The sequence below is a fragment of the Bos taurus genome, chromosome 18 (assembly GCF_002263795.3).
Source record: "Bos taurus isolate L1 Dominette 01449 registration number 42190680 breed Hereford chromosome 18, ARS-UCD2.0, whole genome shotgun sequence".
In the NCBI taxonomy this organism is placed as follows: Eukaryota; Metazoa; Chordata; class Mammalia; order Artiodactyla; family Bovidae; genus Bos; species Bos taurus.
The window spans coordinates 51,490,049-51,631,652 of NC_037345.1; the positions used below are offsets into that span (position 1 = coordinate 51,490,049).

At 46.8% G+C, this 141,604-nt stretch overlaps 7 protein-coding genes and 1 pseudogene across 12 annotated transcripts; 6 read left to right on the forward strand and 2 right to left on the reverse strand.

Moving 5' to 3' along the window:
- Positions 1-10,253: 10,253 nt before the first annotated feature.
- CXCL17 (C-X-C motif chemokine ligand 17) lies at positions 10,254-16,820 on the reverse strand. The gene is made up of 4 exons (NM_001083799.2): positions 16,516-16,820; positions 12,761-12,841; positions 11,721-11,819; positions 10,254-10,684 (listed from the first exon to the last, which is right to left on the reverse strand). The coding sequence occupies exons 1-4, from the start codon at positions 16,592-16,594 to the stop codon at positions 10,587-10,589; spliced, it is 357 nt and encodes a 118-aa protein (NP_001077268.1). The 5' UTR covers positions 16,595-16,820; the 3' UTR covers positions 10,254-10,586.
- Positions 16,817-67,236, forward strand: CD177 (CD177 molecule). 4 transcript variants are annotated; one of them, XM_024978508.2, is made up of 9 exons: positions 16,817-55,571; positions 56,528-56,668; positions 56,904-57,086; positions 57,799-57,933; positions 58,114-58,230; positions 62,892-63,032; positions 65,626-65,802; positions 65,939-66,067; positions 66,714-67,236. In XM_024978508.2, the coding sequence occupies exons 2-9, from the start codon at positions 56,647-56,649 to the stop codon at positions 66,959-66,961; spliced, it is 1,152 nt and encodes a 383-aa protein (XP_024834276.1). In that variant the 5' UTR covers positions 16,817-55,571; positions 56,528-56,646; the 3' UTR covers positions 66,962-67,236.
- Positions 67,237-76,467: 9,231 nt separating this feature from the next.
- Positions 76,468-79,610, forward strand: TEX101 (testis expressed 101). 3 transcript variants are annotated; one of them, XM_059876918.1, is made up of 6 exons: positions 76,468-76,555; positions 77,193-77,294; positions 77,424-77,567; positions 77,706-77,894; positions 78,973-79,101; positions 79,259-79,610. In XM_059876918.1, exons 2-6 carry the CDS (start codon positions 77,231-77,233, stop codon positions 79,492-79,494), a joined length of 762 nt encoding a protein of 253 aa, XP_059732901.1. In that variant the 5' UTR covers positions 76,468-76,555; positions 77,193-77,230; the 3' UTR covers positions 79,495-79,610.
- Positions 79,611-82,437: 2,827 nt separating this feature from the next.
- On the reverse strand, positions 82,438-87,115 carry LOC789871 (BRISC complex subunit Abraxas 2-like; annotated as a pseudogene).
- Positions 87,116-96,307: 9,192 nt separating this feature from the next.
- Positions 96,308-99,634, forward strand: BSP3 (binder of sperm 3). Its single transcript, NM_174840.1, has 5 exons — positions 96,308-96,401; positions 97,442-97,516; positions 98,141-98,272; positions 98,787-98,938; positions 99,455-99,634. The coding sequence occupies exons 1-4, from the start codon at positions 96,326-96,328 to the stop codon at positions 98,924-98,926; spliced, it is 423 nt and encodes a 140-aa protein (NP_777265.1). The 5' UTR covers positions 96,308-96,325; the 3' UTR covers positions 98,927-98,938; positions 99,455-99,634.
- Positions 99,635-105,830: 6,196 nt separating this feature from the next.
- Positions 105,831-110,180, forward strand: BSP5 (binder of sperm 5). The gene is given in 7 exon segments (NM_174842.2): positions 105,831-105,929; positions 106,116-106,163; positions 107,214-107,294; positions 108,170-108,244; positions 108,700-108,831; positions 109,319-109,473; positions 109,988-110,180. Coding segments are annotated over 6 exon segments (552 nt in total). The 5' UTR covers positions 105,831-105,853; the 3' UTR covers positions 109,459-109,473; positions 109,988-110,180.
- A 10,474-nt stretch (positions 110,181-120,654) lies between these two features.
- On the forward strand, positions 120,655-123,596 carry LOC100299268 (seminal plasma protein A3). Its single transcript, XM_015458251.3, has 4 exons — positions 120,655-120,833; positions 122,144-122,218; positions 122,823-122,954; positions 123,457-123,596. The coding sequence occupies exons 1-4, from the start codon at positions 120,758-120,760 to the stop codon at positions 123,594-123,596; spliced, it is 423 nt and encodes a 140-aa protein (XP_015313737.1). The 5' UTR covers positions 120,655-120,757.
- Positions 123,597-128,372: 4,776 nt separating this feature from the next.
- BSP1 (binder of sperm 1) lies at positions 128,373-132,905 on the forward strand. Its single transcript, NM_001001145.1, is given in 5 exon segments — positions 128,373-128,462; positions 130,027-130,086; positions 131,266-131,397; positions 132,052-132,200; positions 132,713-132,905. Coding segments are annotated over 4 exon segments (405 nt in total). The 5' UTR covers positions 128,373-128,386; the 3' UTR covers positions 132,189-132,200; positions 132,713-132,905.
- The last annotated feature ends 8,699 nt before the right edge of the window (positions 132,906-141,604 follow it).

Below are 141,604 nucleotides of genomic sequence, written 5' to 3' on the forward strand. Positions count from 1 at the left end.
GAGAGTCTGAGCCAGGTCATTTCTCCGTGAGAAGGGGAAGGTCTCAAGCTGCCGGCCCAGGCCCTCCAGGGAGACTACAAGATTCTTCCCCAGTAGAGATGGGAAGGGGTGTGATTATCCGGGAATGAGCAGGAGTTTAACTCCTCACAGTTAAGCGGATCCTGTCATCTCCCTGGGTCAGGAAGATCCCCTGGAGAAGGGAATGGCAACCCACACCAATATTCTTGCCTGGAGAATCCCATGGACAGAGGAGCCTGGAAGGCTCCAGTCCATAGGGTTGCAAAGAGTTGGACACGACTGAAGCGACTTAGCGCTTGGCATGTCCTCTCTCCTGATTCCCAGAGGAATCAAGTCCTGTCATGGAGCAGCAGCTGTAGACACTTGCAAGTCTCCTCCCAGGCTGATGCCAGTGCCCCTGTGTCCACAGGAAATATTCTCTGACCTCTAGGTGTCACACAAGGGGGGACCATTGTGTGGCATCCCTCATCCATTTTATGAGTATTTATTGATCATCTATTACTGAGTGCACACATACTGTTGAATATCTTGTCTGGCTTTCGTTTCATCCTTCCAGATGTCGTTGCTAGAGCAGAACCTTCTGTTTAGAGCTCCCTGTGGTCTCAAGTAACTGTTAATTGCTCAATTGTGTCCAACTCTTGGCAACCCCATTAACTGCAGCCCACCAGGCTCCTCTGTCCATGGGATTCTCCAGCCAAGAACACTAGAACGGGTTGTCATTTCCTTCTCCAGGGGAATCTTCCCAATTCAGGGATTGAAACCGAGTGTCCTGCATTGCAGGCAGACTCTTTACCATCTGAGCCACCAGGGAAGCCCCTGTCTCAAGGAAATGACAAACACATTTTTAAAAAGTAATCTTATTTATTTAGCTATGGCTGTGCTGGGCGGGCTCTCTCTAGGTGTGGTGCTTGGGCTTCTCATTGTGGTGGCTTCTCTTGTTGCAGAGCATGGGCTGTAAAAAGTAGAGCCTCGGTAGTTGCAGCTTAGTTGCTCCGAGGCACGTGCCAGGGATCAAGATTGTGTCTCCTGCACCGGCAGGTGAGTTCTTTGCTACTGAGCCACCAGGGAAGCCCCGATGAACACATTTGCTGTCAGGGGCTTAATGCAGAAGTCCCTTGCCCTGGCTCCGCCCCCTGTTCTCCCAGTTGGCTCTCATAACTCTGCCTCCTATCCCTGAGTTGCTGGAGGTCTCACACAGCCTCCCTGGCACAACAGTCTGCGTTCTGGGTGCTCTTGAAGCCGAGTTGACCACAACCCAGAGCTTCAGTTGATTCTTCTAGTGCTGGGGAGAAGGTCCAGGTGACGGCATCAGGCAGTCTGTAGGAACTTGCCTCCAAGGCTTGCTGACCACCTCTTGAGGGAATTGGCGGGTTCCTCCCAGTGGTATCTTGGCAGGGGGCGCAGATCAGGTGCTGGAGGTGTTCGGGTGCCCATGAGACCTGAGGGTAGAATCACTGCCTTCCAGTAGGATTAAGCTTCAGGAGTTTCCAATGTCCCTGGACAGGGCTGGAGGTGAAGCCTATGGTGGTAATGTTTTGGACTGAGCAACTAAAAGAGCCAGAGACTCCCCTGGGCAACTGCAGGGCCCTGTATCCACTAATTAGCCTTCCAGTGAATTCAGGGGCTTCGTGGCTGAAAGCCAGCTCAGGGGGACAGTTGGGGGTGGCTTCTCTGTTCTCCTGAGGACCAGGGGAGCCTGAGCCTCAGCTTATCCTGCTGCTGGTCACAGGCAGTTGGCTCTGGGAAATGGCCCAGGAGCAACCTCCAGTTTTTTATTTGATTTTAAATGGAAATGAAAGTGAAAAGTAAAAATGTTAGTCAATCAGTCGTGTCCGACTCTTTGTGATGCTATGGACCGTAGCCCTATCCATGGGTTTCTCCAGGCAAGAATACTGGAGTGGGTTGCCATTCCCTTCTCCAGGGGGTCTTCCTGACCCAGGGATCAAACTCACATCTCTTACATCTCTTGCATTCATGAGCAGGTTCTTTACCATTAATGCCACAGGCAACCATAAACTCAGTGCGGTTCAGTCGCTCAGTGGTGTCCGACTCTTTGCGACCCCATGAAGTGCAGCACGCCAGGCCTCCCTGTCCATCACCAACTCTCGGAGTTCACTCAAACTCATGTCCATCGAGTCGGTGATGCCATCCAGCCATCTCATCCTCTGTTGTCCCCTTCTCTTCCTGCCCCCAATCCCTCCCAGCATCAAAGTCTTTTCCAATGAATCAACTCTTTGCATGAGGTGGCCAAAGTATTGGAGTTTCAGCTTTAGCATCAGTCCTTCCAAAGAAATCCCAGGGCTGATCTCCTTCGGAATAGACTGGTTGGATCTCCTTGCAGTCCAAGGGACTCTCAAGAGTCTTCTCCAACACCACAGTTCAAAAGCATCAATTCTTCCGCACTCAGCCTTCTTCACAGTCCAACTCTCACATCCATACATGACCACTGGAAAAACCATGGCCTTGACTAGATGGATCTTTGTTAGCAATTACTTCTGCTTTTGAATATGCTATCTAGGTTGGTCATAACTTTCCTTCCAAGGAGTAAGCGTCTTTTAATTTCATGGCTGCAGTCACCATTTGCAGTGATTTTGGAGCCCAGAAAAATAAAGTCTGACACTGTTTCCACTGTTTCCCCATCTATTTCCCATGAAGTGATGGGACCAGATGTCATGATCTTCGTTTTCTGAATGTTGAGCTTTAAGCCAACTTTTTCACTCTCCTCTTTCACTTTCATGAAGAGGCTTTTTAGTTCCTCTTCACTTTCTGCCATAAGGGTGGTGTCATCTGCATATCTGAGGTTATTGATATTTTATTAACCCACCCTAAATATGCCTCCTGAACCCGAATGTGCCCTTTGTCCAAGGTCAGCCCCAATCTCAACTCCCCAGAATCCTCTTTGCTCCTCTTCTAGCACGATCAGTCCACTAGAGGGCACTCATGCTCCGCTTTTGCCATCACTTGAGACAAATGCCCTTGTGTTCATTGCCACAACCACCAGCCCTCAAACACTCTCTAGATTTGCTCTGGGTGAAGCTCCTGGGACAGACATCAGGGTCCTCCAGGAAGAACCTCACATGGAGGAGGTGGCAGGATGGACTGACGACCTGGAACCCAGCCCAGGACCCAAGTCACTGCTGAGGGGGACGGCTCCAGGCACAGAGGGCAGTGTGGGCTGGACACGGGTGCCCAGACACCTAGGCCACCAGCGAGGGCACTGGGGGAAACAGCTGTGAACCTTCAGCTCCGTCACTCAGGATCTGTGCACGTGCCCTTGGCTAGGCTGCTGAGGAACCTTCCAGAACGGACCCTCCACAGCAGGAGACAAGTCCTCCCGGGCACTTCAGGAGCCCTCGTGCCAGGAAGAGTCAGGGGAGATGCACCCATCACTGTGCCACAGGTTCTCCCGGGGCCTGAGGGGGCAGATGGGGTCCCAGGTTCACCGTCAACCCCAGATCAGGAGCTGGGGTGCTGGGACGGGGAGGTCCTGCCAACCCTTCTGAGACCATCTGTCCACCACTGTCCCATCTCAGCCCTCACAGCATACTCTGAGTGAATCTGTCACTCAGACTGTCCCCGAGACATCACGTGGGTCACTCCGATCCTTTGCTTTGATCCTGATGTCTGTCTGGGCTGTGCAGGGTCCTGGAGTTTCCAGTTCCCTGATATAGTGGACACGGTTACAGTTCATGCATGCCTTCCCTGATTAAGCGAATGAACTTTTGGAAGCCTGTGTGCCTGGCATACCAGACTCTGCAATTGTGGGGTAAACAAAGTGGACACAGCCAGCTCTCAGGGAACTCACAGTCTAGCTGGGGTGACAGTAAGGATCACTTCCACCCTCCTGAGGGCTTGTAGCACCAAACACCCTCCTACACTCTCCAGGCCTCACAATTGCCCAGTGATAGGCATTCCTGTCATTATGCCCATTTTATAGCTCGGAAAGTTGAGGCAGGGAGGGAGGGAGCCTCTGTCTAGTGTACCACCCCCTCACAGCCTGAGGAAACAGGTCTCCAAGGCCCATTTCCTGATCATCGTCTTGCCTCTGGGCACTCGGTCCTGTCTGTGAAGCTGTGTCCTGCAGTGTGACAAGGAATGCCCTCGGGCCCCCGTCTGAGGTCTGAGCCTTCCTGTGTGCGTCTGGAGCCAGCTGCACTTCTCCCCTTGGCTACTGATAACGTGTATGGGAGGGACGGTGATGAGTTTGGGGTCTCTGGGCCTGAGGGCTAAGTCAGCTTCTTTCCTGCAGAGGAAATTCCCATAGGTCTTCACTTGGGTCGACACTCCTAATCCAGCAGGGACTTCACGTGGGCCTGAGGCTGGCAGGATGTCTCGTCTGTCAGTTTCTCCAGCCTGCTGAGACTTGTAAATAACGTGACAACCTAGGGAACCCAGGTGGCAGCTCTCCTTTCTCCCAAGTGAAGGTTAAAAGTGAAAGTGTTAATCTCTCAGTCATATCCAACTCTTTTTGACCCCATGGACTGTCGCCCACCAGGCTCCTCTGTCCATGGGATTCTCCAGGCAAGAATACTGGTGTGGGTTGCCATTCCCTTCTACAGGGGATCTTCCCGACCCAGGGATTGAACTTGGGTCTTCTACACTGCAGGCAGATTCTTTACCTTCTGAGTCACCAGGGAAGCCCAAGTGAAGGTCAGGCTGTCCCAAGTCGACCCACAACCCCTTGTCCTAAGAGTAGGAGTCAGGAAACTGAGGTTGGTGGGCTGACCATGCATAGATGAGCAGATTGAGTGAAGAATCCTGGAACCTGGCTGTTTGAAGCTGTATTTCACCCCTCCTCCAGGCATGCCCCTTCCACCTACCTTTCCCTGACTCACTGCTTAACTTCCTCTCTAAACCTCTCCCCCATTACCGTCTCAAGAATGTCAGAGACAGGAAAATCGCACTTGAACCATTTCCCACGTTGGAAACACCGAGGGCAGGAGTTGGCCACGGTCACGCAGCGAGTCTGGAGCCGGAGCAGGAACCCTGGTTCGGGACACTCACATTCTGGACTCTCCTCCAGATCCAATAGTCTCTATGCTATGTGTGACATTCTGTTGGCACATCACCCCCTTCTCTCAATGGATTATGCCCGCGCCCACCCAGTGAGCCAGTCCATGGGCTCCCCACTTCTCGTGGCGGTGGGTCAGTGCACTCTTGTCCTGCTTCTTGTAGGATGTCTAAGGTACCATCAGGGCCACTCCCCAACCCCACCTGTTCACCCTTGGCTTTGCCTTTTAGCCACCATGGTGGTGGCTATGGCTCTTGGACCCCTCTTGGGCCCTTTTTCAGGCCGGGGCCCCAGTGGCCAAGGCAGCTCCATTCTCTTAACTTACTTCCTGAGATCATACTCCATGTGGCCACGGGCCTGGTAGGACTGGGACTCCCTAGGATGAGTGTCCTCCTGCCCACTGGGCACCCTGGAGAACTGAAAGGCTGCCCCCGCCCAGCGTCCGGCCTGGCCTGCGTGGCAACCCGCCGAGGGTAAGTGTCCCTGGTCAGCGAGGCGCCTGCCCCCAGCAGTGCTCAGAGTTCTGGGCCCGGGGGATGAGCACCCACCCTCGCCCACAGCCTTAGTTTCTGTTTGATTCCCCCCTGTCCCCGCGGGCAGGTGGCCTGGAACAGGGCAAGGAATCCGAGGCTGGCTGGGGATCTTGGTGCCGCCAGCCACCCCTACTGCCCTGTCCCCTATAGGTTCCTTCTCTTCTCTAGGCCTCAGCTCTCTCTTCCATTAGAGGGGGCTCTGGCTCTGTGTCTGGACTGCTGGAGGATGACCTGAGCTCACCTGACGTCTGGCAGGTCTTAGTTCTTGACTGAATGAGAGACCATCCCTGGGAGGCCCTCCCCCTCTCCCTTCCTCCAAGTTCAACTCATCCGTATACCGGTACTGTCTGGGATTCTGGCTGCTGGTTTTCTTCCTGGATGTTGGTGTGACACCACCCTCATGGCAGAAAGGGAAGAAGTACTAAAGAGCCTCTTGATGAAAGTGAAAGAGGAGAGTGAAAAAGTTGGCTTAAAACTCAACATTCAGAAAACTAAGATTATGGCATCCAGTCCAATCACTTCATGGCAAATAGATGTGGAAACAAGGGAAACAGTGAGAGACTTTATTTTGGGAGCTCCAAAATCACTGCAGAAGGTGACTGCAGCCATGAAATTAAAAGACACTTGCTCCTTGGAAGAAAAGCTATGACCAACCTCAGTTCAGTTCAGTTGCTCAGTGGTGTCTGATTCTTTGAGACCCCATGGACTGCAGCACGCCAGGCCTCCCTGTCCATCACCAACTCCTGGAGTTTACTCAAACTCATGTCCATTGAGTCGGTCATGCCATCCAACCATCTCATCCTCTGTCATCCCCTTCTCCTCCCGCCTTCAATCTTTCCCAGCATCAGGGTCTTTTCAAATGAGTCAGTTCTTCGCATCAGGTGGCTAAAGTATTAGAGCTTCAGCATCAGTCCTTCCAATGAATATTCAGAACTGATTTCCTTTAGGATGGACTGGTTGGATCTTTTTGCAGTCCAAGGGACAGCATATTAAAAAACAGAGATATTACTTTGCCAATAAGGGTTCATCTAGTCAAAGCTGTGGTTTTTCCAGTAGTCATGTATGGATGTGAGAGTTGGACTATAAAGAAAGCTGAGTACTGAAGAATTGATGATTTTGAACTGTGGTGTTGGAAAAGATTCTTGAGAGTCCCTTGGACTGCAAGGAGATCCAACCAGTCCATCCTAAAGGAAATCAGTCCTGAATATTCGTTGGAAGTACTGATGCTGAAGCTGAAACTCCAATACTATGGCTACCTGATGCGAAGAACTGACTCATTGGAAAAGACCCTGGGAAAGATTGAAGGCAGGAGGAGAAGGGGATGACAGAGGATGAGATGGTTGGATGGCATCACCGACTTGATGGACATGAGTTTGAGCAAGCTTCAGGAGTTGGTGATGGACAGGAAGCCTGGCACGCTGCAGTCCATGGGGTCGCAGAGAGTCAGACACAATTGACTGACTGAACTGTTGGTGTCCCACTGAATCCTGGCATCACTTCATAACCAGGTTGCCTCTAGAAAGCCAGCTTCATTCTGAGGGCCACTGTTCACCCCTCCTGGCTGGCAAATCGGTCTCTAAAGTAAACCCCACTTCCGAATCTGCACCAAACTCTATTACCCATTCAAGAAATGTCTTCTGCTCTGAAGTGGGTTTCTGCATGGTGGTAGGTTTGGTGTGTGTGTATATATATATATATATATATATTTAATTAATTAATTAATTATTATGCTGGGTCTTCATTGCTATGCAGGCTTTACCCTAGTTGCAGCGAGCTGTGGTTACTCTCGAGTTGCAGTGCGAGGGTTTGTCATCATAGCAGCTTCTCTTGTTGCAGAGCATGGGCCCCATGGCGCACGGACTTCAGTAGTGGCTTCTGGGCTCTAGAGTTGCTAGTTGCGGTGCACAGGCTCAGTTGCTCCTCGACAGATGGGATCTTCCCAGACCAAGGATCAAACCCGTGTCTCCTGCATTGGCAGGTGGATTCTTAACCACTGGACCAGCAGGGAAGCCCTGGTTTGGTTTTGCTAGAAATCTTCATGGTAAAGACCCCGGCTGGCCTTTGGCTCCCTGGGCTGGAGCTGTGTGCTGAGCCCGCAGGGTCCGACTCTCGCCATCTTTCTCAGGACATAGGTTTAGTCTGGGCCGGTGGTCCATTTTTGGGTTGAGGTCTAGGTTGGGCCAAAGGTGGTTAATCCGGCTTCTTGTGGGGCTACAAGAGGCTCTATAGGACCAGGTTCTGACTGGGGTCCGGATCCCTGTCTCAGTTCTGGGTCCTGTTGAGTTCTAGATTCTTTTCCTGGCTCAGGTCTGTGCTGTGAGGCAGCTTCCTATTTACTGAAGGGCACCCTTTGGATGGGGGGCAGAGGCCTGTGGGGCACAAAATTCCTGGTGCAGAGTGGATTTTTGTTGTGCTCGAGGTTCCTGCTGGGCTTCAGCTTGGTGATGGGCAAGGGGCTCCTGCTGAGTGAGGGTCTTTGCTGTGCAGTGGGCTATTGGATCCCTGTCTATTGGGTCCCTGCTGATCCTCAGATGCTGGCTGGTCTGGATGTTTTTCCTGGTGCAGGCTTCCCTGGTGGCTCAGAGGTTAAAGCGTCTGCCTCCAATGCGGGAGACCCGGGTTCGATCCCTGGGTCAGGAAGATCCCCTGGAGAAGGAAATGGTAACCCACTCCAGTATTCTTGCCTGGAGAATCCCATGGATGGAGAAGCCTGGTAGGCTACAGTCCATGGGGTCGCAAACAGTCGGACACGACTGAGCGACTTCACTCACTCACCAGCTGGGTTATAGTTGTCTGGTGTGGCTTTGATTCTCTAACAGGCTTAAATACCAACTTAGAACCTGGCTCTACTGTGCTTTTCTCCTCAAGGGAGATACATTTTTTTTAATAATTTTATTTATTTATTTTTGGCTGTGCTGAGTCTTCGCTGCCGCACGGGTTTTTCTCAAGTTGTGGTGAGCAGGGGCTGCTCCCTAGTTGCAGTGGCTTCTCTTGCTGAGGAGCACGGGCTCTAGGCACTCCGGCTTCAGTAGTTCCAGCACGTGGGCTCAGTAGTTGCGGCTCCTAGGCTCTGGAGCACAGGCTTGGTAGTGGTGATGCACGGGGTTTAGCTGCTTAGCGGCATGTGGGATCTTCCCGGACCAGGGATCAAACCTGTGTCTCCTGCATTGGCAAGTGGATTCTTTACCCCTGAGCCACCAAGGAAGCCCTTGTGGGAGATAATGATCTCCCTGGCTTCATCCCCCTGGGTCCCCACAGACCTCCTTTGTCACAGATGCCTTGTGGGTTACTCATGATGGCTCTCCCACCACCTTGGGTTCCACTCCTTCAACCTGGCATCCCTGGTCTTCCTTTCAGAGGCGGTTGGCAAGTGGGCTGAGCACCGCTGGCTCCCCGCTCCTGTGCCGAGAGAAGCACTGGTGTCTCTTGCTGTAGGAGGAAGGGTGGGGACAGAAGGAAGCTGGGTGTCCATCACCCTCCCACCAGAGGGTTATGTCTTGAAGGGGCCCCATTCCACTCCCCGCTCAGATAAAATATTTCTTCTCATGAAGGCAGCATCCCAGCTGAGTCCTCTTTCATCCAGATGACAGCAGCTAGACTCCGGAGGAATGTTCCTTTTCTTTCTCGATTTAAAAAAAAATTTGCTTGGCTGCACCGGGTCTTAGTTGTAGCACGTGGGATCTTCCTGTTGACATCTTCCTGTCGGCAGGATCTTTAGTTTCAGCATGCAAACTCCCAGTTGCAGCATGTAGGATCTAGTTCCCTGACCAGGTACGGAACTCGGGGCCCCCTGCATCAGGAGTGTGGCGTCTTGACCACTGGACTTCTAGGGAAGTCTCGAGTGTTCCTTTTCTTACTTTTCCGTCTGATGTTTGAGGAAAGGGTCAGAGAGGGAAGCGGGATCTACCCTGTTGTAACTTTCCCCTCTTTATTTATTCTTTCTAATGGTTCCCACTTTAATTTCCTTATATTATTGTTCTGATCATTTTTTTCCCGTGTTAAAAAAGAAAAAAAAAAAAGATATCTTCCCATTTTTGCAGCTGGAAAGCCCTTTTCAGTGGCATTTGAGATCTTCCACACTGTCTCTCCCAGGTGGCTCAGTGGTAAAGAATTCACTTGCAATGCAGGAGACACAGGAGATGCTGGTTCGATTCCCTGCGTCGGGAAGATCCCTTGGAGGAGGGCATGGCAATCCACTCCTGTATTCTTGCCTGGAGAATCCCATGGACAGTGGAGCCCAGCAGGTTATAGTCTATAAGGTCACAAAGAGTCCGTCATGACTGAGCGACCGAGCACTCTGCTTGAGCCCTGCCTCTGCATGTATGTCTGCTGTAGTTGCCTGGAAACTCACAGAGTCCAGTGACCATTCATGATGGTGACGGTGGTGATAATCACAAATACTGGGGAGGCATATTATGTGCTAGGAAATGGTGCCAGGCTCTTTTTAAACTTACATGATCATTAGTAAGACGATGTCTGATTCATTGCTCTCACTACTTTTCTTTGCCCTACCTAGCTCTTGCCTCAGGAAGGTTTGCTGGATGAGTAAAAGTAAAAATTTGGGCAGCGGAGACAGACTGAAGGCGGTGCTGGATAGAGGTGTGCATATAATCTGGGAACAGTTTGGAATGAACAGGGTTAAGTGGGTCATCGGGATTGAAAGTGCATTTCAAGACCCCGTTTCAAAATGATTTTGATTTATTACATTTAAGTATATTTATTGATTTTGTTTGCTATTTTCCTGCTTGTGTTTACAGTCGGGAGGACCACCTAGGTACTCAGAAATTCTTGGTTTCTTTCAGGTAAGTAAGCGTAAGGCTGTGTGAAGGGGCAGCCCCAGGAAAAGACTGACAAGTGAAGAAGGCACTGGAGGGGGCAGAATCTCAGGGGAAATGCTTTGGGGATGATTTAGGGAGTGGGGACAGGAATGGGGAAACGTGAGATGGGAGAAGAGCGGCCTCTAGGTGCACTCACGGCTTTGTTGACTGAGAATGTTTCATCGGGAGGGTGGGGTCTCAGAGCACCTATAAGGGCAGAGCAAAGCTTTCTAGCAGACATCGTGTGAGAAACTGCTGGCAAGCTCTGGAGGGCTTGTTTGACTTCCTGTGATGTCTTTGGTGTCCTAGGGTGAAGAGGAAAGGGAGACACTGCAGTTAAAAACATTCTTAGAATTTAAATTTTCTTATGAGAGCTTTTAAAATGTTACCAGTGAGACTCATCCCGGGGGGGGGGGGAGGGAATTTTAAATGAAAAAATATCTACAGTAAGGAGATAAAGGATGCCCCAACCCCGTCTTCCACTCCTGATTCTGGTGAGCAGACTGTTGTTACTAGTTTGCGGCATAGTTTTCCATACCTTTTGTATATAAACATAATTGTTGTTGTTGTTTAGTCGCTAAGTGGCGTCTCTTTGCCACCCCATAGCCCGCCAGACTCCTCTATCTGTGGGATTTCCCAGGCAAGAATGCTGGTGTAAGTTGTCATTTCTTTCTCCAGGGATCATCCCATTCTTGATCATGTAATATCATAATAATGCCACAATATCCATCAGTTTAACACTTGCCAGTATACTTTTTATAAAACATTTAATTATACCTAGACTAGGGAGGAATCCCATTGTTTGACACCGATACCCGTGGTGTTATCAGAGATCAGTGGCCAGGTCCCCAACAGCCCCATCTCCCTCCACTTTGATAAGCAATGGCATTCTATCATCAGAGGCTTTGGCGAGCCATCTCTAGTATTAGGGGAATTGTGTTTTGCTTTTCCTGCTCTTCCTGTTTCCCCACACGTTGACCTTGAGTGGGATGAGCTGAGATGCATGCTAATCCTGATCTTCATTTAATCTCTCTTGTCTCTTAACCTCTGCTTCGTCCCTAGCTGGGGCTTCCCTGGTGGCTCAGATGGTAAAGAATCCATCTGCAGTGCAGGAGACCCAGGTTTGATCCCTGGGTCAAGAAGAACCCCTGGGGAAGGAAATGACAACCCACTCCAGGATTCTTGCCTGGAAAATCCCAAGGACAGAGGAGTCTGGAGGGCTACAGTCTGTGGGGCCGAAAAGAGTCAGACATGACTGAGTGACTGACACTTTCATTCTCATCCCTACTTGATTCCACAGAGCGACTCTGGTTTAAGGAGGGTCATTCTTTGACAACTTACTGGTTTTCTTCATCCTGCCCTTGAAATGATCACAGGGACACGGCTTTGTCAGCCTGGGCGCTGCCATGAGCGTTCTTCTGGGGGCTCTCAGGAACCAATCTGAAATAAGGGGGTTGCTGCTTAGGACGGTTCATGTGTTGGATGGCCAGGACTTGACTTACCATCTCCCTTGCCTCCCAGTTGTTTTTCATATGCAGTGGGAAAGGGTCAACACAGAACAGTCATATGACCACCAGGGTCTCTAAGTTGTTTTGCTGACCTGTATGGACAAGAATGGGCTTCCCCGATAGCTCAGTTGGTAAAGAATCCACCTGCAATGCAGGAGACCCTGGTTCAATTCCTGGGTTGGGAAGATCCGCTGGAGAAGGGAAAGGCTATCCACTCCAGTATTCCGGCCTGGGGAATTCTCTGGACTGTACAGTCCATGGAGTCGCAAAAAGCCAGACATGACTGAGCGTGTTTCACTTTCAAGGGCAAGAATTTGGTGGCAGGTTTGGAGGAAGCATCAGGGTGTCATTAAGGAGACCAAAAAAATGAGCAATGAGTGGCAAGGAGGTTCGAGAGGGAGGGGACATATATACACATAGGCCTGATACACCTTGTTGTGTGGCGGAAACCAACACAATATTGTAAAGCAATGATCCTCGAATTAAACATAAATTTCAAAAAACGAGGAATAAGAGGTGTCTGCCTTTCAGTGGCCGCTTTACTTCGACTAAGCCATTTTGCCCCTCTGATTTCTGTCTTGCCTGTGAGTAAAATAAGGCTGAGAATGGGGTCCAGTCAGGTCTTGGAAGGCAGCCCTGGGCTGTCGGGGAAAAGGGCAAGGGAGAGGGGGCTAGCCAGACCCTCAGCCAGCTCCCCTGGACCCTGGAGGAGTCTGGCTCTTATATGAGATTCAGGAAGAAATGAGTGGTGGGCTGGGGGAGAGGGCAGGGGGCGAGGACAGCTCAGGTAACATCTGCTCTGCTCTCAGAGGGATTCAGGAGAGCAAGTGGGGATCTCCATGGCGCACTGTTGTCGATATTTGTGTTGCTGACCTTGGCATTCACATTCTTGGCCTCCTTCTCGGAGCCACCTCCCAGAAGCCTGGCGTTGGTCCCTCTGGCCTCTCGCGACCCCTGTAGGAAGGAAACTGGTCACTTCCAGGCACTGGAAGGGGAAGGCACCAAGAGACTCGATCCCTGATCACTGTGCCTCTGGGTCAGTGCAGCTCCATTGCTCTTCCTTCTTACTCAGGGGTCTAGGGTACTTCAAGAGAGGAGTATTTTCTATGTATAAGGAATTGAAGTGTAAAATCTGGCCTAGAGAAAAGCTTAGCTGGAGGTAGGCAGAGAAAGAACAGCTTCTGGATAGAAGAGAGGACAAAAGGTCGGGGTGTTGATAAGACCTGACAACCTCCCCATTAAGGTCCCTGCCCTGCACGCACTATAATCCTCCTGACTCAAGAAATAAGAGCAAAGAGTAGATTATTCCATAAACCAGCCAGGAACTTCACCTGGCCTCTGTGTTTGCTTGTATTTGAATCCATAGTCCCAGTTTAACTATTAATATAAGAGGATGGTATTTATCTTTGTCCCTCTGGAACAAATCCATTTCTCCTTTTGTCTCTATTCAAGTCTGCCTTGTCGCCTGATGCTCTCTGATTTCCGTTTTGTGTTTCTTGATATCATTACCAAGCTGTTGTTATAGCATTGCACTAATTAAGTGAGTCACCATCTCTTTTATTTTGAGGTGAGAACACTGAGGCCCAGAGACAGTTAATGCAATGCCCAAGTTCACAGGTGACTCATCAGGAGCTAAAACCTAGGTCCAAGGCTCTTAGCCTATTATTCTGTCTTCAAACCTACATGACCTAATGTCATGGGAGCTATTTATCGTAAGTAATTTTCTAATTAGTAGGCAATCTTATAAGGAATTACTCTGTTATTGTCATTTATTTCCTAACTTTGTCATTGCTTCTCAGTTATTTATTTTTCCATGAAAAGCATATTAAGCAGGTATGTGGTTATTGTGAGAGATAAAGCAAGATCAGGTTTTGTTTGGAGATTTCTGGGCAGGAGGATTGTGTAGTGTTATTTCTGCTCACCAGACTTGGTCCGACATTGCAGCTACCCTTGCCTGGGAAATGGGAATTGAGCCTGTAAATGCACCCCTGGTGGCCCCAGTGAGCTTTCCCCATCTCATTGTCCTTGTGCCTTTGTAGCTACTTGAGGATGAAATTTTACTCACTCGATTTACTGAACACTGAGTAAGTTCACATTATCCATTGTTTACTCTTCGCAACAGTTGTACATGCTAAGTGGTATTTCACTCATTTCAAAATGAGGCTTAAAAAAGTTAAGCATCTTGTCCAGGCTTCCAAGAGGCTTCCCAGGTGGTGCAGTGGTCAAAGAATCCACCAGCCAAGCAGGAGACGTGGGTTTGATCCCTGAGTGGGGAAGATCCCCTGGAGAAGGAAATGGCAACCCACTCCAGTATTCTTGCCTGGAGAATGCCATGGACAGAGGAGCCTGATGGGCTGTAGTCAATGGGGTCACAAAGAGTCGGACATGACTGAGCGCGCGCACACACACACACCCCGCCAGGAGCCAAGATTTGGATCATGGTCGATCCCCTGATTCAAGTCTGAGTCTAAAGGTCTGGGTGAGTCTAAATGTGTCACCGTGTTTGAGAATTATTGGTAAAGCAGTGGCTCCCCTGGGGAGTGGGTCCCCTTCCACTCATGGGATGTTTGGCCATGTCTGGAGATATTTTTGGCTATATTAACGGGGTGGGGGCAGGAAGAGGCTGCTGTTGGCTTCTAGAGGGTAGAGGCCACTCGGATGTTGCTAAACAGGTTAGAAAGAACATAGAAGTGCACCCTACCCCCTTGCAAGAAGAATTATTAATCTCTAATGTCAACAGAGCTGCTATGAAACCAAGGTGTCCAGTCTCCAAAGGGGAACATTTTGAACTTAGAAACCTGAGGATTTATTCTTCCACTTAGATATGTTTACCTAGCACCTTGCCGGGTCACAGGAGGGACATGGAAACAAGACACCAGGGTGTGCCAGTATCGAGGTTACAGTGCAGAAGGGCAGTGGTTGAGGTAGGAGACGCACCAACACTCAACTCAAGGTGGAATGTGGACTGTGCAGAGAGAGTGCAGTTGGGGCTGAGCTTGTGCAGGGGAGGGAGGGGGCTCATGTCTGCCTCTGGGTCACATCAGGGCAGCGGTGGGAGCAGAACAGAGCTGGTGGGAAGACATAAGAGCAGCTGGGGAGCAGCCGAGGTTCCGAGATTCTGGCTGAGAGGAACACGGGCCCTTGTTAGTGCAGGGTGTGGGGGGATGGCCGGGAAAGGCGGCTGTAACTGAAGCTTAGAGTCCAGGCAGAGGTCTCCAGCCTGGGGGCTCGTCACAGCGGTGGAAAAGACTTCCCTCCCAGAATGCAGGTCTAGGGCCTCCCCCGCCGGGCCATGGGGCTCAGCGGCTCCCACAGAAGTGTATAAGGGAGAAGATGCTGGAAATGGGTGCAGGAGGGTAGACTTCTGATTTTAGGACCCACTGATGCTGAGTGTGTAACAAAGCTACTTCACCTCAAAGTAGCGCTTGGGAAGATGGTCACTTAGAGTGGGAACGTAGGTGGGGAGGGGGCCCCGTCTGCACAGTTGTTCTGCTAAGAACTGGGCCACTCCGGCTGTAGGGAACGGTGGGGTGGATTCGGGGCTCCTAAACCAGGATCTGCTTCCTAAAGGTGAGCTGTTTGAACAGGGCCTGTGTCAGTCTTGCGCCCCGCCAGGCCACAGGCGTGAGGCCATGTACCAAGAACACAGAAGCAGAGCTGAGAACCAAAGTCGCCTCCAAAGCTGACTGAGCCCCTTTGTAACTGTTGCCTGGAGAGTCCCATGGACAGAGGAACCTGGCGGGCTACAGTCCATAGGTCACAAAGAGTCTGACGTGGCTGACTGAAGTGACACGCGCACACGCATGTAATCATTGCCAAAAGCCCATGATCATCACTAACAGGTTTCCTGACTCCAAATTAGTCAAAGATGCCCACTCCAGTAAACACCCTATAAAGCCCCAACCAGTCCCCTAACGCCAGCCTTCCAGCAGGAATTGTCTTTGTCTTGAGGCTATAAAAATTGGCTATTAACCCACGAACACTGTCGACTCTCCCTGGCCTGTCAGGAGTTGTCGGCCCGCTGTGCTTGCAGGGCCCACGTTATCTCTGCTCTTTGTTCTTAATAAGCTCACTCCCTTCTGCAGTGCTCTGTGTCTGGAAATTCTTTTCCAACCAGCACTCGGATTGCCCCAACAGCTCGGTGTGGTCACAGCTTCAAACATGGGTACTACCTGGTGATGTGATTTTCCGGTTTATCACCTTACCATGAAATAGCATTAAGAACTGTTGGGGCACGTCTAGTGTACTAGGAAGAATATAATCGAGGATGACTGACTGGATGCACACTTGCCTTCAACACCCTCTCTGCACGCCTCCAGGCCCGGCCCCCAGGACACTCAATACCCCCAAACAGGGACTGGGGGAGAGGTAAGGTCCTCTCCCGCCAGGTACCCTTGCAGACACTCCATACACATGGGCTCCTTTAACTTCATGACACTCTTAGGATTTACATTCCGTTCATTCATTTTTGTAAATAAAGAAACAGGCGCCCAGACAGGCTAACTCACCGCTAACCCCCGTAGCCTGCAGGGGCTACATTTTACCGCGTGTGCAGTCATGCTCTTTCCTGTTTCGCCACGTTTCTCCCCTCTTTTTATCTTTCATAGAAAGTGGACTTTTTTTTTTACCTGTGTGTGAGCTGCTGGAGACCACAGACATCAGCATTAGTGGCAGCAACAGGAGGAGGGAAGAGATCAGAACCTTCATTTCACCTGTCGATGCTGCTGCGTGTCGACTCTTCAGCAGCTCCCAGTGAGAGGGTCTCCACTGCTCCTGGCGGCTCAGGCTGTGCGTGGTATGTGGCTCGGGTGGGGGGGTGGATCTGCACTTTACTCCCAGGCCAGCATTCTCATTAGAGGGCGGGAAGGGCCGAGTGGCGCTGGCCTTGTTAGGTAACAGGTTGGACCATGTGTTTTATGGGAATCTGGGAGGCAAAACTGGCCAAACAAATGAAGCCTTTATAGGAACATGAGAGGGTGACTGGTAACCTGGCCGCTGTACTCGTCCCCTCCCTCCCTCCTGCCTCCCCACCCTGCAATGTGCTATGATTTCTTCTTTTGGCTTGTTTGAATTTCCTTATACGTTTGAGTAACGTTTTCTAGCTCAGTGTCTGGCAGGAAAAGTGAGGGCTAAGGGTTGGCAAAGAGGGTGACACGGCCTGTCTCCCCTCTGTCCTCCCCGCTCCCAGCCTCGGCACAGTATCAGATGTTGCCGTGTCCCCCACTGTGGACAGCGTCTTTCACGTCTGTGGCCATGTAAGGAGGGAGGCAGAGAGGATGGAGGAGAGGCTCTTCTCCCTTGCCGAAACCCTGCCCTGGGGCACTGGGTCAAAGCAGGCCTCCTTGTTGTTGGTCAGGCTGGTGGCCGTGGCCTCGTTCAGTTGCTTAGTCATATCCAACTGTCTGCGATCCCATGGCCTGCAGCATGCCAGGCTTCCCCGTCCATCACTAACTCCTGGAGCTTGCTCAAACTCATGTCCATCGAGTCGGTGATGCCATCTAACCAGCTCATCCTCTATCGTCCCCTTCTCCTCCTGCCTTCAATCTTTCCCAACATCAGGGTCTTTTCCAGTGAGTCAGCTCTTTGCATCAGGTGGCCAAAGTATTGGAACTTTGTGGTATATGGCCTCATGGCTCCTGCCTAGGGGAGAGGGACATGGGTTGGCGGAAGACCCTCAAGGCTTCCGGTCCAAGAGGATTTGAGAAGCAAAAGACACAGTAGGGACAGTGTCTGCCCAGGCTGTTGGGGCTCCTGGTATGGATCTTGTTTGAAATCAGTCCAAGATGAAAGAGAGAGGTGATACTTCTTGGAGCAAACATCAAGGGTCCAGAAGGGCAGCACTTACTGACGTGACTCATTCCAGAGACTTCGGGAACTGGGCTCAAAAATAGAAGAGAGGCTGGTCTTAAGGGCTGAGAGATGTTTGTGGGGCTAAAAGAAAGAAAATAAGTGCTTAGTCATGTCTGACTCTTTGCGACACTTTGGACTGTAGCCCACCAGGCTCCTCTGTCCATGGGGTTTTCCAGGTAAGAATACTGGAGCAGGTTGCCATTTCTTCCTCCAGCGGATCTTCCTGACCCAGGGATTGAACCTGAGTCTCCTGTGTCTCTTGTATTGCAAGTGGATTCTTTACCTGCTGAGCCATTGAAGAAGCCCTTGTGAGGCTGAGGGGAAGGTTAAAAAGGAAGTCCTCCCTGTTCCTCCAGGCAAGTGTGAGAGAAGGTGATGTGACTTTGTTCTAGTCAAGAGGAGGGAAGAGGCCAGGCATGGCTTTTGTTTGCTCATTCCTACCCTATCAATTTCAGATTATTTTCACCTGTGGACCTGGTGGAGCCTTGATTGTAGACTTTGCTACAAAGTTGATGAGCATCTGCAGCTGCCTGGCACTTCACTGGACAGTGGAGATTGTCCTTGAGTTGAAGGTTCCGTCTGAGCTTGGTCTAATGTGTAAAGTACTAATGTGGCTCCTCCCTGGAAAATTATTATTTAAAAAAATTTTTTTATTCATTTACTTATGGTTGCCCTGAGTTGTTGCTTTGCACAGGCTTTCTCTAGTTGCCGTGAGTGGGGGCTACTCTTCATTGTGGTGTTTCTCATCATGGTGGCTTTTCTAGTTGTGGACATGGGCTCTAGACACACGGGCTCATGGGTTGTGGCACCCTGGCTTAGTTACTCTATAGCATGTGGAGTCTTCCCGGACCAGGGATCGATCCCATGTCCCTTGTTTTGGCAGGTGGATTCTTATCCACTGAGCCACTACTCCCTGGAAATTTCTAACCATGGTCTCAGTCCTCAGGACGCTCAAGTTTAACCAGGGAGCTGACACACACTTCATAAAACCTAGGGATATTATGCAATCAAACTTCAGAAGTGGCAGCAATTCACTGTGGACGGTGAGTAGCTCAAAAAACTTGGGGTTCAGTGGAACTTGGGCTGGGTCTGGAGGGTGGGGTAGGGTTTCTGTTGATGGAGGGCAGGGAGGAGGGCAGGACCGAGAAGGAGCACAGAGCTGACTGGGTGGGGATTTTTGAGGCAGGGCTGTTAATTGTTCACTTGTAAGTTCCTAAACTTATGTAGGGCCTGGCACTTTGTGGGTGCTCTGCAAATATTTGTTGAATTGACTGATATTTTTGTAAGCCTTTATCTAGACCTGGTATGTTAGAAAGCATGTGACAGTGCAGTCCAGTATCGGTAAAACATTTTTCTGATAGAAGGTCACGCACACACGTGGAGCCTGAGGTGGTATTTTACTTCCCCATCGAGTCCTCCTCCAGTCTGCCCCAAGGCTGCTAATCAGGGGGCTCCTCCCCGCAGCTTCCTCCAGGTCCCCTCAGTCTGTTCACCCCCATCATCTCCCCAAATCCTGGCTCCCTAGCAGTTCACTCCATCTAATCTTCCCCTCTATGGACTTGAAAAGGGATGTCGGGTCCTGTTTCCCATGGGAGAGGACTTTGGGTCTCTCAACTGCATTGATGTAAGACACTCCCGAGACAGACTTTTCTCTTGTTAATGTAGACAACCACTAGGGCTTCCCAGGTGGCGCTAGTGGTGAAGAATCCACCTGCCAATGCAGGAAACGCAAGAGACATAGGTTCGCTCTTTGGGTCAGGAAGATCCCCTGGAGTAGGCAAAACCCTCTCCAGTATTCTCGCCTGAAAAATCCCACGGTCAGAGAAGCCTGGGGAGCTGCAGTCCATCGGGTCATAAAGAGTCAGACACGACTGAGCATGCACGCTTAGAGCTCATCCCGAGAACTTCAGTTATGTCAAGCACAATGTTTGTGTCTTACAAAAGTCTCCTTCCAGGAAGGAGGTGAGGGGAAAGTGGGAGAAATAACCATTTTCTACTGTTATATCATTTCCGTACTCTTCAATATACTTAGTGTGTGTGTGTGTGTGTGTGCTCAGCTGTGTCTGACTCTTTGCCACCCTATAGACTGTAGCCCGCCAGGCTTCTCTGTCCATGTACAGTGCACTTAGACATTCAAAAATGCTTGTTGATTGTATCATACCCATGCTTCCTGTTGCTCTAAGAAGTCATTTATTCACACACACAGTCAGTGACACAAGAGATGTAGGAGGAGGGCATGGCAACCCTCTCCAGTATTCTTGCCTGGAGAATCCTATGGACAGAGGAGCCTGGTGAGCTACGGTCCATAGGGTTGCAAAGAGTTGGACAGGACTGAAGTGACTTAGCACGCACAGTCAGGGAGCATCGGAGTCCCCAGTGTATTTGGGTGGTGGCTTCTGAGAAGAAGAAGGTGTGACGTTTCTCTGAAGGGCTCTCACCCCACACATAGACCTGTGGAGGGTTAGTCCAACTGCTCCGTAATTTGTTCAAGGTCACAGTCAGTTTGCCTCCAAGCCAGAGAAGAACTCCAGTTTCCTGACTTGCTGGAATTGCCTTAGTGGGCAGCTGCCTGGCTGCTGTGTGCGCCAGTGTGGTGGGTGGGGGGGCCCACCAATACCCTGCATTATCCAAAGGTAAATGTCTGGTTGAATCGTGACTGCAAAAATCTGGGACACTTGCATTCTCTCTCTTTTTCGCTTTGAACTTGGAATGAGGAAAACGAGAGCCTAGAAAACCCAGAGTGGATGGTTTTCTTGGGGGGCTGATCAGTTGTGCCCAGACGCCCGTGTTTACCTCTTATCAACATGTTTCTCACGAGACTGCAGTGCTCTGATGCTGGGTTGGATTCTCTCCCTCAGTAAGGGTAGGGACCAGGTCTGATTCATCCTTGTGTCTCTAGCGCAATGCAGGCTCTAATAGATATTTCTTTTTAAAAAAATTTTTTTTATTTTAATTGGAGGATAATTACAATATTGTGATGGTTTTTGCCATACATCAGTATGAATCGGCCATAGGTACATATATGTCCCCCCACCCCCATTCTGAAAGCCCCTCCCACCTCCCTCCCTACCCTCCAGGTTGTCACAGAGCACCAGCTTTGGGTGCCCTGCTCCATACATCAAACTCGGGTTGGTTATCTATTTTACATATGGTAATGTGTATGTTTCAAAGCTATTCTCTCAAATCATCCCACCCTCCCCTTCTCCCACTGAGTCCAAAGGTCTGTTCTTTACATCTGTGTCTCCTTTGCTACCTTGCACGTAGGATTGTCGGTACTGTCTTTCTAGATTCCACATATATGCGTTAATACACGATATTTGTCTTTCTCTTTCTGACTTATTTCACTAAATATTTCTTAAAAATAAAACAACAGGGTTTCCCTGGAGGCTCAGTGGTAATGATAACCTAGAGATGTGGAGGTGGGAGGGAGGTTTCAGAGGGAGGGGGACATGTGTTTGCCTGTGGCTGATTCATGGTGATGTATGGCAGAAACCATCACAATATTGTAAAGTATATTATCTTCCAATGAAAAATAAAAATTAAAAAAAAAAAAGAATCTGCCTGCCAGTGCTGGAGACATGGGTTCTATCCCTGGCCCGGGAAGATCCCACATGCCATGGAACAACTAAGCCCGTGAACCACAACTCCTGAACCTGCGCTCTACAACCCAGGATCAACAACTACTGAGCCCACGTGCTGCAACTGCTGAAGCTGGAGCGCCCCAGGGCCCATGCTCCGCAGCAAGAGAAGCCACGGCAATGAGAAGCCTGTGCCCTGCAACTGGAGAATAGCCCCCGATAGCCACAACCAGAGAAAAGCCCGTGCAATAGTGAAGACCCACCACAGACCGTAAGTAAAACAACAAAAAGTATACACATCCACAGATATGGAGTGACTGGGGCAGAAGCATAAGTCGAGACTCCAATCTCCTCGCGTGAACTGAGGTGGAATTTGGCTTCTAGATACAGGGGAAGTGCTCAGCATGAGGACGTGGCTCATCCTATGGCTCTGCAGCTGTGCTTGGAACGCTCCCAGGATTGGAGTCTCTGCTCTGGTTGACATACTTCACTTACCTGTCAGAAAGTGACCGGAAAGTGTCGGGGAGCTTCAGAATACGTCATTTTGGAAATGGCTCAGGGAAGACGTAGGGGGTGCATGGTGGTTCTTCACAAGTATTTGAAGGTCTGTTGTGTGAAAAGGGTTGAGACTTGTTTCCATGCCTACAGAGAGTAACAGGAGGCTTGGCGAGTCTGCACCAGACACATTTTGGCTCAGGATGAAAAAGAACTGTCAGATGAAAGTAAGTTTCTTTGGAAAGCTCCAAGTTTACTGGCAGAGTTCAGGCAGGAGCGGGGTGTCTGAAAATAACTGTCACAGTGACTTATTGTTTCTTGAAGATTCCAAGAGTAGAGCTTGGCTTGGAACCCAGGATTCCATTAATACCACATTTTATTAGGTATTGTAAAATCTGCCCTTTGAAAAGTGACATTACTCTATGAGGTCAGCCCAGGTCTCTGTGACTCTCGCTTCCAGTCAGTTTGGGTGGTTGTGATTCTCTTACCTACGCTGAGACTTGGACTTCACCCGCTCCGCCAACCTCCCGCCTCCTTTATAGCTGCTGCTGCTGCTGCTAAGTTGCTTCAGTCGTGTCCGACTCTGTGCGGCCCCATAGATGGCAGCCCACCAGGCTCCTCCGTCCATGGGATTCTCCAGGCAAGATTAGTGGAGTGGGGTGCCTTTATAGCTGAGAACGGTCAAAATCAAGTGTATTTATTGCATGTTCATACCCACAAGGTGGCAGCACTGCCCCACCTGTGTTTCCAACCACTTTATTCTGTTAGTCGCTCAGTCGTGTAACTCTCTGCAATCCCCTGGACTGTAGCCCACCAGGCTCCTCTGTCCGTGGGGATTCTCCAGGCAAGAATACTGGAGTGGGTTGCCCTGCCCTCCTCCAGGGGATCCTCCAGACCCAAGGATCGAAGCCGCGTCTCTTGCACTCCAGGCGGATTCTTACTGTCTAAGCCATTACAAAGGCTCCACTCTATTCTGGGATGTGGGCAAATCTGAGAGCTCTGATTTGGATTAGAAAACGGGCACAAGTGAAATGACTCAGTTCAGTTCAGTCGCTCAGTGGTGTCCGACTCTTTGCGACCCCATGAATCGAAGCACGCCAGGTCTCCCTGTCCATCACCAACTCCTGGAGTTCACCCAGACTCACGTCCATCGAGTCAGTGATGCCATCCAGCCATCTCATCCTCTGTCGTCCCTTTCTCCTCCTGCCCCCAATCCCTCCCAGCATCAGAGTCTTTTCCAATGAGTCAATTCGTCACATGAGGTGGCCAAAGTACTGGAGTTTCAGCTTTAGCATCATTCCTTCCAAAGAAATCCCAGGGCTGATCTCCTTTAGAATGGACTGGTTGGATCTCCTTGCAGTCCAAGGACCCTCAAGAGTCTTCTCCAACACCACAGTTCAAAAGCATCAATTCTTCGGCGCTCAGCCTTCTTCATGGTCCAACTCTCACATCCATACATGACCACAGGAAAAACCATAGCCTAGACTAGACGGACCTTTGTTGGCAAAGTAATGTCTCTGCATTTGAATATGCTGTCTAGGTTGGTCATAACTTTCCTTCCAAGGAGTAAGCGTCTTAATTTCATGGCTGCAGTCACCATTTGCAGTGATTTTGGAGCCCCAAAAAATAAAGTGTGACACTGTTTCCACTGTTTCCCCATCTATTTGCCATGAAGTGATGGGACCGGATGCCATGATCTTCATTTTCTGAATGTTGAGCTTTAAGCCAAATTTTTCACTCTCCTCTTTCACTTTCATCAAGAGGCTTTTTAGTTCCTCTTCACTTTCTGCCATAAGGGTGGTGTCATCTGCATATCTGAGGTTATTGATATTTCTCCCAGCAATCTTGATTCCAGCTTGTGCTTCTTCCAGTCCAGCGTTTCTCATGATGTACTCTGCATATAAGTTAAATACACAGGGTGACAATATACAGCCTTGATGTACTCCTTTTCCTATTTGGAACCCGTCTGTTGTTCCATGTCCAGTTCTAACTGTTGCTTCCTGACCTGCATACAAATTTCTCAAGAGGCAAATCAGGTGGTCTGGTATTCCCATCTCTTTCAGAATTTTCCACAGTTTATTGTGATCCACACAGTCAAAGACTTTGGCATAGTCAATAAAGCAGAAATAGACGTTTTTCTGGAACTTTCTTGCTTTTTCCATGATCCAGCGGATATTGGCAATTTGATCTCTGGTTCCTCTGCCTTTTCTAAAACCAGCTTGAACATCAGGAAGTTCACGGTTCACGTATTGCTGAAGCCTGGCTTGGAGAATTTTGAGCATTACTTTACTAGTGTGTGAGATGAGTGCAATTGTGCGGTAGTTTGAGCATTCTTTGGCATTGCCTTTCTTTGGGATTGGAATGAAAACTGACCTTTTCCAGTCCTGTGGCCACTGCTGAGTTTTCCAAATTTGCTGGCATATTGAGTGCAGCAGTTTCACAGCATCATCTTTCAGGATTTGAAATAGCTCCACTGGAATTCCATCACCTCCACTAGCTTTGTTTGTAGTGATGCTTTCTAAGGCCCACTTGACTTCACATTCCAGGATGTCTGGTCTAGGTCAGTGATCACACCATCGTGATTATCTTGGTCGTGAAGATCTTTTTTGTACAGTTCTTCTGTGTATTCTTGCCACCTCTTCTTAATATCTTCCTGCTTCTGTTAGGTCCATACCATTTCTGTCCTTTATCGAGCCCATCTTTGCATGAAATGTTCCCTTGGTATCTCTAATTTTCTTGAAGAGATCTCTAGTCTTTCCCATTCTGTTGTTTTCCTCTATTTCTTTGCATTGATTGCTGAGGAAGGCTTTCTTATCTCTTCTTGCTATTCTTTGGAACTCTGCATTCAGATGCTTATATCTTCCTTTTCTCCTTTGCTTTTCACTTCTCTTCTTTTCACAGCTATTTGTAAGGCCTCCCCAGACAGCCATTTTGCTTTTTTGCATTTCTTTTCCATGGGGATGGTCTTGATCCCTGTCTCCTGTACAATGTCACAAACCTCATTCCATAGCTCATCAGGCACTCTATCTATTAGATCTAGGCCCTTAAATCTATTTCTCACTTCCACTGTATAATCATAAGGGATTTGATTTAGGTCATACCCGAATGGTCTAGTGGTTTTCCCTACTTTCTTCAATTTAAGTCTGAATTTGGCAATAAGGAGTTCATGATCTGATCCACAGTCAGCTCCTGGTCTTGTTTTTGCTGACTGTATAGAGCTTGTCCATCTTTGGCTGCAAAGAATATAATCAATCTGATTTCGGTGTTGACCATCTGGTGATGTTCATGTATAGAGTCTTCTCTTGTGCTGTTGGAAGAGGGTGTTTGTTATGACCAGTGCATTTTCTTGGCAAAACTCTATTAGTCTTTGCCCTGCTTCATTCCATATTCCAGGGCCAAATTTGCCTGTTACTCCAGGTGTTTCTTGATTTCCTACTTTTGCATTCCCGTCCCCTATAGTGAAAAGGACATCTTTTTTGGGTGTTAGTTCTAAAAGGTCTTGTAGGTCTTCATAGAACCGTTCAACTTCAGCTTCTTCAGCGTTACTGGTTGGGGCATAGACTTGGATTACTGTGATATTGAATGGTTTGCCTTGGAAATGAACAGGGATCATTCTGTCGTTTTTGAGATTGCATCCAAGTACTGCATTTCAGACTCTTTTGTTGACCATAATGGCCACTCCATTTCTTCTGAGGGATTCCTGCCCGCAGTAGTAGATATAATGGTCATCTAAGTTAAATTCACCCATTTCAGTTCGCTGATTCCTCGAATGTCGACATTCACTCTTGCCATCTCTTGTTTGACCACTTCCAATTTGCCTTGATTCATGGACCTGACATTCCAGGTTCCTATGCAAGATTGCTCTTTACAGCATCGGACCTTGCTTCTATCACCAATCACATCCACAGCTGGGTATTCTTTTTGCTTTGGCTCCATCCCTTCATTCTTTCTGGAGTTATTTCTCCACTGATCTCCAGTAGCATATTGGGCACCTACTGACCTGAGGAGTTTCTCTTTCAGTATCCTATCATTTTGCCTTTTCATACTGTTCATGGGGTTCTCAAGGCAAGAATACTGAAGGCCATTCCCTTCTCCAGTGGACCACATTCTGTCAGATCTCTCCACCATGACCCGCCCATCTTGGGTTGCCCCATGGGCATGGCTTAGTTTCATTGAGTTAGACAAGGCTGTGGTCCTAGTGTGATTAGATTGACTAGTTTTCTGTGAGTATGGTTTCAGTGTGTCTGCCCTCTGATGCCCTCTTGCAACACCTACCGTCTTACTTGGGTTTCTCTTACCTTGGACGTGGGGTATCTCTTCACGGCTGCTCCAGCAAAGTGCAGCTGCTGCTCCTTACCTTGGACGAGGGGTATCTCCTCACCGCCACCCTTCCTGACCTTCAACGTGGGATAGCTCCTCTAGGCCCTCCTGTGCCCACGCAGCCACTGCTCCTTGGGCGTGGGGTTGGTCCTCACGGCTGAACCTTTTTTTCCCCCCGCTAAGTGACAGAGTTGAGGTGAGTCTCAAGCAATTGCTTTGTAAAAGTGGCAGGCATGTTAAGGTGCTAATTGATCTCCTGATTATCTTGATCAAATACAGATCTGATTCTTCTAGTGGGGCCTGAGAGTCTGCATTTAAAAAAATATTTGTTTGTCTGTTTTTGGCTGTGCTGGGTCTTTGTTACTGCACGAGCTCTTCTCTAGTTGCTGCAAGCAGGGACGACTCTCAAGTTGCAGTCCAGGGCTTCTCATTTTGGTGGCTTCTCTTGTGGTAAAGCATGGGCTCTAAGGGCACGCAGGCTTCTCTAGTTATGGCTCCTGGGTTCTAGAGCACAGGCTCAATAGTTATGGTTCATGGACTTGGTTGCTCTGCAGCATGTGGAATCTCCCCGGACCAGGGATCAAACCTGTGTCTCCTGCATTGGCAGGCAGATGATTTACCACTGAGCCACCGGGGAAGCCCAAGATTCTGCATTTTTTAATAAGATTTTGAATGATGCCATTCCTACTGGCTATTGGACCACACTCTGAGTCATAACGCTTAGAAGTCATTTACCTGGGCCTTTATCAAGAGGAAAGTATAATTCAAAAGGATACTTGCATCCTACTGCTCATAGCAGCACTGTTTACAATAGCCAAGACATGGAGCCACCCTAAGAAGATGTGGTGTGTATATACACAATGGAATATTATTCAGCCACAAAAATCATGAAATAACGCCATTTGCAACATCATGGATGGACCTAGAAATAATCATACTAAGTGAAGTAGGTCAGACAAAGACAAACATCACATGACATCACTTATATGTGAAATCTAAAAGAATGATGCAAATGAACTTATTTACAAAACAGAAGTAGACTCAAGGACAAATGACCCCGGGATCCAACCCGAGTCTCCTATGTCTCCTGCGTTGCAGGCAGATTCTTTACCTGCTGAGCCATCAGTGTAATTTGCCATATATTGAAGGAGATGTTGAGATGGAAGCCATAGTATCAATAATATATTGTAATTGGACTTCGCTGGTGGCACAGTGGGTAGGAATCCACCTGCCAGTCCAAAAGATATTGGTTCAATCCCTGGTCTGGGAAAATTCCACATGCTTTGGGTCAAGTCACGGCAGTGAGAATCCCGCACATCACGATGAGGAGTAGCCCCGGCTCACCATAACCAGAAAAGCCTCCGAAAAGCAACAAAGACTCACTGCAGCCAAAAATAAATAACTAAAATAAAAAACAATAGATTGTAATCAATTGTGTAACGTATTCACCTTGTTTAAATTTTCTGTATTATCTATAGATGGCTTATAAAGTGATTATAGTCTAAGTAATTAAAACTTGATATTACTCCCCTCTTCCCCCGCCCAAGAAGTCGTTAGATTAGTTCTCCCTTCCCCCGATTAATGGATGAAGAAAGACTGACATCCAGAGAGAGAGGTTTCTTGCCTGACATAGCCGTGACTTCGGCACTTAGCTTTATACCTCTTAACCCAAGCTTCTCACTCTCTTAGTCCGATTTTTACTCCACTATATGCTGTGGCCCCCTTTACTGCTGTGATGGCATCTCTGTAGCCTAGAACTCCCATTTTCACCACCATCCCCTCTGGTTTTTGCTCAAGGCGTCACTTTGCTTAACCTGTGTTTATGGAAATAATCAATAGCCCATCTATAATAAGAATAGAAAAGAGGGTTTTTTTTTTGGTTGTTGTTTTTTTGAGCCAAAGTGAGGGTTGCAGCCTAGGAGACTAGATGGCTCTGAGGAATTGCTTGGGAGAAGCATGGTTTTCAGCACAGCTTGTATCTTGTCAGAAGAAAGTCCACCAAACATGTCAGGAGTACATTCCTTCAAGATTTCAAATGAAAACAGGTCAGCAGAGTTAGTATGGCCTTGGCGCCTGGGAAGGCGTTCTTATTGTCAAGGAGTAAATAGCACCGGTATCCCTGGGAACCCCACGGACAGAGGAGCTACAGTCCATGGAGTCGCACAGAGTCACACACACCTCAGTAACTGAGCACTGAGCACACACAAGTTCCAGGAAGGCAGGCATTTAATTGTTCTGTTTGTTTGTTTCTAAGTATCCTGTTTCCTTACTTCCTTTTTTCTCCTTTCTTTCTTTTTTATTGAGGTATAGTGTATTTATAATATTAAATTAGACTCAAGTGTACACCTTAGTGATTCGATACATTTATAGATTATACTCTACTTATTATGAGGAGCTTACTAGGTGGCTTTGGTGGTAAAGAATCCACCTGCCAACGCAGGAGATGTGGATTCTATCCCTGGGTGGGGACGATCCCCTGGAGGAGGAAATGGCAACCCACTCCAGTATTATTGTCTGGAGAATCCCCTGGACAGAGGAGCCTGGTGGGCTACAGTCCATGAGGTCACAGAGTCGGACACGGCTTAGTGACTGAGTATGCGTGCAACCGTATACAAGGATTCCATTTTCTCCACCTTCTTGCCAGCATTTGTTATTTATGGTATTTTTGATGATGGCCATTCTGACCAGAATGAGGTGATATCTCACTTTGATTTTGATTTCCATTTTTCTGATTAAAGATAAAGATGTTGAGCATCTTTTCATAAACCTGTTGGCTATCTGTGTGTCTTCTTTGGAAAAATGTCTATTTTTCAGTTGGGTTGTTTTTTGATACTGAGTTCTATGAGCTATTTATATATGTTGGATATTACTCCCTTACCCGTCATATCGGGCTTCCTTGGTGCCTCAATGGTAAAGAATCTGCCTCCAGTGCAGGATTCACAGGAGACGCAGGTTTGATTCCTTGGTCAGGAAGATCCCCTGGAGGAGGGCATGGCAACCCACTCCAGTATTCTTGCCTGGAGAATCCCTTGGACAGAGGATCCTGGTGGGCTACAGTTGATAGGACTGCAATGAGTTGGATGTAACTGAGAGGCTGAGCACACACCCAGCACAGCAACAGACCCCTAGTTCTGGTCTAAGAAGTGAAGGCCTGGCGGGACGGGCTGAGGAAGTCAGAGGTTAACAGGAATGGAAAGAGGAGGATGGGGCTGCCATTGTTGAAAGGCTCTAATCTCTGGGTGTGTTTTCTGACCGTTTCTGCATTTGCAATCTCCTGTTCTTTGTGACCCTTCCAGGGACTCTCCCCACTCCTGCTTCCTCCTTACTACACACTTTTTTTCCCAGTGCACACCTTCCATGGCCAGAGAATGGCTGTGCAAACAGCTGACAGTTCAATAAAAATGACGTTTTATGGGGACAGGGATCCTGCCCCTTTCTTCCCGGACAGAAGCTGCAGTTTATAAAAGCAAGCTCTTATGAAGAACGACGTGTAATTGTGAGTGTGGTGTTAGAGAACAGGTGCCTACGTAAAGAGCAAGACAGGAAACAAAAGGCTGAGTGTGGAAATGGAAAGGGGCAAAATCCTGGAAATGGAAGGGGAAAAGAATCCCTCTAGAAGGTGGATTTCACTCAGGAGACTGCCAGGGTCCAGCCCCGGTGGATCCAGGGAATTCGAAGCGGGGATGGCGTCGGTGAGGATCAGGAAACGATTGCTTAATTAAATGTTAATTAAGGATGTAAAGAGTAATAGAATAAGGATAGCTCAGTGAGGAAATTCAGTGGAGAAAAGAGGCTGAATAATTCAGCCAGAAGGTGAGAGAAAGAACAACACGGGGAGACCAAGCTTTGGTGAACAAGGCTCGCACTTTACTTTTCAAAGTAGTTTTTATACCTTAAGTTATGCATAGAGGATAATGGGGGAAGGGGTAGAGTCATGCAGTAAGCCAGGCTTTCTTCCTGCAAACATATCATATGCAAAAGTTTAGGTGATTTGCATCATCTTCTGGCCCGGAGGCCTGTTAACATTTTAAGACCTTTTCTTCAGAAAACATATTTTTCTCTAAAGGTGATTAGTCGGGCGCCACCCTCCAAAAGCATTAAAGTTGCATTCCTATAGGGCAAAGGTGTGGTGGGCTATAACAAGAAAAAGAATTAACTTAAGGGTCCAAGGTTACAAACATTAAAGCTACTACTTACATTCCTGAATGTAATCAGTGCACTGCCAGGGACACAGTAGGTAAGGGATATGGAAACTTAGCAGCAAACATTGGCCCAACAAGTGAAAAACCCTTCACCAATACAATTTCTAATCAATCTTTTAACTGCTCAAAGGAATCTGTATTTAGACAGTTTAGAACATCTCATGCCTCTCACAGTTGGGAGGCTCTGAGCAATCACATGTGGCCGGAAAAACCTATTCAGGCAGGCTAGAGGACTTCCAAAGGAGTTTGTACGTTGAAACACCATCACACCCAGGAATTATTAACTGGAGCTGTAAGTTATTTCTTTTTTCAGAGAGAGGTAGTGGGGGACAGCCCCCCGTAAAGTCAGAGGTGTAGGTGAGAGCACAAAGCAGAAAGTAGGCAGACTCTGGTTTTGGGGGTAGATGCTCGAGAATTTCCAGGGGGACTCCTGAGGCTCGATCCCGCCTTTGCGTATGCCGAGCCTCCTTCCTCATGACCTTTGCCATGGGCGGAGCTTCTCACGCCGGCTCCCGGCAGGAGACCTCAGAAATCTTAGGGTGTCCTCTGCAAAGATGGAATTATTAACATTTATTTGGGTGGGAGAGGAGATTAAATTATGCTGTTACGATGCTGTCTTCTTCTGATGCTTAACTTCTCTGTCTCACTTTTGTTGTATTTTTTAAATAATTTTTTATAATTAAATTTTGGCTGTGCTGTGTTGCTGAGCACAGACTTTCTCTACTCTTCATTGAGGCACAGGGGCTTCTCATCGCAGTGACTTCTCTTGCTGCCGAGCATGGTCTCTAGAGCACAGGCTCAGTAGTTGTGGCAAATGGGCTTTATTGCTCTGGGGCTTATGGAATCTTCCCAGACCAGAGATCAAATCCGTGACCCCCTGCAACGGCAGGCAGATTCTTTACCACTGGACTACCAGGTAAGTCCTGTCTTAGTTTTTTTTTTAACCTGGCAAAACATGGGTGATAACACTCATGGTATTTGCCTGGCAGTTGGTGAGTGTGAGTGAGTGTGAGCTCTTATAATTATGGCAACGGGTGAAAGTGTCACCCTGGTCATCGGAGGGGAGGGGTCTTGTAGCCAAGGGTCTGGGCAGGCCAGCTGGAGACGAACATGATGGGCACGTCTTGCCTTGCAGGACCAGAAAGACTGGGTAGCTGTAACTCGTGAGTGACATTCTGGAAAATGTCTTAATCCGAAGACAGGAATATTCAGAAGGCGTGGGGCTTGTGTCACAGTTATTGTCTCTGGGGGTCTGGGAGTGCGTCCTAGAGTTAGATGGCTTTGCTGAATGCCAAGCCTAGAAGCAGGCTTCAGAAGGGATGCCTTACACTCATCTTGTTGAAGGAACTCCCTGTTGTGGTCCACGCATTATTTTTGTCTATGTACTATCCTTAATTATAATATGAAAAGGAAAGACTGAAAAAAGATGAAATAAGAAAAGGCATGTAGAAATTGTCAGGGCAGAGTTAGGACTGGCAGGTATAAGTTACAAAGATGTCTATATAAGCTTCATGTGAGCAGAAAAGGACTTTATATATTAAAAAAAAAAAAAACTGGAGTGGGCTGCCATCCTCTCCTCCAGGGGATCTTCCTGATCCAGAGATCGAACTGGCGTCTTTACTTCTCCTCTCATGGCAGGTAGGTTCTTTACAACTAGTGCCACCTGGGAAGCCCCTTATACGAAGCAGATCTCTCCACGTAAATGCAGTGAGCTATCTTGAGTGATATCAGACTCCATCTGAAGAAAGATGGAAGCAGAATCCCAGATGGGTTGGCGGATGCAGGGGGCGGGGCACCAAGGAATGTGGGCGTCTCTGGAGCCTGGATCAGGAGAGGAAGCGGATTCACTCCTTGGATCTCCAGAAAGAACACCGTCTGCCAAACACCTTGATGTGAGCCCAGTGACACCATGTTGGACTTGTAACCTCCAGAACTGTACGAACGGGGGGAAAGTATATCGTCATTAGGAATTCCCTGGCAGTCCAGTGGTTAGGGCTCTGTGCTCCCACTGCAGGGGCACAGGTTCAATCCCTGGTTTGTGAACTAAGATACCGCATGTCACATGGACAAGAAAAAAGTATATCATCCTTGCATTCCGGGAGGTTACAGTTTGCCACCCCAGAAAAGGAAATTGGAAGAAACATGCCAAGTTGCTAAATAATGATTAAGTCTAGACTGCCAGACACGACCAAGGCGACGTAGCAGCAGCAGCAGCAGTGAGTAGAAAGGGCTTCTCTGATGCCTCAGACTGTAAAGAATCTGCCTGCAATGCAAGAGACATGGGTTTGATCCCTGGATTGGGAACCCTGGAGGAGGAAATGGCAACCCACTCCAGTGTCCTTGCCTAGGAAATCCCAGGACAGAGGAGCCTGGCGGGGCTACAGTCCAAGGGGTCACAAAGAGTCAGACACCACTGAGTGTGTGGCTAACACATTCACTTTCTATGGGTAGAAAATGGAATTCTTGATGATAGTTTTCTGTTTCATACTTTATCTTAATTTTCAAAATCATTATGGGGTGTAGTTACAAACGGAGGCACATCCAACGAACTGTGGGCGCACGGAGATGGAACCACTCCTCGTCTGCCTGTGGGCCCCTGAGAGAGCTCGCCACTCGAGTGTGCTGAGGGCAAGGGCTGGAGAAGGAAGGACTTTATGGTGGAGGAGAGGCTTGTGCAACGGCAGGAAGCGGGGATGGTAGCCTTTGTCTGGGGCTGAGCATAAGACTCTGTTCTTCAGTCTTAATGTTCCATCAGGGACTTCCCTGGTTGTCCAGTGGTTCGGACTCTGTGCTTCCACTTCAGGGGGTACAAGTTCAAACCCTGGTCCAGGAACTAAGATTCCGCGTGACATTCAGTGTGGCAAAAAAAAAAAAAAAAAAGGAACTAAGATTCCACATGACATGCAGTGTGGCAATAAAAAAAAAAAAAAAAAGTTCTTTGGCAAAAAGACCCAAAGGAATGGGTCTCTGGGCATCAAGGAAGACAGTCAGAGACGTTTTACGGAGCCAGGCAAGGCATTCTGGCAACTCGAAATTACAGCAAGTGGCTTCAGACTTACTGGCTGGGAGGATGTGCTCATGAAATGGTTGTTTAAGGCTCAGGCCTTTTTGCTCACCGCCCCCCACTCCTGTTTCTTGCCGTACTGAGAGGGGCAGGGCCCTGGTCCCCAAATAGGGCCCTTGTATTTTGCAGAGGGGAGTATTTTTAGGGGTGGAGTGTTTTTTGTTTTTTTCTCTCACCAGCAGTTAGGGAACTGATAGAGTGACTTCTTTTTCTACTAACAGTACAGTCATAAAAGAGAGCCATCGAATCTCATCCTGTGTCCTCCACCCTCCAGGGAGCCACTCCTTTTCCTGGTCTTTCTAGATCCTCAGGGGACTCAGAGGCCTGTGTGAGAAATGAAAAACAAAATAAAAACCCAATGAAAATAAAAAACCAGGGGCGAGTAAGGACTATTGCAATTGCCTTTATTTTCTTAAAGCATGTGGTTCTCTTGATTCCTCTCCACCTTGATGCTATGGTGCCACGTCCTGATCTCTGGATATAGAACTGGTTTCCTTGATCCTGCTGCGGTTTGCTTCCATCCTTTAAGACAAGGGGCTTATTTTTCCCTCTACAGTCAAAAGCCCTCGTGTTTGTTCTCAGGAGTTTCCACCCTCGACTGGTGCCGTGGTTTGAGGTTCCCTGTTTCGTAGCTTGTAGGGTAGGGGGGTCCTGAGTTACGCGCAGGGGAAGGTTATGGAAATCCCAGACAGTTGCGCTTGGGAGGGTTTTCTAGGTCTGTTGGCAGGAGAAGCAGAATTGTGGGCCAAGGAACCTGGGCCCTGGGGCCGGTGACTAAACGCTGACCTTAATTAATAGATCAACTTTTCAAGGCTCCCCAGGTGGCTCAGTGGTAAAGAATCCCCCTGACATTATAGGAGACATGGGTTCAATCCCTGGGTCAGGAAGATCAGTGGAGAAGGAAACGGCAACCCACTCCAGTACTTGTGCCTGGGATAATCCCACAGACAGAGGAGCCTGGCTGGCTACAGTCCACGGGGTCATAAAGAGTCAGACATGACTTAGCAACTAAGCTACAACAATAAAGTTCAGTATTAATAAACTCTTAGTATTTGCTTCTCTGAGGAGCTTTTTTTTTTAATCTCTCCTTCGATTCAAAATTATAATCTTGCTGAGTAGAGTATCCTAACTGGTAGGTTTTCCTGTTTCAGCAGTCTAAATATATATTACCGCTCCTTTCTGGCCTGTACAGTTTCTGCAGAAAAATCAGCTGAGCAGCCTTATGATGGTTTTCTTGTATGCAGCTCATGGGTTTTTCTTTCTCTATTCAACTCCTGCCATTTTCATGATGACCTATCTTGGTGTGGGTCTGTTTGGGTTCATTTTGTTTGGGATCCTCTGTGCTTTTTGTCCCTGGATAGCTGTTTGCTCTTTCAGGCTTGGGCAGTTGGCAACCGCCATTTCACCAAATAGCTTTTGGACAGCTTTCTCTCTCTTCTCCACCTGGGACATCTATAATGCTAATGTCCGTCGGCTTGATGTTGTTCTAGAGATACTTTAAACTGCTCTCATTAAATGTTTTTTTTCTTTTTGCTGTTCTGACTGGGCGATTTCCATTATTCTATCTTTCGTATCACTTAACGCATTCTTCTGTATCCCCTGGTCTACTGGTAATTCCATAGAGGTATTTTTCCATTTCAGTTATTGTCTCCCTTCAGTTTTGTTCTTTTTTTAAAACATGTTTTCTAATCCCTTGTTAAAACTCTCACTGTGTTCATCTAGTCTTTGCTTTTTTTTTGATTTTGTTTTTAACTGGAGGATAATTGCTTTACAGTGTCGTGCTGGTTTCTGCTGTCTCTGTCGGAAATTTAGTGAAACGGTTACCTGTTTAGGTGTGCCCTCGTGCAGGACTGTCCCTATTGGTTTTACGTGTGTGCCCAGTGGGAGAGCTGAGTCTGATGTGAACATGAGTCCCGTCTTTTCCCTGGCTGTGCTGACAGCCATCAACTTGGTAGGAGGCGGAGGGGCTAAAGCGAGAGCTAGGCCTGAGCTGGGGCTTCTCTGCACGGTGGCCAGCATCACCCTATTCGGGCCGGGGGTGAGTCTCAAGCTGCTGGAGCAGAAACCCCCAGGGCCGGTCTGTAAGCAGCTCCGTTCCTGCTAAGTGTGTGTCCCTGCCCTCCCCAGCTGGCACCCTCGCCCCAGAAGGGAGCTAGGCTGGAGCAGGAGGAGCTGGGCTGGGCGCTGGGTGGGGCAGGGTCACGTGCCCAGGCACTCCTAGGAAACCAGCCGGAGTCCTGGGCAATGTCAGTCTGCCGCCTCCCTCCTGTTTTGGGAGTCAGCAAGCGTGTGCGCGTTCTTCAATGACATATCGGTCTCACTGGTTTTGAATCTCTTGTCTTCCTAGTTTTGGACCCCACGTCAGCAGCACCCAGAATGTGGTTCGAACAGCTTACTCCCCAGGGACGATCTCTCAGGCCCTGTAACCCCTGTAACCCCCATCCTTCTCCGTGTCCCTTCCCAGGGGCACAGGTCCTGACCTGATCGCCTGTCTTCTCTGCCTACCAGAGTTTGTGTGCATTGCTCTGCCAGCCTCACTATGAAGATATTTTTTTTTTTCAAATTTTACATGTTTAATTTTGTACTGGGGTATAGCCGATTAACAATACTGGGGTAGTTTTGGGTGGACAGCGAAGGCATACATATGCATGTGTCCATTCTCCCGCAAAACCCCCACCTTCCACCCAGGCTGGTACATAAACTGAGCAGAGTTCCATGTGCTCTACAACAGGTCCTTGTTGGTTATCTGTTTTGAATACAGCAATGTGTACATGACCTTCCCAAACTTCCTAACTACCTCTATCTCTTACCACCGCCCCCCACCCGCCGCAAGTCAACCGTAAGTTTGTTTTCTAAGTCCGTGAGTCTCTTTCTGTTTTGTAGGTTCGTTTGTATCATTTGTAGATGTATGTTTGGATGGGTCGTATAGAGAGATGAGCTCCTTGTCCTTCTACTCTGCCATCTTAATCTCCCTCCAAGTGTGTGTACAAGTTCTTATGTGGGCATAGATTTTCATTTCTCTCCATATAAAAGTGGGGGTAAAATTGCTGAGTCATGTGGAGGCCTTAGGATTCTTAAGAAGAGACACAGGGGCTTCCCTAGTGGCTCAGTGGTAAAGAATCTGCCAGCCAATGCAGGAGATGTGGGTTCGATCCCCGATGCCTCAGAGTAACTAAGCCTATATTACCACAACTACTGAGCCTGTGCTCTAGAACCCGAGAGCCTCAACTACTGAGCCCAACTGAACCCATGCACCCTAGAGCCCATGCTCCGCAACAAGAGAAGCCACCGTAATGAAAAGCACGTGCATTGCAACTAGAGCGTAGCCCCTGCTTGCTTGCCGAGACTAGAGCAAAGTCCACGCAGCAATGAAAACCCAGCACAGCCCAAAATAATTAAATAAATACTTTTTTTTTTTAAAAAAGAAGAGACCTCACCTTAGAGAATAAGCTCACGAACACTTGAAGCACTTTGAATGACTCTTGCTGTTTAACTTGTTAATTTAGTGAGAGTCACATGTTTAGTTGGTTCTTGGAAGAATTGATGTTAATCAAATTTCTCTGTCTAATATAAGTGGGTGGGTTTTAGTCAGTTGTGTCTGACTCTTTGTGACCCCATAGACTGCAGACTGCCAGGCTCTTCTGTCCATGGAATTTTCCAGGAAAGAATCCTGGAGTAGGTAGCCATTGCCTTCTCCAAGTGATCTTCCTTACCCAGGGATTGAACCTGGGTCTCCTGCACTGCAGGCAGATTCTTTACCATCTGAGTCACCAGGGGAGTCCCCGTCTAATGTAAACTAGCCAACAAAATGTAGCTCTCCACTGTAGAGTGATAAAGCCCTTGTTGGGTTGAGAAAGTTTCAACTGGGGGAGAGGGCCTGCTAGCTGATTTTAGCCATAATTAACTCTCTGCTTCCTTCTTTGCATTATGATGGGAATTTATTGTTCCTTTTGTATTACTCTTTTTTTTTTTTTTGGCTCTCCTTTTTTCTTCTTCACATACCTATGCCACCACACATACTCCTATTTTATTCCTGCTTTTCTTTTCTTCTTCAAACTCCTGGTTGTATCAAAATGTTCCCCAGTCTTAATGTCAGTTAAGACAATAAAATTATGAGACTCAAATGATTTTTCAGTTTCCTTTACAAGTATGTCATATTCAGATAAATATGGGCATTTATTCTAAAAGTCCAGATAAATACTAGGCATTTATTCTAAAAGTTCTGTCATTACTGAAAATATTTTGCCCACTTATCATGTGGTGCATGCTGTGCTAAGTCACCTCAGTTGTGTCCTACTCTTTGTGACCCCATGGACCGTAGCCCACTAGGCTCCTCTGTCCATGGTATTCTCCAGGCAAGAATACTGGAGTGGGTTGCCATGCCTTCTTCCGGGGGAACTTCCTGACCCAGGGACTGAACTCCTATTAAATCTCCTGCATTGGCAGATGGGTTCTTTACCACTAGCACCACCTGGGTAGCCCACGTAAAAGTTACTCTCAAAACCTGTCTGAGCCCTATGAGAAAACTAGTTTCTCTTCCTTGTAATCACACTATTTCAGGAGTCTTGCCACTCTGCTTTTCTCATTTGTCTTCCTGTTTCCAGTTCTCTTATTAATGTGTTGCTCTAGTCCCCAAGCAAGAAGAGTTCTGGGTTCAGTGGGGCTCAAAGTACAGGGCAAGGCTTATGGTCATAGAGAGCCCAGCAGGGAAGGGAAGTTGGCCTGGCTCAAAAAGCCTTGACCTTTAAACAAAGCATGCTTGCTGCTGCTGCTGCTGCTAAGTTGCTTCAGTCGTGTCTGACTCTTTTCGACCCCATGGGCTGCAGCCTACCAGGCTCCTCTGTCCATGGGATTTTCCAGGCAAGAGTACTGGAGTGGGGTGCCATTGCCTTCTCCGAAAGCATGCTTATGCAGCTCTTTTTAGTCTCTCCTTTCCTGTGTCCCATTTCTGCTCTGTGATTCCTCACCCACCTTTATAACAGAAAAGAACCATCAAATCCTAGGGCTGGGTCATAACCTTGAATTGCCCAACCCTCAGGGGTAACTTCCCTGGTGGCTCAGATGGTAAAGCGTCTGTCTACAATGCGGGAGACTCAGGTTCAATCCCTGGGTTGGGAAGATCCCCTGGAGAAGGAAATGGCAATCCACTCCAGTACTATTGCCTGGAAAATCCCATGGACAGAGGAGCCTAGTGGGCTACAGTCCATGCGGTCACAAAGAGTCGGGCACGACTGAACAATTTCACTTTCACTTTTCAGGGGTAACTTGGGGAGAACATGTAGAGAGAGGCCCTTCTGAGGCTCCCTTTCCTTCTGCCCCTGGGTGGTTAGTTAATGTCCTACCAGCACTTCCCACTTGTGGGGGGCCAGGACCATGTTCCAGCCCCACATCACTGCTCAGGGCAGAGGGCACTTTGTCCAGACAGCTTAGATTCCAGAGAGACCTGCCTCTGAGCTTCACACTTCACCTTAGAGTCTGTGTCCATTGTGGTCTTGTATCTTCTCAGGTCTCAGGTTCTGGCTCTTCTTCTCTTCCTCACTGTTCTTGTGGGGGAGGGCTGTGTGAAAATGAGAATGTCTGTTGATGGAGGAAAAAGAAATCAGTTTGCACTGCAAATAACAACCTGAAGCTGTGCTCCCTGCTCATTGTGACTCCCTCTCCTCCCCAGAAGTTTCTGAGCACCAAACCCCAGTGAGATGTAAGCTCATTGTACAAATCCGTCTACAGGGTCTTCTCGGCGGTGGGGTTATGTTTGAAGGCTTTATGTCCTGGCTACTATCTTACTTGCTTTTCTCTTTTCCAGAGGAGTCTACTTCTCACTAGTAAATATGAGGCCCATGAGCTACAGATTCATCCTCATTTCACCCTTTATTAGTTGCGGAATAAGTGTGGCTGTGTCTGTTTACATAATACAGCGGTGGGGAGAGAGAGCAAGGAAGCAGTGGCTCACCTGCCAGGGAGGGGAGCAGAGAACACCTTTAGTGAATGAACAGCTCTGCAGCAGAGTGAAGGGCGAGGTGCCAACAAGGAAGGAAGCGACAGGAAGCCAAAGAGTTGTAAGCATTGAGAGTCTAATCCCTAGGGGAACAAAGAGGGGGCTAGACAGAGCCTTTGGGTGGTCCCAGCTCTGCTGCCTGAAAGAAGAGTTGCCTGATTGTCGCCTGTTGTGGTCATGGCCTTAGGCTTCCCTGGTAGCTCAGTTGGTAAAGAATCTGCCTGCAATGCAGAAGACTGTCTGCAATGAAGGAGAGCTGGGTTCGACCCTTGGGTTTGGAAAATCCCCTGGAGAAGGAAATGGCAACCCACTCCAGCATTCTTGCCCCGGGGAAATCCCATGGGCAGGGGAGCATGGCAGGCTACAGTCCATGGGGTTGCAGGAGCTGGACAGGACTTAGAGACTAAGCCACCAAATCCACAGGGGAATGAAGAGGTGGCTAGACAGAACCTTTGGGTGGTCCCAGCCCTGCTGCCTGCAAGAAGAGTTGCCTGATCCCTGCCTTTTATGGGCAGATTCTGGGCTTAGGCTAGGTTCTGGGCTGCAGAGATCAATGGGCATAGCCCCTACTGTACAAGTGTACACTCTAACTAACCAAAAGAAGATAGTAACAAGTAGAAATCAGATGAGGTTTTCAAGATGTGTGGTATCGTGGGCTGAGATTACTGCTTCCATCACTGACAGCTAATGTTTATTCTTCCCCCATTTTCTTCTAAGTGCTCTGCACGTGGATTAACTCACTGACTCCTGACAACAGTCCTGGGAGGTAGGTATTGTTACAAGTCCCCTGTCATGGTGAAGAATCAGAGGCACAGAGACAACACACACAGCTTGCCTGAGGTCTCACAGTAGGGACTCAGGAGCAGGCGCTCCAGCACGGCTGGTCTGGCTCTAGGACAGGTGCTCTGAAGTAATACAGCTTCTAGTAAGTCATCTGAAGACCACAGAGCTCTGTGACTTCACATTCACATGCCTTTGGGTCCACTTGCCCAGCCCTTTGCCTGGAAGACTCTTTCTTATAGATTCCGGTCAAGGGAGACTCCTTTGACATCTTGTCTGACTCCTGTGTATCCCGAGGTGGTCAGTGTCCTCAGAGCTTGACTAGCACTTTGCGTATGTTTTGTTAAACTGCTTCATGGTCTGTTTGTTGGGATATCTGACTCTTTGTGTTATAAGCTTCTGGAGAGGAAGTGCCTTTTTATTTTGGAAAATTTCAAAAATAGTTGCAAAAATGAAAGCAATAATATAATGAATCTACCTGTACTTATCGTGTAAACCACAGCAGTGATCATTCTGTGGCCAGTCTTGCAGCATCTATGCGGGGAGCGAGCTCCGCCCCTGGCAAAGGTCATGAGGAAGGAGGCTTGGCATACGCAAAGGCGGGATCAAGCCTCAGGAGTCTCCCTGGAAATTCTCGAGCAATCTACCCCCAAAACCAGAGTCTGCCTACTTTCTGCTTTGTGCTTTCACCTACACCTCTGACTTTACAGGGGGCTGTCCCCCACTACCTCTCTGAAAAAAGAGTTAGCTTACAGCTCCAGTTAATAATTCCTGGGTGTGACAGTGTTTCAACCTACAAAGTCCCTTGGAAGTCCTCTAGCCTGCCTGAATAGGTTTTTCTGGCCACATGTGATTGCTCAGAGCCTCCAAACTGTGAGAGGCATGAGATGTTCTAAACTGTCTGAATACAGATTCCTTTGAGCAGTTGAAAGATTGATTAGAAATTGTATTGGTGAAGGGTTTTTCACTTGTTGGGCCAATGTTTGCTGCTAAGTCTCCATATCCCTTACCTGCTGTGTCCCTGGCAGTGTATTGATTAATATAATTGGTGTAAATAGTAGCTTTAATGTTTGTAACCTGGGACCCTTGAGTTAATTCTTTTTCTTGTTATAGCCCACCACACCTTTGCTCTGTAGGAATGCAACTTTATCTAATGCTTTTTGGAGGCTGGCGCCTGACTTTAGAATAATCACCTTTAGAGAAAAAGGCCTCCGGGCCAGAAGATGATGCAAATCACCTAAACTTTTGCATATGATAAGTTTGCAGGAAGAAAGCCTGGCTTACTGCATGACTCTACCCCTTCCCCCATTATCCTCTATGCATAACTTAAGGTATAAAAACTACTTTGGAAAATAAAGTGCGGGCCTTGTTCACCGAAACTTGGTCTCACCATGTCGTTCTTTCTCTTACCTTCTGGCTGAATTATTCAGCCTCTTTTCTCCACTGAATTTCCTCACTGAGCTATCCTTATTTCAGCCTCTTTTCTCCACTGAATTTCCTCACTGAGCTATCCTCATTCTATTACTCTTTATATCCTTAATTAACGTTTAATTAAGCAATTGTTTCCTGATCCTCGCCGACGCCGTCCCTGCTTCGAATTCCCTGGATCCACCGGGGCTAGACCCCGGCACATCTATACTTCCTCTCCAACCTAGATTTGTTTTTTTTTGTCATTTTATTTTTGGCTGTACTGGGTCTTTGTCGCTGTGTGCACATTTTCTCTAGTTGCGGCGGGCAGGGGCTACTCTTCAGTGGGGTGCATGGGCTTCTCATTGCGGTGGCTTCTCTTGTCACAGACCGCAGGCTGTAGGCGCACAGCCTTCAGTGGTAGCAGCACACAGCTCAGTATTGAGGCTCACAGGCATTAGAGCACAGGCTCAGTAGTTGTGGTGCATGGGCTTAGTTGCCCCTCAGCGTGGGGGATCTTCCTGGACGAGGGATCGAACCCATGACCCCTGCATTGGCAGACAGATTCTTAACCAGTAGACCACTAGGGAAGTCCCAACCGGCATTGTTTAGAAACAAATCCCAGATATCACATCACTGCCTCTGTAAATATTTCATTTGTGTTACTAAAATAGAAGGGGTTTTTAAAAAACAATCCTAGTATCATTGTCCCACTAAAAAGTTATATTTTGTTAAGTATCATAAAGTATTCAATGTTTGAATTTTAGCAATTTTCTCACAATTTTTCCCTTCCCGTCTCATTCTTCTTTATTCCTTCATTTCCTCTATATCTCCCCTCCCTGTTTTAGAGTCGAATTTTTTTGAATAAAGATGCAAATAAGGGCTTTATTTTATAATCATCACATGGTTCTCAGCAAGTGGCTTAGTGCTTGTCACATAGTAAATCCTCAGTAAATGATGCTGAATGAACGAATCAGCAGAAGTCTATAACAAATCCTGGTTGAATTACTGCAGCCTTACTGTCGCTTTTGGTTGGTTTGTCGGGATGGCTTTTGGTTTCTGATGCCTTTAGTTAGGAGTTAACTTCGGTGCTAGCTACTCTCAGTGCCTGTGACCACTACTAAAGGTCTGAGGGCAATGTATGCACCTGTGACTCAGATTTACAGGTGAGCAGGGAAGGGGCCCTAGCTTTCTTATCTCTGTTTTTTGTCTTCAGTGTCTTGTAACATCAACTTGAGTTTGGACTGACCAGGTTTGGCATTTTTGCTTCTGTAGAACAGAGACCCTGAAGGAGCTCCCTGAGAACAAGAACAGCTTCCATATGGTGCTGTTGTAAGCAGCATTCTAGGATGGAACCTCAAGACTTACTCCTAATCCCTGGACTGAGAACATGTGATGAGTAATCCTGTGGGTAATTGTGTTAAGGGATTTTGCAGATATACTGTAAGTAGGGTCACTCATCAATTTACTTTGAATTTAACAAAAAGAGATGTGATCTAAGTGGGCTTAATGTAATCACAGGAGCACTTTGAAAACAGACTGTTTTTTTTCAGCTGGCCTCCGAAAAGAAATCAGTGAGATTAGAAGTTTAAGAGGGATTGGGTTTAAGGGATGTTCTCTGAGTTATACTTCTCTGAGTCACTGAGATAGAGGGAGCCTCATGCCTAGGACCTGAGAAGGTCTTCTAGGAGCTAAGAGTGTTTGTACTATGAAAATGCAGAGTTGCCTTATGGCCTCAGAACAGGCTGTTCCTAAGCTGATGTGACTTCTAGTGAAGGAGGTGGCAGGTGGTGGGCGGGTTGGGGGCCCATGATTAAGACTTAAGGATTTCGCTTCCCTCAGTCTGTGGTCCAGACCCCAGTGCATTAGACCGAGGTGGTGGTGGGGCAGGGTGGGGGGGTTGAGGGGAGGCCTCAGTGCACTTCTGAAGATTTCTGCCAGTTCGCAAGGCCTGAGTTTTGCCCAGGTGTGTCTCACAGGTGTGTGTCTTGGCAGCAGGCTCCAGAGGCAGGAGGGGCTGAAGCCCACAGCACCCAGAGCAGCAGAGACAGGGAAAGTCTCACCACAGGAGATGCCCGCATCCATAACAGAGGCAGGAGGGGGAAGGAGGCAGGATGAGGAAAGGGCTCCTGGAAGCTCGGCCATCTCACGGCTGCCTGGCTTCTGTGGCCTCGGAGGGGCCATGTCTCCAGGGACTCTTACATGACTAGGAAGGTTGTGAGGACCTGTGCCAAACTGAGGGTGGGGACTGAGATCACCTCTCATATTTCAGAAAGTAGGGATTCCCTGGTCGGTCAGGGCACGTGGTGGAACAAACCAGCTCTCACTCAGTTCCAATCTGGCCTTTCGGCACTCAGATATTTTTGAAGGCTTTGGAAATGTAAAAAGGACTGATGGTTATGTTGTGTGTTATAACTTCCCACCTTTTCATGGTTGCAGCTTTCTGGGTACCAGGTGTGACAGGTATGAATATGCCTCTCAGGTGTCTTAGGTATGAATATGCCTCTCAGGTATCTTGGGGTGGGGATTTACTGATGGAAGGCCTTCTGAATTCACTGCCCCTTTGCAGAGAGGAAATACTTCACACCGGCTCCCAGTAGGGATTCCCAGTAGTGAATTCAATCTCAATTCTGAGAAACGATCTTTCTCCACGGATCTTCCCTGCCCTACCAGGGAATCCTGGGTTTCCAAACGAATCTCTACCTCTAGAATTTTTAGTGTCCCAGCCTCAGTTTGGGATAAGTCTTCACACCCTGCCTAGCCATGTAAGATTCCCTGGAGACAAAGTCCCTCCCGGGAGAGACACTCACCATATTTCTATACATAAACAGTGAACAGTATGAAAAGGAAAATTTCAAAATTCCATGTACAATAGCATCAATAAGAATAAAATACTTAGGAATTAACTTAACAAGGTAAGTGACAGACTTGTACACAGAAAAACTAAAAAACAACTTTTAAAAAGGAGAACACATAGCAACAGAAATTAAGAAGACATAAATAAGTGGAAAGATATTCTGTGCTCATGTACTAGGAGACTTGATATTTTTAGATGACAATACTAATGAAAATGTAGTGGATGTATATGGGTAATGATTCCCTGCCCAGGGACTGAACCTGGTTAGCCAGCATCTGTGGGATCATGGAAAAAGCAAGAGAGTTCCAGAAAAACATCTATTTCTGCTTTATTGACTATGCCAAAGCCTTTGACTCTGTGAAAGTGAAGTCGTGTCCGACTCTTTGCGACCCCTTGGACCACCAGGCTCCTCCGTCCATGGGATTTTCCAGGCAAGAGTACTAGAGTGGGTTGCCATTTCCTTCTCCAGGAGATCTTCCCGACCCAGGGATTGAACCCAGGTCTCTTGCATTGTAGGCAGACGCTTTACCATCTGAGCCACTGTGTGGATCACAATAAACTGTAGAAAATTCTTTAAGAGATGGGAATACCAGACCACCTGACCTGCCACTTGAGAAACCTGTATACAGGTCAGGGAGCAACAGTTAGAACTGGACATGGAACAACAGACTGGTTCCAAATAGGAAAAGGAGTACGTCAAGGCTGTATACAGTCACCCTGCTTATATAACTTATATGCAGAGTACATCATGAGAAACGCTGGGCTGGAGGAAGCACAAGCTGGAATCAAGATTGCCAGGAGAAATATCAATAACCTCAGATATGCAGATGACACCACCCTAATGGCAGAAAGTGAAGAAGAACTAAAAAGCTTCCTGATGAAAGTGAAAGAGGAGAGTGAAAAAGTTGGCTTAAAGCTCAACATTCAGAAAACTAAGATCATGGCATCCGGTCCCATCACTTGATGGCAAATAGATGGGGAAACAGTGGAAACAGTGGGTGACTTTATTTTTCTGGGCTCCAAAATCAGTGCAGATGGTGATTGCAGCCATGAAATTAAAAGACGCTTACTCCTTGGAAGAAATGTTATGACCAACCTAGACAGCATATTAAAAAGCAGAGACATTATTTTGCCAACAAAGGTCTGTCTAGTCAAGGCTATGGTTTTTCCAGTAGTCATGTATGGATGTGAGAGTTGGACTATAAAGAAAGCTGAGCACAGAACAATTGATGCTTTTGAACTGTGGTATTGGAGAAGACTCTTGAGAGTCCCTTGGACTGCAAGGACATCCAACCAGTCCATCCTAAAGGAGATCAGTCCTGGGTGTTCATTGGAAGGACTGATGTTGAAGCTGAAACTCCAATACTTTGGCCACCTGATGTGAAGAGCTGACTCATTTGAAAAGACCCTGATGCTGGGAAAGATTGAGGGCAGAAGAAGGGGACGACAGAGGATGAGACGGTTGGATGGCATCACTGACACAATGGACATGGGTTTGGGTGGACTCCGGGAGTTGTTGATGGACAGGGAGGCCTGGCGTGCTGCGGTTCATGGGGTCACAAAGAGTCGGACACGACTGAGCGACTGAACTGAACTGAACTGAATGAAAACCAGGAATCCTAGTCGTGAGGCCACCAGGGGCTAGAGGCAAGGTTCCCCTGGCTTTACCCCCCACTGAAAGCAAGAATGTTTCAAGGAGGCAAAAACTGAAAACAATAACAAATTTTATTACAGACACAGCATAATATGTGGGAGAGCACACAGAGAAGCAGTTTGCTTATTCAAGATAGAAGCAAGGCAGAAATACACTCCCAGAGAAGAATGTGGGTGTCCTGAATGAGAAGCACAGTTAAGACATGATTTAAATCAGTCATCCAGGACAGTCCTTCCAGGTCTTTGTTTACCTTTGGCCAGTTATATAACTTCTTTTTCCACATCAGACCTGTCCTAGGAGCCACCCCAAGTCACATGGGTAACTTTGCTGAGATGGATCCCACCACAGAGGCATGTCCACATGTATTGGGTGATGAGCCCCCCTCCCTTTTTGACTCCCAAGGAGCCTTCCTACACAGGTACATACAGGGAAGTTTTCCTTGACCTCAGGAGTGGTCGTCTTATCTCTTTACTTCAGCAGAGCTCAGCTCCTGCCACTAGCTCTATCCTCAGAGTGTCTGGATGAGAACCAAGCTTCGATTTTACTCCACTGGACAGACACCAGCAGTTCGGATCAGGGGCCCATCCATCTCCTACATCAACCTTGGTAAAAGCAATTTTAGAGGAAGAAGAGAAAGAAAGAAAGCATGAAGGAGTGAGTGAAAGGTGAAAAAATAGAAAAAAAAAATTCTGGGCTTCCCTGGTGGTCCAGTGGTTAACAATCTGCCTGCCAACTCAGGGAATGGGAATTTGATCCCTGGTTTGGGAAGATCCCACATGCCTCGGGGCAACTAAGTCCATGGGCCACAACTCCTGAGCCAGCACTCTAGAGCCCATGCTCTGTAACTAGACAAGCCACTGCAATAAGCCTGTGCACTGCAGTGAAGAGCAGCCCCCCTGTGCTCCACAACAAGAGAAAGCCACAAGCAATGAAGACCCAGGGCAGCCAAAAAATAAAAGAGTCCAGATAGTTGAAGATGCTTGACCCAGAAGGGAAGAAGCAGTGAATGGGATGGAAGATCAAGGAAGTGAGTTTTTTTCAGCAGATTGCTTTAGAGGATGTGGGGGGTGGGGGACAAAGCAGATGCAGAGGGGGAAGTTGAAGGCTGGCAGGGCACAGACAGTAACCCCACGAAACCATGAAACCACATCTCTGGATGTGAATGTCCACTTGGCGAATGACTATTGTAGATTCTTTAAAGTTTGAGTTCGCAGTGTAGAGAGAACTGGGGTTTAGGGTCAGGGTTAGGGCTTAGCCTGGTCAGGATCAGGAACTGATTGTGAGAAGATGCTGATAGTCAGAATGTGGGCTTGACCTGGGATCAGAGTTAAGAATCAGTCTGGTTCTGGGATCAGATTAGAGGTTGATGTCCAAAAGAGAGAGGCTGATCTTTAGATATCACAAACCTAAACCTCATTCTGTCTCTAGTATTTTCCCTCCTTCTCCATTCTGTCGCAAATTTTCTTTTGGTTTTATCTTTCATTTCTCTCCCTCCCCTTCTTTCTCTCTTTTCTCTCCTCTCTTTTTCTTAATCCCTCTTCTTTCTCCTCCACCTTTGCAACTCAAACTAGAAGAATTTAAACAGCTTGAAAAGTTGATTCTTTGCCAACTGAAATTGACTTTAGTTCCAACAGGAATAATTTAGAAACCAAAGGAGCATTAGTTGGTTCAAGGCTCTACAAATAAATAAGTAAAATCTAAATTCCAATACTTGTTTTTTAACCCACTGTTGAGTTTTTGTAATGAATCAGGAACTTCTGACTGATTTTTTTTTTTTTTTTAGACTAGAATAAAACAAGCTTTACTCAGTGCCAAAGAATGGAGAAGCTGGAACTGGTACACAAATTAACTTCTCTGAAATTGATTTTTAAAATCTTGTAACCTTGTTTCACAAATATCCTTGGGCAAAAGCCTTAACTTTCTGTAAGAGGAAATCAGACTTGGCTAATACTCAACAGGTTCTGAAAAAGTACAATTGCAAGTTGATAAATGCAGATACATTTTAATATCAAACAGTAGGGATAGTAAGCCATCGGCCATATAGGAAGTAGCCATAAATTAGAAAAAAGAACAAACCATTTAAACTACAAAAGAGTTATACTAGAAACCTCCCCCCTGGAAATATTAAAGTGTTCTTCTAAGTAACTCCTGGGTGATTCTATTCAGAAAATAATGACTGTAAGAATGTTTATGTTTCAAACCCAGTATATTACAACATGGAACATCTTACAGAGTCTAATAGAATCACAGTGCAGAACTTGTTTTGGAGAAAATTCATGCCTTCTTCTGAAGATTGCAATCAGACATTTGGAAAGGGGCGTTAGGCTTGTTGTTATTGTTGTTTAGTCACTAAGTCATATCTGATTCTTTTAAGACCCCCTGACTGTAGCCTGCCAGGCTCCTCTATCCATGGGATTTCCCAGGCAAGAATACTAGAGCTGGTTGCCATTTCCTTTTCCAGGGGATCTTCCTGGCCCAGGGATTAAACCTGCATCTCCTACATTGGCAGGCAGATTCTTTACCAGTGAGCCATCTAGGCTTATTCTGGGCCCCAGTGGAGGCTGAATGCCTGGTGCACTGGAAATGCTAATCCCAGTATGAAGGTATTAGGAGCTGGGGTCCTTGGGAGGTCATAAGATCATGAGGGTGGAACTCTAATGCTGGGATTAGTGCCCATATTCATCAAAATTCTTCAGAGAAACAGAATCAATAGGGCATAAACAGATATGTGTGTGTGTGTGTTAGTCACTCAGTTGTGTCAACTCTTTGTGACTCCATGGACTGTAGCCCACCAGGCTCCTCTGTCCATGAAATTTCCCAGGCTTCTCCAGGGGATCTTCCAGAACCCAGGGATCAAACCTGGGTCTCCTGCATTGCAGGTGGGTTCTTTACCATCTGAGCCACCAGGGAAGCCCAAACAGATATATAGAAACATATGTAGATATATTATGAAGAATTGGTTCATGAGATTATGGAAGCTAGGAATTCCCAGGATCTACTGTCTGTAAGCTGGAGGCCCAGAAAATTTGGCAGTACAGTTGAAACTTCAAGCCTGTTAACTTGGGGAACAAGCAGTCTAAGTCCCTGTCTAAGGTAAAAGCCCTGATATAAGAAGGCCCGATAAGACTGAAGGCGGGAGGAGAAGGGGAGGACAGAGGATGAGCTGGTTGGATGGCATCACCGACATGATGGACATGAGTTTGAGTAAACTTCAGGAGTTGGTGATGAACAGGGAGGCCTGGCGCGCTGCAGTGTATGGGGTCGCAAAGAGTTGGACACATCTGAGTGACTGAACTGAAATGAACTGCTGTCCCAGGGGAGGATACGGTGATGTCTCAGCTCAAGCAGAGAGCAAATTCTTCCTTCTGTTACCTATTTGTTCTACTCAGGCCCTCAGTGAACTAGAAGTCCACTTGCCTCTACAAGGGCCATCTTTATTCATCTTTAAAAGACACTTGCTCCTTGGAAGAAAGGCTATGACAAACCTAGACAGCAAAATTAAAAAGCAGAGACATCACTTTGCCCACAAACATCTGTATAGTCAAAACTATGGTTTTTCCAGCAGTCATGTTAGAATGTGAGAGTTGGGCCATAAAGAAGATTGAGTGCTGAAGAACTGATACTTCGAACTGTGGTGTTGGAGAAGACCCTTGAGAGTCCCTTGGACAGCAAGGAGATCCAACCAGTCAATCCTAAGGGAAATCAACCCTGAATATTCATTGGAAGGACTGATGCTGAAGCTGAAGCTCCAATACTGTGGCCACCTGATGAGAAGAGCCGACTAATTAGAGAAAACCCTGGTGCTGGGAAAGATTGAAGGCAGGAGGTGAAGGGGACAATGGAGGACAAGATGGTTGGATGGAATCACCGACTCAATGGACATGAGTTTGAGCAAGCTCCAGGAGATGGTGAAGGACAGGGAAGCCTAGTGTGCTGCAGTCCATGGGGTCGCAAAAAGTTGGACATGACAGTGACTGAACAACAACAAAAATCTGTATTCAGTACACCAATTCAAATGCTATTGTCTCCTGGAAACACCCTTACAGAAACACCCAAAAATCATGTTTTACCAGCTATCTGGGAACCCCTTAGATGTGGCAAGTTGAACATTAATTACCACAGTGCCCTTTTATGAGGAAGGCAGAGCTAGTTGGCTCTCCTCCAGCCATGTGAGGATGCAATGAGAAATCTACCATCTGCAGTCCAGAAAAAGGTCCCCGCCAGAACCTGATCACATTAGCACCCTAAGCACTTCCGGCCCCCAAAACTGTAAGAAAAATTCTATTCTTTAAAAAAAAAATTTTGATTTATTTAATTTTCGCTTTGCTGGGTCTTCATTGCTGCAGGTGGGCTTACTCTAGTTGCTGTGAGCCAGGGCTACTCATTGTTACAGTGGGCAGGCTTCTCACTGAAGTGACTTCTCTTGTGGAGCACAGGCTCTAGGTGCACAGGCTTCAGCAGTTGTGGCAACATTGGCTTAGTTGCCTCACAGCTTCTGGAATCTTCCTGAACTAGGGATTGAACCCCATCCCCTGCACTGGCAGGTGGAGTCTTAATCTTGGGATCACCAGAGATCCTCCCATGAAGTATTGCTTCCAACTAGAGGATGTATTTTAAGGCAAAGGAACTGAGGCAGTTAACTCCCCGCATGGAGCTCACTGACTTCCAGGTGCCCCACTATACAGACACAGTTGGCTTATCAGAAGGGTCGAATGGCCATGATGGCTTTTGAAGGCACCAGGTAGAGAAGGTACCTTGCCACCCAACAGGAGATGCTCTAGGTCTCAAACTGGCCAGTCTATCGTGTCACCTGCCCTAGAGCCAGAATGCAGGGGTCCATGACACAGGGGAGGATAAGGGAGTGTCCCCGCCCATCAGTACACGTGACAACCCACTTAAAGCATTTTTGCTCCTGGTCTCTGTGACCTTGGGCTTGGTGTGGGTGAGAAACCCAATCAGAGCTCTAATCAACCAGAAGCCAGGACTGCCCCCATGCTATTTTGTGTTCCTCCTGCTGCTGAAACAAGAGGCGGAGAAGACAACCAGAGGGACCGTGACCACCAGAGGGAGACTGGTTTGCCAGGTCAAGAAGGACTATGTTTGGAAGCCAGGGGATGCATTGTGGGTAATACTGACTCGCCGGTGGCCCTGTTCAGCAGAAAGTGGCCAAAAGCCAATAAAGACAAGACTATTGAACACTTACTTCCTTTAGGAATGAAACCTTGTGTCTCAACGATGTCCAGAGGAGGTGTTGGCAGGTGGTAAGAGAACGTAGAAGGGGTGGTAGAAGCAGGCGGCTCTCATCACCACCAGCCACACAGTCAGGGCCTTTGCAGCTCTGTTATAGGCTTTCCCCCCATTTCCCTCTGATTGTGGTTCATAAAGAACTGACCATCTAAAAGCTGTGGGTGTGTGACGCCTTGCCATTAGCACAAGGCAGTTCTATGATTAAGTACCAGACGGGAATTGTGTGTCTTCTGTATTGCGGACTCAAGGGGTGGGTTGTGTGGTTTCCTTTTTCACATTCATTCTCTCCCCTTCTCCCCCTGCCCTGTGCTGTGGGGACTGTTAGTGGGATCTCCCACCTTCCAGCTGGGTTCGGTCGATGGGGAGCCCCAGCAGGAGACCACAGGGAGGACACTGAGTGAAGTTGGGGTGTTAATTCCCCAGCTCCCTCCCTGTACTGTTGCTGTTGGATGTGTGAATTTTGCAGCCTGAAGTTGGAGCTCCTGTCAAATAGCCATCTCCAGAGCGGGTTCTCTGAGTCTCTGTTTGCAACCCCTCTGTGTTGCAGTAAAGCAGCAACAGAAACACAGTGCTATCAGAACCAGGAAACTGCTCTAACCCTTATGTCTCCAAAACAGTCTCATGCTTTTGCAAATTGTCTCATTTAAAATCTCTTTTCAAGTTATGCAGGTGGAATGGGTCCCCATTTGAGCTGGGGCCCTGACTGCTAGGGAGAATCTGTATTGAAGTATACCTTCACCTCCGAGGTCACGGTCATGGGCACATACTTTTGACCGTAGCACCCTGGGGTGCTAGTGGTTAAAGAAAACAAAAACAAAAAAACCCCGCCTGCTGATGCAGGAGACTAAGAAATGCAAGTTGGATCCCTGGGTCAGGACCATCCCCTGGAGAAGGGCATGGCAACCCACTCCAGTATTCTTGCCTGGAAAATCCCATGGACAGAAGAGCCTGGTGGGCTGCAGTCTATGGGGTCACACAGAATTGGACACGACTGAGCGACTAACACTTTCAGATTTTCACTTTCACTTTTCACAAAAGGGCAGAAATGAGTTCCAGGCAGAGGACCCAGAATGTGCAAAGGCCAGGGGGTAAGACAGTTGAGTCAAGTAAAGTTCAACTAACTCACTTGGGTGATTAAATGAGCTAAGACACCTGAAGTACCCTGTACACAGTGAGTGCTACGTAAAAGCCAGCAGGTATAATTATTGCACACCGGAGAAGGCAGTGGCACCCCACTCCAGTACTCTTGCCTGGAAAATCTCATGGGCGGAGGAGCCTGGTGGGCTGCAGTCCATGGGGTCGTTAAGAGTCAGACACGACTGAGCGACTTCACTTTCACTTTTCACTTTCATGCATTGGAGAAGGAAATGGCAACCCACTCCAGTGTTCTTGCCTGGAGAATCCCAGGGACGGGGGAGCCTGGTGGGCTGCCGTCTATGGGGTCACACAGAGTCGGACAGGACTGAAGCGACTTAGCAGCAGCAGCAGCAGTGTGCACACATCCAGGGTATACCAACTTGGGCGTATTAGTGGTGGAGTAATATTCTCTCCTCCTGACAACACAGGCAATCCATAACCTCAAGCCTTGATTACAGCTCTGCTGCTGCTGCTGCTGCATTGCTTCAGTCGTGTCCGACTCTGTATGACCCCATAGACGGCAGCCCATCAGGCTCCCCCGTCCCTGGGATTCTCAAGGCAAGAACACTGGAGTGAGTTGCCATTTCCTTCTCCAATGCATAAAAGTGAAGAGTGAAAGTGAAGTCACTCAGTCGTGTCCGACTCTTAGTGACCCCATGGACTGCAGCCCACCAGGCTCCTCTGTCCATGGGATTTTCCGGGCAAGAGTACTGGAGTGGGGTGCCATTGCCTTCTCCAATTACGGCTCTAGTGAGCTGTAATGGACAGGCAAGAAACCACACACATTTGAAGTATATAGTTCAATGAATTTTCATGTGCACACACACTCTGTAAGGTCATCAACACAGTTCAGATAGTGAATGTATCCATTCCACCCAAGTTTCCACATGGGGACTTCCACCTGGGGACATCCTGGCTGGCCCCATGGTGAAGAATCTGCCTTGAAATGCAGGGAACTCGGGATTCTATCCCTGGTCTGGGAAGATCCCACATGCCTCAGGGCAACTAAGTCAACTAAAGAAAAAAAGAAGAGAATCTGAAATTTTGAACAATTTTACATGTTTACCTAATATTTTTCCACATGAGCCTTTGTAATCCCTACCTCTGTACTCAGCCCCACCCTGACAGTACCCAGGCACTCACTCACCTTCTTTCAGTTACTATAGATTAGCTTGTAGTTTCCAGAATTGTATATAAATGAAATCTTATAGTATGTTCTCTTTTTTCATCTGGCCTCTTTCATTCAGTGTAATAGTTTTTTATTGAAATGAAATTCACCAAATGGAAACCATTTTAAAGTGAACAATTCCGTGGCATTTAGCTCAGTCACAAGGTTGTATGACCACCACCTGCTGCTGCTGCTGCTAAGTCACTTCAGTCGTGTCCGACTCTGTGCGACCCCATAGACGGCAGCCCACCAGGCTCCCCCGTCCCTGGGATTCTCCAGGCAAGAACACTGGAGTGGGTTACCATTTCCTTCTCCAATGACCACCACCTAGATAGTCCTAAAATGCTTTCATCGCTTCCAAATAAAACTCTACTTATTAAGAGGTTGCTCCCAATTCCCCCATCCCCTAACCCCTGGAAACCACCAATTATGTCTCAATGGATTTACTTATTCTGATTATGTCATCAATGAATCATACAATATGTGACTTTTTGTGTCTGGCTTCTTCCAGAAATGGCTACCTACTCCAGTATTCTTGCCTGGAGAATCCCATGGACAGAAGAGCCTGATGGGCTACAGTCTATGGGGTCGCAAAAGAGTCAAACACAACTGAGCAACTAAACAATAACAGCAACAACCTATGGGCCTCTTTGCCCTTTCCTTCTTCCTCCAGGGACGTTGCTTCAGTACGCACACAACTCCAGAGGCCACCATTCACACAGCCACCGTGTGAATCATAGCGCACAACCCATACAAATGTAGTGATGGCTCCACTGTATCTTTCCTTCCTTCCTTCCTCTCTCCCTTCCTTCAATAAATATTTATTGAGCATCTAAGCTCCATCACGATAGTGGTGGAGACACAGTAGCAGATGACCAGAACATGCCTCTGTCCATGGAGCAAATTTTACACCTGCAAAACAGGGGCTTCCCTGGTGGCTCAGTGGTAAATCTGCTCTGTCAGTGCAGGAGATGTGGGTTCAATCCCTGATCCGGGAAGATTCCACATGCCTCGAAGCAACTAAGCCTCTGTGCCGTAACTATTGAGTCTATGCTCTAGAGACTGGGAACTGCAATTATCGAGCCCACGGGCCCCAACTGCTGAACCTGTGCACCCTGGCACTCATGCTCCGCAACAAGAGAAGCCACCACAATGAGAAGCCCGTGCACCGCAATGAAGAGTAGCCCCTGCTCTCTGCAACTAGAGAAAAGTCTACGCACCCATGAACACCCAACACAGCCAAAAATATAAATAAGCAAAATTATTATTTTAAAAATTCTTAAAAAAATAAACTTGCACATGCAAAGAAAAATAAAATGTATGAGGATGTTGAAATAAACATGTAATTGCAACTTTCATATTCATTTCTTTCTCTTCTGCTGCTGTTCTCAATCTTTTCTCCGTTTCCCCTCTCTTTCTCACACATTCACATCTGGCCTCTGCAGTCTCGGATAGACACCTCCTATTCTTCCCTGTCTCTTCCTAGCCAGGATGCTAGAGCTGGTTTCTGCAGGTTTGCAAAAGCCAATTGTTAAATACTTAGGAATTTTTCGAGCTGGTTGTGAAAATGATTAGTAGCTTAAAACCAGACAGGATAAGAGAATTTACACCACAGAAATAGGCTGATGCTATGATGTTGTTTTTCTGAAAAGCTGATCTTCTAGCACACCACTATTCCATCTATTTCTGGCAAGGACACTTTGCTTTGCCAAGGAATATCCTAATTCTCTGATAGATATCCAGTCTCCACCACCACCTGTCCTCTCCCACCCCCGCCATTCCTCACTTCCCTCCTGGGTGGTGGGAAAGCGGAGGTTCTAGGACCGTGTTGTGCTGACAGTGGAGAGAACAGAAGAAGAAGAGGAAGCATGAAGGAAGTTCATGAAAAAGGGAATAAAAAGGACAGCAGTATAGGAAGGCGGCGCTAGAGGTAAAGAACCCGGCTGTCGGTGCGGGAGACCTAAGAGACATGGTTTCCATCCCTGGGTGGGGAAGATCCCCTGGAGGAGGGCATGGCAACCCACTCCAGTATTCTTGCCTGGAGGATCCCATGGACAGAGGAGCCTGGCGGCCTACAGTCCATGGGGTCACAAAGGGTCAGACATGACTGAGCGACTAACACGCACACAGGAAGGAAAGAGAAGGAAAGAGAAGCAGGAATCCATGGGGGGCAAGGGTTCAGGTAGAGAGAGCAGAAGGACCAGGCAAGACTCACCGCCCAGTGTCCTCACAGGCAGTTGGGTCATTTCCCCATCTTGGGCCAGAAGGTGGCTGAGCTGCTAGGAGATGGGGAAACCACCTTCTCAAAGTACCCTTAAACAGGGTGGGGGTGGGGACCCGCAGAGCTGGGCTCTGCAGGAAGGAGGGCTGGGGACCTGGACCAATGAGGTCTCGGGGCTAGGATGCCTCAGTCTCTAACTGTTGAGAGGGGCTGTGGGCCCAGACTCTTGGGTCAGAGGGGGAGCGGGGGAGGGGGCTGAATCCTGGGTCTAGGGAAGGAAGGAGGACACAGGTTCCTCCCCCCACCCCCCCACCCTGCCCCGTCCTCCCCCTGGATCCTCACCCTACTCACCTCACCCCCCACCAACCCCCCCCCACCCGCCACCACCTTTAAGCTATGGAGACTCAGAGGGAGGCCCTGGCCTCCTTTAGCAAGACCCTGTCCCCACCCTTTCCTGGACTACCTGGGTTGTGACAAGATATAAAAGTGCTGTTTCCGGGGAGAAAGAGCGGGAGCGAGCATTCCCGCCACCCAGACGATGAGCCCTGCCCTGCTGCTGGCCCTGCTGGGCATCACCCTCGCCCTGCCCGGTGAGTGAGAGACCCGGCCAGGGAGGGGATCCACCTGGAGGCTGAGCTTAGATGGATTTGTTTCTCCCATTTCAGGAGCGAGGGCCTTGAACTGCTACTCGGGGGTAGCGGAGACCATAAGGAATGTATCGGAACAGCCCTTTCGGTGGACGACTTCCCAAGTGAACTGTGGGGAGGGTTTGGGCTGCCAGGAAATGGTGTTGATCACCCAGAACGGTGAGACGGGCCCCGCGCCTGACTTGCAGCCTCTCCCTTGGAGAGATGTCCCTATCACCCCACCCTCCAGTCCTACCTGCGTTCTGTGTACAAACTCAGAAGACCGCTCCCCAAAATACCAGGAGCGGCGCCCACCTTAGCCGCCCAGGGGCCTCCTCTGCACTCTTTCGGATGCACACCCTCCCTCGGACCCTGGAGTCTGACCCCACCCTGGCCTGCTTCTCTCTCCGTGCAGACCCCCTCCTGTACCTGGTGCTCATCAAGGGCTGCACCCAGGCAGCCAATCAGGAGGCCCGCGTCACCGACCACAGGGCAGGCCCCGGCCTGTCCATCGTCTCCTACACCCGGGTATGCCGGGAGAATCTGTGCAACGATCTCAGCACCAGCCTCCCTCTCTGGACCCCGCTCCCACGCACAGGTGCCGGAGGTTGGGGAGAGAAGGGGACTGCCCGGAGGAGGGGGGCAATGGGGTTGAGGGGGTTGGGGTGAGCACACAGGCAATGTTCTTTTAGAATGCCTCCCTGCCTCCCCTCAGCCCCATCCAGCCTCCCCAGCACAGCTTCTTCCAGCAGTCCCTTAGCAGGGCACTGGACTGATGTTCGCTCATGTTCGACTACCCACCTCCGACTGCGGCTCTGGCCCTAACCTGCTGCCCACTCCTTCTTTTTTCCCGTGGGGTTTGGGAACTTGCCCTTTGGGGTTTCAGCATCTCCTCTTCAGAACTGAAATTGACCTGTGGCTTCCCATTGTCCTCTTCTGTCTGAGATCATAAATCGGATTTCGCTCTGCCCTTTGTGTTTCTCTACTCTTGGGCATCGCTGGTGGACATGGGCATCTCGTCTTCTTCCACGGTTCAGTGGAGCCTCTGGGTCCTCCCAGGGCACCCCTCCCCTCCCCTTACTAGGCAGCCCTCCCCAGATCTCATGCTCCCTCCCCGCCTTGGTCTCTCTCTAGTCACGGGTCCTAATGCCCTGCTCCCCAGACCTTCCTGAGAGGAGGCCAGGGAGGCTAAGGGAGCTGATTCTTGGGAGCCGTGAGGAGCTGAAAAGCCGAGGAGGGTGGAGGGAAGGCGCCTGGTCTGAATTCAGAGCCCCCTTATTCCTCCCTCCCTTTGTCTCCCACCTCTCCAGTCCCAGGTTCTGTGCGGTGTCCAGTCTGCTTGTCTGGGGAAGGCTGTCTGTCGGCCCCAGAGATGACCTGCCCGGCCAAGAGCTCACACTGCTACAATGGGGTCCTCCAGCTCACTGCTGGTGACCCACCGGGAGGTGGGGTTGAGGCCAGGTTTGGGGGAGGCTGGGGGGTGGTGTGGGGCTGAGGATCAAGATCTGAGTCTCTTGGGGAGGAAAGGGAGGTGAGGATGGGGACCCTGAGGAGGGCGGGCCTGGCTTCCCCCTGAGTGTTGGCTGGTTCCAGTAACAGTGTCTCCGCCTTCTCCCACTTTCCAGGGAGCAGCACCAGCAGACTCAAAGTCCAAGGATGTATTTCTCAAGCAGGCTGCAACCTGCTGAATGGGACCCAGGAAGTCGGGCCCATCAGCCTGTGGGAGACTTGCATTCCTAAAGGTGAATGTCACGGCGACAAGACCAAGTGACAGGGGCGGAAGTTCCGGGGTATGATAACCCTGCGAAAGGCAGGCATCCAAACATATCCCACCAAAACCAGCATCACAGGTCATTCAGATGTTACTACTCACTCAGGCAGGTGTGATGGGAGGGATTCTCCCAGTAGGCACTTCGGGCGAGGATGCCAGGAAACAGAGAAGGTACGTGGTCCAGGGAACAGATCTATAGGACAGGACATCTATAGGACAGGTGTTTTAAATGATGCTGGCCTGGCTCAGTTAGGACAGCCTGTCCAGGTGGGAGAGGAGCAACAGAGCTAGGAGAAAGGTCAGAGAGGCAAAGAGGGTGGGCCACATCGAATGCCACTCTATCCATTATCTGCAGGAGTTGCCTGCTGGTTTCCCTGCTGGGCGTGACTAGCTGCTTCTGATTCTATTTCTCCACCTCCCCGACCTTGGGGTCTCTGGCTTCCCCTTGACCCCCACCCCAACTCTGGCATTCCACTCTCGCCCAACCCCCACCCCTGGTACCGGAGGCCCCAGCAGCCCTGCTGCAGAGAAAAAGTGATCAGAAGGATGTCAAGGGTGCTTCAGGTGTGACAGGGAAAGTAAGAGCCAAATGAGGACCCGTGGAGTGTTCCCACTCATCCATGGAAACCCAGTCCAGGTGGAACACCGGTGGATGAGCATGGCCTGGCGTGTCTTCATGTCAGGGAGCAGGATGAGGAGAGGGGTGGGGCGAGGAGGGAAGTGGGGTCTGGAGAAAGTGGGAGGAGGGTCCTCCCTGACCAAGCTTCAGGCAGAGAATTGAGTGAGTTCAGCAAACGTTCCTGTTTGGATCTCTCTGGCTGGACTGGGAGCTTTGAGGACAGAACCCGGATGTTCCTGACACCAAGGTTTTCAGCCTCGGGCAGCACAAGGGCTGGGTAAGGGTGGGTTCCCCAGGATGTGTTTGCTGACAGGAGTCCATACAGCATTCCAAGGTCTCCCGTGGAGACTCCAGAGGACTCAGACCCTGGCCCTGCCCTAAAGGGCCTCTGGGACTGGGAACAGAGACATCACAGACACAGGTAGCCATGAGGCTGTCATGAGGGGGCTTGGGGGAGCTCAGAGTAAGAAGATACTGATGTTCTGGGAGGGGGAGATCGGGGAGGACTTCACAGAGGAGGTGACCTATGACCCATGTCTTAATGATGAGCTGCTGTTCATTCACAGAAGAGGAAAGGGGCGCAAACAGGCAGAGGAGACAGTATGGGCAAAGGCTTGGAGGTGGGGGCAGGCTGCTGCTTTCAAGAAGGCTCCCTGGGCTCTGCCTGAGGAGGGCTCATGGCGAGGATGAGGTACAGCTGGGAGCAGTCAGCAATGACAAGTTTTCCAGGTGGACAAGGTGAGTGTGGGTGGTGAAGGCAGAGCCCTTCCAAGCAGAAGGAATGCCCTGCTGTGTCTTGGGACTGGATGTTGGTGGGGGAGCAGAGAGGTAGGTGGGGGTCCTGATGGTGGGTCAGATAGCTTCCTAGCCAGACTGATGGGGCTGGCCTTTCTGCTAAAGGCAGGGGAGCCATGGTCAGGGAGGGACAGAGTCTGCATCTTTATTTTTAATTAATGCTAGTTTATTTATTTGGCCCTCATCTCTGGGACTAGCAGGCATATTAGGTAACATAATCCAGTAGACACTCAGAAACAAATCAGACACATGCCACATGCACCACACATCACAATGCACACAACACACAATACACACGAGAGACACAACCATGCACACTGTGCCATGTACACACCACACACGTGTTTCCTTACCTCTCACACACCATACAACACCACACGCCACACCCAGCACACACCCAACACCCAACACACACACACAGCACAGAGATGCGGGACATGCACCATGGTACACTCATATGACAAACACACCACATTCATCACCAACACACTCTGTCACTATACGTACACACCACACATCACACACCCACCCACCGTGCACATTTCACACATTCCCATACTACCCCACACCCTCCACAGGCCCGCTACATATTCACACACCCCACACATATCCCACATATGTGTGCTGCCCAGACCACACATGTGTCACATAAAACACAGCCATTACGCCACAAATGGGTATTCCTCATATATGTCCCTATTTTGTTGGCTTTCAGCATCAAAGCCAGATCTTTTTTAAAAATTGTTTATTTATTGATATATGTGGCTACACTGGGTCGTCCACGACTGAGCGGCTTCACTTTCACTTTTCACTTTCATGCATTGGAGAAAGAAATGGCAACCCACTCCAGTATTCTTGCCTGGAGAATCCCAGGGACGGGGGAGCCTGGTGGGCTGCTGTCTATGGGGTCGCACAGAGTCGGACACGACTGAAGCGACTTAGCAGCAGCAGCAGCAGCAGCAGCACTGGGTCTTAGTTGAGACATGTGAATTCTTAGTTGTGGCATGTGGAGTCTAGTCCCCAACCAGGGATTGAACCTGGGCCCCCTGCAATAGGACTGTGGTGTCTTAGCCACTGGACCAAAAGGGAAGCCCCCAGCTAGAGTGGAACAAGATGTCAGGGAGTAAGTGGAGAACAGAAGGGCATCCCAGGGAACAGCTCCTGGAAGGCACGGGGGCAGGAAAGGACAGGGTGCAAAACGGGCCACCGCAGGAGCCCAGACTGAAGAAGAACCGAAGGTCCAGGATTTTAACAGCCTTGACTGTCCCCCTAAGGAACTGGATCCTGGTTCCAGCTAGAGCAGTGGGCCAGCCCAGCCTGGGAGAGCACAACCGTTAAGAGCTTAGCATCTGAATGGAAAGACATGGGTTTCAGTCTGGGCTCTGCCACTGAACCAGCTTTTGAGGATTACCACTGCTTAGAGCCTCTTTCACCAAGTTCAGAGAGGAGGAGACTCTCACTGATGGTCAGAGGTGGCAGAGCATATCCAAAGGCACTAGGGCAGACATGTGCCTCCATGTGTGTTTCAAAGAAGACTCCAGAAGTCAGTGGGACTCCAACAGAGTGATTAAGCGGGAGCAGAGCAGGACAGGAGGACTGTGCAGAGGAAGGAGGGCACCTCAGGTAGAGCCTTTGGGGCCATTTTAAGGACTTAGAATTTTATTCTGAATGGGTTGAGGATCTACTGGAGTTTTCTGAGCAAAGGATTGATGTGAATCAACCTTTCTTTTATAGGAATCATTCTGAATGCCTGGTGGAGAATAGAGTGAAGGGGAAGTGGGCATGGGGGAGGGGACCCTCCAGGGAGACTCAGGAAGAAGCAGGTGAGAGCCAAGGAGTCTTAGACCCTGGTGGAAGCTGTGGAGGAGGTGAGAAGTGGTCAGGTTTTGGAGGGATTTTGCAGCTTCAGCCAACAGGATTTCCTGATGGGTGCAACATGGGGTGTAAGAGAGGAGGGATTGTCGAGAATAACAGCAATGTCTTCAACTTGAGCAACTGCAAGAAAGGAGGTGCCATTGGCCAAGACGGGAAAGACAGGGGTAGGCAGAGTGGGAACCAGGCTGGGAGGAAGGCTGCAGGACCCATGAAGTGTCTGTGAAGTGGGGGAATGAGTGATCCTCCTTCATGGGGGCTGTTGTGAAGGTTAACACATTTGTGGGTTACTTGCACGGTCAGCCCTGACAGTTTCTGCATCAGGAGACACATCCCAGCTGATCATGTGATGGTCTCAAGAGTTGGTCTAATGGTTTTCAAACTAGACTGCAGAGGGCTACAGGGGCTGAGGCGTCCCAGGATGGTCATCAATCCTCCTCTTCCCCATCACTCCCTGCAAGGAGCCAGAATAATGCCTGAGTTCCCAGCCTAGCTCCTAACTCACTCGCAGTGGGACACTGGGCAAGCTGCTTTCAAAACTCCTCTGTTTCTCACTTTGAAAATCGGGGTGATGATGATGACAACCTGCTTGGGGTAGGGGGGTGCCAGGAGGAAATGAAGCAATCCAGGTGAGGTGAACTTCTGGGGAGGGTTCATCCTTGGAAACTGATCACGGCAGCTGGGCACCTTTTAAGTGTTCAGTGCACACAAGGCATTGGAGTATTTCTGTTTGGAACATAGCGTTGCTCAGTGAAGACATATATGGTGTCAGGCTACATTTCTCTTTATCCAGATGAGGACCTTGAGGCCCAGAGAGGGAAGTAGAGATTGACTCAGGCTAAGGAAGAGCCATCTGTCTCCATCACAGCTGATGGAAAGAGCAGCTGTCCTCAGGGGGCATTGAGAAAAGCCTCTGCGGTGTGTTTGAGCAGAAACAGGGTAAAGAATAAGGATGGGGCTCAGACTTCCAAAACGAAAGAAGTGAAAGTGTTAGTCACTCAGTCATGTCTGATTCTTTTGCAACCCCATGGACCGTAGCCAGGCTCCTCTGTCCATGGGATTCTCCAGGCAAGAATACTGGAGTGGGTGGCCATTCTCTTCTCCAGGGGATCCTCCTGACCCAGGAATTGAATCCGAATCTCCCACATTGCAAGCAGATTGTTTATCATCTGAGCCACCAGGGAAGCCCTGAAGGTCCCTTCTAAATCTGAGGTTGAGGGACCCAGTGGCCCATCGGGCTTGCAGGGTAGTTCAAGAATGTGAGCATCTTCCCAAGCATAGGACCAGAAGGAAGACACACAGCGGGTCCCTGGCTTCCACAGACCCTGGTGATTCTTTCTCCGCAGGTGCTCTGACCTGTTATCGGGGTATCATGCTGCAGATGTCTCCAAACCTGAGCCAGGACCCTGTCGATTGGTCCACAACTACAGAGCAGCAGTGTAACCCTGGGGAGGTGTGTCAGGAGACCCTTCTGCTCATAGATGTAGGTGCGTGGGCTGCGCAAGAGGGCGAGACCCCTGCATGGGGTCCTGTGTCTCCCTGCCTTGGATTTTTAAAAAATTAATTAATTTATTTTAACTGGAGGTTAATTATTTTACAATATTGTAGTGGTTTTGCCATACGTTGACATGAATCAGCCATGGGTGTACCTGTGTTCCCCATCCTGAACCCCCTCCTACCTCCCTCCCCATCTCATCCCTCAGCATCATCCCAGTGCACCAGCCCTGAGCACCCTGTCTCATGCATCGAATCTGGACTGGTGATCTGTTTCACATATGATAATATACCTGTTTCAATGTCATTCTCTCAAATCATCCCACCCTCACCTTCTCTCAGAGTCCAAGTCTGTTCTTTACATCTGTGTCTCTCTTGCTGTCTCGCATATAGGGTCATCGTTATCATCTTTCTAAATTCCATATATATGCGTTAATATACTGTATTGGTGTTTTTCTTTCTGACTTACTTCACTCTGTATAATAGGCTCCATTTTCATCCACTTCATTAGAACTGATTCAAATGCATTCTTTTTAATAGCTGAGTAATATTCCATTGTGTATATGTACCACAGCTTTCTTATCCATTCGTCTGCCATTGGACATCTAGGTTGCTTCCATGTCCTGGCTATTATAAACAGTACTGCAATGAACATTGGGGGTACACATGTCTCTTTTAATTCTGGTTTCCTCAGTGTGTATGCCCAGGAGTGGGATTGCTGGGTCATATCCTGCCTTGGATTTAAAAAAAAATACTTATCTGTTTATTTTTGGCTGCTCTGGATCTCCGTTGCAGCATGGGCTTTTCTCTAGTTGCGGAGAGCGGGGGCTATGCTCTAGTTGCTGTGCACCGGCTTCACACTGCTGTCTTGTTGGGGAGCACAGGCTCTAGGGCATGCGGGCTTCAGTAATTGCAGCTCACGCGCTTGGTTGCCCCGCAGCTTGTGGGATCTTCCTGCACCAGGGATCAAACCGGTGTCCCCTGCATTGCAAGGAATCCTCCTTAAGGGGTTAAGGAATTTTAACCACTGGAGCACCAGGGAAGCCCCCTGCCCTGGATTCTGTGCACTAAATTTCCTGCCACGGTCCCTTCAGGCTTGCACTTCTAAGTCCAGTTCTTCCTCTATCTGTGCCTTGGTTTCCCCTTCTGAAAATCGGGACGAGATGATGGCAGTAACAGTAACCTACTTCGCAGGGTGGTGACTAGGATATAGCCCGTAGTCCAGGCAAAGGGCTGAGAACAGAGCCGGCACAAAGAAAGCTTTTGCTTAGTCACTTCAGTCGTGTCCAGCTCTTAACTCATTTCATTCAAAGTCTAAGGAACTGCTGTGGTGTGTCAGGCACTGTTCTTGTAGCTTTACAGGCCAGTGGGGAAGCTGCAGGCAAAACGAAACAAAAGAGTGAGATATCATGTGTGAAGACAAGAGCTGTGGACAGAAGTCCAGTGGGGACGGGAGATCGGGAGAATGATGTGAAGGTTGCAATTTGTGCTCTGAAGGCTCCCTGTCAACTAAAAAACCCCCAAACCTAAAAGTTGAGAGTTATTTATTCAGTGGGAATGTTATACACGTTTGCAGCAAGCGGCAGGTAATCTGAATAGGAAAGATTACTGTTAAGAGAAAACTAAATGTCTCACATGAAGAGATTTAGCAATCTTCTATCCTCTATGGGAAGATGCAAATGTCCAGACTTGCTGAAATCATTTCCTTCGTATTTGTTGTTGTTGTTGTTCAGTCGCTCAGTTGTGTCTGACCCTTTGCAACCCCATGAACTGTAGCACACTATGCTTCCCGGTCCTTCACCATCTCCCAGAGCTTGCTCAAACTCATGTCCATTGAGTCGGTGATGCCATCCAACCATCTCATCCTCTGTCGTCCCCTTCTCCTCCTGCCCTCAATCTTTCCCAGCATCAGGGTCTTTTCTAGTGTGTCGGCTCTTTGTATCAGGTGGCCAGAATATTGTAGCTTCATATGCATCTAGCTATCTGGGGCCAGTCCTGCTTTTTTTATTGTTCACAAACTAATTTCTTGTTTATCATAAGAGATGGCAAATGTGGTGGATGGCTGCCTCTTTTTCTCTCTCTCTCTCTTTCTCTTTCTCTCACACACACACACACACCCAGCTCCTCAGCACTTTCAGAGGGGAGGAAGTAGCTGCTGGCTTCCAAATACATGGCTTAGTTTCACCTGGGCTCAGAAATCTGCATTACACACACACACACACACACACACACACACACACGCGCAGAGCTCCTACTGGCTTCCAAAAACCTGGCTTTGTTTCGTCTGGGCTCAGAAATTTGCATTTGAAAAAGACGTGTTGACTGGTAGGGTTTAGAGCAGAAAACTTTCCGTTTCCCACGGGAAATTCCGAGGACCTTCTACTCCGAAGGTGACATTTGAGCCAGAAATGAGAGGCAGCAGATCTGGAAGAGGACCCGACTCTGGCCCCAGGCTGCCCTGTGCTCTCTACAGGACCTGTGCCCCGGTCATCGTCACATACCTGTCCCCTGCCTGACGAGCCCCTGACTCCGCCACCCTTGGAGCCTCCACTCTCGCCGCCCAGCTTTCTCTCTCTCACCCCTCAGGACCCAGGTCGATCCTGCTGGGGAGCAAAGGCTGCAGCCAGGTCAATATCCAGGGTGACTTCATGCACTCGAGGCCCCCCGGAGTGCTGGTCGCCTCCTATGCCCGGGTCTGCTCCTCCGACTACTGCAACTCGGCTGCCAGCAGCAGCGTCCTGGTCAATGCCCTCCCTCGTCCAGGTGTGTGATGCCAGCGGGCTGGGTGGGACCCGGGGTAGGGAGAGATGGGGCCCCAGAGACACATCTCGGCGCTCAAGGAGGGTGGCCGCGGCTAGGCGCAGGGCTGTGTGTTCCCAACCTTCTCTCTGCTCCCCAGCCCCCCCGGCCCCAGGACACCTGCAATGTCCCGTCTGTCTGGCCCTTGGATCCTGCTCACAAAGCTCTAACGTGATGTGTCCTAAGGGCACCAGTCACTGTTACAAGGGTCAGATTTTTCTCCGGGGAGGTGAGTACTGAATGTCAGGTCCCGAGGAGGAATGGGCTAGGGGGCTGGATTCACAGGGTCCCGAGGTGGGAGAGTGCTTGAGACCCTGGTGTTGCGGTCCATGCACAGGCTGGAAAAGAATTTCCAGATATGGGGCAGAACGAGAGGAGAATAAAGTTTAATAGACTGGGAAAACCAAACAGTGGGCTGGTTCAAGGGAGAGCCAAACCCTTTCGCAGGCTAGTAGCCAATTTTTACAGCCTCAAGACAGAGAAAATTCCTACTGGAATGGTGGCATTAGGTGATTGGTTAGGATGCTATGGGGTGGGTATTTTATCTACTACCGGATCAGGGAACTGGTCGGTTTAGATCCAGAGGCTCATGGCAACAGTTGCTATGGGGCTTGGTCAGTTCCAGAGATTTTTATCCTGTGACCTTGGTACAGGGCTCCACACCTATGACCTTGGTATAGGGCTCCATACCTGGCTCACGACTTTGGGGGTGGAGCGGCTTGGGGACCCAGATTTTCTAGGTCTGAGGGAGGAGGGAACTAAGAGCCTGGTCTCTTGGTCTGAGGTGGAGTAGGGGAAGGCCTAGGAATAATAGGGTCTAGGAACTTAAGCATGAGGAGCTTTGAACCCTCCCTGACTCTATCTTCTCTGTCTAGGTGGGTTGACCGCCCCAGTGGACATCCAGGGCTGCGTGGCCCACCCTTCCAGCACCTTGTTGGGCCGTAGGTGGAGTATCGGGGTCTTCACTGTGACTGAGACCCGTGAGGGTGGCGCTGAGGTGGATGAGCCTCTAATCTCAAGTGGAGCTGCCCCTGGCCCTTCCCTGGCTTGGGCAGTGGGGCTGGCCCTAGCCCTTTGGTGTGGGGCTCCCTCCTTGCTGACCTTGTTCCCCCAGGATCCTTAGCTCCTGTTGACTCCCCACGCCCCACCTCTCCCTCTGACCTCATAACTCAACAGCCTTGGACACTGAATCATGCCCCAGTCCTCATCACCACCCCCTCCACCACCACCACACACACACACACACACACACACACACACACACACACACGCACACTATCTGACCTGGTGACAGCATATGGAAGGGCCTGAGAACAGCTGAACTGATCCTCTGGGAGGAGGGACATTCAACCAGTGGCCACCTGTGTGTGATAATAAAGACATTGTCCTTTTGCCACATGCAAGGGTTTCTCTATGTGAGGGTAGGGCAGGGCTCCCAGAGATCTGACATGAGGGAGGAGAGGAAGCTGGTGAGAGAGTCACCATCTCGGGTCATCCTTCACTGATCTGGTCCACAGCCCCCCTGGACCAGCTTGGGTGGTAGCAGAGTCTTCCAGGTGCTGCAAGCAGAAGTATTAGGGCCTCTTGGGGAGGGGGGTGCTTTCCAGGCAGCTCAGCAGTAAAGAATCTGCCTGCAATGCAGGAGAGCTGGGTTCGATCCCTGAGTGGGGAAGATCCCCCACAGGAGGGCATGGCAACCCACTCCAATGTTCTTGCTTGGAAAATTCCATGGACAGAGGAACCTGGCGGGCTACAGTCCATGGTGTTGCAAAGAGTCAGACAGGACTGAGCCACTGAGCACACACATAAAATGACTTGGGAAGTGAAGGTGTGCCAATGAGGCTTCTATTTTAGTAGCCAGCACCAACAGGGGGCTCACCCCACTTGAATAAATTGACACAATGGTTTATGTGAAGCAGAGAAATGAGAGGGTTGGCACCATTTCCTGAGGCTGATATCATTGGGTCTGTTGTCATAGGCTTGAAAGACTAAGAAGTCATTACTGTTATTAGAATCTGGAAGGGGGTGGTGTTTAGAGAGGGGTGCCTGACAGGAGCTGTGATCTCAGGCTGAAAAATCCACCCAACCCACAGCGACACTACAGGGAGGGAGCTGGGGAATTAACACCCCAACTTCACTTAGTGTCCTCCCTGTGGGTCTCCTGCTGGGGCTCCCCATCGACTGAACCCAGCTGGAAGGTGGGAGATCCCACTAACAGTCCCCACGGCACAGGGCAGGGGGAGAAGGGGAGAGAATGAATGTGAAAAAGGAAACCGCACAACCCACCCCTTGAGTCCGCAATACAGAAGACACACAATTCCCGTCTGGTACTTAATCATAGAACTGCCTTGTGCTAATGGCAAGGCGTCACACACCCACAGCTTTAGATGACCAGTTCTTCATGAACCACAGTCAGAGGAAGATGGGGGAAAACCTATAACAGAGCTGCAAAGGCCCTGACTGTGCGGCTGGTGGTAATGAGAGCCGCCTGCTTCTACCACCCCTTCTACGTTCTCTTACCACCTGCCAACACCTCCTCTGGACATCGTTGAGACACAAGGTTTCATTCCTAAAGGAAGTAAGTGTTCAATAGTCTTGTCTTTATTGGCTTTTGGCCACTTTCTGCTAAACAGGGCCACCGGCGAGTCAGTATTACCTACAATGCATCCCCTGGCTTCCAAACGTAGTCCTCCTTGACCTGGCAAACCAGCCTTCCTCTGGTGGTCACGGTCCCTCTGGTCGTCTTCTCCGCCTCTTGTTTCAGCAGCAGGAGGAACACAAAATAGCATGGGGGCAGTCCTGGCTTCTGGTTGATTAGAGCTCTGATTGGGTTTCTCACCCACACCAAGCCCAAGGTCACAGAGACCAGGAGCAAAAATGCTTTAAGTGGGTTGTCACGTGTACTGATGGGCGGGGACACTCCCTTATCCTCCCCTGTGTCATGGACCCCTGCATTCTGGCTCTAGGGCAGGTGACACGATAGACTGGCCAGTTTGAGACCTAGAGCATCTCCTGTTGGGTGGCAAGGTACCTTCTCTACCTGGTGCCTTCAAAAGCCGTCATGACCATTCGACCCTTCTGATAAGCCAACTGTGTCTGTATAGTGGGGCACCTGGAAGTCAGTGAGCTCCATGCGGGGAGTTAACTGCCTCAGTTCCTTTGCCTTAAAATACATCCTCTAGTTGGAAGTGATACTTCATGGGAGGACTTCCCTGATGGTCCTGTGATTAAGACTCCACCTGTCAGTGCAGGGGCCAGGGGTTCAATCCCTGGTCCAGGAAGATCCCACAGGCCATGTGGCAAATAAGCTTGTACGCCACAACTACTGAACCTACATGCCCTAGAGCCCATGCTCCGCAACAAGAGAAGCCACAGCAATAAGAAGCCTGTGCACCACAACTAGAGAAAGCCCATGTAGCAAGGAAGACCTAGGGCAGCAAAAAAAAAAAAAAAGAAAGAAATTTAATTAACTAATTAATTAACTTTAAAAAACTTCGTGGGATCCTGTAGCAATAGAGCAGACATTTCCTAAGTCCCCAGATGGCAGTGTTGACAGAAGCAGTGAGGACAAGGAAGGCAGAACAGCATCCACAGAGTGTATTACCCTGTGGGGAGAAAGGTCAGTCCCGAGAGTTGGGTATATGTCCTGAAGAGTCCTGCTGTAGAAAGATGTCATAACAGGCTGAGATTGGCCTCTGCCTTTGTTGGTTTGGGTACTGAGTGGAGTCAACAGCCAGGTCACCTGGAGAGAGTTAGCTCACTTGTTGTCACTGCATGGAGACATTAGTTAACTCACTAACCCAATAGAGTAGTAATTCTATCCCCAGATGCTTGAACTAATACCTCCACTCCTATATTCCCTGTGAAAGATTTTGGCCCCATGAAGCCTTCCCCTTGGTCCTGTCTAGTCTCACACCCTTAGAATCGGTATCAGTCGGGGTCCAGGCATGTGTCAGGAACCACATGCTAATTTTAACAGGTAAAGTTTTTTGTTTTGTTTTTGTTTTGGCCACGTAGCACGTGGGATCTTAGTTCCCTGACCAGGGATTGAACCCCAGTTAGTATAAGGAATCATTATCGGACTTCCCTGAGAGTCCAGTGGCTAAGACTCTGCCCTTCCAATGCACGGGGCTTGGGTTCAATCCCTGGCCGGGGAGTGAGATCCCACACGCTGCAACAAAGACTGAAGACCCCAAGTGCTGCAACTAAGACCTAGCACAACAAAATAAATAAAAATAAATATTCAAAAGGGGAAATATTTAAAAATAAAAGAATCATGAGGGAATTCCCTGGTGGTCCAATGGCTAGGGCTCTGAGCTTCCGCTGCGGGGGACATGGTTCCATCTCTAGTCAGGAACTAAGATCCATAAGGCCAAAAAGGAAAGAAAGAATCATTATCTAGAAACACGGGGTGAGGATTAAGAGGGAATTGGTTACTAAGCCTAAAGAACACAGGGCTTTCCAGGTGGCGCTAGTGGTAAAGAACCTGCCTGCCAGTGCAGGAGATGTAAGAGACAGGGGTTTGATCCCTGGGTCGGGAAGATCCCCTGGAGAAGGGCATGGCAACATACTCCAGTATTCTTGCCTGGAGAATTCCATGGATGGAGGAGCCTGGGAGGCTGTAGTCCATAGGGTCGCACCAAGTCGGACACGACTGAGCGACTTAGCTTATGACAAAGATAAGAGAATAGTTCATCTAGGGAGGAACCTCCTTACTTGGGGCCAGAAGACAAGCTCTTCAGCCTGCAGTGTCCCTCTACCACCCTCTACTGGCAAAGCCTAACATTGTGCCTGGAGATGAACAAAATTGCTTGCAGGATCCAGCAGGGCAATGAAGAGCTAATCTGGAGCTGAGAGGCCATAACTGGCACAGAATCTGCTCATACACACGCTCTGGGATTCCTGCCCGTGCAAACTGGTGAGGTTCTCAAACGCTCTCAATGTGTGGCATGTACATGCTAAACCAAGTCCTGTGCTTCTTTGGACTACATTAGAAATTCGTTCTTGTGGGTCTGGAGGAGAAGCAGTTTCCTATGAGTGGTCTCTATCCCACATCTGAGGGTCACACTCCCTTAACACAGACTGGCAACATTGAACATTTTCCTGGCAGTGCATCTCTGCAACCCGTTCACTCAAGCCTTAGGCTTGGTCCTCAGCCATATCTGCCCTGTGACTGGAAACAAGAGATGTTCTGCCAAGGGAGTTTTCTGATTGTCTATCACATTTCCATTTGGACAATCTTATCTTTCCATTGCTCCTCTTCCCCCACGTTTACTCACTAGGGTCATCGGAAGAAACAGCCGACTCCCCAGTCAACCTGTGCAGCACCACTGTTGCCGTAGTAACAAAGTGCCACACCCACTTCAGCTCCCAACACCTTGCTTTCCATCTGCACTTCTTTCACTGCTACCACAGTGATAACTTGACCAACTATGAAATTGTCACAGGACTTCTCTCACCTGTGCCCTATCTTTTTCCATCAAGGTGGTCATCCCTGTGCTTCTCCCATGTAGTGGAAACCTAATCCCAGAATACAGTTTTGTTTGTCTGTTGCTGGATGCCACTGCTGATCCAAATTTCTGAATTGGTCAGGGTCCTGGCTTCAGGTTCAGTCGCTTAGTCGTGTCCAGCTATTTGTGACCCTATGAACTATAGCCTGCCAAGTCCTCCAGGCTCCTCTGTCCATGGGATTTTCCAAGGAAGAATACTGCAGTGGGTTGTCATTTCCTATTCCAGGGATCTTCCTGACCCAGGAGTTGAACCCTCATCTCCTGCATTGGCAATGGATTCTTTACCACTGAGCCACCTGGTAGCAGGAAATAAATTGTTCACCCAAGTTGGGTAACAAGTAGAATTTTATTAAGGGGAGTGCTGATTACAATTATTAATACTGGATCCAGGGAAACCACAAAGGATGGTGCAGGAGTTGGGAGTAATCATATGTTTTATTTAATTTTATTTATTTTTGGCTGTGCTGCACAGCTTGTAGGATCTCAGTTCCCCATCTAGGAACCCAGGCCATGGCAGTGAAAGCCCAGAATCATATCCACTAAGCCACCAGGGAACTCCTCCATGTATTTGAAACATATGATTGCAACAATATATAACAAAGAGGATTGCTCTGACCACAAATGCTCTGCATCTAGGGCGAGGGGTGCCATGCACTTCATCGATTTATAACTGGCATGAAAAGGCCCAGTACTGAAATGGGGGTGCCGGGGACCAGCCCTGGCTGATCCAGGGAATTCGAAGCGGGGACGGCGTTGGTGAGGATCAGGAAACAACTGCTTAATTAAACGTTTATTAAGGATATAAAGAGTGGTGAAATAAGGATAGCTCAGCGAAGAAATTCAGTGAAGAAAAGAGGCTGAATAAAATTCCAAAGCAGGGAATTTACGTCACCTACGAAGGCCGCAGGCGTCCTCCCGTTCTCCCGAAGGAGAGGAGATGCTAAGGCCTCCCCGGTCAGATCTTAGAAGCCCAGGCAAAATTAGTAGGCTTGACGAGCTTCCCTGCCTCAGAGGAAAAGTTCAGCTAGAAGGTGAAAGAAAGAACGACATGGGGAGACCAAATTCCGGTGAACAAAAGGACATACTTTATTTTCCAAAGCAGTTTTATACCTTAAGTTGTGCATAGAGGATAATGGGGGAAGGGGTAGAGGCATGCAAAGACAGCAGTTCCTGATCCTTATCGAAGTCAGGCTTTCAAACTTATCATATGCAAAAGTTTAGGTGATTTACATCATCTTCTGGCCAGGAAGCCTGTTAACATTTTAAGAAACTTATTTTTCTCTAAAGGTGATTATTCTAAAGTCAGGCGCCAGCCTCCAAAAAGCACTGGAGAAAGTTGCATTCCTATAGGGCAAAGGTGAGGTGGGCTCAATCAAGAAAAGAATTAACTCAAGGGTCCAAGATTACAAACATTGAGGCAACTGCTTACATTTCTATACACCCATTATATCAATCAATACACCGCCAAGGACACAGTAGGTAAGGGATATGGAGACTTAGCAGCAAACATTGGCCCAACAAGTGAAAAACCCTTCACCAATACAATTTCTAATCAATCTTTTAACTACTCAAAGGAATCTGTGTTTAGACAGTTTAGAACATCTCCTGCCTCTCACAGTTGGGAGGCTCTGAACAATCACATGTTGCCGGAAAAAACCTATTCAGGCAGGCTAGAGGACTTCCAAAGGAGTTTGTAGGTTGAAACACTGTCACACGCAGGAACTATTAACTGGAGCTGTAAGCTAACTCTTTTTTCAGAGAGAGGTAGTGGGGGACAGCCCCCCGTAAAGTCAGAGGTGTAGGTGAAAGCACAAAGCAGAAAGTAGGCAGACTCTGGTTTTGGGGGTAGATTGCTCGAGAATTTCCAGGGAGACTCCTGAGGCTCGATCCCGCCTTTGCGTATGTCAAGCCTCCTTCCTCATGACCTTTGCCACGGGCGGAGCTCGCTCCCCACATCGGGAGAGAGCTCCTTTCTACATAAATCCACACTCGAACACAAAGCCACGTGCACTCATGGTGTGCTGGTAAATGAACATCTGCCTCCCTGAAGGGAGAAATAAAAGCTCTGATCTGTAGCATTTGCCAATGTCCTTGGTGTAAATACTCCCACTGTGGCTGATTTCAAGCTATCACGATGTCCCTGCCTATGGAGTTGGGAAGAAATAACCATGCAGGAGACACAGGTTTGATCCCTGGGTCGGGAAGATCCCCTGGAAGAGGAAATGGAAACCCACTCTAGTATTCTTTCCTGGAGAATCCCATGGACAGAGGAGCCTGGCGGGCTACAGTCCATGGGGTCATAAAAGAGTCAGACACGATTGAGAGATTGTGTACACACACACACACCATACAAATACAATAGTTATAAATAGCCTCAAGAGCATAGATAATAGTAAAATAGTAGATAATTTAGGAAGTGATGATTTTTGAGTATTTATTACCTTTGTTTTAAAAATGTTGTTATTTATGGCTAAGCAGGCTTTCTCTAGTTGCAGTGTACGTGGTTCTTATTTTGCTGGCTTCTCTTGTTGTGGAGCACAGGCTCTAGGGTGTGCGAACTTCAGTAGCTGCAGTGCACATGCTCAATAGCTGTGGCACGTGGGCTTAGTTGCCCTGAAGCATGTGGAATCTTCCCAGACCAGGGATCGAACCTGGGTCCCCTCGCATTGGCAGGAAGGTTCTTAACCACTGGACTACTAGGGAAGTCCTACCTTTGCTTCAACATAATTTAGTTTTAAGTTGACAAAATTTAATTTTTAATAGTGGTTGTATTTAGCAACTGGCTTGAAAAACTGAAAATTGACTCTCATGAACCAGGTGGAACCACTGAACCACTCCCAGCACAGCATGGCCCACATCCCAGAGAGAGCCAGTGAGCACAAGTGCTCTTGCACAACCTACCCTGACAGCCCTCAAAGATCCCCTGAGCTCTCAGTTCTTAAAGAATAGATCCTTATTCTTCCTTCCATCTCTAAACCCATCAGGGTAACCTCACCCAGTGTGGGTGGGTAAGGGACCAAGTTGGCTCACTGCCAGAAGCACGGGCACCTCAATATCCAAGATTTGTGGTGTGTGAGCATTGAAGCCAGCAACACTGTGGGTCTCCCTATGATGTCTTGAGAACCTACCCGAGATGACCAACACCTACAATCCCCAGGATATGAGAAGGATGGGGACTTCCCTGGTGGTCCAGTGGCTAAGACTCCACCTCCTGATGCAGGGAGCCTGGGTTCAATCCCAGGTCAGGTAACTAGATACCGCATGCTGAAACTAACAGATCCCATGTGTGGTAACTAAGACCTGGCACAGACAAATATAAAGAAATAAAAAAAAAAAAAAAGAATTTCTACCGAGTTACTGATGGCTTTAAAAACTGAACCCAAAGAAAGATTTACTATATTTATATCAGTGATTAACATTTTAAAGCAGCACTAGCTCTTGTTAAAATGTCTGCTTTTAGTTACTTTATTCAGAGGTGGTTTGGGGCCATCTTAATCATGCCAAAAGTTAATTTAAAACACACAAGTAAAATGCCATGTCTCCCTACCAGGGCTAAGTGAGCAGACACAGGCAATTTACTTTAGAATAGAGCAGGCGCGGCGTGGGGGAAGCCCTTTATTTAAGCTTGTGCATTTGGGTGCAAACAACCTTCCAGGGAGAAATACATGGAACAATGTCCAAAGCTCACACAGAAAGAGTCTTCCAGCCTCTCAGTCCCGTGGTACTTAGCTATGGCAGCCTCAGCAAACTAATCAACAGGCCAATGTGTTATTTAAGATGACCTTCACTACAGTTGCTAGATGCCAGGTATGGGGCTAGAACTGAAGAGGCAGGGTGAGTGCTACTCAGAGGCATGGGAAGGGATAAGGGTCTTAAGACAAGATTCTGGAGATCCAAGCAGGTGTCTATGCAGCTTCCAACCACCCTCTCTGCCTCCAGTTCCCCCTAACTCATTGGTCCCACACTGGCAATGGTGGCCAAGATCTGAGACCTTGCTCCAGACCTATAGTTACACAATAACCCAGGAAAACCACATACTGTTACAGATCAGAGGAGGTGAGTTCTGGAGGCCTGAGTCCCCCAAATAAGGGAGTGTGGCTCAGATTCCTGGGTCCTGAGGGGCAGGGTGTTTGGACCAGAATGCTCTCTTACTATGTATATTAACTCTTTCTAATATTTACATGAATAACAATATTAATAATTATATTCTTAATGTTAACAGTCCCCAACTGGAAGCTCTTAATATATTTTCACATAAAGTTAAGAGTTTTACCAACACTATTCTTACTGTGACATTTTCTCTATGAAAATAAATATTCATTTATACCACAAAACTCACAGAAACAGTATCAAGTCTGAAAGAACACATATGGCATCTTTGTTACATCCAGAGAACTTATATGTAAGTATACATACATGTAATATATATATATTATATATATATATATATATATATATATATATATATATATATATATATAAAATGATTTACAGCCATAAACAAGAAATCTGAATGATGCATCTTGTTCATGATACTGACACCAATATGTGAGTTAGCTACAATGGCATTCTGCCGTTCAAGGGTGCCAGAAATAACGCTGAAGCCAGCATCCCTCTATTCAGTCTTCCAAAAGACCACGGAGGAGGCTGGCGCCCTGGTGTGTACAGAGGATGAGGCCTGAGCTGAGCAGGAACCACTGCAAGTAAAGAGTGAGGGGACCAAGTTGACTCCCAACAGATACGGCCACCGGATGGATGCTGGGAACAGGCCAAGCTGGTACCATGACAGGAATTTGGGCTAGGAGAAGAGTTCGGGGGATGAAAGCCAAAGGTTTGCCTTCCTAGTGCGGCTAGGGAAGTATAACTCTGTAGATCAAACAAAAAGTTTAAGCAAAGTCATTTGGGGATGCGCCGCCCCCGCACTTAGCGGGCCTAGCACTGCCAAGACCAGCGAGTTCTCGGTCCTCCGGCTTACAGGCCACTCGCCATTCTGCGTATGTGTATGTTCCAAGCCGGTCAGGAGTAGGCCAATGGGTGTGGGGTTCCTCCAGGCTCATCCAATGAGCTATCAGACGCTTTTGTGTCAACCAATGGGGCTTCGAATGAGCTGTCGAGTGAAACAGGTCCCGCCTTCCGTGCCTCAGGGAGCTTGAAGGAGAAGGCCGGGTTGCGAGAGTGTAGCGTTCCAAGGCGTTACTTCAGCACCAGTATATTTTTGTGAGATTATCTGGAAGTCAGGAGGAATTTTGGTCCCTTAAAGAGAAAAAGAGGGACTGGGGACCCAGTTTCCTGGGTCCTGGGTAAAGATAAGGCTGGGGTGGGAGCGGGACTCCTTGAGCTAGCAGGGCGAAGGCTGGAGTCTTGGCCTCGTTGATCTGAGAGGGGGAGAGGGCTGGGTACCCCGAATCACGCGTCCTGCCAGAAAAGGTGGCTGAACCCAAACTCCTGGATCCTTAGTTAGGACCAGGCTGAGACCTCAGAATCCGGGTTCGGATGAAGATGGGGGCCGAGAGACCTGAGCCTCCAGGGCATAGGTTTTAATCTGGACTCCAGAGTCTGAGGGAGAAGGGACCTGTAGGCCGGATTATGGCTCCAGAGGTTACAGAGTACGGATTGTTGAGCTCATTGGTCTGGGTGGCCGAGTCTGAGAAGTACAGCTATGGAAACTGAGGCTTGTTAACTAGTTAAGTTGCCCAAACTCACAAGCTAGATCGGGACAGACTGACTTTAGCAGTCATCGTTTTATATATACCAGTAAGCTCTGCCCTTAAGTCGGTGCTTGCTTAGATTTTATCTTATTCCATGTGGCTGAAAAGCTTCCTGTCCATGTCCATCAAACCACAGATCCTGATCAGTTCTTCCAAACGTCTCTAAAAGAAGCCATGGGAGCCTGTCACTTTCAGGGTCTGCTGCTCCTCTTTCTTGTAGGAGCCCCGACCTTGATCAGTATGTATTGGAGATGTGGGGGTGGGGGAGTGGTTGGGTCAAGGAGGATGGATTTCTGGTGAAAAAAGAGGGATTTGGGGCCCCGGCAGAGAAGGACAAGTGCTCATCTTTATCTCCTTTTCTCCCCAGTGGCACAGAAATTGTTTTGTCAAAAGGGTACATTCATGGGTATCCAGGAGGATGCAACAAACATGTTCAACTGGACCTCAGAGAAAGTTGAAGCTTGTGACAATGGGACATTGTGCCAGGAAACCATCCTGCTGATCAAAACTGGTAAAATGAGAAAGGGGCAATTGGGCTGGTGGGGGCAGGGGACGGGGGGAGATGATTATGTTCATGTTAAGACTGTTCCACCTTCCCCAGGCCAAACAGTAGCGTCCCCACCCACTTTCTTTCCTTCCTGTCTCACAGCAGGGACCAAGACAGCGATTTTGGCCACTAAGAGCTGCAGCTTGGATGGGACACCGGCAATAACGTTTATCCAGCACACTGCAGCCCCCAGTCTAGCTGCAATCTCCTACAGTAACTACTGCGAGGATCCCTTTTGCAATAACAGAGAGGGATTATATGATATATGGAATATACAAGAGACTGAAGAAGGTACCCTGCGAGGGAAGAGATGGGTGCTAAGGGAAACTCTATACACTCCGGAAAAGAAAACGGGAGGCTTCCTTCTTTGTGTTCTTACTTGGTTTAGGTTCAAGTGGGCCATACACAAAAGGACCTCAGACCTTTTGCTTGTCTCTCTTTTTCTAAATTGTCACCTTGGAGTACTGTAAACAGTGTACTCCGAGCAGAGGACATCAGTGAAGGCTGCAGTGTAAAGTGGATATGGGGTTTATTAAGCAATAAGATGTCAGTGGAGGTTTCTGAGCAGGCTGGTGGCGGTCTAACTGCTCCAGCTTCCCCATTGCCATGTGGCCACAGCTCAGTTCCTGCATTTGTCCTCAAAGTCTACAGTAACCTGGCCACACCTACCTTTTCAGGTCATTTTCTTCTCTTCCCTCTCTCATTTATTGTGTTTTAGCTAGGGCAGGATTCAAAATACTTAACAATGGAGATGGTGCTGACCAATCAGAATGGATGCTGGCTATAAAAAACAGTCCAGCCCTGCCTGTCTGTGCCTGCCAGCTGAATATCAACACCTGGTGATTTCTCAAAATTTCCAAATCCACCAAGCCAGCTCACACTTCCAGGTCTCAGGCCACTGTCCTTGCTGTTGGCTTTTTTACCCTCATGCAACCCCCATTTCACACAACTAACCTCTGTTCTTCCTCCATCTCAACTGAGGTGTCCATTCTGGGAAAAAATTCAACCAAATTATTTTAGATAATTAAGCGTTCTTCCATTTCTTTGGTACCATACCGTGGCCACAGTGCCCACAGAGTTGTATGGTAGTTAATTACTTACATGTCTGTCTCTTTCAGGGCAATGCTCCTAGATGGCAGGAACTGTGTCCTTTGTTTATCTGTACCTCCACACCTATACAAAGTTTGGAAGTCATGTTGGATTGTGTTTTGACAACACAGAAATCAGTTGGAGAGGGATGGGGAGGTGGTAGTAACAGGCCTTGAGTAGAGAGGCATCAGCAGGAAAGACTCGAGGAAGAGAAGGCAGCAAGGAGAGAGAACTCCAGAGGCAGGACACATCCTTAACTTTCTCTCTTTTCACTCTTCAGAAACCAAAGGGACAACAAGCCTCCACTGCCCAACCTGTCTGGCTCTGGGGTCCTGTTTGAATGCTCCCTCTGTTGCCTGCCCCAACAATACAGATCGATGCTATCAGGGGAAACTTCAGGTCTCTGAAGGTAAGCTGAACATCTGATGGTTTCAGAGGCCAGAAAACCTCAGGCATCTGCGTGTAGCCTAAGAGGTTCTGACACTGAGTTCCAGAAATGAGGTGAGGACTGGATTCCTCTCTGATTTCCTCAAACATCTGTGTGTCGCCCCATCCTTGTTCCACAGGAAATGTCAACTCACTTTTGGAGATCAAAGGCTGTACATCGATCATTGGTTGCAAGCTGATGTCTGGGGTCTTTAAAATAGGACCCCTGTGGGTGAAGGAAACTTGCCCCTCCATGTCCATCTCGACCCGAAAGATTGACAATGGGGCCACGTGGCTTCACACTTCAGTTTGGAAGTTAAAGCTACTGCTGATGCTGTTACTGCTCATCCTTGGAGGGAGTGCTTCTGGTCCCTAATCATCTCTTCAGACTGATCATCGGCAGCTTGAGCAGGTGGAGATTTGAAGAGTAGCTTCTGTGAATGTATTTGACATTTCTAATAAAGTTTCTGCTGTGATTTGTGTATGCCTCAAGTCTAGAAGTGGTGTTATTGTGCTAAGAAGAGGGTCCTTAAAATTCGTGCTGTCCAACCCACACATTTGCACAAAGGGAATCAAAGATCTCAAAAACTTGAGTGAATTCCTTACACTTACATAGCTATGGACAAAGCCATAAAGTCTGGTATTCCTTTCACTGTAGTAGACTTCCTTCTCTTGCTGGCTAGACAGGAGACTAACATTATCCTCCTCTAGAACACTCCCAACCCAGTCATAAGGCCAAAATCATGTGCTTTGGGGTTCTAATAGTTCCTGGGGAGGTGTGTCAGAAAAATCAGACTCCAGTTCTTCAGTTACAATGGGCCCTGTCTCCCCTATCCTGTTTGTTCCTTGCCCACTTTATATCATTCCTTTTCAACTCTTCTGCCTACTTAATGCCTCCTCAGTGGACAGAGAGAACTTAGGATGGAGCTAGGGCTCCATAGGTTCTGGTGAGTGTGAGCCAAACGATAATGTGGATGGGGAGATTTTTTTTTTTTCAAATTCTTACACTTTTTTATTTAACTTATTACTCAAGAATACATAAAGTCTATGTTATTGTAAAAGACTCCCGTGATACAGGAGCTATATAGAGCAAAGTAAAACAGTAAAGAGAAACAGACTTTTTTCATTTTTTTTAAAGCAGCTTTATTGAGGCTTAACTGACATACAATAAACTGCACTGGAGGTGGGAGGAAAGACTTTTATTGCAGACTGTTGACCCCTCCCACAAAGGACAGGGAGCCTGATCATAGCATAGTCCAGCCAAGTTCTTTCTAGAAAGTTCTCTAGTTCTAACTAACTTTTGGAGTTAAAGTCTCCCCACACAAGTTAATATTTTATCTTTGTTCTTAGGCATCCAGCTCTCCATTGTGTCAGTTTGGTAAATCTCTCTAAAGAGTGAGAAGAAACACCAACAAAATTTTAACTTAATGAGGGGACATATAAATGTGGGAAATTACAAGCATTCAGAGGCATGACTGGTAAATATTATTTGGGGTAAAACACAAAATCAGAAACAAACTAAATAAACCAAAAAAGCCAAGTTGGTATTTCCCATAGGACACAGGTTTCTTTTTTTTTTCATGATTAAGTTTTTATTGTCACATTTAACTGCTTTGTCAGATATACATTGTAGGTTTCAGTATGGCATAAAAATGAAAATATTTTCCTGAATGTAAAAATCTGAACAGAGGAGATGGCGATGGCACTTAAAAAGAAAAAAAAAAAAAAAAAAAATCACACTGGTGCTGAAGCCACTAGAAGGTGGCTGGTAAACACTGGAACACATTCACAGATAAAGCGTCTGAAGTGAAGTGATGTGAAAGTTGCCCAGTCATATCCGACTCCTTGTGACCTTATGGACTGTACAGTCCATGGAATTCTCCAGGCCAGAATACTGGAGTGGGTAGCCTTTCCCTTCTCCAGGGGATCTTCCCAACCCAGGGATCAAACCCAGGTCTCCCGCACTGCAGGCAGATTCTTTATCAGCTGAGCCACCAGGGAAGCCCTGAAACATTTCAAATCAAATGGCAGTGGTATAAGCCCAATGAAACTGGAGAGTAGGAAGACACAGAATCTGTCGAGTAGCTACCTGAAGAATGGCAGTTTGAGCACTTAATTTCCAGTCAGACTAAAACTTCTTTCTTGTAAAATGAAACTACTTTGAACCTGGATTTTAAGCTTTTTTAACAACTACCTTATTCGTACAGGTTGTAACTAGTCCAAAGAAAAGGCAGTTATAATCCATGGCATTAGCTTTGTGGGTTGACCCTGCCATAAATGGGGGAGGGGGTCTTGTCTTTTCCAAACCAGGAGTATGTCATACTCATGAACGTCTGTAGTGGTTTCACACATTCTGGGCAAAACTAGAAAAGAAGCAGTAAATAAAAATGTTAAGTGCATCCCCAAGGAAAGTCTCTACACATTCCACAGCTATATGCTGAACGGTAACTTAAAAAAGTATGGTTATTCCGATTGAAAATGAATCTCTATTCAATAACCAAGCTTCCCAAACAGTTTATTAGATGTCTTTCTTCCATAAATAAGACTAACACTAGGATTTGTCAGAAGATCTACACAAGTTACCACCTTTATGTACGAACTTGGCTAAATCCACGGTGTCTGGAGTCTGTTCCTTGTAAAACTCAGGTCTAGAACATAACTCCTTTCTGTTATACTGTTGTGTGTCCTTCATTTAAGACTCCAGAACAGAGACCATAAACATGGCTAGTGCAACATAACAGTCATTGGAATTCCCTGAAAGAAAAATAAGTAATTTATTTTATAACATACTTATTTGGATGATTACTCACTGGTAATTAGTATTTCTACATTTTCTTTTTAAGGCAACCATTTTAAGTGACAACACATGGCAGGCTAGTAGAAAACAAGTGGAAACAAAGCCCTCTCTTTTGATCTCACAAAGTCATGCAGACAAAAGAAGGTACATCTGATTTGTTCCAATCTTTGAACGTTGCTGCTAAACTAGTTTTCCTTTGAAAAAGTAAATTTCAAGGCATGATAGTGTAAGAGACAAGGTTTTTGTTTATAGAACATTTATAGACTAATTGTGCTTGGTCCCTAATTTCCAAATTATTTTAAAGAACAGAAATGGCATTGATAAATTTATCTTTGCCTAAATTTACCAGTACATCATGAATTGCACCAGAATTCGGACAATTTGATTATCTTAATGACTTTGTTGTGAGCCTTGCACACTGCGTCTGCACGTGAGGACCCCGAATGGGCCCCTTGGAGGTTCCTCCAAAGTCTGTGCCCAAAAACTCTTGTCTTGGGGAGTCCAGGGGTCTGTAAAAGCAGTTCTTCCCCAAGAGGAAGTCCTCAAAAACTCTCTCAATTAGCAATTAAGAAAAACATTGCTAACTGGAGAGTTTCTTGCATTCAGGTAAATCTGGGAGGTCTGAGCATTCCTGGAGCCCTCATCAGGATGTGTCAATGGGTCAAGAATCCCTTGAATGTGAGTATTCACTATTAGAGGACTCTGTAGGGTCAATCAAATTTTCACAATCACTGTCGTCTGATTACTCTGCACTGTCTCCAGCTGCTCTGTGGGAAGGAGGGGGTCTGCTCCACTTTCAAGATATTTCAGTCCAGCACTGGTGGAGGCATAACTGGAGGAGTCCATGGCTTGAGGTCGAGGCATAAAGATGCTAGTTTCCATGTGAGAATGGCTCAGAGTACTTTCTTGATTATTTGGGTGAAGATCAGAATTAGGCGGAGGCGGGTCTGAGGGCTCTGCATCTCCAGCTGTACTTGGGCCTTCTGCTGTGAACCCTGGATAGGGCATCTGAGGGCTGAAGGTGGGGTCCACACTTTCAGATGGCATCTGTCTGCTTAGTGTTGCCTGTGGCAATCATCTTTCTTGTTCCTTTTCATTCTTCCTCTGAGTGATTTGTCTTCTTAATTGATTCACTTCTGCCTGACAAGATTCAACAACTCACTCGCTCTTTTCTACGGCTGCACACACTGCTGGCACTTTCTCCTGAAGCGCATTATAAACCTGATAAATCGCCCTGATGTCTTTCATTAGTCTGTCCTTGTCAAAAAAGTCAGTACCATGTTCTTTAATAACTTTGGCATAATTCTGAGAAGTATTTGGCACTGAAGATACCTTATACTCTTGCTGGCTAGTATTGCCTAGATTGGGAATAGTGAGGGATAGCCTTTAATTATACCTTCTATCTAAAGAGAACATATTCTAAAGCATGAGTGGAATTGTTGGCATGGAGATAAAGCTGAAGGGGAGGAAGATGAGGTCGGCCACCCCGATGGTGCAGGTGAGCTGCTTATGGATCACTTGCTCTCTGTATGACATCTGCTGCTTTGTGTTTCACTGGAATCGGTACCACCCAATAACTTTCTTTCTCTGATCTTTAAGAATCCTGCCCAAGCTCTCTTTATTAACTTTGCTTGCATACTCATAAAAACTAAAAAGTCTTGAACAAGGATGATGGTTATGGATTTCAATTACTTGCAGAAATTCTGTGTTGCTGACTTAGGAGTCATTGATGCTGAAGGTTTCCTCTTGCCTTACCTCTCCCAGCAAAAATCCTTCCTGAGAGGAATGGAAGAAGAGAGTTGCAGGTGGTCAGCGTTGCTGTTGGTGCTGTGGAAACACACAGCCCTGAAGGTGTAGCCTGAAATGGAAGCTGATATGATTGAAATCTGATGCTGGTTTCTTAATGGCACTGAATACAGTTGCAGAAGACATTCCTGAGTGAATGAAGGAGAGCTACCATTTAAAAAAATTTGGCCTGTGAATAGTTTTAGTATTTTAAAAATTATAATATGCTAATAAGCTTGACATGGCATGAACAAATTTCTCAGGCCAAAAACTCAAGTGTGCAAACTTTCTAATTTCATAATATAAATATATAAGCTATTCAAATGTATGATTAATTTTTATGATACTTTTGTTTATAACAATTCCCCATTCTACCTGCTGCTGCTACCTGGTGGTAGGTAAAACCTAATCAGTTTGGGACTGCCCTGGTGATCCAGTGGCTAAGACTCTGCTTCCACTGCAGGGAGCCCAGTTTAATCTCTGGTCAGGGAACTAGATCTCACATGCCACAATCAAGAGTTCTCATGCTGCAACTAAGACCCAGCAGGGCCAAGTAATTATTAAAAGAAGAAGAAGAAGAAACTTAACCTGTTTGAATAAATTGTTATAAATTCAGTCGGGGTTTTCTCAGTCATTTCAGATCCCCTGCTCGTGCTTAGTCACTCCGTCGTGTCTGACTCTGTAACCTCATGGACTGTAGTCTGCCAGGCTCCTCTGTCCATGTGATTTCCCCAGGCAAGAATATTGGAGGAGGTTGCCATTCCCTTCTCCAGGGCATCTTTCTGAACCAGGGATTGAACCCAGGTCTCTTGCATTGCAGGCAGATGGGGAAGCCTCATTTCAGTTCTAATCAATCAATTCAGGGCTTCTTTTCCTTTCCACTCTCTTTATCCACAGCTTTGCAGTAGTGCTGGTGGGAAGGATGGACTGTCTGGTTTTCACCCCTCGTGCTGCTGAAGTTCAAGTTCTTACTGATGTCTGGTTCTCAGCTTCAATTCCTGCTGGCTTCCACTGGGAAGCCTTTGATCCAGTCTGGTGTTCATGGGCTCCATGCAGGCCCTGTGAGCTCTGCCATCCCTCTTAACCACTTTGGAGCCTCTTCCAACTGCCCTCAAATCCCACTGAGGTCCTTCAGGAATCTGAAGCAGCCTAGGAATCCCATATAATTGATGAAATTCCTCCAAGTTCTGGAGAAAAGATAATTTCATAGAGACTTGCTTTTTCCTAAGGTCCTTGGGAAAGAGATGGGACCTAGACCCTGGAATTTATTACCCACCACCCACAGGCCACTAGCTACATTCTTCTCATATCCATTTTTTGTTTTTCAGCAATCATGCCATAAGAATTCCCTGCCAGTCCAGTGGTTGGGGACTTGGCCCTCTCACTGCTGAGGGCCTATTTTGCAGTGAAAAGGAAAAAAGAGGAATGAGTTTTTCTTTCCCTTTTCTGAGAACAAAGATAAACAGAACAGTGAACAGGCCTGAACATTCCTAGTTTTTACTTTGAAAGTGAAAACATTAGTAGATCAGTCATGTCTGACTCTTTGCAACCCCCAGTGATTATAGCCTGCCAGGCTTTTCTGTCCATAGAATTCTCCAAGCAAGAATACTGGAGTGGGTAGCGATTCCCTTCTCCAGAGGATCTTCCTGGCCCAGGGATTGAACCTGGATCTCCCACATTGCAGGCAAATTTTTTTTTTACCATTTGAGCCACAGGGATGTTTTTACTTTGTTTCTTATTTGTGTGACTTCCCTGGTGGCTCAGATGGTAAAGCATCTGCCTACAATGTGGGAGACCTGGATTCAATCCCTAGGTTAGGAAGATCTCCTGGAAAAGGGAATGGCAACCCACTCCAGCATTCTTGCCTGGAAAACCCCATGGACGGAGAATCATGGTAGGCTACAGTCCATGGGGTCACTAAGAGTCAGACACAACTGAGCAACTTCACTTTCACTTTCTTATTTGTAGTCTGCAACTAAATTTTCTTTTCTGACCCCTAATTCTGCATGAGCTACATTTCACACCTCTTATCCTTTGATTCTATGCTAATTACATCCTGTATCTGGTGCTTACCACTCTCTGCAAACCCACCCTTGTAGTTTTTTTCTTCTTACAGATCAGAAAGAAGACCTCTGTAACAATGCACAGAAGACAATGGACCCAACTTCTGGGCCACCAGACTGCCAGAGGCTACCTGACACCAGCCTGTGACTATCTGGAAACAATGCAAGAGGAAGAAGACAAGATCTTAACACCTTTGATCCTCATCACTGACCCCTGATTTCGAGCCTTCATCTTATATAAGCCCATAGACTCCTCACTGGAGAAGGCAATGGCACCCCACTCCAGTACTCTTGCCTGGAAAATCCCATGGATAGAGGAGCCTGGTAGGCTGTAGTCCATGGGGTCTCTAAGAGTTAGACATGACTGAGCGACTTCCTTTCACTTTTCACTTTCTTGCATTGGAGAAGGAAATGGCAACCCACTCCAGTGTTCTTGCCTGGAGAATCCTAGGGACGGGGGAGCCTGGTGGGCTTCTGTCTATGGGGTCGCACAGAGTTGGATATGACTGAAGCGACTTACCAGCAGCAGCAGCAGACTCCTCACAGTGGGGTGGGCACAGTTCTTGAGGCATGAGCCTAGTGTTCCCCCTCCACCAGCTGAGAATTAAAGCCACCTATTTTTTTCAACTCTGTCTCTATTTTTATTTCTCTCTGGAGGGCAGAGAAAGCCAAGATTTTGACCGCCAACAAACACTAGGGCCCAGGTTCAATCCCTGACCAAGAAACTGAAATTCTATAAGATGGATAGCTTAAAAACAAACAAACAAAAAAACCTATCATGCCATAAAGCCTTCATTCTTACACTGAAACTTAAAAATTCCATGTCTAATAAGCAAAAGTTAGGCCTTTGGAATCACATCTACTTCCATTTCAATTTACATAATCTCTTTTGAAACTTCAAGGCTCAACATAAAGGTGTTTTTGGCTCCTTGCATTTCTAGGGTAATAGGCCTACTGCCTGACCAGAGGAGACGGGGCAAGAGAAGTAATCTATAGAATGGGGGGCTTCCCCCTTGGTCCAGTGGTCACGAGTTCACCTTGCAGTGCAGGGGACACTGGTTCCATCCTTGTCCTAGAAAGATCCCACATGCTGCGGGGCAACTAAGCCCGGGTGCGCGGCAACTACTGACCCCACATGCCCTAGAGCCTGTGCTCTGTAGCAAGAGAGCTACCACAACGAGAAGCTCGGGCACTGCAACTAGAGAAAGCCTGTGCGCAGCAAGGAAAACCTAGTGCAGCCAAAAATATGGGGGAAAAAAAGAACGGGAATGTGGGCAGATACAAGTGATAGCAAAATATAACCCTGCCATGTAGCTACTTCCCCCACCCACGTCAGCCTCCACATCACCCATGATACCCATTGCTCCCTCCAGGGCTGTGTTCATGTCCTTTCCTCTCTGAAACTCCATCTCCTGTTCCCACTTACCCACCCTGGAGGGTCCCACTAGATGCCTCTCTGCAACTCCAGCAGACCTTTCTTGACTTTGCTGGCACTGATCTCCCTCCGCAGAGCCCTGGTGTACCTACCTGCTAGCTTCCCTTCAATATCATACTGTTCCCACACAATGTATAACCTCCCCAGACAAGGTAACAACACTTCAGGGACAGGCATTGTTTCCGACAGCTTTACGACTTAATAGCATCCATAAAATGTGACTGGCAACTTGATGTATGGGTCTTCCAGAACTGCTTACTGAAGTGAACCAAACTTCTGCTGATGGGGCTTCCTTGGTGACTCAGATGGTAAAGAATCTGCCTGCAATACAGGAGATGTGGATTTGATTCCTGGGTCAGGAAGACTCCCCTGGAGAAGGGAATGGTTTCCACTCCAGTATTCTTGCTTGGAGAATTCCACAGACAGAGGAGCCTGGTGGACTACAGTCCATGGACTCGCAGAGTTAGACACGACTGACTAACACTTTCACTTTTCACTTTCAAACTTCTGCTATGCATGCACACACATTCCTCTTGAACAACAAAACTAGGGACTTCTCTGGCAGTCCAGTGGTTAAGAATCTGTCTGCCAATGCAGGGGACATGGGTTCAATTCCTGGCCTGGAAAGAACTAAACCATATGCTGTGGGGCAACTAAACCTGTACGATACAAGTACTGAGCTGGAGTATAGAGCCCACACACACCGCAATGAAGAGTAGCCCCAGCTCGCCACAAGTAGAGAAAGCCCACTCAAAGCAATGAAGACACAGTGCAGCCATAAACGAATAAATAAATAAAATGTAAAGGCTGAATAATAAAACCCTAAACTCCTTATTCCTCCAATAACCCTCTCCAAAGAAATCTTTTAAAAAAAGAAACAACAAAACTAACCATCATCAACAACTGCCGCTGATTACCTGAAACTTGATGCTAATGAGAAAAAAAAAAAGGCAGTAAGTTCTAGAGAGTAGACAACAGGAGAGGCAGAAGTCTGAGAAGGATGAGCACTGCAGAAAGGTAAGAATTTGAAAATTCCTCTATTTTGTGATGATGTTTTAGTAGCCAGGTGGGCACATCCTGGTTTAGGGCAGTAATGTCAGAGTAGGAGTTGATTTTGATCAGGGGTTGCAAAATGAGTTGTTCAGATTCTTTTATTATTGTTTAATGTTAATGAAGACAATAATCATTTATTGGGCAATTTATCCGTTCCTTGCTCCACACTAAAAGCTTTAGAACTACAATTTGTATAATCCCTCTGTGCATTTTTGTAGGGAGTCGGAGGCAACTCAGATATCCATGACCAGGGGAACAGATAAACAAAATGTGGCAGACATAATCTTTAGGTGTGCAACACATTAAATTTGCACTATATGTATTTTTTAAAAGTAAGTAAATTATTTTGTAGCAAAATATCACTTGTATAAATTGACTAGTTTGGGCAGTTCTCTGGTGACCTAGTGGTTAGGATTCTGGGCTTTCACTGCCATGGCCCAGATTCAATCCTTGGTCAGGGAACGGAGATCCCAATAGCTGTGTGGCATGGCCAAAGTAAAAAAAAAAATTAAATGACTTTAAACCACAAATCTTGAAAAAAAGAAAAAGACTGTTTAGATTATTCTGGGTCCCTTGAGTTTCCATACACATTTTAGAGTAAGAAGAAAGCTGGAGTTTTGATAAGGACTGAGTTGAATCTCTGGATCAATTAGGGGGTATTGCCATCTTAATGGGCTTCCCTGGTGGCTCAGACAGTAAAGAATCTGCCTGCAATTCAGGAGACGTGGGTTCAATCACTGGATCAGGAAGATCCCCTGGAGAAGAAAATGGCAACCCAATCCAGCATTCTTGCCTGGGAAATCCCATGGGATAGAGGAGCCTGGCGGGCTACAGTCCCTCCCTGAGGTCTCAAAGGGTCGGACACGACTGAGTGACGAAGCACAAGGGCACGGGCCATCTTAACAGTATTTTAGGTCTTCCAATCCATGGACATGGGGTCTTTCCATTTATTTAGGCCTTTCTTAATTTCTTTCAGAAATATTTTCTGATTTTTTAAAATAACTCTTGTGCTTCTTTAGCAACTGAACGAGTGTTTTATTATCTTTGATATTTTTATTAATTTTGTTTTTAGAGTATTCATTGCCAGTGTATCGAAATACAATTGATTTTTACATTTATTTTGTAACCTGCAACTTTGTACAAGAGTCATACTTTCTTGTATCATTATAAGTGTCCAACATTTTTATTGAAACCTGAACATTTTATATAATATATTGTCCCTACTCTGGATACTGATTATAACCAGCAATCATAATAAACAACAAGGCTTCCTTTTGTTGTTCTTTGCTTGTCTTTTTGTTTGTTCAGTGACTTGACTGGACTGTTTCAGTGATGTCTATTTTCTCTGCAGAGAGCCTCTGATGTTAGTCTTCCCTTTGGGAGGGCACCTCCTTTGGGTGTACACACAGTCTACCTGGAAAGACAGTGCTTCTACCAAAGCCGTCTGTCTTTCCCTCGATCTCTCTGGTTATCACACCCAGCTCTTAGGTTCCACTAGTTTCTGGCTGATTATTCTATTATTTTTTTTTTTAATTTAAATTTATTTTTGGCTGCAATGGGCTTTTGCTGCTGTGCACAGGCTACTGCCTCATTGCGGTGAGCAGGGGCTGCTCTCTTGCTGCAGTGCACAGGCTTCTCATTGCTGTGGCCTCCCCTGCTGCAGGGGACAGGCTCTAGGGCTCAGTAATTGTGGCCCATGAGCTTAGCTGGCCCAAAGCATGTGAAAGCTTCCCGGACCAGGGATGGAACCCGTGCTCCCTGCATTGGCAGGTGGATTCTTAACCACTGGACCACCAGGAAAGCACCTATCCTTTTGTTTTTGACAGTGGTGCCTGGGATAGAAATTGCTTTACATTCAGACTCTATTAAATTCAGTCAAGGGTCATTTCTGAGGCCAAGCTTTGAGTTTGTCCTGACCCCAGAGGACTCCTGTTAGTTATCTCTTTCCCTAGTTCTCTTTTGTTAGACAGTGAGCCTAGAGTTTAATTAGTTGACACGGTGGGGCTACTAGTCTCCTCTTTATTGCTTACCACCAAAATCTCCATTGTTGGGGATGTCCCTGGCAGTCCAGTTAAGACTTCACCTTCCACTGAAGGGTATGCACTGGTCGGACACGACTGAAGCGACTTAGCAGCAGCAGCAGGGAACTAAGATCCTACATACCTCACAGCCAAAAAAAAAAACCACCAAAACATAAAACAGAAGCAATATTGTAACAAATTCAATAAAGACTTAAAAAATGGCCTTCATCAAAAAAATTTATTTTTGATCTGCATTGTTTGCAGAGTGTCCTTAGTCATGAACTCCCCCCCACCCCCCACCCCCAGCCTCCCTTTCTGTTCCAAATAAAGTCACTTTCTGTGGGTAGAACCTTAAAGCTCTTTGTTCTTATCTGTATCTCTGAGCCACAGTTTGGGAGCTGGAGGCAAGGACAGTGGAGAGATTTTTTTAGAATGCCACACCTGCTTTATTATTAACAGGTGCCGGGGTCCAGCCCCGGTGGAGTCAGGGGTTTCAAAGCGGGACAGCGTAGGCGAGGATCAGGAAACAATTGCTTACTTAAATGTTAATTAAAGATATAAAGAGTGGTTAAATAAGGATAGCTCAGTGAGAAAATTTAGTGGAGAAAAGAGGCTGAATAATTCAGCCAGAAGGTGAGAGAAAGAACGACATGGGGAGACCAAGCTTCGGTGAACAAGGCCTGCACTTTATTTTCCAAAGTAGTTTTTATACCTTAAGTTATGCATAGAGGATAATGGGGGAAGGGGTAGAGTCATGCAAGGACAGCAGTTCCTGATCCTAATCAAAGCCAGGCTTTCAAACTTATCATATGCAAAAGTTTAGGTGATTTACATCATCTTCTGACCAGGAAGCCTGTTAACATTTTAGGAAACTTATTTTTCTCTAAAGGTGATTATTCTAAAGTCAGGCGCCAGCCTCCAAAAAGCATTGGATAAAGTTGCATTCCTACAGGGCAAAGGTGAAGTGGGCTCAATCAAGAAAAGAATTAACCCAAGGGTCCAAGGTTACAAACATTGAGGCTACTACTTACATCTCTATACACCAATTATATCAATCAATACACTGCCAAGGACACAGTAGGTAAGGGATATGGAGACTTAGCAGCAAACATTGGCCCAACAAGTGAAAAACCCTTCACCAATACAATTTCTAATCAATCTTTTAACTGCTCAAAAGAATCTGTATTTAGACAGTTTAGAACATCTCATGCCTCTCACAGTTGGGAGGCTCTGAACAATCACATGTGGCCGGAAAAACCTATTCAGGCAGGCTAGAGGACTTCCAAAGGAATTTGTAGGTTGAAATACTGTCACACGCAGGAATTATTAACTGGAGCTGTAAGTTATTTCTTTTTTCATAGAGAGGTAGTGGGGGACAGCCTCCCGTAAAGTCAGAGGTGTAGGTGAGAGCACAAAGCAGAAAGTAGGCAGACTCTGGTTTTAGGGGTAGATGCTTGAGAATTTCCAGGGGGACTCCTGAGGCTCGATCCCGCCTTTGCGTATGCTGAGCCTCCTTCCTCACAACCTTTGCCACGAGTGGAGCTCCTCACTGCCGGCTCCCGGCAAACAGGACACTTGGCAGGGGTGGTAGCCTCTGGTCTTCTTGGCTTGCTTCTCCTGGCGTGTAGAATCTTCACTACAAGCAGGCTGGAGTAAGGGTGATGGAGATCCCTGTATTCTCAGCTTGCTATTGTTGAATGGCTCCTCAGCCCCATGATTGAAGTTGCGTTGGAGGAGACAGCCTCTAGCCTCTTGATCGCACCTGCCTGAAATTTCCCTCTATCCATCTGCGACACGGAATTGAGTGGGGTGAGTAAAGCTGGAAGCCTGCCCCACTGACAATGATGCTATATAGTCGTTGGCTGGACAAGGGGGATGAGAGAATCCGGCTTCTATTTTTTAATTTTTTATTTTTAAGGGTCTTTCTTGCTGAGTGAGGGCTTTCTCTAGTTTGGTAAGCAGGGACTATTCTCCAGGAGTGCTTGAAGTCTTCTCATCGTTCTGGCTCCTCTTGTCACAGAGCCCGGGCTCTATGGTGTGATGGCTTCAGTAATTGTGGCCCATGGGCTCAGTACTTGCAGTGCATGGGTTCAGTTGCCCTGAGACATGTGGGATCTTCCTGAAGCAAGGATCGAACTGGTGTCCCTTGCATTTCAAAGTGGATTCTTAACCACTGGACCTGCAGGGAAGCCCAGGAACCTTCTTTTTGCTACACCCAGTTAATGTTACTTTCATCACCCAGAGCTGGAGGTGCATGCAGAGCATCATTCCAAATCTCACAGACTTTTGCTGTTCTACTGATATTCAGTGTATTTCCTTAAAGAAATATTTCTTCTTCTTTTTTTGGCCACACAGTGCTAGCATGTGGGATCTTAGTTCCCCCAACCAGGGATGGAACTTCAGAGTCTTAACAACTGGACTGCCGGGCAGGTCCCTAAATAAATGTTTCTATGTAATCCATTTAGAGTGACAAAAATGAAAATTTCTTTGCTGCTTTTCTGGACACACAGGTGAAGTTTTTCTAGGTTCCCTAACTGGATAGCCCTTAATATCACCTGGTTTTTAGTTTTGTGCGCGCTAAGTCGCTTCAGTTGTGTCTGACACTGTGAAACCCTATGAACTGCAGCCCACCAGGCTCCTCTGTCTATGGGATTCTCTAGGCAAGAATACTGGATTGTTGCTGTGCTCTTCTCCAGGTTTTTAGTTTTAGTCTCAGTTATCAGTCTCCACATCATAGAAGCCAAGAATGGCAACCTCACCTGAATGGTGACTTAAAGGTCATCACCAGCTCCCACAGCCTCTAAAGATTAGGCTCTGGCTTCCAGGTCCTTTATTATTTCTGACACTTGTGAATTTAACTTTGTCTTATTCAAGTTCAGCTACTAACTCATACATTGCTCTCCAGAATATCTGATTTTTTTTAAAAGGGCAACATGCCCTTTGAAAAACATCAGGGGACCAAATTTGTGCCACATTCTACATTAAGGAATGATGCCAGGGCAGAGAGCCCAGTCCATCTGGTTCTTCCAAAGATTACAGTCCACTGGGGAAGGGGGACAATTTAACTGCAAGAAGGAAGTGAGAAAACTGGCAAGACCTGACCAGAGATCCTCATACTGAGGAGTCCCAATATATTTCCAGACAGAAATAACATTTCAGATAGGTCAGGAAAGAACAAATCCTTTATTTATTTAATATTTTAATTTTATGGAGTGTTGTTGTTTTACTATGTTATGTGGGCTCCCCAGGTGGCTCAGTGGGTAAAGAATCCACCTGCAATGCAGGAGATGCAGGCAGACGTGATTTCGATTCCTAGGTCGAGAAGATCCCCTGGAGGAGGGCACGGGACCCCGCTCCAGTATTCTTGCCTGGAGAATCCCCATGGACAGAGGAGCCTGGTGGGCTACAGCCCATAGGGTGGCAAAGAGTCAGACACGACTGAAGTGGCTGAGCACACATTCTGTTGTGTTAGTTTCAGGCGTATAGCAAAGTTATTTAGTTATGCATATACATATATTAATTCTCTTTTAGATTCTTTTCTCATACAGGTTATCGCAGAGTATTGGATAGAGTTCCCCGTGCTACACAGGAGGTCCTCATTGGTCGTCTATCTTATATAGAGCAGGGTGAATGCGGTCATCCCAAGCTCCTGATTTATCCCTCCAGCCTCCATGTTTCCCCTTTGGTAACCATTTGTTTTCAAACTGTATACACTCTGCTTCTGCTTTGTAAATAAGTTCGTTTATATCTTAAAAAAAAAAAAATATCCCAAATGTGAGTGATATCATATGATATTTGTCTGAGTGAATGAGTGAAAGTTAGTCACTCCGTTGAGTCTGACTCTTTGCGACCTCATGGACTGTAGCCCGACAGGCTCCTCTGTCCATGGAATTCTCCAGGCAAGAATACTGGAGTGGCTTGCCATTCCTTTCTCCAGGGGATCTTCCCGACCCAGGGACTGAACCCTTATTTCCTGCCTCTTGTGGGTCTCCTGTATTGGCAAGAGGATTCTTTACCAATGAGACACTTGGGAATCCTAATAGTACACAGGGACTTATGGGAGGGACATCGAGAAAGAAGCGGATATGTGCATATGTATGGCTGACTCATTTTGCTATGCAGTAGAAACTAACCCAACATTGTAAAGCAGCTATGATGCTGTTGTTTAGTCAGTAAGTCATAACCGACGCTTTTGTGACCCCATGAACTGTAGCCCACCAGGCTCCTTTGCACCTGGGATTTCCCAGGCAAGAATATCAGAGTGGGTTGCCATTTCCTTCTCCAGGGGATCTTCCTGACCCTGGGATCTTTTTGTGTCTCCTGCACTGGCAAGCAGATTCTTTACCACTGAGCCACCAGGGAAGCCCAAAGTAACTATACTGAAATAAAAATTATTTAATAAAAAAATAAGCTTATATCATAAATACTATATGCTAACGAAGACAGTCAGAGAAGGCAATGGCACCCCACTCCAGTACTCGTGCCTGGAAAATCCCATGGACGGAGCAGCCTGGAAGGCTGCAGTCCATGGGGTCGCTAAGAGTCGGACATGACTGAGCAACTTCACTTTCACTTTTCACTTTCATGCACTGGAGAAGGACATGGCAACCCACTCCAATGTTCTTGCCTGGAGAATCCCAGGGACGGGGGAGCCTGGTGGGCTGCCGTCTATGGGGTTGCACAGGGTCGGACACGACTGAAGCGACTTAGCAGAGAGCAGAACAAAAGCAGGAGACAGGGACTTCCCTGGTGGGCCAGTGGTTAAGACTCTGAGCTTCAAGTGCAAGGGGCTTGGGTTCCATCCCTGGCTGTAGAACTAAGAACCTCTGTATCATGAGATGCAGCCAAACAAGCAAACAGAAAGAAAACCAGAAGACAACTTGAGTGACTACGGGTTCAACATGCCTTGCAATCAAGTTGGAAAATCAGCCAATGGCAGGATGAAGTTCTATGTTTGATTTCCAGCAATTTCAGCCCAGCAGCTCTAGGAGAAAGGGGTCAAGAAAGTCTTAAGGCATTTAGACAGCACTTGGGCTAAAAGTGTGAGTGCCTGAGCTCATCTTTTTCTTTCACCATTTTGTCTGATGACATTAGGAGCGACCAACCAAGGTCATTATAATCCTTAGTTTCTCCCCAAATGTTCAAATGTAGTATCAACAGAGTCACATAGAACCCTGCTTGTTATTTTAAGTGATTGATTAGGCATATCTGCCAACAAAGGTCCATCTAGTCAAGGCTATGGTTTTTCCAGTGGTCATGTATGGATGTGAGAGTTGGACTGTGAAGAAAGCTGAGCGCCGAAGAATTGATGCTTTTCAACTGTGGTGTTGGAGAAGACCCTTGAGAGTCCCTTGGACTGCAAGGAGATCCAACCAGTCCATTCTGAAGGAGATCAGCCCTGGGATTTCTTTGGAAGGAATGATGCTAAAGCTGAAACTCCAATACTTTGGCCACCTCATGCAAAGAGTTGACTCATTGGAAAAGACTCTGATGCTGGGAGGGATTGGGGGCAGAGGAGAAGAGGACGACAGAGGATGAGATGGCTGGATGGCATCACCGACTCGATGGACGTGAGTCTGAGTGAACTCCAGGAGTTGATGATGGACAGGGAGGCCTGGTGTGCTGCAATTCATGGGGTCACAAAGAGTCAGACACAACTGAGTGACTGAACTGAACTGAACAGATGTTTTGCCTATCAGTGGTCTCTTTACAACTGGGAGGTCATTAGTGTCTTTTATTTCGGCCACACCACGCAGCTTGCAGGATCTTAGTTCCCCAACCAGGAATCAAACTTGTACCCCTGAAGCAGAATTCAAAGCCCTAGGTCTCATTTCAAATGCATTTCAAACCACTGAGGCTTGGTGACATTTAACTGCCAGCCAATGTCCTGTACTTTCCATCTGAGAGATAAACTTGAACAGCATGCTCTCAGGTTGAGGAATGATCAAGCACTGACCAGGTGAGGTTGATTCCTATCAGGTTGAAGGGGTGTTGGGGTCACCAGTTATTTAAGAAGCAAAATGACTTGGTCAGCCACAGGAGAGCAAGCTACCATGGCACTGCGTTTGGGGCTCTTTCTGATTTGGGCTGGCGTGTCTATGTTTCTACAACTGGACCCTGTGAATGGAGGTGAGAGAGGGGTGACAGGCTAGAAATGGTGAGAAAGACCCTGCCCCAGACATGGACTGATAATTAAGGTCATAATAATAATAATAATAGCAGTGACAAATCATCTCCCATTTCTTGAGTACGTCCCAAAGGACAGACATTATGAAGGGCTTCACATTTTATTTAATATCCAAGAAACTCTATGAAATTGAAACACAGATGAGTTTGACAGCAAAGCTAAAGGCCTTTTTGAGAGCTGCCTCATTCCTGAATCTCCATTGCACTGTCCCAGACACAGGCAACCTACTCCCAAGGTTGGTTATTTTGTTCAAATGAAGAGCTTTTGATGTTTGTAGAGTTGACTGTTTGAAATCTTGGGTTGGCCAAGAAGAAAGTCCACTTGGTTTTGCCATAACATCATATGGAAAAACCAGAACCAACTTTTGGGCCAACCCAGTCACAGGGACAGTGTGGTCTCAGGGCAGGTCCAATCAACAGTGCACTACAGCAGACCCTGACTTTGCGGTTGAATTCATGGATGTTCATAGGGGAGCAGTGAGAACGTGTCAGGGTCTCCCTCCCCTATTCTGCTTAGCTCCTGGTCTTCGAGTATCTTGTTCAGGTAAACAAGGACTTCAAAATAGAAAAGAAAATAAAAGTTAGAGATGCTAGGCAGGTCCTACTATAGATGATATTCTGGTCATGGCCCTGCTTTGTTTTGTTTTTGGTTTTTTTAGTTGTTCATGTTATTTTTTGTGTGTGTTTGTTTTTTAAAAATTGTAATTGGAGAATAAGTGCTTTACAGAGTTTATATATATATATATCCCTTCCCTCTTGTGACTCCTTCCAGCCCCACCCACCATCCTACTCCTCTAGGTTGAAAACACAGAGGGTGGGCTGGGCTCCCTGCGTGATATAGCAGCTCCCCACTAGCTGTCTGTTTTACACAGGGTGGTGTAGATATGCTAGTGGTACTCTCTCAATTCGTCCCACCTAAGCCTAACCCTGCTTTGTTCCTGCTCCTCCTCCGTCCATCTCCTCTGCTCCTGCTTTTGTTCCAGATGAGCAGCTGTCTGAGGACAACGTCATTCTTCCTAAAGAAAAGAAAGACCCTGCTTCTGGTGCAGAAACCAAAGGTAATCAACAGCGGAAGAGAATGACAACAAACCACAGTCCAGGGCAACGAATTCACATGTGCGGCAGCGGAACGGATGGGGATTCTCCAGAGATACTTTACAGGCAGGAGCTCATAGCACCCTTTCAGTCACGGGAGGAGGCAGCTGTGCACGTCCCCCAAGGGGGCGATCCCAGACAGCAGAACTATGTGTACGTGGCAGGGCTGGAATCTGAACCCGGAATCTAGGCTTCAGCGCTGGTGCCACATGCTGAAGTAGAAACTGTCCAAAGTCACATTTGTACACCAGTCCTTACAATTTGTATATTCTTAACATGTCAACTAGTCACTTTTCATTTGTATTTCTTTGTATTTACAGACAGGTGTATATATCCAAATGATTTTTTTTTTTTTCACTATCAAAAAACAGTAAAGTAGAAACTTCCCAAAATTAGAGAAGCCTTCCTAGTCCCTGAGGGAGGGACCACGCCACACTGACCTTGGCATCCCCGATGCTTAGCAGGGGCTCTGTACACAGCAGGCTTGGCGCTGATGGGCAGGCGTGAAAGGAGATTTTGCCAGAGTTACCACAGACATCATGAAACCCTGAGTGCCAAAGAAGCGAACAATGTCTTTCTTCTTTCAGATAATAAATGTGTTTTCCCATTCATCTATGGAAACAAAAAGTATTTTGACTGCACATTGCATGGTTCCTTATTCCTGTGGTGTTCCCTCGATGCAGACTATACAGGAAGATGGAAATACTGTACTAAGAATGGTAAGCATGCAGCCTGTCCTCGTGTGAGAAGCACCTGGCTTCCCAGATGAAGGCGGAAAGTCCAAATTGCCTCCTAGAGGGAAGCCTCAGGCGTCTCCTGATCCAGCTCTCTGTGTTCCGTTCCTGTCCCTTTCTCTCTTTTTTGGGGGGAGGTGGGGAGGGCTCTGCTCAGTCTTTGTTGCTGGGCCCAGGTTTTCTCCAGTTGCAGCAAGTGGGGTCTCCTCTTTGCTGGTGTGTGGGTTTCTCACTGTGGTGGCTTCTCTTGTTGGGTAGCAGAGGCTCTAGGCACAAGGGCTTCAGTCGTTGCAGCCCGTGGGTTCAGTAGTTGAGGTGCCCATACTTATTTCCTCCTCGGTGTGTGGAATCTTCCCAGACCAGAGGTGGAACCAGAGTCTCTTGCATGGCAAGGTATTCTTAACCACTGCACTACCAGGGAAGCCCCACTTTCTCTTGATAACACTAAAAATAATCCTCCTGCAATTAATACTTTCACCTATCCCTTCTATTTTTCCAGACTATGCCAAATGTGTCTTTCCCTTTATCTATGAAGGCAAGTCATATGACACTTGCATAATAATTGGGAGTACATTTATGAACTATTGGTGCTCACTCTCTTCAAACTATGATGAGGATGGAGTTTGGAAGTATTGCTAGCAGTAAAAAGAGGTAAGAGTGTCCAGGGAGGATGGATAGAAACAGGGGTGAGCAGGGAAGAGGAAGGGCTGGGTAAGGAGGTGCAGTAAGATGCCAGAGCGAGGAAGGAAGAGGCAGGGGGAGAGAGGGGATGAAGGAGAAAGATGCAGGGCAAAGAGTGAGGAGCAGAGGTTCACGAGGAGAGCGATACAGACATGAGGATGAGGAAAGGGGGAAGGAGAGACGGAAACAGAGGAAGAGACAAGGGCGAAATGCGAGAGAAGTAGAGAGGCGAATCCAGAAGAGAGAGAGATTGCAAGATGACAAATGCAAGGAGGAGTATCTGGGGAGGATCAGTAGCAAGAGAAGATGGAAGGAAGGTGAGAAAGGGGCAGAGAGAGGACAACACAGTTTTAGGAGCAGGCCTGAGACAGTAGGAGCCAAGATGGGATGAACAGAAAGCAAAGGAGAAACAGATCTTTGCCCTCTGTGGGGCTGACTGGGAAACAAAACAGACTTCATTAACACAGACTCCAAAATTATGTTCAGTTACTGTCCAGTACATCCACCCATGGCCACGGATGCAATCAAGCCTTCAAAACTTCAGTGGAGAAAATCAAGAACTCTCAAGCAAAGGTGATGCTCTGAGCGACAGAGGTGAAATTCTTTCCCTACATCTCTGCCTTGTGCCTGCTGGGCATGGGTCCAATCAATAAACACTTTCTCTGCAGGTGTGGCCTTTGTCCTACAAAGAAACCTGTGTATCAGATGGGAGGGTCTCAGTGTGCTCCGGTTAACCAGGCAGGATCTTGTTTTCCTTTCCCTTCCTTGGGGTCCCGATGGAACTTCAAAGCACATCACAATTGTCCCTCCTAGGGGTCTGATTGACAGCTGAAGACCTGGTGGTAAGGCCAGAAGTGGGATGGGAGGAGAGTCCCAGAGGATACCAAGGCCCCGTTCCTGTCGTAAGAGATCTTTCTTTTCCCAACTTAGCTGAAATGTTATTTCTTCCTGGAGTTATTCTCTGATTCCACAGTATAAGGAGTCCCATCATGTCTTCCCAGTTCATCCTTTCTCTCCTTACAATTAAACTGCCCATCTCTCCAAGGGGACTGTAATTGGGGTGGGCGAAGACAAGATGGATTGTGTTTGCCCTGGTTTCAGTCCTAAATGCAGAATTTAACACATATATAGGGATTTTAGACAAATATTTTTTCCATCACTAACAGGGCCTGATTGAAAGAAGGTTAAATTCACAGGTGTTAGAAATAATGAAGGGCCTGAAAAGGCCTGATCACTAAATTTTATCCTAAAAAATCACTCAGTACCTATCACAAAAACAGAAATACAGACCAATGGACTACGATAGAAAGCCCAGACACTAACCCATGCACCCACGGGTACTTTATATTTGACAAAGTGAAAGTGAAAGTGAAGTCATTCAGTCGTGTCCGACTCTGTGGGACCCCATGGACTGTAGCCCACCAGGCTCCTCCCTCCATGGGATTCTCCAGGCAAGAGTACTGGAGTGGGGTGCCATTGCCTTCTCCAATACTTGACAAAGGAGGCAAGAATAGACAATGAAGGATTAGTCTCTTCAGTGAGTGGTGCTGGGAAACTTTTACAGCAACATGTAAAAGAATGAAATTGGAACACTTCCTAACACCAGACACAAAGATAAACTCAAAATGGATTAAAGACCTAAATTTAAGACTGGAAACTTGAGAACTCTTAGAGGTAAACACAGGCAGAACACTCTCTGACATAAATCACAGCAAGATCCTCTATGATCCATTTCCTAGAGTCATGGAAATAAAAACAAAAATAAACAAATGGGACCTAATTAAACTTAAAAGCTTTTGCACAGCAAAGAAAACTGTAAAGAAGGCGAAAAGACAGCCTTCAGCGTGGGGAGGAAATAACAGCCAATGAAAAACTGACAAAGGATTAATTTCCAAAATATACAAGCAGCTCATGGAACTCAATACCAGAAAAGCAAACAACCCCATCAAAAAGTGAGCAGATGGCTTAAACAGATATTTCTCCAAAGAAGACATACAGATGGCTAGCAAACACATGAAAAGATGTTCAACTTCCTTCATTATTAGAGACACGTCAATAAAAACTACAGTGGGGTATGACCTCACACCGGTCAGAAAGGCCATCATCAGAAACTCTACACACAATAAACGCTGGAGAGGGTGTGGGGAAAGGGGAACCCTCTTACACTGTTGGTGGGAATGTAGATTGATGCAGCCACTATTGAAGACGGTATGGTGATACCTTAAAAAAGTAGGCATAAACCTACCATATGACCTTTCTGTATCTTGTTACCTAAAGGTACGCATGGGGAGTCCGGCTGCTTGCCGCTCAAAAGCCAGGAAACAGGCCAGGTTGGTGAAAAGAAAGTTTGCTTATTTCAGATGCTGCACCTGGGGGTGGTAGCGTGGCGGACATCTGTCGGAAGGCCGACTCCCCACCTGACAAGTAGGGGGTGAGGGTTTTATAGACAAAGTGTGTGTGGGGGTTACATGCAGAAACAGTGCAGTCATCTCTAAGAGTCATCTTCAAATCGGTCATCAGTGGTCTGACCAGCATCATCTTGAGTGTTTTAGGTACAGTTAATCTTCAGTTCCAGGGTCCATTTGTCCCCAATTCTTTGTGATCAGTTCTTGGAATTCTGCCCACTCAAGTCCTGGGTACAGTCTGGTCATCATGCAGTGAACTTCTCCACCTGCTGTTTTGCTATCTATAAGTCAGCCCACAGGATATGACTCAGAATATTATCTACAGCCCTTGAGAAAGAACTAAAGGTCCTTGACTATGCTTAATGACTACGTTACTATTATTTAGTCTCCTTAGACTGTTTTCCTTTGTTTCAGCATTTCTTATTTCTCTGATTAGACTTGTTCTTTTGACTAGAGTTTTCCACAGGCAAAAGGCAGGCAGAAGGCATGAGCGGGTGGTGAAGGATCATAGAGTCCTGCTCCGTTTCAATCTCAGTACTGGGCATATACCCAAAGAAAACCATAATTGAAAAAAAAAAAAAACACACACATATAACCCAATATTCATTGCAGCACTATTTACAAGAGCTAGGACATGGAAGCAACCTTAATGTCCACTGACAGATAACTGGATAAGGAAGCTGTGGTACACACATACAATGGAATATTCAGTTCAGTCGCTCAGTCGTGTCCGACTCTTTGCAACTCCATGAATCACAGCACGCCAGGCCTCCCTGTCCATCACCAACTCCCGGAGTTCATTCAAACCCATGTCCATTGAGTCGGTGATGCCATCCAGCCATCTCATCCTCTGTCGTCCCCTTCTTCCCCTGCCCCCAATCCCTCCCAGCATCAGGGTCTTTTCCAATGAGTCAACTCTTCGCATGAGGTGGCCAAAGTATTGGAGTTTCAGCTTTAGCATCAGTCCTTCCAATGAACACCCAGGACTGATCTCCTTTAGGATGGACTGGTTGGATGTCCTTGCAGTCCAAGGGACTCTCAAGAGTCTTCTCCAACACCACAGTTCAAAAGCATCAATTCTTCGGTGCTCAGCCTTCTTCTCAGTCCAACTCTTACATCCATACATGACCACTGGAAAAACCATAGCCTTGACTAGACGGACCCGAATATTACTCAGCCATAAAAAGGAATGCATTTGAGTCGGTTCTAATAAGGTGGTTCCTGGGAACAAAGTGAGAGTCACTCAGTCGTGTCCGACTCTTTGTGACCCAGTGGACTATACAGTCCATGGAATTCTCCAGGCCAGGATACTGGAGGAGGTAGCCAGAGTGAAATAAGTCAGAAAAAGGAAAACAAATATTGTATACTAATGCATATGTATAGAATCTAGAAGATGGTACTGATGAAACCTATTTGCATGGCAGCAATGGAGACTTAGAGAGAACAGACTTGTGGGCACAGTGGGGGAAGGAGAGGGTGGAACAAACAGAAATAGCATGGAGACAAATACATGACCGTATGTAAAATAGATAGCCAGTGGGGATTTGCCCAAATCAGGGCTCTGTGACAAACTAAAGGGGTGGGATGGGCTGGGAGGTTCAAGAGGGAGGGTGTACTTATGGCTGATTCATACTGAGGTATGGCAGAAGCCAACACAATATTATAAAGCAATTGTCCTTCAATTAAAAAAAAAAAAACACCACTCAGTGCCTATCTAAGGAATCCTTGGTACCTGGTGATAGACTTTCAGTCACCATCCGGGGAAGAGATACACAGGCTTTTAATCACTGTGCAGCAAGGAGGTATTGATAGAATGTTTGTCCTCTGTGATTTAAGGCCAGTAACTCAGAGCTTCACTTGAAACCAGGAGGTAAAAATAAAACAGAATTTTTAAGTTAAATAATAAAAAGTTTTAACCGAAAATGTTTTAATAAAAAGGAAACCAGGGGCTTCCCTGGTGGCTCAGTAGTAAGGAATCTGTCTGCCATGCTGGAGACATTGGTTCCATCCTGGTCTGGGAAGATCCCACTTTTCCCAGAGCAACTAAGCTCACATGTCCCAACTACGAGCCTACTCTAGAGCCCAAGAGCTGCACCTACTGAAGCCTGAGTGCCCTAGAGCCTGTGACCTGCAGCAAGAAAAGCCACCACAATGAGACACCCCTGCCCACTAGAGACAAGCCCCCAGTTGCCACAACTAGAGAAAAGCCCAAACTACAACGAAGACCCAATGGAAGAAAAAAAAATAATAATTAAATAAATAAAAAGTATAAATAAAACTAATGGGAGAGAAATCCAAAAAGGAGTGGAGATATATATGGCTGATGTATTTTGCTATGTGATAGAAGCTAACACAAGATTGTAAAGCAAGTATGTTGCTGTTGCTGTTGTTTAGTCACTAGGTCATGTCTTAACTCTTTCGTAACCTCCTTGGACTGTAGCCCTCAAAGCTCCTCTGCCCATGGGATTTCCTAGGGAGGAATACTGGAGTGGGTTGCCATTTCCTTCCCCAGGGGATCTTCTCAATCCACGAATCGAACTTGCGTCCCCTGTGTTGGCAGGGGTATTCTTTACCACTGAGCCCCCAGGGAAGCCTAAAGCAATAGAATAACTTCTATACCGCAATAGAAGTTATTTAATAAAAATAAATAAGCTCTATATCATAAATGCTGTATGCTGACAACAACAAAAGAAGGAGACAGGGATTTCCCTGGTGGTCCAGGGGTTAGCACTCTGAGCTTCCGCTGGTCGTTGTACTAAGAAACCCCATTCTTAGTTGCTTAGTTGCTCTGGGAAAAGTGGAATCTTCCCAGAGCCGTGATGGAACCAATGTCTCCAGCCTGGCAGACAGATTCCTTACTAGTGAGCCACCAGGCAGCGAGGCCCAGCGAAAACAGACAAACCAAAAAACCGGTAGATACCCTGAGAAGTTGACAGTTCAACTTGTCTTAGAATCAAGTTGGCAAATCAGCCAACGGCAGGATGAGGTGCTATGTTTGATTTCTAGCAGTTTCAGCCCAGCAGCTATAGTAGAAAGTGATCAAGAACCTCTTAAGTCATTTAGGCAGCAGCTGGACTGAAAATTGGAATTCCTGAGCTCCCCTCTTTCTTTCACCAGTGACGTTCGGAGCAAGCAACCAAGGCCATTATACTCCTTAGGTTCGCCTCAAATGTTCAAAAGTATCCCCGACAGAGTCACAGAGCACCCTGACTGTTGTAAGTGGTTGATTAGGCATATCTAACAGACATTTTGCCTGATTCTAAAACAGTTCGCACCATGGACTATAAGTCATCTTAAGGTAGGAGATAGTGGGTCTTTGGGCTGGACACCTGGTATTCATCAAGTGGAGTAAAATTCAAGTAAAATTCAGACACTCCAAGGACGAAGCTAGAGGCAGGAGCTGAGCTCTGCTAAAACAAAGAGATAAGGTGCCCACTCCTGAGGTCAAGAAGTCAAGGCTGACTGCCCCGTCTGCACTTGTCCAGAAAGGCTTCTTGGAGTCAAAGAGGGAGGCGGCCCCACTCCAGAATAAGTGTAGACAAGCAGCCATAGGCCTCTGTGTTGGGATCCATCTTAGCAAAAAGTTAAGCACACATCTTGCAGAGGGTCCATGGACCAGGCAGCTGTGAAGAAAGAAACAAGATAATTGCCCAAATGTGAACAGACACCCTGAGGGACTGTCCTGTAAAAGTGGTGCACGTCACCTCTGTACTCACACTCCTCCTCCAGGTCACCGGCACTACTCCCAGAGTGTGCATCTCTGCCTAACTGCTGACCTACTACACTCTTCTCATTGGAGAGGATGCTCATTCCCTTTGTCTGTCAGGGTGTGCATCTCTGCCTAACTTCTGAGTTGCATAAACAAACTGTTTTTCTGTGTGGTCTCGCATCTGTTGTGCAATGTCTCTAATAATAACCTTGGTACTTATTTTGACAGTTTTTGATTCCTGGAAACTTTCTTGCTTTCAAACAGGGGCAAGAGCCAGGGCTCCTTAGCTTCTAGACTCTAGCCTAAGCTGGTAGAGTGGCTAGGACTCCTAGTTTTCATCCAAGTGACGCAGGTTTAATTCCAGGGCAGGGAGCTAAGGTCTCTCTAGAGGACTATTCACCGCTGTTCCTCTGAGATCAGTCGCTTTAAGCCTGGGAGTTCGTTAGTGTCTTTTCCTATTTGTTGGTCACATGGTGTGACTTGCAGCATCTTAGTTCCCAGCAAGGGATCAAATCTGTGCCTCAGCAGTGGAAGACAGAGCCCCAGGTCTCGTTTTAAGTGCATTTCAAACCCCTGAGGCTTGGGGACATTGCCAGCCAATGTCCTGTACTTTCCATCGGAGAGATAAACTTGCCCTGCATGCTCTCAGGCTGAGGAACGATCAAGCATCTACCAGGTGAGGTTGATTCTTATCAGGTTGAAGGGACGTGGGGGTCACCGGTTAAATAAGAAGCAGATCGACATTGGTCAGCCACAGGAGAGCAAGCTACCATGGCACCGCTAGTGGGGCTCTTTCTGATTTGGGCTGGTGCGTCTGTGTTTCAACAACTACACCCTGTGAATGGAGGTGAGGGAGGGGAGACAGACTAGAATTGGTGAGAAAGACCCTGCCCCAGACACGGCGATTGTGCAGTGCTAGTCGCTCAGTCGTGTCTGACCCTTTTGCAACCCACTTGACTGTAGCCCTTCAGGTTCTCTGTCCGTGGAATTTCCCTGGCAAGAATACTGCAGTGGGTTGCCATTTCTTCCCCAGGGGATATTCCCGACCCAGGGAGCAAACCCACGCCTCCTGGAATGGCAGGTGAGTTCTTTAATGCTGAACCACCAGGGAAGCCCACCCCAGACATGGACTGATGAGTAAGTCATGACAATAATAATACTGTGACTAATACCGCTGCCATCTCTTGAATGTGTCAGAAGGGCCAGCTGCTATAACATTCACATTTTATTTGATTTTCCAGCAACTCTATGAAATTGAAACCCGGGTGAGTTTGGCAACAGAGCGAAGGGCCTTTCTGGGAGATGTCTCATTCCTAAATCTCCATTGCGCTGTCCCAGACATGGGCAACCTACGCCAGGGTTGGTTATGTTGTTCAAATGAAGAGTTTCTGATGTTTGTAGAGTTGACTGTTTGAAATATTGGGTTGGCCAAAAAATGTTGCTTCTTGTTTTGCCATACCACTGTATGGAAAAACCAGAACCAACTTTTGGGCCAACCAAGTAAGAGGGACTGTGTGGTCTCAGGGCAGGTCCAAAGAACAGTGAGTGTCTGACTTTGTGGTTGAATCCGTGTGTCTCGGCAGGGGAGCAACGCGAATGTGTCAGGGTCTCCCTCCCCTGTTCAGTTTACCCTGTAGTCATCGAGTGTATCTGTTCAGAGTAAACAAGGACTTCAGAATAGAAAAGAAAACAAAAGAGACACAGGGCATGTCCTACTACCGACGATAGTCTGGTTGTGGCTCTGTTTTGGGCTTTTTTGGTTGTTGCTGCTACTTTTTTTGTTGTTCTTATTTTGTTTTTTATTTTTAATTGGAGGATAACTGCTTTACAATGTTGTGTTGATTTCTGCCGTATGACAATGCAAATCAGCCACAAATATATATATATATATATATATGTATATATATATATGTATATATATATATCTATCTCCCCTCCCTCTCAAGCCTCCCTCCCACCCCACCCCATCCTCTGCTCCCTCTGTTATACAGCATCTTCCCACCAGCTCTCTATTTCACACATGGTGGTGTACATGTCAATGCTCCTCTCTCAATTCATCCCAGCTAACCCTCACCCTGCTTTGCTCTTACTCCGCTTCCATCCATCTCCTCTGCTCCCGCCTTTCTTCTAGATGAGCTGCCGACAGAGACGTATGACCTTCCTCCCGAAATTTACACTACTACATTTTTGCCTCGCACCATTTATCCTCAAGGTAATCAACCACGGAAGAGAATGACAACCAAACAACAATCAAATGCAGCGAACTAACGTGTGTGTCCTGGTAACTGTGATGGGCTCTTCCAAAGACACTTAAGGGCAGGAGCTAGTTTTACCCTCTCAGTCACGGGAGGAGGCAGGTGTGCACATTCCCCAAGAGGGCTTATCTGGAGAGCATCAGGGATATGCCTCTGTAGATGGTGGGGCTGGAATCTGAACCCAGGGTCCAGGATTCAGAGCTGGTATCACATGATAAAGTAGCAACTCCCCAGATTCACATCAGTACACCAACCCTCACAACTTATATACTTTTAACATGTCAACTAGCCGCTCTTTACATCTATTTCTTTGTATCTATAGACACGTGTATAACGTGACAAGGTCTCCCTCGCCTGTTCTGTTTAGCCCTCTAGTCATCAGGTCTATCGTTCAGGGTACCAGGACTTCAGAACATAAAAGAAAATAAAAGTTAGAGATGCAGGGCAGGCCCCACTACAGGTCATATTTGAGTTGTGGCTCTGCTATGTTCTTTTGCTGTTGTTACTTTCTTGTTATTTTTTTTTAATTGAAGGATAATTGCATTCCAATATTGTGTTCATTTCACAACACAAATCAGCCATAAGTATATACATTTGCCCTTCTCTTGAGCCTCCCTCCCACCTCACCCTCCATCCTACCCCTTTAGGTTGACGGCGCAGAGCGCCAGGCTGGGATCCCTGTGTTATACAGCAGCTTCCCACTAGCTAGCTATTTCACTCATGAAGTGTATATATGTCAATGCTACTCAGGCAGTTCCTCCCTCCTAAACCTAACCCTACTTTGTTCTTGCTCTTCTTCCATCAACCTCCTCCACACCTGCTCTTCTTCTAGAGGAGATGCCGTATGACGACAAACCTTTTCCTAGCTTGTTGAGCAAAGCCAACGATCTTAATGCAGTTTTTGAAGGTAATCAACAAGGGATAGAATGACAGCAAAACAACAATCAAATGCAATAAACTAACACCTGTGCCCTGGTGACTGTGATGGGGATCCTCCAAAGATACTTTACAGGCAAGAGTGAATTTTATCTTCTCAGTCACAGGAGGAGGCAGGTGTCCACATTCCCCAGGGGGGTAACCCTGGAGAGCATCAAGGGTGAGCACGTAGAGATGGTGGGACCGGAACCTGAACCCACGGTCTGGGTTTCAGAGCTGCTGCCACATGCTAAAGTAGAGACTGTCCAAAGTTAAAGAAATCTAACTAGTCCCTGAGGGAGGGACCATGATAGACAGACCTTGACATGCCCAGGGCTTAGCGGGGGACTCTGTAGACGACAGTCTCGAATGGAGAATTTTCCAGAGTTACCAGAGATCATGCAAGCCTAGGAGTCAAAGAAGGGAACAAGGACTTTCTTCTTCCAGGTCCTGCATGTGCTTTCCCATTCACCTATAAAGGCAAAAAGTATTATATGTGCACGCGCAAAAATTCCGTATTACTATGGTGTTCCCTCGATACAGAATATCAAGGAAACTGGAAATTCTGTACTGAGAGAGGTAAGTGTGCAGCTTGTCTTCATGTGAGGAGCATGTGGCTTCCCAGATGAAGAGGGTTGGTTCATAACTGACTCCTAGATGGAAGACTCAGGCTTCTTCTGACCCACCCCCTGTGTTCCATTCATCTCCCTTTCGACTCATTTTTCTCCTGGCTCTGCTGGGTCTTGTTGCTGCACGTGGTCTTTCTCTAGTTGCAGCGAGTGGAGGCTGCTCTTCGTTGGTGTGTGGGTTTCTCACTGAGGTGGCTTCTCTTGTGGAGTACAGGGTCTGGGTGCACCAGCTTCCCTCATTGCAGTGTGTGGGCTCAGTAGTTGAGGTGCCTGGACTTAATTGCTCCTCAGCATTGGTTTCTTCCTGGACCAGGGATGGAACCAGTGTCTCTTGCATTGCAAGGCATTCTTAACCACTGGACCACCAGGGAAGCCCCCTTTTCTTTTGGTAAGCCCTCCACCATTAATGTTTTCACCCATTCCTTCTATTTTTTCAGACGAACCCGAATGTGTCTTCCCCTTTATCTATCGCAAGAAATCCTATGAAAGTTGCACACGGGTGCATAGTTTTTTCTGGAGGAGATGGTGCTCACTCACTTCAAACTATGACCGGGATAAAGCTTGGAAGTATTGCTAGCAAAAAAAAAAAAAGGTGAGTGTGTTCTGGGGAGGATGGGAAGAGACGGGGTAAGCAGGGAAGAGACAGAGCTGGATTAAGAGGTGGAGTCAGATGCTGCAGTGAGATGGAGGGAGGAGGCAGGTGCAGAGATGGGATGAGGGAGAAAGATGCAGGAGGAAGAGTGAGGAGCAGAGTTTCACAAGGAGAAGCTTGCAGAGAGGATGAAGAGGAGAAAGGGGACAAAAGATGGAAACAGAGGGAGAGACAAAGGCAAACTGCAAACAATGGAGAGGAGAGTCCCAGAGGGAAGGAGAAAGAGAGTTTGCAGGATGACAAATGGAAGGAGGAGGATCTGGGGAGGATCAGTGCCAAGACGAGGTGGAAGAGAAGGTGAGAGAGGGGCGGAGACAGGACAACATAATCTTGGAGCAGGCATGAGACAGCAGGAATCGAGATAGAAAGAGCAGAGAGCAAAGGAGAAATAGACCTTTGCCCTCCGTGGGACTGACTGAGAAACAAAACTGACTCGTTAACCTTGACCCCAAAGCTATGTTCAGTCACTGTCCAGTGCATCCACCCTTGGCCATGGATGCAATCCAGCCTTTGAAACCTCAGTGATGAAAATCAAGAACTCTTAAGCATGAAGGTGATGCTCTGAATGACAGAGGTGAAATCCTTTCTCAGCATCTCCACCATGTTCCCCCTGGGCATAGGTCCAATCAATAAACCACTTTCTCTGCAGATGTGGTCTTTCTTTGTCCCACAAAGAACCTATGAATCAAATAGGAGGGTCTCAGCATGCTCGGGTTAACCAGGCAGGATCTTCCAGTGTTCCTTTCCCTTCCTCGGAATCCTGTTAGAACATCAATACACATTACAATTGATTGTCCCTCCTGGGGGCCTGATTGACAGCTGAAGACCTAGTGATGAGACCTGAGGTGGGGTGGGAGAAGAGTCCCAGAGGGTATGGAGGGCCGGTCCTTGTCATAAACGATTTGTCTTTTCCCAACATAGCTGAAATGTTATTTCTTCCTGGAGTTATTCTCTGATTCCCCAGTATAAGGAGGCCCAATGGAGTCTTCCCAGTTTATCCTTTCTCACCTTACAGTTAAACTGCCCATCTTTCCAGGTGGACTATAATTGACAGGAAGGGAACAAGGAGAACTGTGCTTGCCCTGGCCTCAGTCCTAACATCCTTTGCATTTATCAAAAGGACTACTCTCCTTTTAAAAACAAAAAAAGAATTTTAGAGAATAGCATTGAAACATGTATATAACCATATGTGAAATAGATCACCAGTCCAAGTTCGACACATGAAACAGGGCACTCAAAGCCGGTGCACTGGGACAACCCTGAGGGATGGGATGGGAAGGGAGTTGGGAGGACGCTTCAGGATGGGAGACACATGTACACCCATGGCTGATTCATGTCAATGTATGGCAAAACCACCACAATATTGGAAAGTATTTAGCCTCCAATTAAAATTAATTAATTAATTTTTTAAAATCAAAAGGAAATGCTGCAAAATAAGTGAATAATCTGGGTGGGAGAATTAAATTTGATTTGAATTTTGTAAAAAAAAAAAACAAATAGAATTTTAGACAAATATTTTTTCTATCACTAACAGGGTCTGACTGAACAAAGGTCAAATTCATAGGTGTCAGAAATAATGAAGGGCCTGAAAGGGGCTAAACACTAAATTTTATCCTCTTCAAAAACATCTAGAGTCTATCTAAGGATCCTCGGGATCTGGTGATGGATGTTCAGTCACTATCTGGGGAAGAGATGCACAGACTTTTAATCACTGTGCAGGAAGGAGGTATCAACAGAATATTTGTCTTCTGTGATTTGAGGCCAGAAACTTGGAGCCTCACTTAAAACCAGGACATAAAAATAAATAAATACATTTTAAGGTAATAAATAAAAAGTTTTCATTATAAATGTTTTAATAAAAATAAGTAAAAGGAAACAATCGTGATGATGTATGGAAGAAACCAACACAATATTGTAAAGCAATTATGCTTCAATTAAAAATGAATAAATTAAGATGTTAAAAAAATGCTTAATAAAAATATACAAGTAAGTAAAAAACAGTGCTTCCCCTGGCGGATCAGTGGTAAAGAATCTGCCTGGCAATACAGGAGACATGGGTTTGATCCATGGTCTTGGAAGCTCCCAGAAGCCTTGGAGCAACTAAGCCTAATCACAGCTATTGAGCCTGTGCTCTAGAGTCCGGGAGCACAGTTACTGAGCCCACGTGCTGCAACCACAGAAGAGCCTGTGCTCCGCAACAACAGAAGCCATTGCATTGAGAAGCCTGCCCACCGAAACTGGAGTGTAGTCCCAATTCGCCACAACTCGAGAAAAGCCTGCTAAGCAAGGATGAACCAGCACACCAAAAATAAAATAAATAACTTAAAAAACATTTTTTTTAAAAGAAAGCCAGACAATGTAAGGGCTATGCAGTTAATAGGGATCAGAAAATCTCTCCTGGTCCTAGATAAAGAGCAAAAAAGCTTCCATTTTTGACTCTCTGAACAGATTATATAGAAATACTGGCCTTTGGGTGAAGTCTTTTCCAAGCCCTTCACACAGTGGTTCATGGCACTGAAATCACACAACTGAAAAATGGAAAGATCACACACACACACATACACAGACACATGCATTCCCAGTTGAAGAATAAAGAAAAGTCTACAGCATAGGCAGAAAAAAGATTTAAAACCAATCTCTAAGGGAGTTCCCTGGCAGTTGGTGGTTAAGATTCAGCATTTTCACTGTTCAGTCCCTGGTGGGGAAACTAACATCTCAAATGCTGCTTGGTGCAGCCAAAACATAAATAAATAAATACAAATAAAACCAATCTTGATGCTTCTACCAAAAACAAACCAAAAAACTAGCACATCTCAGACAATACATGCTAAATAATTGGTATATTAGATATCACTGGCCATGCCAAAGAAAAAATAGAAAATGTTATATAAAAAATGAACCTTATTTTCATTCCTTATTTTTTAAATCAGTGAACTCTAATTGAAAGTCCAGAAATAATCCTTCACATTTGCAATTGATCTTCAACAACACATCAAGGTAGTTTAATGTGGGGACTTCCCTAGAGGTCCAATGGTTAAGACTGCAGTTCCAGTGCAGAGGGTGCAATTTCTAACCCTGATCAGGGAACTAAGATCCCATATGCCACGAGGTGTGGTCAAGGAAAAAAAAAAAGATAGCTCAACATGGCAAGAATAATATTATACTTTTTGCAACAAGTGGTGCTGAGACAAGCATATTGTGTGTGTGTGTGATGGTTGCTCAGTCACTCGCTCTTTGCGATCCCATAGACCATCGCCCACCAGGCTCTTCTGTCCATGGAATTCTCCAGGCATGAACACTGGGGTGAGTTGCCAATCCCTTCTCTACAAGACAAGTATATCTGCATGCAGACTAAATAAACTGGATACCTACTTCATACCATATGCAAAAGTAAAGTCAAAATGAGTCATACGCTTAATTTTAAAAGCTGAATCTATATAATTCTTAGAAAAAATATACAAGTAAATCTTCAAGACCTTGGGTTAAGAAATGAGTTCTTATATGTAACACTGAAAAGACAAATGACAGAAGAAAAGGTTTATAAATTGGACTTTATCAGAATTAAATTTATGCTTTAGTTTTCAGAGAAATGAAAACTGACAGAATGGGAGAAAAGTATTTGCAGGTCAGGTATCAGATAAAGAACTTGAATCTAGAACATGTGGAGAATACTGACACCTCAATAATAAAGTGACAACACAATTTAAACATGAGCTAAAGCAACTGAATAGATACTTCACCAAAGAATATGTACAAATGATTAATAGACACATGAAAAAGTGTTCAACATCATTAGACATAAAGAAAATACCAGTGATATACAAAATAGAAGCAGAAGATTAAGAAGAGGTGGCAAGAATACACAGAAGAACTATACAAAAAAAGGTCTCAATAACCCAGATAACCACTATGGTGTGGTCACTGACCTAGAGCCAGACATCCTGGAGTGTGAAGTCAAGTGGGCCTTAGGAAGCATCACTATGAACAAAGCTAGTGGAGGTGATGGCATTCCAGTTGAACTGTTTCAAATCCTAAAAGATGATGCTTTGAAAGTGCTACACTCAATATGCCAGGAAATTTGGAAAACTCAGCAGTAGCCACAGGACTGGAAAAGGTCAGTTTTCATTCCAATCCCAAAGAAAGGCAATGCCAAAGAATGCTCAAACTACCACACAATTGCACTCATTTCACATGCTAGCAAGGTAATGCTCAAAATTCTTCCAGCTAGGCTTTAACAGTACCTGAATTGAGCACTTCCAGAGGTACAAGCTACATTTAGAAAAGGCAGAGGAACCAGAGATCAAATTGCCAACATCTGTTGTATCAGAGAAAAAGAAAGAGAATTCCAAAAATCATCTATTTCTGCTTCATTGACTACCCTAAAACCTTTAACTGTGTGGGTCACAAGAAACTGTGGAAAATTCTTAAAGAGATGGGAATACCAGACCACCTGACCTGTCTCCTGAGAAATCTGTACGCAGGTCAAGAATCAACAGTTAGAACCGGACATGTGACAACGGACTAGTTCAAAACTGGGAAGGGAGTACACCAAGGCTGGATTTTGTCACCCTGCTTTTATAACTTGTAGCAGAGTTTTTGTTGTTCAGTCACTCAGTCATGTCCAACTCTTTGTGACCCCATGGACTGCAGTGCACCAGGTTTCCCTGTTCTTCACCATCTCCTAGAGCTTGCTCAAACTCATGTTCATTGAGTCGGTGACGCCATCCAACCATCTCGCCGTCTCCTCCTGCCTTCAATCTTTCCCAACATCAGTGTCTTTTCCAATGAATCAGTTGTTTCATCATGACGTGGCCCAAGTATTGAAGTTTCAGCTTCAGCATCAGTTCTTCCAATGAATATTCAGGGTTGATTTCCTTTAGGATTGACTGGTTTGATCTCCTTGCAGTCCAAGGGACTCTCAAGAGTCTTCTCCAACACCACAGTTCTAAAGCATCAGTTCCTCTCGACTCAGTCTTCTTTCTGGTCCAACTCTCACATCCATACATGACTACTGAAAAAACCATAGATTTGACTATACAGAAGTTTGTGGGCAAAGTAATGTCTCTGCTTTTTAATACACTTTCTAGGTTTGTCATAGCTTTTCTTTCAAGGAACAAGCATCTTAGTGTCATAAGGGTGGTGTCATCTGCATATCTGAGGCTAGAGTACATCATGCAAAATGCCAGGATGAAGCTTAAGCTGAAATCAAGATTGCCAGGAGAAGTATCAATAACCTCAGATAGGCAGATGACACCCTAATGGCGGAACATGAAGAGGAACTAAACAGCCTCTTGATGAAGGTGAAAAGAGGAGACTGAAAAAGCTGGCTTAAACTTAACATTCAAAAAATGAAGATCATGGCATTAGGTCCCATCACTTCATGGCAAATAGATGGGGCAAAAACTGGAAACAGTGACACTTATTTTCTTGGGCTCCAAAATCACTGTGGGCGGTGACTGCAACCATGAAATTAAAAGATCCTTGCTCCTTGGAAGAAAAGCTATGACAAATCTATAAAAGTGTATTAAACAACAGAGGCATTACTTTGCCAATAAACAGTCCATATAGTCAAAACTATGGTTTTTCCAGTAGTCATATACAGATGTGAGAGTTGGATCATAAAGAAGGCTGAGGGCTGAAGAACTGATGCTTTTGAACTGTGGTGCTGGAGAAGACTTTTGAGAGTCTCTCAGGTAGTAAGGAGATCAAATCAGTCAATCCTAAAGGAAATCAACCCTGAATATTCATTTGAAGGACTGATGCTGAAGTTGAAGCTCCAACACTTTGGCCACCTGATGTGAAGAGCTGAGTCGTTGAAAAATACCCTGATGCTGGGAAAGATTGAGGGTGGGAGGAGAAGGCGAGGATGAGATGGGTTGGATGGCCTCACCGATTCAATGGACATGAGTTTGAGAAAACCAGGAGATAGTGAAAGACAGGGAAGCCTGGCATGCTGCAGTCCATGGGGTCACAAAGAGTTGGACATGACGGAGCAACTGAACAAAACAACAAATAGATTTAAAAGAAAATTTAATGATATTGTTACATCAAATAGAGAATACCAATAATTAGAATTTTTTTCCAAAAGGATCAAATGTAAATTCCTTAGTTAGAAAGCACAAAAACAACAACAAAAAAACTCACTAGAGGGCCCCAACAGCAGACTTGAGCTAACAAAAGAATCAGTGAGCTTGGTGATAGATCAATATAGACAATCCAATCTGAAAAACTGGAGGAGGAAATGGCAACCCACTCCAGTGCTCTTGCCTGGAGAGTCCCCATGGAAAGAGGAGCCTGGTGGGCTACAGTGCATGGGGTCGCAAAGAGTCGGACAGGACTGAGGGACTAAGCACAATTTTAAAAAAAATACAAGAATGAAGAAAATTCAACAAGGCCTTGGCAATCCATGGGCCACTATCCTGTTTAGCTACATGCACACATAGGAATATCAGCAGGAGAAGAAAGGGGCAGAAAAGATAGTAAGATCAATTTGTCGAGTATTGCCATCATAACAACATTAAGTCTCCTCATCCATGAAGATGGAATGTCTTTCTATGGCTTTACGTCTTCTTAATTTCTTTCTGCAATGCTCTGTACACATCAGACAGGTGGGTTTTTGATAGGCATGCAGACTATACTCAGAAAAGCTCTTCTTAAAAACTAGAATAGGGAATTCCCTGATGGTCCAGGGGCTAAGAATCCGCTTTGCCACACAGGGTGTACCGGTTCAATCCCTAGTCAGGGAACTAAGATCCCAGATGTCGATGGGCAACTCAACTTGAATGCCACAACTAAAGACCCGAAACAGCCAAATTAATAAGTGAAAAGAAAGAAAGAAAAAATATAGACTTAAAAAAAGAAAGAATAAAAGGAAGTTCCATGGGTGTTTACAGTGGGTCCCATGGCCTGGTCTATTTATCCAGTCAGCAGGAGAGATGGACAATGAGTTCTTCTCGTTTACAGATTGAATGTTCTTGATACTTATCAGAAAGTGCTAGACATCCCCCAGGATATATGCATATTATCCCCCCTGCATTCACCTCATGAATTTTCATGACTGGATTTTTCCTTCAAACCAAGAGAACCAGGGGGCACCTCCTCCTCCTATTGCCGCAAAGCCTGCCTCCCGCAGCTCCTGCTTATTCACTCCGCACCTAAGTGCAAACCCTGGGTGGCCCACCTGATGTGGAATGCTGTCCTCTCCCGGACTGTGAATATATGTGGCTCATTCATACACTGCTGTCAACCTCATCTGTGCCGTGTTGGGTGTTGTGTATTGGGTTCTCTTTTAATATTTAAGGTGGGCTGGATAGAGGATGGTCGGAACACCATGGCTTTTTCCCTCATGATTCTGCCAGTACTACTGAGCTGCAAGGGGCAGGAGGTCCACTTCTCTGGCAGCCTGCATACCTCCATCCTCCTCCTAATACTGGCAGTCTGCTATGACTCTCACTGTTTTTATTCCCACATTCCACACTTAAAAAAAAAAAAAAACACCTGCCTTATTTTTCCTTTTTATTTCTCCCTTACTCCCGTTGTTTCTATTTTTGTCTACATCTGTCTCTATCACTCAGATCTGCTATAAATTTCTTGATGAGTCCAGGTTTTCACACACAAAAACAAGAGGTTTTTGGTTGTTGTTTTGTTTGGGATGGTTTCTGGTCTGGTTGTTGGTTCGGTTTTTTGCCTTGCTGCTTGTAGGATCATAGTTCCCAGACGAGGGATTGAACCCAGGCCCAGGGCAATGAAAGGGCGGAGTCTTAACCATTCCATCGCTGGGGAATTTCACAAGTTTTTTTTTTTTTTTTTTTTTTTAACACTCAAAGATGCTAGGAAGGGTTTCCCAAGTGGCTCAGTGGTAAAGAACCTGCCAGCCAATGCAGGAGACACGAGACGGATCCCTGATCTGGGAAGATCCCACATGCCTCGGAGCAACTAAGCTTGTGCGCCACCACCGTTGATCTGTGCTCTAGAGTCTGTGCGTGGCAGCAGGAGAAGCCTGAGCACTGGGACTAGAGGGTAGACCCTGCTTGTCACAACTAGTGAAAAGTCCTTTGTTGTTGTTTGCTGGAGCAATGAAGACCCATCACAGACAAAAACAAGTAAATAAGTAAAAATTATAAATAAAAAAAAAGAGGAAAACAGGAGACAGGGACTCCTGTCCTCAGGAGATCAGATCAGATCAGATCAGTCGCTCAGTCGTGTCCGACTCTTTGCGACCCCATGAATCGCAGCATGCCAGGCCTCCCTGTCCATCACCAACTCCTGGACACACCAACTCAGACTCACGTCCATCGAGTCAATGATGCCATCCAGCCATCTCATCCTCTGTCGTCCCCTTCTCCTCTTGCCCCCAATCCCTCCCAACATCAGAGTCTTTTCCAGTGAGTCAACTCTTCGCATGAGGTGGCCAAAGTACTGGAGTTTCAGCTTTAGCATCATTCCTTCCAAAGAAATCCCAGGGCTGATCTTCAGAATGAACTGGTTGGATCTCCTTGCAGTCCAAGGGACTCTCAAGAGTCTTCTCCAACACCACAGTTCAAAAGCATCAATTCTTTGGCACTCAGCCTTCTTCACAGTCCAACTCTCACATCCATACATGACTGCACGAAAAACCATAGCCTTGACTAGACAAACCTTTGTTGGCAAAGTAATGTCTCTGCTTTTGAATATGCTATCTAGGTTGGTCATAACTTTCCTTCCAAGGAGTAAGCGTCTTTTAATTTCATGGCTCAGGAGAAGGGAAATTCAAAAAGGAGGGGATATATATATATGTATGCATATATACATATGCATATACATACATATATGCATATATATCCTCTTGCTTTGCAGTAGAAGCTAACACAACATGGCAAACCAACTATGTTGTTACTGTTTAGCCACTATGTCGTGTCCAGCTCTTTTGTGACCCCCATGGACTGTAGCTTGCCAGGCTCCTCAGACCTTGGGATCTCCAAGACAAGAATACTAGCCTGAGTTCTGTTTCCCTCTCCAGGAGAACTTTCTAACCCAGGGACCAAATTTGTGTCCTCTGCGTTGGCAGGACAATTCTTTACCACTGAGCAGCCACCAGGGAAGACCAAAGCAACTACACTGCAATAAAAGTTATTTAATAAAAAAATAAATAAGATATATATCATAAATCCTATACACTAACAACAATAAAAACTGTATAGAGGGATTTCCCTGGTGGTCCAGTGGTTAAGACTCCAGGATTCCACTGCAGGCCTGGGTCCCATCCCTGGTCATGGAACTAGTGAGCCCCCATGCCACAAAGGGGGACCAAAAAAAACCCAAACAACAACAACAAAAAAAAGAGTAGGCACCCTGAGAGGTTGAGGGTTCAACTTGCATTGTAATCAAGCTGCCAAATCAGCCAATGGCCGGATGAGGCTCTGTGTTTGATTTCCAGCAATTTCAGCCCTGCAGCTTTAGGAGAAAGGGGTCAAGAAACTCCCAAGTCACTTAGGCAGCACTTGGGCTGAAAGTTTGAATTCTTGATCTCATCTTTTTTATTTCACCATTTTGTCTGCTGATGTCAGGAGCAACAAACCAAGGTCATCGTATTCCTTGAGTGAGTGAGTGAGTGAGTGAGTGAAGTCGCTTAGTCGTGTCCAACTCTTTGCAACCCCATGGACTGTAGCCTACCAGGCTCCTCCCTCCATGGGATTCTCCAGGCAAGAGTACTGGAGTGGGTTGCCATTGCCTTCTCCAGTGGATCTTCCCCACCCAGGGATCGAACCCGGGTCTCCCGCATTCCAGGCATGCACTTTAACCTCTGAGCCCTCCTTAGTTTCCCCCAAAACATTCAAAATTATCATCTACAGAGCCACACAACACCCTGTTTGTTATAAGTGATTGACTAGGCATATCTAACAGATATTTTGCCTGATCCTAAAACAGTTCACACCATGGACTATCGGTGGTCTGTTTATGACTGGGAAGTCAGTAGAGTCTTTTCTGGGCCACACCATGCTGCTTGTGGGATCTTATTTCCCTGACCAGGGGTTGAACCCATGCCCCCTGCAGTGGAAGCATGGAGCCCTAACTCAGGCAGGAGATAGGTTCCAGGTTAGATATTTATAACTGGCTTCCTGTTTGGATTTCATGGGGTATGAAGAAGTAGGCTTCAGACTGGATATTTAGAACTGTTAGGTTTTCTGAGACAAGAGATAGATGGACTCCAGTTAAGCATTTACCATCAGCCTCCTGTTTGCTCTCTAGAACGGAAATAACAGGATTAATAGAAAGTCTTGGTCTTTTGTAAATACCTTGAGAAAACAGTGATGCAATACTCAAGGTAATAATCAAGGCAAGGACAAAGAGGGGAAAACCCTGTTTGAGTAAAGGATTAAGGGATTTCTCCTCCCTCAATTTTTGGGACAAGGGAGATACTCCAGGTGTGCAAAAGGGCTCCTTATGGGTCAAAAGTCAGGGATAACAGCAGGCCATAATGAGTCTTGCTCCTCCTAGAAGCCTTCACTTGTGATCTGTCTTGGTTGAGAGGTGCATGCGCTCCCAGAGGAGGATCCCAAGGTAGATCACGTGTAGGAAAATAAACCAGATAACTGGCAAAAGATAAACAAAGCCCCTGAAGAACTGACTTATATAAATGACGTCACCACCTCTTTACCGCAGTCCTCCTCGCTAAGGGGGACACCCCCACGCTTTCTCTCTGGGTGTGCATCTCTGCCTTGCTTCTGTCCTAATCAAACAAACTTTTCTCACTGTGTGCTTTCCCACTTGTTGTGCTGTGTCTCTAACAATAAACTTTGCACCCACATTTATAGTTTTTGCCTCTGTTAAACGGATTTTTCACTGGGGGCAAAAACCCAGGAAAAAATTGCTGCTCGAGTCTAGACTTTGCTGTCTGATGGCTAGGATTCCAGGTTCTCATCCAGGCTACTTCAATTCCTGGGCAGGGAATTAAGATCTCGCTTCCTGCTGGCACCCTCTGCTGCCTCCTTGAGATCATAAGGACTGGACCTTAGTCTCCTTTTAAATGTATATTCAAACCACTGAGGCTTGGAGACATTAGACTGCCAGCCAATGTCCTGTACTTTCCATCTGAGAAATAAACTTGAACAGCATGCTCTCAGGCTGGGGAATGATGAAGCCCCGTCCAGGTGAAGTTGATTCTTATCAGGTTGAAGAGACGTTGGGGTCACCGGTTATATAAGAAGCAGATCAATGTTGGTCAGCCACAGGAGAGCAAGCTACCATGGCCCTGTGTTTGGGAATCTTTGTGATTTGGGTTGGCGCGTCTATGTTTCTACAACTGGACCCTGTCATTGGAGGTGAGAGAGGGGAGACAGACTAGAAGTGGTGCGAAAGACCCTGCCCCAGATGTGGATTGATGTGCAAAAGTCATAATAACAATAATCTTTTTGTTGTTCAGTCGCTAAGTGGTTTCCCACTCTTTGCAACCCCATGGACTGCAGCTCGCCAGGCCTCCCTGTCCCTCAATGTCTCCTAGAGTTTGCCCAAGTTGGTGTCTGCTGAATCAGTGATGCTATCCAACCATCTTATCCTCTGCCGTCCTCCTCTCTTTTTGCCTTCAATCCTTCTCAGCATCAGGGCCTTTTCCAAAGAGTCAGCTGTTCACATCAGGTGGCCATGGTGATGGCAAATACATCTACCGTTTCTTAAATATGCCAGAAGGGTCAGATGCTATGAAGGGCTTCACATTTTATTTGATTTTCCAGCAACTCTCTGAAACCCAGGTGAGTTTGCCAGCAGAGCCAAAAGCCTTTCTGAGAGCTATCTCACCCCTGAATCTCCATGGCACTGTCCCAGACATGGGCAACCTAGACCAGAGTTGGTTACATTGTTCAAATGAAGAGTTTTTGATGTTTGAAGAGTTCACTGTTTGAAATATTGAGTTTGGTCTGTGTTTTCCCTTAACGTCGTATGAAATAAGAGGGACAGTGTGGGCTCAGGGCATAGCCTATGAACAGCGTGACACAGCTGAGTCTGACCTTGTGGTTGATTTCATGTATGTCCGTAGCTAAGCAATAAGAGCAGGTCAGCGTCTTCCTCACCTGTTCTGTTAGCCCTCTAGTCACTGAGTATATCTGTTCAGAGTAAACAAGGACTTCAAAACATAAAACAAAATAAAAGTTAGAGATGCAGGGCAGGTCCTACCACAGAAGGTATTCTGGTTGTGGCCTGCTTTGTTCTATTTTGGTTGTTGCTCTTTTTTCTGTTATCTTGTTTTTGTTTTTTTATTTTTAATTGGAGGATAATTGCTTTTCGATGTTGTGTTGGCTTCTGCCATACCACAACGTGAATCATCCATAAATATGTATATATATATATATGTATATATAAATATGTATATATTATATATACATATGGGATATATACATCTCCTCCTGTTTGAATCTCCTTCCCACCCCACCCCTCATCCTACCCCTCTATGTTGATAACACAGAGTGCTCCACTGGGCTCCCTGTGTTATACCAGCAGCTTCCCACTAGCTATCTAATTTACACAGGGTGGTGTGTATGTATCGAAGTTATCCTCTCAATTCGCCCCACCTAAGCCTAACCCTGCTTTGTTCCTGCTCCTCCTCCGTCCATCTCCTCTGCTCCTGCTTTTCTTCCAGATCAGCAACTGTCTGAGGACTACTTCATTCTTCCTAAAGAAATGGAAGACATTGCTTCTGGTGCAGAAACCAAAGGTAATCAACAGCGGAAGAGAACGACAACAAACCACAGTCCAGTGCAACAAATTCACATGTGCGGCAGGGTAACTGTGATGGGGATTCTCCAGGGGTACTTTACAGGCACCCTCTCAGTCACGGGAGGGGGCCTCTGTGCACGTCCCCCAAGGGGGCATCCCCAGACAGCATGAGGATTGAGGCATCTGTAGATAATGTGGCGGGAATCTGAACCCAGGGTCTGGGCTTCAGAGCTGGCGTCACTAAACTTCTGCAGTAGAAACTGCCCGAACTCACACCTGTACACCTGTCCTCACAATTTATATATTTTTAACATGCCAGCTGGTCATTCTTTACATCTAGTTCTTTGTATCTATAAATGGGCATATCTTTTTAAATAAAATTTTTTCACTGTCAAAAAAAGTTAATAAAGCAAACACTGCCCAAAGTTAGAGAACCCTTCCTAATCCCTGAAGGAGGGACCACATCGTACTGACCTTGACATCTCTGATGCTTAGCAGGGAGCTCTGTATCTGGGAGGCTGAAACAGAGACTTTACCAGAATTACCACGAGATCACGAAACCCTAAGAGACAAAGAACCGAACACTGTTTTTCTTCTTTCAGATATGAAATGTGTTTTCCCGTTCACCTATAAGGGCATAAAGTTTTTCAGCTGCACATCCCGTGATTCCATATTCCTTTGGTGTTCTCTCAGTGCAGACTACACAGGGAGATGGAAATACTGTACTAAGACAGGTAAGTGTGCAGACTGTCCTCATAGGAGGAGCCCACGGCTTCCCAGGTGAAGGGGGACGGTCAAAACTGTCTCCTAGATGGAAAGTTCAGACACCTTCTGACCCAGCCCCAGGTGTTCCATTCACGTCCCTTCCTCTCTTTCTCTCTCGTTGGCTGCTCTGGGTCTTCATTACTGTGCAAGGGCTTTCTCTAGTTGCAGCGAGTGGGGTCTACTCTACGTTGGTGTGTGGGCTTCTCGGTGCAATGGCTTCTCCTGTTGAGGAGCACAGGCTAAAGGGGTGCTGGCTTCATTAGGTGCATCCGGTTGGCTCAGTAGTTGAGATGCCCAGGCTTGATTGCTCCTCTGCCTATGGGATCTTTCAGACCAAGGATCGAGCTGATGTTCCTTGCATTGCAAGGCATCCTTAACCATTGACCACCAGGGAAACCTCCCTTTCTCTTGATGAGACTAAAAATGACCCTCCCACAATTAATGTTTTCACCCATTCCTTCTGTTTTTCAGACTATGCTAAATGTGTCTTTCCCTTTATCTATGGAAACAAGTCTTATCAGACTTGCACAAAAACTGGGAGTGTTACTAAAAGGTCTTGGTGCTCACTCTCTCCAAACTTCGATGAGGACAGAGCTTGGAAGTATTGCTAGCAATAATAATAATAATAAGGTAAGAATGCCCAGGGAGGATGGGAAGAGACAGGGGTGAGCAGGGAAGAGACAGAGCTGGATAAAGAGGTGGAGTCAGATGTCCAGTGAGGAGGGAGGAGGCAGGTGTAGAGAGGGGATGAGGGAGAAAGATGCAGAAGGAAGAAGGAGGAGCAGAGTTTCACGAGGAGAAACACGAAGAGAGGATGAAGAGGAGAACAGGGACAAAAGATGGAAACAGAGGGAGAGACAAAAGCAAACTGCAAACAATGGAGAGAGGAGAGTCCCAGAGGGAAGGAGAAAGAGAGTTTGCAGGATGACAAATGGAAGGAGGAGGATCTAGAGAGGATCAGTGCCAAGACGAGGTGGAAGAGAAGGTGAGAGAGGGGCAGAGAGAGGACAACAGAGTCTTTGGAGCAGGCATGAGACAGTAGGAGCTGAGATGGGATGAGCAGAGAGCAAAGGAGAAACAGACCTTTGCCTTCTGTGGGACTGGCTGAGAAACAAAACTAGACTCATTACCACTGACCCCGGGACCATGCTGTTACTGTCCAGCGCATCCACCCACGGCCATGGATGCAACCCAGACTTTGAAACATCAGTGAAGAAAATTAAGAACTCTCAAGCATGAAGGTGATGCTCTGATGACAGAAGTGAAATATGTTCCCTGAATCGCCACCATGTTCCCCCTATGCGTGGTTCCAATCAATAAACACTTTCTCTGCAGGTGTGGTCTTTGTCCCACAAAGAAACCTGTGTATCAGATGGGAGGGTCTCAGTGTGCTCAGGTTAACCAGACAGGATCTTCTCATCTTCCTTTCCCTTCTTCAGGGTCCTAGTGGAACATCAGTATATATCACAATTGTCCCCCCTGGGGGCTTGATTGACAGGTGAAGACCCATTGGTAAGATTTGAGGTCGGGTGGGAGAAGGATCCCATATAGGGTATAGAGGGCTGGTCCTTGTCATAAAGATTTTCCAGACTTAGCTGAAATGTTATTCCTTCCTGGAGCTTTTCTCTGATACCCCTGTATAAGGAGTCCCCACCATGTCTTCCCAGTTCATCTTTTCTCTCCTCACAATTCAACTGCCCATCTTCCACGGGGGACTGGAATTTGGAGGAGGGTCAGGATGGACTGTGTTCATCGTGGGTGGCCTCACTCCTAAGTGCAGAACCTGACATACCTTTGGTATTGATCAAAAGGGCCACTTTCCTTTTTAAAACATACAGGAATTTTAAACGAATATTATTTCCATCACTAACTGGGTCTGGTTGAAAGATGGTTAAATTCACAAGTGTCAGAAACAATGAAGGGTCTGAAAGGGCCTAGTCACAAAATTTTATCCTATTCAAAAGCACCCAGTGCCTATCTAAGGAATCAGGAGACCTAGTGATGGACTTCCGGTCACCATCCAGGGAAGAGGTACACAGACTTTTAATCACTGTGCAGGAAGGCTGTTTTGATAGAATATTTGTCCTCTGTGATTTAAGGCCAGAAACTTGGAGCCTCACTGCAGCATGCCAGGCTTCCCTGTCCTTCACTGTCTCCCGAGTTTGCTCAAACTCATGTCCATTGAGTCAGTGACGCCATCCAACTATCTCATCCTCTGTCTCCCTCTTCTCTTCCTGCCCTTAATCTTATCCAGCACCAGCGTCTTTTCCAATGAGTTGGCTCTTCCCATCAGGTGGCCAAAGTATTGGAGCTTCAGCTTCAGCGTCAGGGTACTTGGATTCAATTCCTGGTCAAGGAGATAAGATCCCACATGTTGATGGGCAGCTAAGCCTGTGCACCACAACTAAAAGACCTGAAGCAGCCAAATGAATAAACAAAAAGAAAAAATACATATGCTTAAAAAGAAATACAAAACAAGAATATAAGAAAGTTCCTTGGGTGCTCACACTGGGTACCCATAGTCTGGACTATTGATCAGTCAGCAGGAGAGGTGGACAATGAGTTCTCCCCTTTTACAGATTGAATGTTCTTGATACTAATCAGAAAGTCCTAGACATCTCCCAGGGATTCATCTATATGCATATTACCCCCCTGCATCAACTTCATGAATTTTCATAACTGGATTTTTCCTTCAAACCCAGAGAAGCAGGGGACACCTCCACCTCTTGTTACTACAAAGCCTGCTTTGTAGTAATAGTAAGCCTGCAGTCCCTGCTTATTCACTCTGCACCGAAGTGCAAACCCTGGGTGGCCCCACGTGATGTGCAATGTCCTCCCCCCCAGACTGTGAATACATGTGGCTCATACACTGCTGTCAACCTCATCTGTGCAGTGTCGGGTGTTATGTATTGGGTTCTTTTTTAATATTTAAGGTGGGCTGGATAGAGGATGATCGGAACAGCATGGCTGTTTCTCTTGATCCTACCAGTACTACCGAATGGTAAGGGGTAGAGTCAATGGTCCACTTCTTGGGCAGCCTGCCTACCTCCATCCTCCTCCTAATACTGGGAATCTACACGTCCATCGAGTCAGTGATGCCATCCAGCCATCTCATCCTCTGTCGTCCCCTTCTCCTCCTGCCCCCAATCCCTCCCAGCATCAGAGTCTTTTCCAGTGAGTCAACTCTTCGAATCAGGTGGCCAAAGGACTGGAGTTTCAGCTTTAGCATCAGTCCTTCCAAAGAACACCCAGGGTTGATCTCCTTCAGAATGGACTGGTTGGATCTCCTTGCAGTCCAAGGGACTCTCAAGAGTCTTCTCCAACACCACAGTTCAAAAGCATCAATTCTTCAGCGCTCAGCTTGCTTCACAGTCCAACTCTCACATCCATACATGACCACTGGAAAAACCATAGCCTTGACTAGACGGACCTTTGTTGGCAAAGTAATGTCTCTGCTTTTGAATATGCTATCTAGGTTGGTCATAGCTTTTCTTCCAAGGAGTAGGGTCGCAAAGAGTTGGACACGACTGAGCGATGAGGTTCTATGTTTGATTTCCAGATTTCAGCCATGCAGCTCTAGGAGAAAGGCGTCAAGAAACTCTCAAGTCATTTAGGCAGCACTTGGGCTGAAAGTTTGAATTCCTGAGCTCACCTTCTTCTTTCACCATTTAGTACGGTGACATTAGGAGCAACCAATCAAGTCATTATGTTTCTTAGTTTCCCTCAAAAAATATCCAAAAGTATCATCTACAGAGTCACACGGCACTCTGCTTGCTTTAACTGGTTGATTAGGCATACCTAACCTCATGCGAAGAGTTGACTCATTGGAAAAGACTCTGATGCTGGGAGGGACTGGGGCCAGGAGGAGAAGGGGACAACAGAGGATGAGATGGCTGGATGGCATCACTGACTCGATGGATGTGAGTCTGCGTGAACTCCAGGAGTTGGTGATGGACAGGGAGGCCTGGCGTGCTGCGATTCATGGGGTCACAAAGAGTCAGGCACGACTGAGTGACTGAACTGAACTGAACTGAACAAATATTTTACCTGACTCTAAAACAGTTCACACCATGTACTATCAGTCGTCTCTACAACTGGGAAGTCAGTAGCATGTTTGTCTCTTTTTTTGGCCATTCCATGTGGCTGGCAGGATCTTAACTTCCTGAGCAGGGATTGAACCCATGTCCCCTGCAGCGGAAGCATGGAGCCTTAACTCAGGCAGGAGATCAATGAGTTCCAGGTTAGATATTTACAACTAGCCTCCTGTTTGCATTTCATGGGATATGAAGAAGTGGGCTTCAGGCTGGATACTTAGAACTGATAGCATTTTCTGAGACAGGAGACAGATGAGCTCCAGTTAAGGCACTTACCATCAACCGCCTTTTGCCCTCAGGAATAGAAGTAACAATAGAAACAAGGTTAATAGCCAGCCTTTGTCTCTTGTAAACACCTTAAGATTCATGGCAATTGTCAAGGTAATAATCAAGGCAAGGACAAAGACAGGAAAAAGCCTATTTGAGTAAAGGATTAAGGGATCTCCACACTCCCAACCCTCCACTTTTGGGAACAAGTGAGCCACTCCATGTGCACAGAAAGGCTCCTTGTGGGTCAAAAGTCAGGAGATAACAGGAGGCCATAATGAGTCTTGCTCCTCCCAGAAGCCTTCACTTGAGATCCATCCTGGCTGAGGGGGTGCATGAGCACCCAGGGGAGGGCCCCAGGGTAGGTTAGGTGTAGAAAAGGAAACCAGATAATTGGCTAAAGATAAACACACACCCTGAAGAATTCACTTATATAAATGACTTAGTCTCTTTGCTGCTCCTCTTCACTAAAGCAGACACCCACACCCTTTCTCTCTGGTTGTGTGTCTCTGCCTTGCTTCTATCTTAACTAAACTGTTTTTCCGTGTGCTCTCCCACTTGTTGTGCTGTGTCTCTAACAATAAACTTTGTATTGCATTCAAAGTTTTTGCCTCCATGACAAATGCATTTTTCACTGGGAGCAAAGATCCAGGGAAAAATTGCTTCTAGAGTCTACCCTTTGCTGGCAGATGGCTAGGATTCCTGGTTCTCATCCAGGCTCCCCAGGTTCAAGTCCTGGGCAGAGAATTAAGACCTCGCTTCCTGCTATCGCTCACTGCTGCCTCGTTAAATTCATAACCACTGGACCTAGGTCTCCTTTTAAATGCCTTTCAAACCACTGAGGCTTGGAGACATTAAACTGCCAGCCAATGTCCTGTAGTTTCCATCTGAGAGATAAACTTGAACTTCATGCTCTCAGGCTGGGGAATGATCAAGCATCATCCAGGTGAGCTTGATTCTTATCAGGTTGAAGGATGTTGAGGTCACCGGTTACAAAAGGAGCAGATGGATGCTGGTCAGTCTCAGGAGAGCAAGCTACCATGGCACTGCAGTTGGGGCTCTTTCTGATTTGGGCTGGCGTGTCTGTGTTTCTACAACTGGACCCTGTGAATGGAGGTGAGAGAAGGGAGATGGGCTAGAATTGGTGAGAGAGAGCCTGCCCCAGACGTGGATTGATGTGTAAAAGTTATGATAATAATAATAGTGGTTACAAATATGTATCGCATTTCTTGAGTATATTCCAAGGGCAAGACGCTATGAAGAGTTTCACATTTTATTAATTTTCCACCAACTCCGTGACACTGAAACCCAGGTGAGTTTCGCAGTAAAGCCAAAGGCCTTTTTGGGAGCTGCCTCATTCCTAAATCTCCATTGCACTGTCCCAGGCATGGGCAACCTACACCAGGGTTGGTTATCTTGTCCAAATGAGTATTTCTATCTTTGTAGAGCTAACTATTTGAAATACTGGGTTGGCCAAAAAGTCCATTCAGACTTTTTCTGTAATGTCATGGGAAACAAGGACAGTGTGGTCTCCAGGCTGGTCCTGTGCATTGTCTGCTACAGCAGTGTCTGTGCTTCGTAGCTGAATCCATGTGGGTCCATAGGCAAGCAGTGAGAACGGGTCAGTCTCTCCCTCACCTGTTCTCTTAGCCTTCTAGTCAGCAAGTTTATCTGTTCAGGGTGAACAAGCACTTCAAAATATACAAGAAGATAAAAGTTAGAGATGCAGGGCAGGTCCCACTACAGATGATATTCCAGTTGTGGCCCTGTTCGTTCTTTTTTGGTTGTTGTTATTTTTCTGTTATCATGGTTTTGGTTTTTTATTTTTAATTGAAGGATAATTGCTTTACAGTGCTTTGTTGGTTTCTGTCATACAACGTCTCCAGTCAGCCATAGGTGCATATATATATATAGATAGATAGATGTGTGTGTGTGTGTGTTTGGTTGCTCAGTCATGTCCAGCTCTTTGTGACCCCATGGACAGTAGCCCACCAGGCTCCTCTGTCCATGGGGATTCTCCAGGCAAGAATACTGGAGTGGGTTACCTGGCCCTCCTCCAGGGGATCTTCCCAACCCAGGAATTGATCCCAGGTCTCCCGCATTGCAGGCAGATTCTTTACCATCTTAGCCAGGAGGGAAGCCCATATATATGTGTGTGTGCGCATATATACATATATATTTATATATGCATATAGGCATCCATTGGGGTTAGTGGTAAAGGAATCCGATTGCCTATGCAGGAGGCCCAGGAGACACTGGTTCGATCCCTGGGTTGGGAAGATCCCCTGGAAGAGGAGATGGCAACCCACTCCAGTATTCTTGCCTGGAGAATGCCATGGATTTAGGAGTCTGGAGGGCTACAGTCCATGGGATTGCAAAGGGTTGGATGCGACTCAGCATGCACACACACTTACATATGCGCATATATATGTATATATATATGTCCCCTCCCTCTTGAGCCTCCCTCCCACCCCACCCACCATCCTATCCCTTTCGGTTGACAGCAGAGTGCTGGGAGGGGCTCCCCGCGTTGTATAGCAGCTCCCCACTGGCTATCTATTTTACACACGGTGGTGTATATATGTCCACGCTACTCTCTCAATTTGTCCCACCAAACCCTGACCCTGCTTTGTTCCTGCTCCTCCTCCAGCAGTCTCCTTTTCTCCTGCTTTTCTTCCAGATCAGGACGAAGGTGTTTCTACTGAACCTACCCAAGACGGTCCTGCTGAATTACCTGAAGGTAGTGTTCCTCGGGCAGATACCCAAGACAATCAACAAGGGGAGAGAATGACAACAAAAGGACAGTCCAGTGCAACAAGCTAACGTGTGTGGCAGGGGAACCGTGACGGGGATTCTCCAAAGATACACTACAAGCAGGAGCTAACGCTACCCTCAGTCGCACACATACTCCCAGGGGCATCCAAACCAGCATCGGGGGTGAACATCTTGTAAATGGTGGGATTGGACTCTGAACATAGGGCCCAGGCTTCAGAGCTGGTGTCAGGTGCTAAAGTAGAAACTCCCCCAAATTCATCTCAGTACACAAAACCTCCCAAATTATATCTTTTTAACATGTCGGCTAGTCACTCTTTACAGCTTCCCAGGTGTCGCTGCTGCTGCTGCTGCTGCTTAAGTCGCTTCAGTCATGTCCGACTCTGTGCGGCCCCATAGACGGCAGCCCACCAGGCTCCCCGTCCCTGGGATTCTCCAGGCAAGAACACTGGAGTGGGTTGCCATTTCCTTCTCCAGTGCATGAAAGTGAAAAGTCAAAGTGAAGTTGCTCAGTTGTGTCCGACTCTTAGCGACCCCATGGACTGCAGCCTACCAGGCTCCTCCATCCATGGGATTTTCCAGGCAAGAGTACTGGAGTGGGGTGCCATTGCCTTCTCCAAAGAACCTGCCTTCCAGGGCAGGAGACTTAAGAGACACAGGTTCGATCCTTGGGTGGGGAAGATCCCCTGGAGAAGGAAACAGCGACCCACTCCAGTATTCTTGCTTGGGAAATCCCATGGACAGAGGAGCCTGGCTGGTTACAGTCCATAGGGTCTCAAAGAGTCAGACACAACTGAAGCAACTTAGCAGTCACTGTTTATACCACTTTCTCTGTATCTGTAGACAGACACAACTGAGCAACTAAGCACAGAACAGCACGTAGACAGGCTTATATTTCTAAATAAAATTTTCTTCACTGTCAAAAAATAAATAAAGTAGAAACTGTCCAAAGTTAGAGAAGCCTTCCCAGTCCCTGAGGGAGGGACCACGCCACATTGACCTTGGCATCCCCGATGCTTAGGAGGGGCTCTGTACACAGCAGGTTTGGGGCTGATGGGCAGGCTTGGATGGAGATTTTGCCAGAGTTACCACAGACGTCATGAAGCCCTAAGTGCGAAAGAAGGGAACGATGCCTTTCTTCTTTCAGACGAAGAATGCGTTTTCCCATTCGTCTATAGAAACAGAAAGCATTTTGACTGCACAGTGCATGGTTCCTTATTCCCGTGGTGTTCCCTCGATGCAGACTATGTAGGAAGATGGAAATACTGTGCTCAGAGAGGTAAGTGTGCAGCCTGTCCTCGGGTGAGAAGCACCTGGCTTCCCAGATGAAGGGGGAAAGTCCAAATTGCCTCCTAGAGGGAAGCCTTGGACACCAGTATGAGCAAGCTCTGGGAGTTGGTGATGAACAGGGAAGCCTGGCATGTGGCAGTCCAAGGGGTCGCAAAGAGTCAAACACGACTGAGTGACTGAACTGAACTGAACTGAACTGAGAGGGTAGTCTCAGGTGTCTCCTGATCCAGCCCCCTGTGTTCCATTCATGTCCCTTTCTCTCTCTCTCTCCTTTTTTTTTTTTTTTTTTTTGGGCGGCTCTGGGTCTTTGTTGCTATGCCCAGTTCCTCTCTAGTTGCGGTGAGTGGGGTCTACTCTCCATTGGTGTGTGGGGTTCTCATTTCGGTGGCTTCTCTTGTTGGGGAGCACAGGTTTCTAGGAGTACAAGCTTCGGTAGTTGCAGGGTGTCAGCTCAGTAGTTGAGGTGCCTGGGCTTAACAGCTCCTCTACCTGCTGGATCTTTCAGACCAGGGTTTGAACCCATGTCCTTTGCGTTGCAAGGCATTCTCTACCATGCACCACCAGGGAAGCCCCCTTTTCTCTTGATATGATTAAAAATAACCCTCCCGCAATTAATGTTTCACCCATTCCTTCTGTTTTTCAGACTATGCTAAATGTGTCTTCCCCTTTATCTATGGAGGCAAGAAATATGAGACTTGCACAAAAATTGGGAGTATGTGGATGTCTTGGTGCTCACTCTCTCCAAACTACGACAAGGACAGAGCTTGGAAGTATTGCTAGCCATAAAAAGAGGTAAGAGTATCTGGGGAGGGTGGGAAGAGACAGGGGTGAGCAGGGAAGAGACAGAGCTGGATAAAGAGGTGGAGTCAGATGCCCATTGAGGAGAGAGGAGGCAGGTGGAGGGAGGGGATGAGGGAGAAAAACGCAGGAGGAAGAGTGAGGAGCAGAGTTTCACGAGGAGAAGCTTGCAGAGAGGATGAAGAGGAGAAAGGGGACAAAAGATGGAAACAGAGGGAGAGACAAAGGCAAACTGCAAACAATGGAGAGAGGAGAGTCCCACAGGGAAGGAGAAAGAGAGTTTGCAGGATGACAAATGGAAGGAGGAGGATCTGGGGAGGATCACTGCCAAGATGAGGTGGAAGAGAAAGTGAGAGAGGGGCGGAGACAGGACAACATAATCTTGGAGCAGGCATGAGACAGCAGGAATCGAGATAGAAAGAGCAGAGAGCAAAGGAGACATAGACCTTTGCCCTCCGTGGGACTGACTGAGAAACAAAACTGACTCGTTAACCTTGACCCCAAAGCTATGTTCAGTCACTGTCCAGTGCATCCACCCTTGGCCATGGATGCAATCCAGCCTTTGAAACCTCAGTGAAGAAAATCAAGAACTCTCAAGCATGAAGATGATGCTCTGAAAGCCAGAGGTGAAATCCTTTCCCTACATCTCCACCATGTTCCCCCTATGCGTGGATCCAATCAATAAACCACTTTCTCAGCAGGGGTGGTCTTTCTTTTTTTTTCGTCCACAAAGAAACCTGATTGGGAGGGTCTCAACGTGCTCAGGTTAACCAGGCAGGATCTTCTTGTTTTCCTTTCCGTTCCTTGGGGTCCCAGTGGAAAATCAATACACATCACAATTGTCCTTCCTGGGGGCTTGATTGACAGATGAAGACCTGGTGGTAAGATCTGAGGTGGGGGGAGGAGGGTCCCAAAAGGTATGGAGGACTGCTCCTTGTCATAAAAGATTTGTCTTTTCCCAACTTAGCTGAAATGTTGTTATTCCTTCCTGAACCTGTTCTCTGACTCCATAGGATAAGCAGTCTGGATCATGTCTTTTCTTTCCAGTTCATCCTTTCTTTCCTTAAAATTAAACTGCCTACCTTCCATGGTGGGGCAGTAATTTGGAGAAGGGCCAGGATGGACTGTGTTTTCCCTGACCTCAGTACTAGTACAGAATCTGACACATCCTTGGTATTTATCAACAGGACCACTCTCCTTTTTAAAACAAACAGGAATTTTAGACAAACGTTTCCGTCGCTAACTGGGCCTGATTGAAAGAAGGTTAAATTTACGTGTGTTAGAAATAATGAAGGGCCTGAAAGGTCCTGATCACTCAATTTTATCCTGGTTAAAAACACCCAGTGCCTAAGGAATCCACGAGACCTAGTGACGGACTTCCGTTCACCATCCAGGGAAGAGGTACACAGGTGTTTAATCACTGCGCAGGAAGGCCGTGTTGATAGAATATTTGTCCTCTGTGATTTAAGGCCAGAGACGCAGAGCCTCACTTGAAACCAGGACATAAAATAAATAATTTTAAACTTAAAACATAAAAAGTATTTTAATTAAAAAGACTTCCATTAAAAACAAATAAAAGGAAACCAGGGGCTTCCCTGGTGGCTCAGTGGTGAAGAACCTGCCTGCCAATACAGGAGACACTGGTTCCATCTCTGGTATAGGAAGATCCCACACCCTACAGAGCAGCTAAGCCCGAGCGTCACAAATATTGAGCCTGGGCTCTAGAGCCCCAGAGCTGCAACTCCTGAGCCCACACACCGCAACTACTGAAGCCCGTGGGGCCCAGAGCCCGTATACTGCAACAAGAGAAACCACAACGATGAGAAAGAAGCCTGGGCACCGCACCTAGGGAGTAGCTCCTGCTCGCCACAACTAGAGAAAAGTCAACACAGCGACAAAGACCCAGCGCAGCCAAAACCAACCAATAGATATTAAAAATTTAGAAAAGGAAACTGGGACGTTGTAAGAGCTATGCAGTTAATGGGAATCAGAAGATGTTCCCTTCTGGTCCCAGAGAAACAGCAAAGAAGGCTCCTTTTTTGACTCTCCAAGTAGATTTTAAGGAAATATTGCGCTTGGGGAACGTCCATTCTCATACCCTTCACAGACTTGTTCATGGCACTGAATTTACACAAGTGAAAAAGGGCCCAATTATACACACACGTAGCATATACACAAACATGCACACACACACACACATGCATTCCTAGCTGAGGAGTAACGACAAGTCTACAGCATTGGCAGAAAAAAAAGATTTAAAACCAATCTCTAAGGGAATTTCCTGCCAATCCAGTGGTTAGGACTAGGTGCTTTCACTGCCAGGGCCGGGTTCAATCCCTGGTGGGGAAACTAAGATGTTACATGCTGTGTGCTGCAGCCAAGACATAAATTAAAAAAATTAAAATAAAACCCATCTTGACACTTTTACCAAAAACAAACCAAAAATTCAGCACATCTCAGATGTGTCTGAAATATTAGGTATCACCAGCTATGACAAGGAAAAGTAGAGAATAAGTTATAGAAAAAAAAAATGAACGTTATTATTAGTCTTTATTTTTTAGATCAAGGAACTCTATCTAATTGAAAGTCCAGAATTAATCCTTCCCATTTGCAACTGATCTTCAATAACCTATCAAGATAGTTCAATGTGGGACTTCCCTGGCGTTCCAGTGGTTAAGACTCCACACTTCTAATGCAGGGGGTGGGAGTTCAAACCCTGGTCAAGGAACTAAGATCCCACATGCTGCCATGCACGGCCAAGGAAAAAAAGGTAGTTCAACGTGTCAGGAATAATATTATAATCTTTGCAACAAGTGGTGCTGAGACAAGCATATTTGTATGCAAAATAAGTAAGCTGGATACCTTCTTCACACCATGCACAAAAGTTAAGCCAAAATGAGCCATAGATTTCATTTTTAAAGGTGAAACTGTAAAATTCTTAGAAAATTTAAGAGTAAACCTTTAAGACCTTTGGTTAAGAAATGAGTTCTTATATATAACACTAAAAGGACGCACGACAAAAGAAAATGTTTGTAAATTGGACTTTATAAAATTAAATTGTTTATGCTTTGGTTTTCATAAAACTGAAAAGAAAACTGCCAGAACAGGAAGAAAGTATTTGCAGGTCAGGTGTCCGATAAGGAACTTGTACTAGAGCATGTAGAGAACATTTACACCTCAATAATAAAGTGAAAAATAACCCAATTTAAAATTAAGCTACGAGACTGATGCTCCCCTGGTGGCTCAGATGGTAAAGAACCCGCCTGCAATGCAGGAGACCAGGGTTCGATCCCTGGGTCAGGAAGATTCCCTGGAGAAGGGCATGGCAACCCACTTCAGCATTCTTGCCTGGAGAATCCCATGGACACAGAAGCCTTGTGTGCTACAGTCCATGGGATCCCAAAGAGTAGGACACGACTGGGTGACTAACTCTTTCTTTCTTTTCTTTCTAAGAGGTTGACTAGATACTTCACCAAAGAATATGTTCAAATGGCCAATGCTGCTGCTGCTAAGTCACTTCAGTCGTGTCCGACTCCATGCAACCCCACAGACGGCAGCCCACCAGGCTCCCCCATCCCTGGGATTCCCCAGGCATGAACACTGGAGTGGGTTGCCATTTCCTTCTCCAATGCATGAAAGTGAAAAGTCAAAGTGAAGTCGCTCAGTCATATCCAACTCTTAGCGACCCCATGAACTGCAGCCTACCAGGCTCCTCCGTCCATAGGATTTTCCAGGCAAGAGTACTGGAGTGGGGTGCCATTGCCTTCTCCGTCAAATGGCCAATAGGCACGTGAAAAAATGTTCAGTATCATTAGACATAAAGAAAATCTCAGTGATATCCCTCTTCATTCCAACAGGAAGGCCAACGATGGATACTTGCAGCCCAGTGTTCACAGCAGCATTACTTACAGTGGCCAAGACACAGAAGCAACTTAAATGTCCATCAGATGAATGGGTAAAAAAGATGTGGGATGTATATACAATAGAATAGTACTCGGGCATTTTTATAAAATGTTGTTGTTTGCAACAACATGATTGGACTTGGAGGGTATTACGGTAAGTTCCTTGGGTGCTTGTACTGGGTCCCCTAGTCTGGCCTATTATCCAGTCAGCAGGAGAGGTGGACAATGAGTTCTTCCCTTTTACAGACTGAATGTTCTTGATACTAATCAGAAAGTCCCAGACATCTCCCAGGGATTCATCTATATGCATATTACCCCCTGTATCAACTTCATGAATTTTCAAGACCGGATTTTTCCATCAAACCAAAGAACCAGGGGACACTGCCACCTCTTGTTACTACAAAGCCTGCCTCCTGCAGCCCCTGCTTATTCACTCTGCACCAAAGTGCAAACCCCACGTGATGTGCAATGTCCTCCTCCCCAAAACTGTGAATATATGTGGCTCATACACTGCCATCAATCTCATCTGCACAGTGTTGGGTGTTGTGTATTCAAAAGTGTTAGTCGTGTCCAACTCTTTGTGACCCCATGGACTGTAGTCCGCCAGGCTCCTCTGTCTGTGGGATTTCCCTGGCAATGAAGCAGGTAGCCATTCCCTTCTCCAGGGCATCTTCCCCACCCAGGGATTGAACCCAGGTCTCCCACATTGCAGGCAGATTCTTTACCTTTGAGTCAACAAGAAAGCCTTCGGTTTGTCCCTTTTAGAAAGATAGCTGCCTGGAAGCTGGACAGGAGACACGGAGGCAAGCTGGGAAGAAACTGCAGTACTTCAAGCAAGTGATCATGAAAGCTTAGAAGAACAGTGGCTTTCAAACTGTGGGTCACAACCCACGAGTGGGTCTTAAAATGGTTTTTATCAGTCACACTTGCACTTAGAAAAAATAGGCTCAAATGTAAAAGAAAATATTAAAGAGTCTTTTGAAATAGGTGGTGGGGTGGGGTGGCGGGGGAAGCAGCGCTCAGCGATCAGAACACAGATCTCCGCTATCTGGAGGGCAAGCAGGCAAATAGCTCCAGGAACACAGGAACAGCAGCCTGTCGCGTGAGTGGGGGTGGTGGATGAGTAGCTGCTACTGTGCAATCGACTGAAATGAACCACAATTTACATCAAGCCTTCCCGTGGAAGCTGTTAAGCCTGTCGACAGACGCTGGTGTGGTGAGAGCATGCGCAGTCGTGTCCACCTCTTAGCGACCCCTTGGACTGTAGCCCGCCAGGCTCCTCTGTCCGTGGGATTCCCCAGGAGAGAATACTGGAGTGGGTTGCCATTTCCTCCTCCAGGGGATCTTCTCGACCCAGGGATTGAAGCCGCGTCTCCTGCATTGGCCAGCGGATTCTTTATCACTGAGCCACCTGGGAAGCCAGAGTTCCAAAATAGTTATATCAGGCAGATTCTGCAGGTGCAGTTGTTGTCAGGTTGGAGAGACAGATTCCTGGTGCTTCTCACTCTGTCACGTTTCCACTGTCTGCCAGAGTTATTTAAGTGGCTTAGATCAGCATTTCTAACTGCCAAGTAAAAGGGAATTCACGGGGCAAAGCGTCATGTTAAACAACAGCACAGGATATGATCGGCAAAACCCAGACTGCAGAAACTCTGAAAGATAGTGACCGGCTTTGTCAAAAATTAATTTTAGTTTGGGACTTCCCTGGTAGTCCAGTGGTTAAGACAGCAAGCTCCCAATGCAGGGGACCCAGGTTAAACCCCTGGTCAGGGAACTAGAACCCACATGCTGCAACTAAGAGTTTGCGTGTCACAACTAACGATCCTGCATGTTGCAGCTAAGACCCAGTGCAGCCGCAGCAATAAATATTAATAAATAAAAAAAACAATTTTAATGGGATTAAAGGAGAGAGAGGAAGGAAGCCATACCTCCAAAAGAGACTTAAACACACAAGATCAAGTGCAGTATGTAAAACTCACTTGGCTCCTGACTTGAAAAACCAGGAAAAATACTTTTATGAGACAGGTAAGGAAATCCATTCCTTGATTGGCTATTTAACCTGTAAATATTTTAAATTCTCTTAGACTATGCATTTGGAACTATGCATTTCAACGTGACTTAATGGTTTGTTCCAAGAAAATCTTACCCAGAAGGATGTCTGTAAAATAATACATAACTCATTATTTACCCCCAGGAAATTCATGCAAACCACTTTATCTAAGTAAACAGTTTATTCACCTGGGCAAACAGGTCCTTTTTCAGGATAACAATCGCTCATGTAGGCAACGAGTTCACTTATTACACAAAAGTTTGCTTATCAAGGCTTGTTGCAAGATTGTCGTTTCCTTGTGTTCACCAACCCTAAATTATTGTGCCATAATCTTGGCTTAATCTTAGCTACTTCCTTGCTTAGAAAAACCCATCGCAAATAGCCTTACTTAATTTTCTCTTTTGTGGCACTACTGAGACTCTGGTGGTCTTTGTGAGAACCAACTGTTGTTATTGTATAGTCAACATTATGTATAATAATATTGATAATATAATAATATTGTATGTTATAATAAATATTTAATAATTTTGTGTGGCATGTTTATTTTTAAAGGGACAGGAGCTTAACATATCTGGACAAACCTGCTTTCTTGAGTAATCATTAACTTACAGGGGTCTCCCATCTTTTTTCTACTTACAATCCCCAAGTGGGATTCACGATTTAATCACCTACTTTTTCCCTTTGTTGTTCAGTCGAAAGGTTGGGTCCGACTCTTTGCGACCCTATCAGTCTCCTGTAGCCCATCAGGTTCCTCTGTCCATGGGATTTCCCAGGCAAGAATACTGAAGTGGGTCACCATTTCCTACTCCAGGGACAATGGAATATTATTCAATCATAAAAAAAGAATGATATAATGCCATTTTCAACAACATGGATGGACCTAGAGATTATCATACTAAGGGAACAAAGTCCGAAAGAGAAGACAAATATCACAGGATATCACTTACATGCAGAATCCAAAATATGACACAAATTAACACAGCTGGAAAACAGAAGCAGACCCACAGAGAACAGACTTGCGGGTGCCCAGGGGAAAGGCAGGGTGGGATGGAGTAGCGGTTTGGGCTTAGAAGTTGCGAATGATCATATATAGAATGGATAGATAGCCAACAAGGTCCTACTGTATAGCGTGGGGAACTGTATTCACTATCCTGTGATAAACCATAATAGAAAAGAATACGAAAAACCGTGTATATGTGTAACTGAATCATTTTGCTCCACAGCAGAAATGAACACAATGTTATAAATGAGCCGTACTTCAATTTAAAAAGAACAAAAAAGGCAGGGAGCTCACATTTTTGAAGAAATAAGTAGAATAAAGGATTTACAAATTTCATGAAACGAAGTCTGACATTTGCGTCAGTGTAATATGGGATAGAGACGGGTGGAGGCATATAAGAAATAAAAGGAATCATAAGGTGACAATTGTTGAAGTGAAAGCCTCAGTGCTTTGATGGCCTGGGTCCGGGTTTGGGAGTTTCCTATACTATTTTTGTCTACTTATGTATATGTTTCAAATCATCCAAAATAAAAGTTTTTCAAAGTGTGCTCAGACCACATCACTGGAGATATGCTTGACCCTCCTCTCTTCCTCTCCTAACCTACACGCAGTCGATTAGCATATCTAACCATCAGGTTTCCTCTAGAATCTGACCACTTCTCATGACCTTCACTGCCAATTCCTTGGTCCAATTCACCACCCTTTTGATCCTTGATTATTGTAGCGATCTCTATGCTGCAACCTTACCCCTTCCCCAATCCCATTCTATTTTCAACACAGCAGCCAGAGAGAGAGACCCTTTTAAAAACTAAGTCTAATCTTTTTTAGCATAGATTACCCATCTGATTATGCAACAGAAGGGAGGGAGGGGTCCTACAGAGGTCATGGAAGGCTCTTTTGAGTAAAGTCTAGAACTGAGCCTTCAAACATGTATAGGAATTATATAACCAGAGAGGATGCTTCAGATGGGAAACAGCATGAGCAAAGGTACTGATAAAAAAAAATACATTGTATATTTGGCCATAGACTTTTGCATATCAAGTTTAAAATTTGTTAAATCACCCTTCACCTTTTGCTTCTATAACCAAGCAGGACACTATGGGGCCTTGAGGGGGAGCATGCCCTTTCCCCATGTCCTCTGCTTTAGCTCCTCTCTGAAGTACCTAGATAATAGTATCTGATGCACATTTCCTGAGTTGTGCTACAGAAATAAAAACCCCACCAAGTGGAAGATGTTGACCACTTGATGACACTGACCCCAGGTCTACTGGAGTCTGAGGACTGATAATGTTAATCCCTGTGACATGATCCTGTTACCTCACCATCAATCAGAGAATTGTCCTCAAGCTGATTGTATACCCTGTGACACCCCCTCACCTGGCCATTAAAAATGCTTTGCTGAAAGGCCTCCAGGGAGTTTGGGGTTTGGGGGAGGGGCACAAGCCACCCATCTCCTTGTTTGGCCCTGCAATAAATCTTTCTCCAATCTCCGGGAAAATAAATAAATAAATAAGTCTAGGGGGCTTCCCTGGTGGCACAGTGAATAAGAATCCACCTGCCAAAGCAGGGGACCCGGGTTCAATCCCTGGTCCGGGAAGATCCCACATGCTGTGGGGCAACTAAGCTCGTGGGCCACAACTACTGAGCCTGTGCTTTAGAACCTGGGAGTCACAATTACTGAGCTCGCTGAGCTTGTGTGCCTAGAGCCTGTACTTCCCAACAAGAGAAGCCACTGCAGTAAGAATCACAAGCCCCGAGACAAAGAGTAGCCCCTGCTCGCTGCAACTGGAGACAGTCCATATGCGCAGCAACGAAGACCCAGTGCAGCCAAAAATAAACAAAAAGTCTAAGGAATACCCTGGTGGTCCAGTGGTTAGGACTCAGCGCTTTCACTGCCTGGGTCCGGGTTGGGGAACTAAGATCCTGCAAAACAAGAAGTGCAGCCAAAAAAAAAAAAAGTCTAAACAGAGTCAAGGTCAAAGTTCTTGCAGCAGCCTGCAAGGTCCCACACTCTGTGCTAACTTTTTCTCTCTCTGCCCTCCTCTCCTAAGTCGCGTCCTTTGGGTCCCTCTTTTCCAGCCTCACCAGCCTGCCTCCCATTCTAAGGCACCAGGCACACTCCCACCTCGCGACCTTTGCACTCGGTGTTCCTTCTGGTCCACGCCTCCACCTCCTTGACATCTTCACACAAATGTGCCCTTCTCAAGCAGACCTTCTCTGACCACCCTAGTTAGAACTGCAGGGACTTCCCTGGTGGTCCAGTGGCTCAGACTCTGCACACTCCCACTGCAAGAGGCCCGAGTTTGATCCCTGTTTGGGGAACTAGATCCCACATGCCACAGCTAAGACTGCTGCTGCTGCTGCTAAGTCGCTTCAGTCGTATCTGACTCTGTGCGACCCCATAGACGGCAGCCCACCAGGCTCCCCCGTCCCTGGGATTCTCCAG

Bases quoted from the DNA above. Each gene is read 5' to 3' on its own strand.
- CD177 (XM_015458177.3), top strand. From the start codon at position 56,401: ATGAGCCCTGCCCTGCTGCTGGCCCTGCTGGGCATCACCCTCGCCCTG. The intron at 56,453-56,527 runs GTGAGTGAGAGA...CTCCCATTTCAG, and splicing joins CATCACCCTCGCCCTGCCCG to GAGCGAGGGCCTTGAACTGC. The intron at 58,231-65,625 runs GTGAATGTCACG...CTCACCCCTCAG, and splicing joins GGAGACTTGCATTCCTAAAG to GACCCAGGTCGATCCTGCTG.
- BSP3 (NM_174840.1), top strand. From the start codon at position 96,326: ATGGCACTGCGTTTGGGGCTCTTTCTGATTTGGGCTGGCGTGTCTATG. The intron at 97,517-98,140 runs GTAATCAACAGC...TTCTTCTTTCAG, and splicing joins TTCTGGTGCAGAAACCAAAG to ATAATAAATGTGTTTTCCCA. The intron at 98,273-98,786 runs GTAAGCATGCAG...CTATTTTTCCAG, and splicing joins GAAATACTGTACTAAGAATG to ACTATGCCAAATGTGTCTTT.
- CXCL17 (NM_001083799.2), bottom strand. From the start codon at position 16,594: ATGAAGGTTCTGATCTCTTCCCTCCTCCTGTTGCTGCCACTAATGCTG. The intron at 11,820-12,760 runs GTCAGCAACACA...CCCTTATTTCAG, and splicing joins CCAAGAATGTGAATGCCAAG to ATTGGTTCCTGAGAGCCCCC. The intron at 10,685-11,720 runs GTAAGTTGTCAA...TCTTCACCCTAG, and splicing joins GGGCAGGATGAAGAAAACCA to GACACCAAAGACATCACAGG.
- TEX101 (XM_059876918.1), top strand. From the start codon at position 77,231: ATGGGAGCCTGTCACTTTCAGGGTCTGCTGCTCCTCTTTCTTGTAGGA. The intron at 77,568-77,705 runs GTAAAATGAGAA...CCTGTCTCACAG, and splicing joins CATCCTGCTGATCAAAACTG to CAGGGACCAAGACAGCGATT. The intron at 79,102-79,258 runs GTAAGCTGAACA...CTTGTTCCACAG, and splicing joins GAAACTTCAGGTCTCTGAAG to GAAATGTCAACTCACTTTTG.
- LOC100299268 (XM_015458251.3), top strand. From the start codon at position 120,758: ATGGCCCTGTGTTTGGGAATCTTTGTGATTTGGGTTGGCGCGTCTATG. The intron at 122,219-122,822 runs GTAATCAACAGC...TTCTTCTTTCAG, and splicing joins TTCTGGTGCAGAAACCAAAG to ATATGAAATGTGTTTTCCCG. The intron at 122,955-123,456 runs GTAAGTGTGCAG...TCTGTTTTTCAG, and splicing joins GAAATACTGTACTAAGACAG to ACTATGCTAAATGTGTCTTT.